At 44.0% G+C, this 133,726-nt stretch overlaps 3 protein-coding genes across 3 annotated transcripts; 1 reads left to right on the top strand and 2 right to left on the bottom strand.

The window, feature by feature from the left end:
• Positions 1–20,225: 20,225 nt before the first annotated feature.
• Positions 20,226–22,806, bottom strand: SLC35A4 (solute carrier family 35 member A4). Its single transcript, XM_030211547.1, has one exon. It carries the CDS (start codon positions 22,782–22,784, stop codon positions 21,819–21,821), a length of 966 nt encoding a protein of 321 aa, XP_030067407.1. The 5' UTR covers positions 22,785–22,806; the 3' UTR covers positions 20,226–21,818.
• A 16-nt stretch (positions 22,807–22,822) lies between these two features.
• LOC115475649 (SLC35A4 upstream open reading frame protein-like) lies at positions 22,823–31,201 on the bottom strand. Its single transcript, XM_030211548.1, has 3 exons — positions 31,132–31,201; positions 27,727–27,825; positions 22,823–23,829 (listed from the first exon to the last, which is right to left on the bottom strand). Exons 1-3 carry the CDS (start codon positions 31,150–31,152, stop codon positions 23,632–23,634), a joined length of 318 nt encoding a protein of 105 aa, XP_030067408.1. The 5' UTR covers positions 31,153–31,201; the 3' UTR covers positions 22,823–23,631.
• A 3,695-nt stretch (positions 31,202–34,896) lies between these two features.
• On the top strand, positions 34,897–129,193 carry APBB3 (amyloid beta precursor protein binding family B member 3). The gene is made up of 14 exons (XM_030212923.1): positions 34,897–34,932; positions 51,267–51,454; positions 53,689–53,756; positions 59,687–59,747; positions 62,404–62,550; positions 67,101–67,228; positions 76,183–76,188; positions 76,330–76,444; positions 81,837–81,924; positions 87,215–87,298; positions 106,171–106,279; positions 116,803–116,818; positions 117,212–117,394; positions 128,960–129,193. Exons 1-14 carry the CDS (start codon positions 34,902–34,904, stop codon positions 129,191–129,193), a joined length of 1,458 nt encoding a protein of 485 aa, XP_030068783.1. The 5' UTR covers positions 34,897–34,901.
• Positions 129,194–133,726: the final 4,533 nt, after the last annotated feature.

The following is a 133,726-nucleotide window of genomic DNA, read 5'->3' as shown; positions in this document are numbered from 1 at the left end:
GGGCAGCTATATGTGGGTACAGTGATTATGGTGAGTTTTGGTGGCTCATAGTTTCCTCCACAAGCGTAACAAGTAGTGGGGGTATGGGCCTGGGTTCACCTGTCCTGAAGTGCAACTGCCTACTACTAAACTACTCCAGGGACCTGCATGCTGCTGTCATGGACCTGAGTATGACATCTGAGGCAGGCATAGAGGCTGGCAAGTAATGTTGTTCAACAGGCTTTTTGGGGGTGGGAGGGGATTAGTGACCACTGGGGGAGTAAGGGGAGGTCATCCCTGATTCCCTTTAGTGGTCATCTGGGGCACCTTTTGTGCCTTATTCGTAATAAAAACAGGTCTAGCTCAAAACATCTAAGTTTTATTACTGGACGTTTTTGCTTTGTTCCATTATGGCTGAAAGACGTCCAAGTCTTAGGAACACCCAAGTCCCGCCTTGAACACGCCCCCTTGAGATTTGGACATCCTTCTGACGGACTTCAGAGAAAGACATCCAAAATGAGGTTTCAATTATACTGATTTGGATGTTTCTGTGAGATGGACGTCCAAATGTCGACTTATGTCACTTTGTGGACGTCCATCTCTTTCGAAAATGAGCCTGATAGTCACCTAATTCTCCATTGTCTTAGATACAAAATTAGATTATAAGCCCTGGAGGAACAGGAAAATACCTGAATGCAACTCCCTTGAAAAAGGTGTGAGATAAATTAAAAAAAAAAAAACATTTTGCAAGACAGAAATATCTCCAAAACTGGCCCAAGTATTTACTTTGCAACAAAACGACAATGTAGTCCCACTATGCACAGATCTAGGGATCTCCCCCTCATTAGAATCCTCATCTCTCCCTGGACATGTCATGAAGATTTAGTGTAGATAAGCTATTTATTTTCTTCCAGATAGTGGGCTAAAATAATGCTGTACAATATGTTCAATAATTTTCAGTGCCTTAGGACTTCTTCAGAATTGAAACCTCTATGATTTGCCATCTATGAGATGAATTTATATATGTTAGGTATAATCTAACCATTAAAATCAGCTTCACTGTATAAAAGATGGAATTAACCAGCTAAGAAATAGCAAAGGAATTCACTTCTAAAACTATTTTACTATTGAATTTTATGGTTCTGCTTTAAAATTTGTATTTTACAAACCTTTAAAACAACAACACTCAGCCTGAAAACAAATTAATTTTGGTAATCAACCATCATATTGGTAGAAAAATAATTTTTCTTGTGTTGTTTATGTAGGGAAGTTGAATTTTAGTTGTATAATGTAAAACATGAGTTAGATCTAGACAATGACACAGAGATGGGGACAGAGCCCATGGGGTCGGGACGGGACAGAACCTGAGGGCACAGAGCCTGCAGGGATGGGGCAAGGATGGGGACAATTTGTCCCGTGGTGTATTCTCTACTTGAAGGCTGTTAATGAATTGGACACTTATTTATGTTTGATGCAGATGACAATGTTTCATTTTTTTTGGAAAAACAAGCAAAAGTGCTGGCCACAACTGGCAAACTTTGCATGGGAGATCCTGTACATTCCTGCTACCATCATATCTTCTGAGAAGACATTTTCTGTTGCAGGAAGGACTGTGGAAGACAGGAGATTTAGACTGAATCCTGAGATTGTTGATTACTTGTTATTCATCCACAAATTAAAAAATCATAACAATGCTTCATAGGGTATAATTTTCCCCTGCTACAGCATAATGAAGCGGATTGTATTTTGTTCACCTGGACATTTTAACAGGGTGGATTAGGGTTCCTTGGGGTAGTAGAAGTCAGCTATTGTTGGGGTTGGAAGGGTAGAGGGTAGTGGTGATGGAGTTTATTATAGTTGCTCATTGTTATTATTGTTTTCTATTTGTGATTTATAAACAATAATTGCACAGAATATTGTTCCTTTTTATACTGAAATGAAAAGGTTTAAATACAAAATCATAAGTGCTTGAAGCTTCTGCAGATGAGGATAAAACCTGTAGGGATGGTGAAAGAGCAACAGGAAATGGGGACATGGACAGAGACAGAGCCCACGGGGACAGGATGGGGATACATTTTTTCCCCATGTCATTCTCTAGTTATATTACTGTCGTTTTACAATTTATCCACTATAAGCCAAAAAATATAGCAAAGAGCATTCATAAAAGACAGACATATTTATTTATTTAAATAAATTTATATCCACTTCTCCTTTTAATACACAGAGGAAGCAAATGCACATAGATTAAACATCAAATAAAATATAACAAACAACAACAAAGATTAAAACAAAAAGTAAAATAGTACCATATCCAGGAAAAGCAAAATGAAAATGCAAAAATGAAGATAATCACTTTCTTGCTGAATCAAAAGAGGATACGCAATCCAATATACAGGGCTCTACACAGACAGGAGCTGTGGATGACTCCACAACTGACACATCTCCAATACAGGTGGAACTCTGAGAAAATCAAACTGGTATGACCGCAAAGTACATGCAGGGGAACATCTCTTCTATAATGTCTCTTATTTAGAAGGAACAATCTTAAACAACAAACACAAACATTTAAAATGAATCTAAAAGCAGATAGAAACGAAGTAAGCCACTAATCACCATGGTATTTTGCGCCAACTGCAGTGATGAAAGGGAAGTTCTCCGAGGACAAGCAGGCTGCTTGTTCTCACTGATGGGTGATGTCCACGGCAGCCCCTCCAATCGAATCTTCACTAGCAAAGTCCTTTGCTAGCCCTCGCGCGCCCGCGCGCACCGCGCATGCGCGGCTGTCTTCCCGCCCGAAACTGGCTCGAGCCGGCCACTCTTCTTTCGTCCGCACTCGGTACGGTCGTGTTTTCGCCGTGTCGAGCCCCGGAAAGTCGACCTCGCGCGTCCTTTTTTCGACGTGTTTTTTCTTCGGAAAATCCTTAAAACTGTTTGGGAAGTGCTCCGGAAGCCCTCTCGGGTTTCGTTTGCCCCTTCCCGTATTTCAGATTTGCCCCGTAAGTTTTCTTTCGTCGTCGGGGTAGGCCTCTTTTCGGCCTCGGTCGAGATTTTCTCCCTTAAAGTTTTGGTGCTCACTTTCGTCATTTCGGATTTGATTTCGCCGGCGTGATTTTTCCGCCCATAGACATCGAAGCCTTCCAGCGGCTTCAAGAAGTGCACCCAGTGCGCCCGGGTAATCTCGCTCACTGATAGGCACTCGTCGTGTCTTCAGTGTCTGGGGGCCGAGCACCGTCCTCAGAACTGTAGTCTGTGTTCCCTGTTACAAAGGCGGACTCACTAGCGAGATTGGCCCAGTGGAACGTTTTGTTCTCGGGCTCTTCGTCGGCATCGGCACCGGGGTCATCGAGTGCATCGACGTCGTCAGCGTCCAGACCCTTCTTCCTCGGCTGCTAGTGTATCGGGTGCATCGAGGCATCGAGTCTCTGCATCGGCGCTGAGGCATCGGGCGACTGCATCGACGTCGGTGGTACCGGGACCCTCGTCTGCTGATGTCGTCGGACGGTGGTGCATCGTCTGGAGTGCAGGTGAGGGCTGTCCATTCCCTGCTGGTGGCGGTGAGCCTTCGGTGGGTCTCCCCCTACCCTGAGGGCTCCTGCGGTACAGCCCCCCGAGATCGACCTCCTTCGACCTCGGCCCCGAGGAAGCGACGGCTGGATTCTACATCTCCTCGTCGGTGCCGGGGAGCTCCGGTGACATGCTTCGGAGAAGTCGAAGAAGCATCGACACCGGTCTCCTCCCCGCGTCGGCACCGAGAGCTCTGGGTCGCCGAGGGAGTCGGCACCCAGCAGGCATCGGCACCGAGAGGACCGCTCACCCCTCTGTTCAGGAGGTGACGATGTGCTCCACTCTGGACAGCCCGGAACAGCCTCCACGCCCGGAACAGGTTCTGACGTCGACGCCTGCATCGACCTCCATGCCTTTCTCTGCAGCCGCTCTGAACGAGAGCCTCCGGGCCGTTCTCCCAGAGATTCTGGGAGAGCTGTTGCGCCCTACCCCTCCGGTAACGGCGGTGCTTGCGCCTCCGGTACCGTCGGCGTGGCGCCGGCTGGCCCATCGCCCGGGGTGAGGTCCCCGACGTCGGTACCACGCGTGCGGTGCCGACTGCGGCCACCTCCCAGGAGGGCTCCCCGACTACGTCGGCGGAGGGAGCTTCGCCGATGCTGGCGAGGGAGTCTACCTCTCGACGCCCCCATCGTGGACGTGGCTCCACTGAGTCGAGCCGGGCGAGGTTGCAGACACAGGTTCGTGAACTTGTGTCTGACACCGAGGGTGAGGCCTCGTGGGAGGAAGAGGAAGACCCCAGATATTTCTCTGACGAGGAGTCTGAGGGTCTTCCTTCTGATCCCACTCCCTCCCCTGAAAGACAGCTTTCCTCCTCCTGAGAGTCTGTCTTTCACTTCCTTTGTCCGGGAGATGTCTACGGCCATCCCCTTCCCGGTGGTTGTGGAGGACGAGCCCAGGGCTGAAATGTTTGAGCTCCTGGACTATCCTTCTCCACCTAAGGAAGCGTCCACTGTTCCCTTGCACCATGTCCTGAAAAAGACATTGCTTGCGAACTGGACCAAGCCACTAAGTAATCCCCACATTCCAAGAAGATCGAGTCCCAGTACCGGATCCATGGGGACCCAGAGCTGATGCGCACATCAGTTGCCTCACGACTCTGGAGTTGTGGATCTGGCCCTAAAGAAGGCTAAGAGTTCTAGGGAGCATGCTTCGGCGCCCCCGGGCAAAGACTCTAGAACCTTAAGACTCCTTTGGGAGGAAGGCCTACCATTCCTCTATGCTCGTGGCCAAAATCCAGTCCTTACCAGCTCTACACGAGCATACACATGCGGAACAATGTGCGGCAGTTGGCGGGCTTGTTGATGCGCTCCCCCTGAGCAAGCCAAGCCTTTTCAGGAGGTGGTCAGGCAGCTGAAGGCGTGCAGAAAATTCCTGGCCAGAGGGGTGTATGACACCTTTGATGTTGCGTCCAGGGCCGCTGCTCAAGGTGTGGTGATGCGCAGGCTCTCATGCTGCGTGCCTCCGACCTGGAGAATAGACTCCCAGCAGCGGATTGCGGACTCGCCTTGCCGTGCGGACAATATTTTTGGAGAGAAGGTCGAGCAGGTGGTAGAGCATCTCCACCAGCGGGATACCGCATTCGACAAGTTCTCCCGCCGGCAGCCTTCAGCATCTACCTCTACAGGTAGAAGATTTTTGGGGGAAGGAGGACTGTCCCCTACTCTTTCTGGCAAGCGTAGGTACAATCCTCTTTCTCGACAGCCTGCGGCCCAGGCTAAGCCCCAGCGCGCTCGCTCTCGTCAGCAGCGTGCGCCTCAGCAAGGCCCCTCGCTCCCCAGCAAAAGCAAGGAGCGAGCTTTTGACTGGCTCCAGCAGAGCATAGCCGACATCCAAGTGTCAGTGCCGGGCGACCTGCCGGTTGGGGGGAGGTTGAAAGCTTTTCACCAAAGGTGGCCTCTCATAACCTCCGATCAGTGGGTTTCTGCAAATAGTCCGGCAAGGGATACACCCTCAATTTGGCCTCAAAACCTCCAAATTGTCCACCGGGAGCTCAGTCTTACAGCTTCCAGCACAAGCAGGTACTTGCAGAGGAAACTCTCCGCCCTTCTCAGCGCCAATGCGTCGAGCCCGTGCCATCCGGGCAAGAGGGGCTGGGATTCTATTCCAGGTACTTCCTTGTGGAAAAGAAACAGGGGGGATGCGTCCCATCCTAGCCTAAGGGCCCTGAACAAATATCTCGTAAAAGAAAAGTTCAGGATGCTTTCCCTGGGCACCCTCCTTCCCATGATTCAGGAAAAACGATTGGCTATGCTCTCTGGACTGAAGGATGCCTATACACACATCCCGATACTGCCAGCTCACAGACAGTATCTGCGATTCAGCTGGGCACACGTCACTTCCAGTACTGTGTGCTACCCTTTGGGCTCGCCTCTGCGCCCAGGGTGTTCACAAAGTGCTTGGCTGTAGTAGCAGCAGCACTTCGCAGGCTGGGGGTGCACGTGTTCCCATATCTCGACGATTGGCTGGTGAAGAACACGTCCGAGGCAGGAGCCCTGCAGTCCATGCAGATGACTATTCGCCTCCTGGAGCTACTGGGGTTTGTGATAAATTACCCAAAGTCCCATCTTCTCCCAGCACAGAGACTCGAATTCATAGGAGCTCTGCTGGATTCTCGGACGGCTAGCGCCTATCTCCCAGAGGCGAGAGCCAACAACTTGTTGTCCCTCGTCTCGCGGGTGCGAGCGTCCCAGCAGATCACAGCTCGGCAGATGTTGATATTGCTGGGCCACATGGCCTCCACAGTTCATGTTACTCCCATGGCCCGCCTTCACATGAGATCTGCTCAATGGACCCTAGCTTCTCAGTGGTTTCAGGCTGCTGGGGATCTAGAAGACGTGATCCACCTGTCCACGAGTTTTCTCGAATCCCTGTATTGGTGGACGATTTGGTCCAATTTGACTCTGGGACGTCCTTTCCAAATTCCTCAGCCAAAAAAAGTGCTGACCACGGATGCGTCTCTCCTGGGATGGGGAGCCCATGTCGATGGGCTTCACACCCAAGGAAGCTGGTCCCTCCAGGAACGCGATCTACAGATCAATCTCCTGGAGTTGCCAGCGATCTGGAACGCTCTGAAGGCTTTCAGAGATCGGCTGTCCCATCAAATTATCCAAATTCAGACAGACAACCAGGTTGCCATGTACTACGTCAACAAGCAGGGGGGCACCGGATCTCGCCCCCTGTGTCAGGAAGCCGTCAGCATGTGGCTCTGGGCTCGCCGTCACGGCATGGTGCTCCAAGCCACATATCTGGCAGGCGTAAACAACAGTCTGGCCGACAGACTGAGCAGGATTATGCAACCTCACGAGTGGTCGCTCAACTCCCGAGTGGTGCGCCAGATCTTCCAAGCGTGGGGCACCCCCTTGGTGGATCTCTTCGCATCTCGAGCAAACCACAAAGTCCCTCAGTTCTGTTCCAGGCTTCAGGCCCACGGCAGACTGGCATCGGATGCCTTCCTCTTGGATTGGGGGGAGGGCCTGCTGTATGCTTATCCTCCCATTCCTCTGGTGGGGAAGACTTTGTTGAAACTCAAGCAAGACCGAGGCACCATGATTCTGATTGCTCCTTTTTGGCCGCGTCAGATCTGGTTCCCTCTTCTTCTGGAGTTATCCTCCGAAGAACCGTGGAGATTGGAGTGTTTTCCGACCCTCATCACGCAGGACGAAGGGGCGCTTCTGCATCCCAACCTCCGGTCCCTGGCTCTCACGGCCTGGATGTTGAGAGCATAGACTTTGCCTCTTTGGGTCTGTCAGAGGGTGTCTCCCGCATCTTGCTTGCTTCCAGGAAAGATTCCACCAAGAGGAGTTACTTCTTTCTATGGAGGAGGTTTGCCGTCTGGTGTGACAGCAAGGCCCTAGATCCTCGCTCTTGTCCTACACAGACCCTGCTTGAATACCTTCTGCACTTGTCTGAGTCTGGTCTCAAGACCAACTCTGTAAGGGTTCACCTTAGTGCAATCAGTGCATACCATTACCATGTGGAAGGTAAGCCGATCTCAGGACAGCCTTTAGTTGTTCGCTTCATGAGAGGTTTGCTTTTGTCAAAGCCCCCTGTCAAGCCTCCTACAGTGTCATGGGATCTCAATGTCGTTCTCACCCAGCTGATGAAACCTCCTTTTGAGCCACTGAACTCCTGCCATCTGAAGTACTTGACCTGGAAGGTCATTTTCTTGGTGCAGTTACTTCAGCTCGTAGAGTCAGTGAGCTTCAGGCCCTGGTAGCCCAGGCCCCTTACACCAAATTTCATCATAACAGAGTAGTCCTCCGCACTCACCCTAAGTTCTTGCCAAAGGTCGTGTCGGAGTTCCATCTGAACCAGTCAATTGTCTTGCCAACATTCTTTCCCCGTCCTCATTCCTGCCCTGCTGAACGTCAGCTGCACACATTGGACTGCAAGAGAGCATTGGCCTTCTATCTGGAGCGGACACAGCCCAACAGACAGTCCGCCCAATTGTTTGTTTCTTTTGATCCCAATAGGAGGGGAGTGGCTGTAGGGAAACGCACCATATCCAATTGGCTAGCAGATTGCATTTCCTTCACTTACGCCCAGGCGGGGCTGGCTCTTGAGGGTCATGTCACGGCTCATAATGTTAGAGCCATGGCTGCGTCGGTAGCCCACTTGAAGTCAGCCTCTATTGAAGAAATTTGCAAAGCTGCGACGTGGTCATCTGTCCACACATTCACATCTCATTACTGCCTGCAGCAGGATACCCGACGCGACAGTCGGTTCGGGCAGTCAGTTCTTCAGAACCTGTTTGGGCTTTAGGATCCAACTCCACCCCCCGAGGGCCCTGTTTTGTTCTGTTCCAGGCTGCACTCTCAGTTAGTTGGTAAATTTTTTAGGTCAATCTCAGTTATGTCCTCACCGTTGCGAGGCCCAATTGACCATGGTTGTTGTTTTGAGTGAGCCTGGGGGCTAGGGATACCCCATCAGTGAGAACAAGCAGCCTGCTTGTCCTCGGAGAAAGCGAATGCTACATACCTGTAGAAGGTATTCTCCGAGGACAGCAGGCTGATTGTTCTCACAAACCCGCCCGCCTCCCCTTTGGAGTTGAGTCTTCCCTTGTATCTCTTTTGCTACATACGAGACTGGCCGGCTCGAGCCGGTTTCGGGCGGGAAGACGGCCGCGCATGCGCGGTGCGCGCGGGCGCGCGAGGGCTAGCAAAGGACTTTGCTAGTGAAGATTCCGATTGGAGGGGCTGCCGTGGACATCACCCATCAGTGAGAACAATCAGCCTGCTGTCCTCGGAGAATACCTTCTACAGGTATGTAGCATTCGCTTTTTTGGCAATCCCAAATATACAATATTGCAGTAATCAAAATACAGAAAAAAAAATCAAGATCTAAAAAAGTCATATATAGTGCACTAATCACAATCTAAAGAAAACTGAACAGAACGTGAAATAAAAAATCACATCCGAATACCCAACATGACTACATTGGCTCTAGTTGGTTTCCAGTAACAAGCAGATCTGAAAAGAGTAACCAGAATCCCTAGTAAGAACAAATGATTCAGGCATTTTGAAAGGTCATTGATCAAGAACCAATCTACTATAATAATTTGCACCTCCAACGTTCTGAAGCTGACTGCCAGGAAGTTGAAGCCCGGTTTGTAATGTCTGAAGCCTTCCGGTGATGTCACCGTGTTGCCTGGGAAACTGCGATGCGACTCAAGCACGGGCGCTACGAGTTCGCACCACCATCTCCATCCCCTCCCAGTTCAGCAGTCTGCCTCCCCCCGTACATCACCCTCTCCCTCTGTCTCTGTGGCATCCGAGTGCAAGGAGGACGTGTGCGAGTGCCCCAGCCCTTCGAACGTGGTAGCTGCTGTTTAAAAGTTTTACCTCCTGCTTGGCCGGCAACACTCAAGTCCACCAAGTACAGGCGCCGCTTCAGACAGGCTGTGGTTCGCTGTTCCTGTGGTCCCGCCCTTTCGCAAACAGGAAATGAGGGTGGGACCAGAGGAACAGCGAACCACAGCATGTGTGAAGCGGCGTCTGTACTTGGTGGAGTTGAGTGTTGCTGGCCGAGCAGGAGGTAAAACTTTTTAAACAGCAGCTGCCACGTATGAAGGGCTGAGGCAGTCGCACACGTCCTCCTTGCACTTGGATGCCACAGAGACAGAGGGAGGGAGGCGCTGGGTGGCGGAAATCAGAGATGGGGGTCCTGAGATGAGGGGGGTCCTGAGATGAGAGGAAAAGGGGGTCCTGAGTTGAGAGGGGAGGGGGGTGGGAGTCCTCAGATGAGAGAGGGTGGGGGGTCTTGGGGGAGGGGGGAGGAAGGGGGGTTGGGAGGGGAAGGGGGATGAGGAGGGGGTCAGAGGGGGGAGGGGGGAGGAGGAGTGGGAAGTGGGGAGGGGGACCTGGAACCTTGCTAGCGCCCGTTTCATTTCTGTTGGAAACGGGCCTCTTTTACTAGTCTATAATAGTTGAAAATGTTGAAGTAAAATGGTTTTCTATTGTCCATCTTTGGTGGAAAAAAGACAGAAGAATATCATCTGCATATACAAATGCAATACCTAATTAACATAATAGCTGGAGAAAAGGAGGGTTAAGTGACTTGTCCAGAGTCAGAAGGAGGTGCAATAGGAAAGGAACCCAGTTCCCCAGGATTATACTCCACTGCACTAACCATTAGGCTACTCCTGCACTCCATTGTTGGATCCGTGTTATCCACAGAAACTGAACTGTCATTCAAGTACATAGCCATGGGTGGACCTGGTCCTACCCAGTTTGGGCTCAGGCCTACCCAGCAGTTGTGCACCCTTAACATCCTGCAAGGGGGAAGCAAGCTGTACTTCTGTGGTCCTGCATCTCCCTCTCTCCCTGACATCCTTCATTAATGAACTTCTCTCCTCAAAGGGTCACCTGCGGCTGACCTGGAAGCTTTCTCTCTGCTGTGTCCTGCCCCCCCCCCCCCCCTTTATGCAACATCCTATTTCCACCTGGGAGGAATGCACGTGGCAGAAGGAAGGCTTCAGGGTCAGCCGCAGACAGCGTGTAGGTATCTCTGCTGGTGACACTTTGAATACAGACAGTTGTTAAGATAGATGGACTGGGGCGAGGGGAGATCTAGACTGGACAATGGGAGGGAGGAAGGGAAGAGAGGGAGAATTGTTTGAAATGGGGAGAGAGAAGGAGAATCAGACATGGAGTTCAGGTGGGGGGAGGGAAAGATGCTGCATGGGGGAGAGAGGTAACAGAGGGAAAGATGCAGCACAGAGGAGAGGGGCAACAGAGGGAGATGCTGTATGTGTGGGGGGGGGGAGAGGCAAAAGAGGAAGAGATGCTGTGGAGGGAGAAAAAGATGCAAGAGAGAGAGAGAGAGATGCTGCACAGGAGGAGAGGGGGCAAGAGAGAGAAAAATGTTGCATGGGAGGACAGGGGTGAGGGAGAAATGCTGTATGGGGGAGAGGGACAAGGGTGGGAGAAATGTTGGACATGGCAGTGGAGGGGACAGAGGGAGAGATCCTGCATTGGGGGGGGGGGGGGGAAGAGATGTTGGACCCAAGGTGCAAGGGAGAGGGGAAGAGAGAGAGATGGTGGGCAATAGGAGAGAGGAATGAGGGAGGTGTTGGACATGGAGTGAAAGAGAAGGAGATATACACAGGAGGTGGAGGGAAGAAAGAGGGAAATGTTGGATCCAGGGGCAGACGGAATTGAGGGAGAGATGCTGAACAATTGGATGGAGGGAACAGAGAGGGAGAAATGCTGGTCCACTGGGGAAAGGGGCAGGAGGGAAGAGAAAAGGGACAGGAATATGTTGGGGTGGGTGGTGAAGTGGAGTGGAAGGGACAGGGAAATATCAGGCTATGAGGAGGGGAAGGGGAGAAAGAGAGAGCAGACACTGAGCTAGAAGGGTGGAGGAAGGAAGATGCTGGGAATGGTGGAACCATGTGGGAGAGGCCAGGGGGAGGGGAATGAATAAGAGGAGGATAGTGATTAGAGGGGGTAGAAATATGGAAGGCTGGAGAAGAAGTGAGATGAGGAATGGTAAAGCTAGTGAGTGAGAACGCCCCTAACCAAAAGACCAAAAAAGGGAATGGACAACCCCTCACCCACGGAAACAACCAACAGAAAGGAAGGAAGGGATACAACAAACTCAAAAACCAAGATAACAGACAACTAATAAAAATCAACACATCCCCGAACCCAGTCGAGCCTTACCGAACAATACAAATAGGCTATGTAAATGCCAGATCTGCAGTTAACAAAACCACGACAATAACCGACTGGATCACAACAGATAATCTCGATGTTCTACTTATAAGTGAAACCTGGATTCATGACCTCAAAGATCCCATAATCCTACAACTATGCCCACCAGGATACAAGATCTCACTGGACAAGGAACGGAAAAAGAGGAGGAGGCATAGCCATAATCTACAGTTCCCAATTCACTGTCACAACAACAGCCGAATTCATACTCCCCCTACTCGAAATTGCCTCAGAATCAACCACCCAAACCTACAAGACCACCTAAACCTTATCCTGTTCTACAGACCACCAGGCAACTGGCAAGACTGCCAAACACACTTCATGGATTTCATATCGAACACTTGTGTTTCTTCCCAAAACCTCCTCATAGCAGGCGACATCAACCTCCACCTCGAAGATGCTAACCTAACAAACGTATGTGAATGCAAAGACTTCCTCCAACTATGGGAACTTCAATGGCCAAACACAAACCCCACCCACATTAAAGGACACACACTAGATTTAATTACACACAAATTCTCACATGAACTAAGTATCACAATAAAAGATACAAAATGGACAAGCATACCATGGTCTGACCACTACAAAGTGAACCTTTCTCTTCATTGGCGAACAAAACATTCAAAACATAAACAAGAACAAACAAAATACACCACGAGAGGCAGAATAGACCCACTAACGTTCTGGCAACAAATCTACGACAACGACTAGACAACACAAACAGACTCAACCCAATTTCTCCATAACTGGGACAACAGATGCAGAATCATATTAGACAACATAGCACCACTCCAAACCAGAACCTCACACAGAATAAAGTCAATACCATGGTTTACTGAAGAGCTAAAAGAACTAAAGACACAAGTCAGAAGACTCGAACGTGCATGGAACAAGAAAAAAGACGACTCTACACTTAACGCCTGGAAGCAACTACAGAGAAAGTACAAATACACTATCAGACAGACTAAAAGATCATATTATAAAACTAAAATCAGTCCAGGCTACAAAGATACACATAAACTCTTCCAACTCGTAAACAATCTACTAAATACCACACCGGTTACCTCTAATAACATAGATACCCCATCAGCAAACAACCTGGCCAATTACTTCAAAGAAAAAATCATAAAGCTACGAACCACTATACGCAGCAACTCTATTGATTATGCAAACCTCCTTGAATGCCTAGACCCAATACATGGAGAATACCCAGCAGACCGATCATGGACCAACTTTGACGCGCTATCGATCGAAAATATCTCCCAATTACTTAAAAGATACGCCAAATCGCACTGCAGATTAGACATTTGTCCTAGTAACCTGATAAGAAACGCCCCCCAATTTATAACAGACCTCACGAGACACTTGAACTACATGCTACAAATGGTCTTTTCCCAAGGATAAAGGAAATATTTTACTTACTCCACTACCTAAAGAGGCAAAGAAAAGTACAAATGACCTAACCAACTACCGCCCAGTAGCATCTAGCCCTCTAATAACCAAACTGATGGAAGGTGCAGTGACGAAACAACTCAGTAACTACCTAAATAAACACTCAATCTTGCACAAATCTCAATCAGGATTTTGATCGAACCATAGCACAGAAACAGGGCTAGTAACCCTAATGAACAAATTTAAACAAACAACTGCCACTGGCAATAACATACTTCTCCTACAATTTGACATGTCCAGCGCCTTCGACATGGTCAACCATGGAATATTACTACATATCCTGGAATACTTTGGAGTTGGAGGTAATGTTCTTAACTGGTTTAGAGGATTCCTGACAACTAGATCATACCAAGTAACAACTAACACGGCGATATCAGACCCATGGATACCTGAATGTGGAGTCCCCCAAGGATCCCCCCTCTCACCAACCCTCTTTAACCTAAGATGATACCACTAGCCAAACTATTAGACAATCAAAACCTTAACCCATACATATATGCAGAAGATGTTACGATCTATATCCCATTCAAACAAGACCTAAAGGAAATTACCAACGAAATCAACCAAAGCTTCCAAATCATGCACTACTCGGCTGATGCATTCCAGCTAAAACTCAATGCAGAAAAAACACAATGTCTTATAATAACCTCACAACATAACACAAATAAATTCACCACCATAACCACCCCTACCTTTTCCCTCCCCATCTCAAACAGCCTGAAAATTCTGGGAGTCACCATTGACCGAAATCTCACACTTGAAAACCACGTGAAGAATACAACGAAGAAAATGTTCCACTCCATGTGGAAACTCAAAAGAGTAAAACCTTTCTTCCCAAGGGCCATCTTTCGAAACCTGGTACTAAGTCACCTGGACTATTGCAACTCACTCTATGCTGGCTGTAAAGAACAGACCATCAAGAAACTCCAGACGGCCCAGAATTCCGCAGCCAGACTCATATTTGGAAAAACAAAATATGAAAGTGCAAAACCCCTAAGAAAGAACCTACACTGGCTCCCACTGAAAGAACGTACCATGTTCAAGATATGCACGATTGTTCATAAAATCATTCATGGAGATGCCCCGACCTACATGCTAGACCTAGTGGACCTTCCACCCAGAAATGCTAAACGATCTTCCCGCACCTTTCTCAACCTAAACTTCCCCAGCTGTAAAGGGGTCAAATACAAACTAACACATGCGTCCAGCTTTTCCTACATGAGTACGAAGATGTGGAATGCACTACCAACTCACTTGAAAACGATCAGCGAATTAAATAACTTCCGCAACACTTTGAAAACCTATCTCTTTAACAAAGCCTACCACGAGAACCCATAACTACTTGAACACAACCCTTACACTCCTTTATTCAGAATGTCTCACTGTACAGCTGCATAACCAGATACTCTTGTTTTCTTTTATCTCTTTGCAACACCAATTGTATTTCTTCCCTGCCATAACAGATCTCTGTAAGCCTGCAAATAGGAGGGAAAATGTGGGATACAAGTACAATAAATAAATAAAAATAAATAGGTAGCTGAAAAGGTTTTAAAAAATAAAGGGTGAGAAACAGCATGAAATTTGAGTTGACAGAAAGGAAGAAAAGAAAAGGCAGGTGTAATGAGGGAATGGAACAAGACTGGAGAGAGGAGAAAAGACAAATGGAAAGCAGCCGCTTGAAGGAAAATTAGAAGAGGTTAGACAGGAAAGCAGAAAACAGAAATTTTATTTTTAATTAATTAACTGAAATATGCTAGTTTTGGGAAATGTACATAGCAGATGTCTTTGTATTTTGTTCACTAGAAAAGAAAATGCAATTCCCTTTTTATTTCTCCAGTGTTGCAGTACATACTGAATCTAACTTCTTGAGGTTCCCAGTTCAATTTTTATCTATGCATTTTTATTTCTAATTTGTGATCCTTTGCTCTGCATTTGCTATGGGTATGTTGGTGGGATAGTACTGGCAGGTGGGTTGGTCAGAAGGGAGGCAAGGAAGAGAGGGGATCCAGAGGCCCCTCATTTGTTTTCTGACCTGGGCCCTAGCATGTCTAACATTAGCCCTGACCCTTGCTGTAGCTGGTGGGGATCCCCAAACATCACCAGCTGAGGACCTCCTCCAAAGGCGGCCAGAACTCCCTTCTACCTTTTGAGTTACGAGGGTGGACCTTGATCTTACGTGTCCACAATCATTCGAACTGCTTTTAGGTTTGTTGGTTCTCAGTTTTACACACTAAAAACCACTGGCTGGCACGTTTGTGCATTCATTATAGAGAATATCTAATAGCCCCTGATGCAGTCTGTTGGGTGAAACACGGCCTGTTGGGCATTTTTTTAGATGATATTCCATCAATAAAGTTTGCTTGTATTTCCACTGATCTGCTTTGTTTCCATCTTGCAGTTTTAGTGGGTGCAGTGAACTTCAGGCAGGCGGACCCAGGCCCATTCCCCCTAACCTCTTATACCTGTGGTGGTAAATGTGAGCCCTCCAAAACCCACCAGAAACCCACTGTACCCACATGTAGGTGCCCCTCTTCACCCGTAAGGGCTATGGTAGTGGTGTACAGTGGTGGGTAGTGGGTTTTGGGGGCTCAGCACACAAGGTAAGAGAGCTATGTTCCTGGGAGCAATTTCTGAAGTCCACTGCAGTGCCCCCTAGGGTGCCTGGTTGGTGTCCTGGCATGTCTATTAAAATAGACTTGGGGGAAATCCACTGCTTATTTCTGGGATAAGCAGCATAAAATGTATTGTACTGTCTTGCCAGGTACTTGTGACCTGAATTGGCCACTGTTGGAAACAGGATACTGGGCTTGATGGACCTTCAGTCTGTCCCAGTATGGCAACACTTGTGTACTTATGTCAGGGGGACCAGTGCACTACAAATGCTGGCTCCTCCCATGACCAAAGGGCTTGCATTTGGTCATTTCTGAGATGGGCGTCCTTAGTTTCCACTATCGCTGAAAATCAGAAACGACCAAGTCTAGGGACGACCATCTCTAAGGACGACCTGAATTTCAAGATTTGGGCATCCCCGACCGTATTAGCAAAATGAGAGATGTCCATCTTGTTTCAATAATATGGGTTTCCCCGCCCCTTCACCGGGACGTTTTGCGAGGACGTCCTCAGCAAAACCTGGGCGTCCCTTTCGATTATGCCCATCCACATGATCTAAGGGTATAGTTGTAACAGGGCACTGTTTCTGCCTTTCCTCCCCATTCCGGCTTTGCTCTCATTGCACCAGCCCTGTCTACACTAGAGCACCGGGGATTGTAAGGTAGTCCTGGAAGGGGCTAAGCTTTGTATTTGTTTTTGTACTGCAGTCATGATGTTGTGCAATAGCTTATATGGTAAATAGAGTGTTCCAAGTAAATGCTTTTAATACAAAATTTTAGCAGGAATTTAAGTCCATGTTGGAATGATAAGCTCCTTAGGAATCAGCCTCTCTGTGGAGTTATGACATCAACTGTCACTCCAAGTGTGGCACAAAGTCAGCCATTGTAAGAGCACTATAATTTTTAATTTGTTTTCATGAGGTGCAGTCCATGTGTGTGGCGGCTATTTTGCTGGGATGTAAAACATAGTCTTTCATTATTTAAATTATTATATTCTTCCTTGGATGCAGACTGCAAGCTCTGACAATCTGCAGCAGTCCTCTCTGACTCACATTCACACAACCTAACTTGTTTTCAACTATGGTTTCGGTCAAAACCAGGTGATGCGTTTCAGCTGCAGCCAAAAGCTTTCAGACAGTTTGGGTCAAATAAAAAGCAGTAGTTGGCCTCTAAACCCATATTTGTAATATTGTATGAACAGGGGATCATGGCACCGAGTCAACTTTTGATTTAATGCCCTCCCATTGGTGTGTCCATCGACACGCCTCTTCTTACGGTCATCTTCCTCTCCCAGCCTAACTTTAAAGGCAGTTTCCCCTTCTGACTACCAGACAGGGTTTCACTGGACACTACTCACATCAGCCTCTGCCGCACCCCTGTAGAAACAGAAAGTTTATCAATAGAGGGGCCGGGCATGGTAGACAGAAGATGCTGGGGCTGATGTGGGTAGCATTAAGTGAAACGCTGTGATGGGGAGGGAAAACTGCCTTTAAAGGTAGACCGGGGGGGGGGGGGGGGGGGGGGGGGAGGTAGCCTGAGAAAGAGAAAGGGGGTTGTTGGCTCTTCTTTTTTCCCTGCAACCAGCCCTAATAAGGTGACTGTCCCCCTAAAAGCTTTTGAGCCATTCATCTAGTTTCATTTAGGATTCTACACCCAGTTCTTTTAACTCACTCTTACTGTACTCAATGCTCGCAACACTCTGTGTGCAACTCATTGCCCCAAACCTGGTCTTAGAGGCACCCCAGCCTGTCAAGTTTTCAGGATAGTCACAATGAATATCCATGAGAGTTGCAAGCAAATCCCTTTCTTGAATATTGATTGTAGATATCCTGAAACCTGACCAGGATTGGGAACTACTGTCCTAGGGAATACCTAGCATTGATGTAAAAGTCTGGAGCAGGTACAGCAGGGCTTCTCAACCCAGTTCTCAAGGCACAACCAGCCAGTCAGGTTTTCATGATATCCAAGAGTATGCATTAGTTAGATTTGAGTCATCTGGGAGGATATTTGCAATCTAAAGCTATTTTTTCATGATCTTGCGCGGATGATATTTTCATCCCCTGCCCACTACAAAAAAAACTTTAGACAAGACTGATTGAAGAATGGGCATTAGCAAATTTTTAAAAACTCAATACCCAAAAATCTAAAGTTGTACGGTTTGGCGACTATCAAAAGGAATACTTTTTTCCTCAGAAACTTTTCTAAAGATCGAATCTAGGACTAAAAGTATTAGGATTATTATTAGATTCTAACCAAACCTACAAAAATCAGACCAATGCTTCAGTAAGAAAACTTTTTTTCATTTGCATAAACTATGTTATAAGATTGTAGTTTTAGAACACTTGCTCAGGTGACCTTGACTCCTCTTCTGGATTATTGTAATTTACTTGGGAAAATACAGCAAAGCTAGCCCTTTATTACAGGAATTACATTGGTTAAGAATGGAGGCACGTCTTAAATGTAAAATTGCATGTTGATGGGGATACTTTAACAATGGTGGGTCAACCACCTCTGGCTACCAGAGGACAGTTCCAAAAACCTTACATTAGGTATACCATTAGTAAAGAACTTGAAGCTGAAATCAGTTTGAGAACATTCCTTCTCTTGCCAAGGGCCCAAGATCTGCCTTAAAAATTACATTTATTCTAAATTATTGTACACCTTTAGATACTTTTTTGAAACTGTAATTCAGGTCCTAATAGGTTATCTTCTTGATTGTAAACAGTTTTGAAGTCTTGGTTATAAGCAGTATAGACCAGAATAGAATATCTCCAACTATTTTTGCACATACAATAACAGTAGTGAACCCAACCTTATGCAGTAGACTATTGGAGGAGATGATTTTAATCATCTAAGCAGAGAGACATCCTGTGAGGGAAGAGTAGGGTTAGACTGGGAAGTGACCCGGTAGGATGATGCTTTACAGCCAAGCTCCACACTGCCCGACATACATACAAAGCAAAAGATTCCTGAGGTCTTCAAAAAAAGGATAAATGTATTAATTGCATATACAGTTTACGACCATCATCTTAAATAAGGAAGATCAGTTTTGCAAGATGAATAAATGGGACTGAATTACTACCTCTGCTGTCTATATCAAAAGTTAAATTTTAAAAATTTACATATGCTGTTCTGTGAAATAAAAACAAAAAAAACCACCAATTGTGGTAGATTTAACAAAAATATGAGCGTGCGTCCAAGAACAACTCTAAAAACATCTGCCTCTAAAACCCAAGAAAGTGCTTTCAATGACACTTTTCTGCTTAAATGTTGAATATATTTGAGGAAAGAAACCAAGCCATTACATCTTTTATTTTCAGTTCTCTGTATGGCCGACTGTTCCCTACAGTACAATAGCTGTGATGACAAAGAAAAATTAACGAACTAGAACATTCTATCCCACTGAATAAAAAAATCACTATTGTGTTCACACAGTGACAGTGTTTTAAACAAAAGAAAATAAGTTGACTAACACAGCATTCATTTTTAAAACAGCAATCATATCTAAAAGCCCCTTCCCACTCACCAGCATTTGGCACTCCAGGGTGAAATCAAAAGCGACTCCACTTTATTCACACCACAATATAAATCTGCTACTGAATTTTTATGGTTTTGAACTCAAATATATGTAATATTATTAATAGAAAGAGTTAAATAAGATATACATATAGTATTTCATTATAATATACAAGTAATTTTCAAAATAGTCCTATTTAAATACCCTGGTGTACTGAGAAATAAATGTGGATTCAGCTAATGCCACAGAATTGTTCTTAATTACCTCTTTATTTGGTATAGTGAATTTAGAGATAAACTTTCAAGTTTAATCAGGAAATATGGAAGAATGATCAAATACAACCATGTGGATTTTCAGTTCAACTGCCATAATGCAAGCACTCTTTAGAGTAAAAAAAGGGGGGGGGGGAGAAAGCACTCCCCTAAACCAAGTAATGAAAACTTTACGAGTTTACTTAAGCTTCAAAAATGGACACAAGTATTCAACCACATATTTATACTCCCATTGGAGATAGCACAATACATACATAGGTAGATTTTACTCGGAAAAAAGGTGTGCACATTTTGGAAAGTACATGTGTCTTATAAGTTAATCAGCTTATTGAAAAAGTATCCTTTGGTGAAATCATACTAAATTTGAATCAATACTGAAACTAATATGTTATCCACATCTCACACATACAGACAAGGCAGGTAGCACAATGTGCTTCTTCAGGAACGGAAATAATCATTTCTGCAAGCAGAACTGATTACTGAGCTATTTCTGCACAGACACAGACTGGAAGAAAGGGCCCGAATTACTAAGGATGTATGTTGATACTGTTTATGGTATGATATGGCTGCAGCTTAGGCAGCAAAGATACATCTCTCAAAAACACTTTTGTAAAAAGTGTTTTTTTGCATTCTAAAAGAAAAATTGCTTTCCATTTTGCAAGTAAAGTAAATCTAAAATGCCAGAGAGAGCAGTTACAAAGAGCAACAGCCCTCTGTAAGTACAGTACTTGGGCTGGAATACAGGGTTTTGGCCAAAACCTTATGACCCTAACCAGAATGCAGTGCAGAGCCATCAATACCACCAAGCACGAGATGTAAAAGGGGTCACCCATCAACAGTATCCAAAATATTCAATTAATCCAATTCTTAGAAAAATTTCATTCAGATATATCTGCCCCACAATCATCGTGGTTAACCTGATAAGGCCTTATGAGTCCTTGCAGAATGGAGTTAAAAGGCTTTATGAAGTGTTTTCTTGGCAGTATAGTTGCATTTTTCAGGGTGAGGATGAGTATGAAGAGCCTTCATTTGGACTTTGGCAGCTGCTGTTCCACAACAACAGAATTAAAATTATGTAAAGCCATGAAATCTGAAACAGTGGCCAAGAAAAGTAATAGAGGAGGACCCTTTAAAAGCTTCGCTAGCATATGTTAAAAATGTAATTAAAAGAAGTCTTATGTTTAGGGTTTAAAAAAAAAAAATTGCCATGGTGTAAAATAATATGTTTCAAATGAAAGGCACTTTTATAAGAAGAAGCTACCAATCTCAAAGGGTCACTCTGCGAGCATTCTAACTAGTGAAACTCTCCTGTGACCAGCAGCTATAACTAAAAAAAATGATCAAATCTCAAACTAGTTTGTGTAACAGGCACCAGGAAAAGTATAGCACTTTAACAAGCATTCAATTCTGCTGTCGCTCACTATCCAAAACAAGTGTTAAGAAGCTACAGCAGGATAGCTATAACCAGCTATTTAAATAAAATTTTGTATTGATTAGTCTTTCCTATGAAATTCTATCCACAAACAAACAAAAAAAAAAACAAGAGTTACTTTAGAATACCCAAAAAACTTTCCAATGCTTCTACACACAGAGAAGACAGCACATTATAAGTTTTTGCATCAAACATTAAATCCAAGTGAAGGCACTTTTCCCTTTCAGCATAGATATACTGGTCTTTAACTATATAAACTTTACCCTTTAACCACACAAATATACAGAATAAGCTAGGGAAAGAAGTTGTTTAACCGACACCTAACGTTTTCTATCTTTGTACGCCCCTGCTTAAAAAGTAGTAGCAATTAAATTTTAAAAAACTAAACAAACTAGTTTAAAAAGTATTAATAAAATAGTTAAATATGGGATACTTGACTATGGCCTAGTGTTATTAACATGCATCACTAATAACTATATTCTACTATATATAATAGGACCTGTGGTAAAATGAGGTGCCTCAATGGCAGTAACTCTACGCCTGTATTTGGGTGTGCAGTAGAAAATAACTTACTTTCAAAAATACAAGGTCAGAAAAGCGGATCAGATACGATTTTGGCTCTAGCTGAACTTGAAAACCAGTGCGTATTTTTTTGGACATGATTATTCTTGCATACATCGTGTATGTTCAAGATTGAACCATTGTAAAGTTCCATCCCACTGCAGAGACATAATTAATTGAATACTAAAAAACAAAATCAGAAACACTTTTCAAATGTACTTATTTGATCCCGTAATACAGATAGACAGATACACTAATTAGCAGGACAGCAAGGAAGAATAAACCAGTGAGCTGGAGGCTGAAAAGTAAAAATGAAAGAACGCCATTAACGAGCAGGGAAGAGGAAATGATGAACAGCCTGGTGATGTTACTACTGTGCTTCAGGACAACAGACATAATCAAGCCATTAAGAGCCTGGCTGGCAATGATTACCAGCACCCAAAAGGAGAAGCCTTCAAAAAATCCAGCCCTAGGGCTGATAACTAAATGTGCACCCAAGTTCATTACAATTCCGAAGGAGTACAAGAACAAGTTCTGAACATTAAGTGGCACATTCTGGGTTTTTAGAATGAGCTCTGTACAAACAGCAGACAAGCCAGATATAAGGCAGTAAATGAAAACCAGTCCAAAGCCTGGCAGGGTGATATAAGGCTGCATGTTTGCAGCAGGATTCTGATGGTCCTGAAGTCCTCCATAGGCATAGCACATGCCAGCTACTGTAAGTAGAAAGAGAGAAAACCATTTGCGGGGAGTCAGTCTTTGGTGCAGGAAAATGCTGTACAGCACAGCTGTAGTGCTGATCTTCAGATTGCTCAGGACTTGGTAGGTGCTGGGGTCCATGAAGTGCTGTATGAGCACTACCAAGTTGTTATTTGCCCCATAGAGCAAGGCAGGAAGGGCAAAGGGTGCAGCGAGGCGCCATGACCAAGGTGCTCGAAACAATTCTCGATCCCAGATAAGCATAAAGACAAAGGACAGCACCAGCTTTGTCATTTCAATCAGAAGGACAACAGAAGAGGAACTGAAAGGGATTGTGCCATCAACTTTACAGAGAGCTATTAGAGGGCTGTGCGAGCCATAAATTATTACTGAGAGCAAAAGCATCAGCCCCCAAAGTAGCCTTTTGCCCCAGTGCTTCACAAGGTGGAGCACAGAGCTCTCAGAGCTAATATTGTTAATAATCATTCCCAATGAGTCAGTGAACACAAGTAAAAGCAGAGGGCTGAACTTGCACTTCTCAGAGATGCAAAATAAATTTTGTAATTATTCTTATCTTTTCAAACTGTTACACATTTCTTGGAAATACACTGGTATAATTAGAAAGTACAAGCTTAGCATGTTGAGGGGTAAGTTAGAAGAACAGGGCAATTCTAGGTATCGAAACACAACAGGTAGAGTTTAAGACATTTCATATTTCTGCCTGGTAACAGTGAAACTGACATACTGCGGTGAAGCATTCAGGCTGGAACATAAGCTGTAAATCATTTTCAAATCTGAAAAGTTAAGCACAAGTAACTCAGCAGGAATCAGTGACTTCTAGGTATGCCAGGACCTCAGGCAGAAGCCTTAGTAACCACTGCTGGAGAAAGCGTAAGGGAAATCACCAACTGTGCCTTGCTGGGCAGTTCAGCTTGAGTAAATTTAGTTAGTTTGTTTTTTTGATAGGGAAGAATTCTGAAATTTGGGTCCAGATACACTCAGTTCTTTGCTCATATACATAAAATGGGGAGAAGCCTTCTACATCTGGCCCTCACTAAAATCCTTGTGCAAATATGCACTACAGTACACAAAGGACTTGGCTGATGTTTCAGAGTAAGGCAGATCAGGGAAAAGGGGAAGGTAGGTACCTATACAAGTTACAGCGAAAAATAACTACACAGTTTAAGCAATGATATACCTATACCCCTAATTTATAGTACCAAAACAGGCCTGATAAAAGTTCTGCACCAATACCCTTTCCAGTTCATACAAAACAAAAATGCATATATATACAGTAACAGCTATTGCATGGCCCGGGACCTTTTCTCCAAGCCTAGTCTGGTCCTTTTTTAAAAGACTCCAAATAGTCTTTGATTGTCTTTTCAACGTTGGGGACAGAGTAGCGCTGAGCTGCATAGATCCCAGTGCAGGTTCCAATCACAAATCCTAGAACTGCAGAAGTCCTAAGTTTGGCAACGATAAAGCCGGCGAGAAATCCTTTCAGAAATGGAGATGACAGCAAAGATCCATCCTACAAGAAGCAAGATATAAAGTTCATAAATTGCCATTAGCACATAACCTGCAATAATATCACATCAAATCAAAACATCAATTTTGTAATACACATTGAGACATATTTTGAAAGCACTTAGCCTTCCAAAGTTCCATAGAAACCTATGGAACTTTGGAAGGCTAAGTGCTTTGAAAATATACCTCATTTTCTCTTTAATGCCAGTTAGAATTTACACTTCCTCTTACATATCAGAAAAAAATCTCAGTTTCCCCGATTCTTTTAACTTTACTGCTTCAACTGTAAAAAGAGGCCCTTTTATTAAATCATTGACGAGTGTACTGCATCAGGCAGTGTAAGATCAATTAGGTAAGAGGACAACAAGGGCAGTACAGAAGGCTAAAGACTCAGGAAGACCAAGAGGTTGCATCTCATTCATAAAGAATCCTATATCACAACAGTACAACAGTCAATGAAGGACAATGGCTGTAGAATAGCTTGAGTAATTAGATCTCTTATCACTTGCCAATAGTTAAATAGATCCCCTAACAAAATTTACAGATGCTTTGTATTTTGACTTGGACTTTGCCAAATTTAAACTAAAAAAAGGTCTGGACAGAGACTTGGACAGTTCCTACATTCACAAATAATAGTATTTGTCTCTAAAAGTTCTACTATGCTAAGGGGCGCATTTTCAAAGCACATAGACTTACAAAGTTCCAAAGGTTTCTACGTAAGTCTAAGTGCTTTGAAAATGAGCCCCCTTGTCTCATATTAGGGACATTTCATGAAATACTAAAGATGGTACATAAACATAAGAATAGCAATAATGGGTCAGACCAATAGTCCATCTAGCCCAGTATCTGGGCCTTTAGGAAGATTAGGGTCTTCTGGATAGCCCTTCATACTTATCTGCAAGGTTGGTTGGGACACTCTTTATAGGTAAAGCATACATTGTGGGTAAGAAATGCATCTTAAACTACTGGCTGCAAGACTCTCCTCTAATGTTTTGGAGGAATAAATTTCATGCTTTGATGATTTGAGAATCCTAAGGGGCTAGTACTCAACCAAAGTGCTAGAAGGCAATGATACTTATTTGAGATCCTTCTTAGATTTTGCCCACTGCTCGAAATCAAGTTCTTAATAAATTCTGAGATAGGACTGGTTCACCTACATAACCATGAGGGGTGGGGAGGGGAAGAGAGGTTGCCCTATTGTGGGTTGAGGTCATAACAGTCCCCAGACCTCAAGCTGTTCTGTGCTGTGCTTTGCTTTCTGGTTAGAACGCGGTGAAGGCGGTTAGCTTGGCAGAGTTTAAAAAGGGGTTAGACAGTTTCCTAAAGGACAAGTCCATAAACCACTACTAAATGGACTTGGGAAAAATCCACAATTCCAGGAATAACATGTATAGAATGTTTGTACATTTGGGAAGCTTGCCAGGTGCCCTTGGCCTGGATTGGCCGCTGTTGTGGACAGGACGCTGGGCTCGATGGACCCTTGGTCTTTTCCCAGTGTGGCATTACTTATGTAGATGCTATGTGGCCTGAAAGGGGAGGGGGTAATGTATGGGGGAACTAATGTTCATATATGCATTGTGGTTTGTTATGGAAATGTTCTGTTTCTTCTTCTTTAATAAAAAGATTTATTAAGAAAAAAAGGTTCCAGAGGTGATCCAGAAAATTACAAAAGCAATAAGCCTGATGTAAGTCCCACGCAAAATGATAGAAAGTATTGTAAAGAATAAAATTAACAAACATACAAACATGGTTTAATGAGACAGAATCAGCATGGATTCAGATGAGGGTAATCTTGTCTCACCAATCTGCTACATTTCTTTGAAAGTATAGATAAAGGTGAGCCAATAGATGTAATGTATCTAGATTTTCAGAAAGCATTTGACATGGAGGGGCACTTTCAATATGATGTCTAAGTCCGATTTTGGAGAAAAAATATCCGCCAGAAGGCGGAGAACTCTAGACGCCCCACGGACAACAACAAGAAATGAAATAAAAGTGGGAGGGCGACCAAGGATTCCAAAGACTGAAAGGATATATAATAATAAAGATGTTTATTGAGGTATAAAGACTCGACACAACGTCGTGTTTCGGCCGTTAGGCCTGCATCAGGAGTCTATAATCAAATTTTGAATACATAAATTATAAAAACAATATAAAAGTAGACAACATATATATACGTTTAAATATTTAAAATTAATTTTATAATTTTAAATATTATATAAAAAAGTATGTATAATAATAACAAATTAGATGCATTTAAGAATGAATATGAATTTAAACGGATGATTAAATTTTTAAGAAAATAAAACATTTTAATTCATCAAAAAATAAAAAACGTCCAAAATCTGAATAGGAAAGGTGGTCATTTTCGAGGGGGGATATGATAAGAGGTCTACAAAATCCTGAGTGGAGAAGAACGGGTAAATGTGAGATTGATGGTTTCAAAGTACAAAGACTATGGGACATGCAATCATTTTACATGGTAATACTTTCAAAACAAATAGAAAATATTTTTTCACTCGATGAATAGTTAAGCTCTGGAACTCATTGCCAGAGGATGTGGTAAAAGAGTTAGCGTATCTGGGTTTAAAAAAAATAAAGGTTTGGACAAGTTTTTGGAAGAAAAGTCCATAATCTGCTATTAAGTCTGACAGGGGTAAACCCACTACTTATCCCTGCGGGATGGGTGGGAGTCAGTAGCATGGAATCTTGCTACTCTTTGGGATTCTGCCAGGTATTTGTGACCTAGATTGGCCACTGTTGTCAATAGGACACTGGGCTAGATGGACCAACAGTCTTGACTTAGTATGGCAAATTCTTATGTTCTTAGGCCATTAGCTTACTTTATTTATTTATTTGTTGCATTTGTACCCCACATTTTCCCACCTCTTTGCAGGCTCAATGTGGCTTACATAGTACCGTGACATGTTAGCCACCTCCGGTGATGAAACAAATACAGAGTGATGTTGTTACAGAACATTAGAGAATCAAGAGAAGAAGAGTGATATATTGTTCATTGCAGGTTATGGCTTCGTTGTGTTCTTAGTAGACTGGCCACATAGACAATCCAGTAGAGCAGTGGGGCACCATAGGGGATACTGCAGTGGACTTCACATAAAAGGTCCCAGGTACACATCTCACCATTGCCCCCTTACATTCTGTTGTGATCCCTCCAAAACCCATCCAAAACCTATTGTACCCAACTACAATAGGATTATGTATGCAGGTGTCACCTATATCAGGAGTAAACCTTTTTTTAAATATGTGCATTACGAAACTATGCACCAAATCTCATATACAACTTGCCCCTCTATTTGCTTATCTTTTCACCCATCCCTATTTTCTTCCTCGGAAACAGTCTAAGGTCCTGGATTCACTCTCTAAATAGGGAAAACTAAATTAATCATGCTTCAAATCCTCAAAACTCTAATCATTTTACAACTTGCAAGTCACCCACAAAGACTATTCTGAAATTATTAATAAATGTTTGATTTTTGTTATACTACCTTTCTGTAGTACAACCAAAGAGGTTTATTACATACAGGTACTTTTCTCTGCCCCTTGTGAGCTCACAATCTTAGTTTTTGTACCTGGGGCAATGGGGGGTTAAGTGACTTGCCCAGAGTAGTAAGGAGCTGCAGTGGGAATTGAACCCAGTCCCCCCAGTTCTCAGTCCACTGCGCTAACCATTAGGTTACTCTCAAGAGATTTTATCTGTCTCTGAAACAAAGCATTATCTACAGGCCTACCTCATTAAGCTTCCCCCCCCCCCACCCCCACACACACCAAACAAAGAAAATGTATGACAATTAAAACATAAAACAATGATATATAAAGTGATAAATGTACTTATAGTGTCACACTTATTAATCAAAGTAATTGTATTTCCTACGTTCCTTACCTGCGCTACTCCAATTTTTACCTCTTCTTCCACTCTGCGTTGCAAACCTTCCAGCTGATTCTTTAGAAAAGTCAGATCCTTCAGATTTGGTGTGGACTTCTACAGAATGAAATTATCAAAGTACTCAAAGCAAACTTATTTTAGCAATTTTTGCACTGTTCAGAGTAAAACTGTAATGGGAAAAGCCTAAAATTTGGATTGGAATATTTTAGTCACAAAAAGCATATATTAAAGATACTAGAACAAATAAATAATCATCTTCATTTACAAAAAAAAACAATGTGCCTTTCTTAACCAGAGATGTGTCTTCACTCTCCTTGATTCTATGGTGCAAGAGTTGTACACTATGCACAGGTGACATGAATCTAGGAACTTTGTTATTGGGACAGGTGAACACAGAGAACAACAGACAGTGCCTTCTCTTCAACAAGTGTACACTGCCCTGCAATGGCAGAAGGAAGTCCGTCCACTTATATGCTTATCTGTAATCTAAGAATTATGCCCCATAATAATGTATACTGAGCTTTTGCATAGCTCCTTCAGGATCCCCAATATTTCAGAGATAAAGGGCAGTTAAGTTAATTGCAGAGATACCAAGCAAAACATGTTTCCCCCCCCCCCCCCCCCCCCCATTTTCCCCACTTTTTTCCTTCTGTCATTGTAAGGCAGCATATTGGTATCGGGGATTTCAAATTAGGCATGTAAACTATGAAAGCAATGCCCTGACAAGCAGCAAGGACCAGATACAAATGAACCTCCAGTATTTTAGGTAAGATATAAAGACAGAAAATCACTGACACTAGAAGTCACCAGCAAATAAAGAAAACAGGATCTACTATTAAAGGCTGAAGCTCTGAAGGCAGATTAGGAAAACCACTCAATAAATGTTAGATACCAGTTATGAAATGCATTGAGATTTCATAAGAAAGGTGTAAAGAGGCTAGTTTTTATTAAAGATGGATCTAGAACTACAAAATAATTAGAAAAATAGCAAAAGTTATTGAAAAAGAACGTCAAGAAATATCTGTGTAGGCAATAAAGCATTTTACAGGACCAACCAAAGAGGAGTTATAGTACATGAGCTTCTGGCTCCTCATAAGTCCTCTTTCAGATGGGTCCCCTGTGTTCTCTCTTCTTTTTTGCTGGCCTTTTAAAATAAAATTACGACTTACTAACGCCTATGTTTACTAAGCAGCTCTATATGTACATGCGTTAAATGCTAACATGCCTACAGAAATTTACAGGCATGTTAAAAACGCTAATGCACCTTAGTAAACATACCCCTAAGACACCACGTTTTCCAGGAGCAATTCAGCTACTAGAACTGCAATAAATGTCTCCAGAAACTGACAAGCAAAATATTAAAAAGAGAACATCCTTAGAGTACAACAGTAAATTGCTCAGTATCAATAACAAAGCAAATAAGTGTTGGATTGGTTTGGTAGATAAATTTAAATGGAAAATTGGGAAATTTTACTAGATCATAATCCTTGGACTATATCAGCTAGCAAAAACAGGAAATAAAGGTTAACCAAAAATATGATAAGGTGATACCTTTTTGTTGGACTAACATTTCTGAGTAGCTATCAGGAACTGCACTCCCTTCATTAGGCTGGAAAAATGCAATGAACTAATGATGACACTGTCAGAAAATATAACTGAATCATAAAATGTATTCTAATGCTAGAGGAAAAAGGCAAGAGAAGCCACTAAAACTAGTCAAGATGGCAAGCTATCAGGAAAGACACCGAGCTTCTCATTTCCCCCCCCCCCAAACCCACCTCCCCGCTCCCCCCGTTTTCTATTTCTGTTGATGGCTCTCTCATTCTCCCTGACTCCTCAGCTCGAAACCTTGGGGTCATCTTTGACTCTTCTCTCTCCTTCTCTGCTCATATCCAGCAGATTGCCAAGACCTGTCGTTTCTTTCTTTACAACATCCGTAAAATCCGCCCCTTTCTTTCCGAGCACTCTACCAAAACCCTCATCCACACCCTTGTCATCTCTCGTTTAGACTACTGCAATCTGCTTTTTGCTGGCCTCCCACTTAGTCACCTCTCCCCTCTCCAGTCGGTTCAAAACTCTGCTGCCCGTCTCATCTTCCGCCAGGGTCGCTTTACTCATACTACCCCTCTCCTCAAGACCCTTCACTGGCTCCCTATCCGTTTTCGCATCCTGTTCAAACTTCTTCTACTAACCTATAAATGTACTCACTCTGCTGCTCCCCAGTATCTCTCCACACTCGTACTTCCATACACCCCTTCCCGTGCACTCCGCTCCATGGATAAATCCTTCTTATCTGTTCCCTTCTCCACTACTGCCAACTCCAGACTTCTCGCCTTCTGTCTCGCTGCACCCTACGCCTGGAATAAACTTCCTGAGCCCCTACGTCTTGCCCCATCCTTGGCCACCTTTAAATCTAGACTGAAAGCCCACCTCTTTAACATTGCTTTTGACTCGTAACCACTCGCCTCCACCTACCCTCCTCTCTTCCTTCCCGTTCACATTAATTGATTTGATTTGCTTACTTTATTTATTTTTTGTCTATTAGATTGTAAGCTCTTTGAGCAGGGCCTGTCTTTCTTCTATGTTTGTGCAGCGCTGCGTATGCCTTGTAGCGCTATGGAAATGCTAAATAGTAGTAGTAGTAGTGATGGGGAGGAAGTGAACAACCTTAGTTCCTTATTAATCATTTCTAAATTGAGGTATGCAGGAAACAAATATGTCACAGAGAGAGAGAGAGAAGACTGTTCCTCTAAAAGCACAAGTTATAATCCCAAAAAGTGGAAGATCTGGAGATCATAGTAGATCCAAGAAAGTGATTTTTATGCTAAATACATTTGCATGTAGCATACAACCCAAGAGAGTGATTTAATAGAACCAGAAACGTGCGAGTTGCACCACCAATCGTAAGGGCTGAAACCTTTTAGCACCGGAGCTACTACTCAAGTTTCAGGCTTGGCACCTATCCATCCCCTTTACGCCCATCAAGTGTGTGACTCATGACTAAAATGACGTCTGGGTGCAGAAGAGGAGCAGCCTAACAGATCGAGGGCCCAGATTAATTCAAACACCACGGCAGCTCCATGTGGTCCCGGCCAAGCCACTCAACCCTCCACTGCCTGGTGGTGCTGGCAACCTCACCCCATTTAGGGCCGCCATGAATCAGTCCCAGCTGCTTTTGAACAGCAGGGACTGCTCCAGGAAAGTTTATCTAGAATTCCTTCCACTGTTATCCCCACGCTTTTCCCTCCTCCGTCCCGGTGTCTCCAACCCCTTTCCGAAGGGAACAGGGCAAGCCGAGGGATGAGAAGCAGCCGCAAGTCCCCCACCATAGACGTAGAAGAAAACAGCCAGGGACCGGGCAAGGAACAGAAGTAGTCGCTCTCTCCTACACCCACAACTCACCTTATCATCCGCCATGTTCATTCCCCTGCGCACGCGCACCAGCAGCAGCTGCAGCACGCTCGACCATCGAGTAGGCAGCGGGATCTGATCTAGCGCTCGACAATCGGCTATTCAGAGTACAGAAACCAGCGCTCAGCGATTGGCTATGCTCGTGGCTGACGTCAATTTCAATTATGTATTATTTATGTATAGCATCCGCATAATATTAAAACTGGAACTACTGTTGCATTCTGCAAAGGATAACGTTTCCTAAATTGTTAGATTCCTTTTATAAATTCCGCATTTTTGTGGTACAATCAAAGCGGTTAGCTTATTAACTTCAGTCACTTTCTCTATCCCTGATGGGCTCCCAATTTAATTATTAATTATATCTTGACTCTATGGAGTCTGCATGAGACTTAGTCTTGGGTTTCCTAACGGGCAAGTTTTTATTGTTCCATTCCATCCCTTTACAATATTTAAACCTCCAAAGGAAAATCTTACACTTGAAAGTCATGTGAAGAATACAACTAAGAAGATGTTCCATTCCATGTGGAAACTTTCTTCCCAAGGATCATCTTTCCCAATCTGATACAGTCATTGGTGTTGAGTCACCTAGACTATTGTAATGCACTCTATGCTGGTTGCAAAGAACAAATTATCAAGAAACTTCAAACAACTCAGAACACTGCAGCCAGACTTATATTTGGAAAAACAAAATATGAAAGTGCAAAACCCCTAAGAGAAAAATTACACTGGCTTCCACTTAAAGAACGTATTGCTTTCAAGGTATGCACTCTAGTTCATAAAATTATTCACGGAGATGCCCCGACCTACATGACTTGCCACCCAGGAACACTAAAAGATCATCCCGCACATTCCTCAATCTTCACTTCCCTAGCTGTAAAGGTCTGAAATACAGACTCACACATGCGTCCAGCTTTTCCTACATTTGTACTCAGTTGTGGAATGCATTACTGCTTAACCTAAAAACAATTTTCGAATGAACCAACTTTCGTAAATCTCTGAAGACCTATCTCTTTAACAAGGCATACCACAACGATCAAGGAATGTAAATGTAACACATCATCACTTTACTTCATATTCTGAACTGTATTCTTCCTATATCTGTTTGCCCAACTCTATTATGTCATCCATGATCTCTATGTAACACCAATTGTCATTTCCTACTCTGGAAAGGCAAACGCCATAACAGAGCATTGTAAGCCACATTGAGCCTGCAAATAGGTGGGAAAATGTGGGATACAAATGCAACAAATAAATAAATAAAATTCCACATTTCATCCCAGTTTAACAGATTTCTACTACTACTACTTAACATTTCTAAAGCGCTACTAGGGTTATGCAGCGCTGTACAATTTAACATAAAAGGACAGGCCCTGCTCAAAGAGCTTACAAATGATGGTATTTTTAGAAACAGAAATTCAGTTAATTACATATTTGAGAAGAAATATATTTGCAAAGGCTAGCATGGTACACAAAAAGCAGGTAGTTTTTCAAAACCATAAGTGATGTTTTGTACATACAATATATGTATATAAGTAGCAATTTTAGGAAAAGGCTTCAAGTACTATAGATAGACTGTAGAATGCAGAGTTTTCTCCGTACGCAAAGAAGGCACAATCTGGGCACTTCCCTGCAGTATATGTATATTTAATATTTTATAAAGACAATAAATGTTCATCTGGTTGAAGTCATGCATAACCCCCAACTAAATTGCCTTTGGGACATAGGACCTGCATGCTTGATGGTGGAGATTTATTTACCTCTCCAAGAAACAAATCCCCTCCCTCCAGGGCCAAAATGTATCTTTTTGAGGCCATATTTGTAAAATGCCCCACACACTATAAATGGCACTGTTTATATGCATATGTCACAGCTGTTTTTAACATAGTGGAAGGTGGGTATATTTAGCACTACTTATTCATGTATGTACTCAGTGTGATGCCCCTGGGTTTTTGTGCATTCATGTTTATAAAATACCCCTCGTGCCATCTGTCCTGTCTATAGTACCACTTATATGTGTATCTTTGGCTGTACTTACACATATCTTATACAAGACTCAGTAATTTTGTAAGTGTGCTTTGAAAATGAGCCTTCACATTTTCACTGTGGCCACGAGCTGAAATGGGCTTGACACCCCTAATGTAGGACATTTAAATAAAGGAAAGCAGAGTAAGCAGATTACAATGGAACAGGGCATTTCAATGGCTTAGGGGCCCTTTTATAAAGGGAATGTAAGCCCAATGCGGGCTTAAGGCTCACAAAATCAGATGTACCACAGGGCTACTGCAGCAGCCTGGCAGTAGTTCCCACCCCCAGTGCGTGCCATTTCCGACACTACAAAATATTATTTTTGTAGTGCTGGTGTGTACCTGGAGGTAGTGCAGGAGCCCTGGTAAATGCTTCCCACAAAATGGGTGCGCAACAAGTGCTTCACTTGCAGCACAGCCATTTCTTCAAAAAAAGAAAGACCTGCCTTTTACCCATTGAGGTAAAAGGGGGCCTTGGCATGCATCAAAAACACATGACGACGCCAGGGCAAGTCCCCTTTTACTGTAGCTTTGTAACAGGACCCCTTAGATCTCTATATACACCAGTGGATAACATGAATTGGTTCATTATAAAACAAAGAAAAATATGTAGGCAGAGGTGATTGGCATTACTGTCTTTCTTAACATATATGACCACATCAGTCTCATAAAGACACTTGGTATGTACTAAATAAAACTGAAACGGGTAATTTTCACCTTGTTTTACATTATTATCTTTGAAATTCTTCAGTATTCTCCTCTTTGGCTCATTGGCAATGCTCAGAAGACATTCCTTTTCACCATTCCTTTTGCTACTTCGTCTAAAAAATATATCACTGAAAATTAGCAGGAATCCCCGAAGATTGCAGCTGTCTGCAGTGAAGTGCTGAATATTGTCATCAAAGTATTGAGCATAGGAGACAACTTTTCAAAATGATTGGGGGTGCTAAGCCCAGTGGAAATAACCCCTCCCTGGACACATGCAAGGAATTTTCTCAGTATTGGGGGTGCTCTTATGAGAGCAGAACTGAAACCTATTTATTGAGTTAGTCAGTTGTATTTTGAAGTTATGTGATTCAGACAGCATCTGATGAATTTTTTTAGAAGGGAGATATGGGGGCAGGAAGATGGAAACCTCCCGATTTTCAACTGAGATTCGTTGGAGTAAGGAAGCAGTTTGCAGAAGGAAAACGGAAAAAACTGCTACTTTTGACAGAATAAAAGGGCTCCCCCCCCCCCAGAAAGCCTGCAAGTGAGAGGGCTGCCCCCTCCCGTGGAACCTCTAATCTCCTGGTTGAGTCTTACTGCGTGTGTGTGCTACTTTGAGAAGTGAATAGTAGCAGTTGAAGCGTTTGGCAGCAGAGCGGGCTATTACGTGCGCAGTGCTGATCGGTGCTGGACAGCTCCACCCACGCCTCACGTTGTTCCGCCTTTATTTTCTTGCATTTTTTTTTTTTTAACCTCTGCACTACTCTTTCGAGCTCCTGGTGCAAAGCTAGGTTTTTCTAACAGATGGATACTGGATGGGTTTCCCCCTTCCCGGTGCAGCTGCCGGGTTAGAAATGCCAGTTATGTCAGTGAATACCTCCTCTCTGTTTCGAAATCCACAGCTCTCCTTTTCTTTCTACCTATATTCGATGTTTTGGATCTTGGTATAAGGGATCCTTAATCGGTCCAGATTGTGCTGCGGCTGAACATTTCCCCGGATTTATTCTCATCATGCTAGGGAAAGACTACATGTTGGCAATAATCATCGTTAATTATGATGGTAGGTTTCCTTCCCTTTGGAATGGAAGATGCTTGTTTGTTTTGACACGCAGGCTTTCGCAAGGGCTGATTTCCTCTTGAGTCCCTAGAGGGTCAAGGTATAATCATAATAGGATTCAATGGAAACGCTGATTTTACATGGAAACTTGCGTTATTTCGTTGTTTGATGTCGAAATTTGTTTACTTAGGCATTAATGATGTCTTCCTGGTTTTCAGGTAGGTAAGGGAGACATGATGGCAGGCTGAATAGATGCTGCTCGGAGTGACTCATAGGAACTGCATTTTAGGAAATATATTACATTAAATCGTGGAACCTTGTAGTTCTAATGATTAGAAATAAGCAGTAGAAATTATTCCTCCCCATAAAAATAGCCCTCACTACAGAAGGTTTGAAAAAAAAAAAGAGCAAACTAGAACATATAATTTCATGTATTGATTTATTATTATTTATCACCCTCCCTGTATCAGACAGACCAAAGTGGTGTACAACATATTCTTATACAGGAAAAAAACAACCCCCCTCCCCAACTTCAGACACTGAACTGGCTCAGACCACTAGACTCACAAAATTCATAATATGAAGTCCTGAGGAAATCCTCCCCTTTAGATCAGCTTCTTTCTACTAACGTTTCAAGTCTTATTTTCATATGACTTAGGAAAACAACAGAGGTAGGTTTGTATTATGGAAACATGATAAGGATGCTGGAACTCAGTCGCTGACTAGTGAACTGGGGAAGATACAGGCCAATGGTTCTCAACCCAGTCCTCAAGGACGTCCTGGCCAGTCTTGTTTATAGGATACCCCTAATGAATATGGTTGAGATATAGTTGCATGTACTGTCTCCACTGTATGCAAACATATCTCATGCATAGTCATTAGAGATTCTGATTTCAGGATGCCTCTAATGACTATGCATGAGATATGTTTGCATACAGTGGAGACAGTACATGCAACTATATCTCAACCATATTCATTAGGGGTATCCTATAAACAAGACTGGCCAAGACTGAAATCAGAATGAGCAGGCAGTCCTTAAGGACCAGGTTGAGAACCACCAATTTAGGTCACCAGTTCAAATCCCAGCTCATGAGGCCCATGCAAAATTAGATGGTCATCTCAGTCCAGTACCAGGCACCATCATGAGCATTATTACATCATGACCACTGTAAAGATTTCTATGAATCTGTCAGTTTATTTTTATTAAGATTTATTTACCACCTTTTTGAAAAGAATTCACCCAAGGTGATGTATAGTAAGAATAAGTTGAACACAGGCAACAGGCAAATTATAGCAATAAACATATTCAAATAACAATACACATTATGGCATTGTATAGTCTACTTAAAATGTCAACACAATACAAATTAAAATATCTTAATAGATAGCATAGGGTGTAAGTGGTGGTGGAACATACATACAGAGTAACAGGTGAGTTCTGCTTCACATCACTTCTGTCTGTTTGCTATAGGGAGGGTGGTTATATAAATCAATAAACAGAGTTTTGCCCCACTGGTTTTGACCGTACTGAGTATTGGCTCATTCTCTAAGGAGACTGCTGTTAGGGGGCAGGCACTAGCAGGATATCACTGGATCCTGCAGAAAAAAAACCTATAAATGTGCATACTTTGCATGCATTATTGTTCTGGTTGTCTGGGTTTTGCTGTGTATGAGTAAGTGGAAGCCATGTTTCAGCCATTGTGCTGTGGCTTTCTTATCTAGCAGATATACCCCCACCTTTTACAAAGCTGCACTAGTGGCTGCCAGTGCAATAATGCCAACATAGCCCATTCCAAGTGAATGGACTATGTCGGAATTACTGCGCAGCTTTGTAAAACAAGGGGATAGAAAGTCTCTAAAAAATATCATTGTGCATTCTTTGAAAATCTTAAACAATTACAAATGAAAGGTCTGAAAGTGGTTGTCTAATATATTTTTATCTATATAAATTGCGAGCTATATATTTTTATGTCATTGCTTAATTTTCTTGATATTGAACACACATAATGTAGCATTGCTTCCATAGCTGCAAAATAATATCAATTTCATTTCCATCATTTTTTGTTAGAATAATCATGACTGCTTCAACCAATGCCTCACATTTATTTGAACCTTATTATATGTATTTACACCTGAATGCACTGAAAACAGCAAGGATGCTGATGCCAAATATATCCCTTGATTAATGAAGGCTCTTCATAGATAGTTCATAGTTCATCTTTATTTGATATACCACCTATAAAATTGTTTATATCTAAATGGTTTACTAATTAAAAATATGAAAAAAAAACATAAGGAAGTACGTTAGGAGGCCTAGGTTACAACAAATTTAAATGTTGATCGAACAGAGCTAGAGTAATCTATTTTCACCAATTATCTATGACACAAGAAAGGGAAAGGTAAGGACTTCCAAAACCAAAAACGTATCAGTATTTAATACAAGAAAAACAAGAGAATAAGAGCTCCTTTTTCCAAGCTGGGGTTAAAGAAGCCTTGTGGTGGCGTCAGCACGTGGAATGGATTTGCCATGTGCCGAGGCTCCTTTTACCACAGCAGGTAAAAGGCAGTATTTTTTTAAAGGAAATGGCTGTGCAGTAAGTACACACATGCCATGCAGCCATTTCCTGGGCAAGCCTTTACTGCCTCCTATTTGTGGTGGTAAGAGCCTATGCTAACCCAGCAGGAACAGGGCAGCATGCAGGCTGCCTGATTACCATAAGAACATAAGAGTAGCCATAGACCAATGGTCCGTCTAGCCCAGTATCCTGTTTTCCAATCAGTGGCCAAGCCAGGTCACCAGTACCTGGCAGAAACACAAATCATGGCAGCATTCCATGTAGAACCCCAAAGAATAGCTCCTTAAGAGTGACAAGATTCCATGCAGAATCTCAAAGAGTAGCAACATTCCATACTACAAATCCCAGGACAAGCAGTTGCTTCCCAGATCTGTCTCAATAGCAGACTATGGACATTTCCTCCAGGAATTTGTCCAAACCTTTTTTAAACTCAGGTACGCTAACTGCTGTTACCACCTCCTCTGGCAAAGAGTTCCAGAGCTTAATTACTCGTTGAGTAAAAAAAATATTTCCTCCTATTTGTTTTAAAAGTATTTCCATGTAACTTCCATGAGTGTCCTCTAGTCTTTGTACTTTTGAAATATACAAAGACTAGGGGACACTCGAGGCCCTGGTGCTAAAAATATATATATATTTTTTCATGGCGGAAATGGTTCATGGTGGGGGTGGCACTATCAACAGTCCCAGTGGTAGTGGCGGATTGGCACATGGCAAGCCCTCAGTAGGCGTGCTTTTGTAAAAGGGCCCCTTAGAGCAGAAAATAGCTTGAGGCCCTTTTACTAAACTATGGTAGAAAATGGCCTTCATGCATGGTAGTGCGGCACATTTCCGTGTGCTAAGGCCATTTGTACTATGGCCTTAAAATTGCTATTTTTCTTATTATTTTCAGACCATGCACGTGGCAACTGAGAAAAATAGCATGGGAGCACTTACTGCTTCCTATTTAAGAGGCACTAAGAGGTCCCACGTTAAGCCCGCATAAACCAGTTATGCTTCCACACCCATTATCTGCCAAATTCTATATAGCACACCTAGAGACCTGCGCCGAAATCCAGGCATAACTTAATTGGCGTAACAAGATAATCGGCATTGATAACAGCACTTAACAAGCAATAATGAGCACTAGTTGGTAATAATTAGAATGTACACACACAGCTCACTAAGCATATTCTGTAATGAACTGCGCCTAAATTTTAATGCGAGCAGTTTAAAAGGGGCATGGCTATGGGTGGAGAAATGGGCATTTCATGGGCATTCCAAAATTTATATGCATAGTTATAGAATATGGCCCAGTGTGCGTAAATCTACATGCATGGATTTACACTACGTTTTCATTGGTGTAAATGGAGGTGCGTAGTTTAGGTGCTGGGATAACAACTAAGCATATTCTATATACCGTGCCTAAATCTAGGCACTGCTTATAGAATACGCTTAGGTGGAAATGTTTATTGCATGGATTTTTTAGGCCCTACATGTGCACAGCTAAAACAAATATGTAAATAAATAAATAGCATGTGAATACCCCATGCTATTGCCAAAACTAATACAGGACACTTTAACGCATCCTGCATTAGGTGTTTTTATCCATGTTAAGCGTGTTAGCACATTTTTCTGGGTAAAACTCAAAGCTTATTTTGGTGGACAGAGGCCTGGAGTGCTTCTCAGTCTCTTGTGCTGGCAGTGGATACTAGGAAGAGAGCAGGAAATAGGGGTAGAGAAAGTGCTGGGTGATAGGACAGTTCCAAAATTTGTGACACAAACTAAATTCTTTCTGGGCTGATATTCAGAGCGAGTTAAACGGCCAGGAACAGCCGCTCACCAGTTAACTCTATCGTTGACAGCTAAATGGCCATTTTCACAGCCATTGTATCAGTTATTTTTGCTGAAAATGACCAGTTAGCGCCAAACTGCAAGCCGGCCAAGTCAGGGGCATTCTCGGGCGGAGGCAGTTAGATTTTGAAATTCAAATCTAACTGGCCAAGGTTAGTGGATAGAGAAGACTGTATAAATCGCTGTCCTATCTCTATCCGCTAACCCATGGTTGGTTAAGTCTAAATATGGACTTAACTGAGCATATGCTAGCTGGATTTTTTTTTTTTTTAAACTGGATATTCAGTACCGAAGCCTTTACAGGGCCCAGCATTGAATATCCGGTTTTAGCGCAGGCGGCAGACAAAAAAAACATTGTCCACCACTGGCTGAATATCGGCTGGTTTATGTTTTTAATTGTTACAATGTTAGGGAGATAACATGTGTCCTCTTTTGTCTTCTTTTTATTGACAACTGCCTTAAATGATTTCTTCTTTGAAAGGTAGTATAGGAAATTACTAAACTAAAGTAAACTGAGGTGAACTGTACGTTTTGTAAAAGGGATTTTTTCCAGTAAAAATCGGTTTGAATTGAAAATGAAAGAAGCTGTCTATATTAAGCCATTAATGAAATATTGTTTGTGTGGGGCAGAAACAGGTTCCCCCCAATATTTAAAACCCTTTAACTGGCCAGAAATGGCTCCTGGCCAGTTAAATGGCACTTAACTGACTATTCGGCAATATTCAGTGAGAGATAATCAGCTAGTGCTTAGTGGATAATAATGGGATATCTGCTAATACTCAGCACATTGGCATAGCTATGTGGGGCATCAGGGGAGCAACTGCTCCCCAAATGGATTTCAGATGGCGACAGCAGCTATTTTTCAGGTGGTCTGTTGCACCTATGCAGTGTACGCATACACCTCTCCACTCCCCCTGGCGTCACAACCTGGCTACGCTTCTGATTTAGTACATTGCTAGCTAAGTTTGGTGGTTTAAATTTAACCAGTCAGCGCTGAATATTGGCTTGGTCGGTTAAGTTTAAACTGGCTAAAAATAAACCGAACATTCAATGCCAGTGATTGGAAATGGCTCAGCATTGATATTCAGGCTGACCACCGACAGCAGGAGTTAGCTTGGCTCGCTCCTGAGGTCTGAATATCAGGCCCATTTACTTTATAGACCAGCTAACTCCTGAAATATTGAAGTGAATGCAAAATCTGTACATATATTAAGAATAAATTATCTTGTAGCCAAAACCTTCATTTTCTTGACTAAACTTGATTAATCAATGTGATTAAGATTTATTTTCCCTATAACAGTGTGACTCTATCACACATGTTGTTGCATTCATTTCTTGAACTGTTGATTTAAAGTTCAGGTCTGGTGGGTGCTGCTAGAGATCTGTTGCCTGAGGAACAAGATGAAAATCAGTTAACCTTGCAAATAAAACTGCTGTCTCTTGTAAGTCGTTGTTCTAACGGAGAATTTTCATGGTCAGTGCTAAACTGAGCACAATAAAAACAGCTTTTGTGGGGTCATACACAGTAATTGATTAAGGGGAGGGGGCAGTTGCCCAGCCTAGAGGGGTCTCATACAGGATCAAATATTGACTTAGAGGGACATAATCTAACGGGGACGACCATCTCTAAGGGCGTCCATCTCTAAGGACGTTCTGGCAAAGGAGCAGGGAAACGTGTATTATCAAAACAAGATGGACATCCATCTTTCATTTCGATAATACGGTTGGGGACGCCCAAATTTCAACATTTAGGTCGACCTTAGAGATGGTCGTCCCCGGTTTTTGGCCATAATGGAAACCGAGGCCGCCCATCTCAAAAATGACCAAATCCAAGGCATTTGATCGTGGGAGGAGCCAGCATTCATAGTGCACTGGTCCTCCTCACATGCCAGGACACCAACCGGGCACCCTAGGGGGCACTGCAGTGGACTTCACAAATTGCTCCCAGGTGCATAGCTCCCTTACCTTCGGTGCTGAGCTCCCCAACCCCCCCCCCCCAAACCCACTCCCTACAACTGTACACCACTACCATAGCCCTTAGGGATGAAGGGGGGCACCTACATGTGGGTACAGTGGGTTTCGGGTGGGTTTTGGAGGGCTCACATTTACCACCACAAGTGTAACAGGTGGGGGGATGGGCCTGAGTGCGCCTGCCTGAGGTGCACTGCACCCACTAAAAACTGCTCCAGGGACCTGCATACTGCTGTGATGGAGCTGGGTATGACATTTGAGGCTAGCATAGAGGCTGGAAAAAATGTTTTTTAATTTTTTTCTTTTTAGGGTGGGAGGGGGTTGGTGACCACTGGGGGAGTAAGGGGAGGTCATCCCCGATTCCCTCCGGTGGTCATCTGGTCAGTTCGGGCAACTTTTTGAGGCTTGGTCATGAAAAAAATGGACCAAGTAAAGTCAACCAAATGCTTGTGAGGGACGCCCTTCTTTTTTCCATTATCGGCCGAGGATGCCCATCTCTTAACCACGCCCTGTCCTGCCTTCAGTACACTGCTGACACGCCACCGTGAACTTTGGTCGTCCCCGCGACGGAAAGCAGTGGAGGACGCAAAAAATCTGCTTTCGATTATGCTGATTTGGGCAACCTCGGGAGAAGGACCCCCATCTCCCGATTTGTGTCGGAAGATGGGCGTCCTTCCCTTTCGAAAATAAGCTAGATAGTGTCATTATAGTATCTTCGAGAATGTATTTGTGAAAGAAAAGCCTGAAGGACAGCACTCTGCCAATACAATATCATCCCTTTCCTTAAGCCACAGTTCCACAAAAAATAAAAAGCCCAATTTTCAGCCCATAGTAGTCAGCACTATTTTAGGGGTTGACTGCTGTGGGCAGAATTTGACCCAGATATCCAATGCTGGGCCTAATCTAGGCATCAGCACTGAATTTCCAGGTCTTATTTGGCAGCCGGAAGTTATCCAGGCGCTGGCTGATATTCACCACCAATATCGGAGTAACCAGACAAGTTAGGACAGCTATTCCTGCAGTCCTAACAGCAGCGTACCTACTTTATATAGCACCCAGGGTGGAGTACCACCACTCCCACCCCAGGTGGGACACCCCTCCTCCAAGCAAGGGGGTGCAAGGAGCATGTTGTCGGCCTTGCCGGTCCCCTGTCCCAGAACAGGAAGTTGTCGGAGGGGGCAGGGGACTGACAGAGCCAACAGCCGCTCGCCTGATCCGCATACTCCCTAGCTGCCTCACCCAGAGTGGACCATCCTGGTACGCTACAGAGTTCTAATTTGTCCAGATAGTTATCTGGGCACCTGCACCAAATATCAGTGGGGCCTGGAAGACTTCTATGTGTGATCCGACTCTGCCTCTGGCCTGCCCTAGCACTAACTGGATAGCGGTGTAGTGGTGTCCCCAGATATTCAGTGGCACTATCCAGTTATGTGTGGCTGAAAGTCCAAGGACTTGCCCAGTCAGCAGGAGATATTTCCCAATGAATATCGTCCCTCAACATATCTAATTCTTGCTCCATAGTCAAATCTTACACTAGCAATTAAGCATTCAAAAGCCCCACTCATGTTTCCCCACCTTTTGCTGACATAGCTGTCAACACCCAATTACCAACCTGTCCCCCCCTTTCATTTGTACTACTTTTTGGCACTCCCTGGAAATGGTCTGCCCCAGTGTGTAGCTTTGAACTCTGAGCTAACAATGTTGGCACAGCCGGTTTGTGACTAAATTGTGTATGTACCATCACATTTGTGGAACTGATACATGACCCCTGATGCAGACAATCCACTGAAACATGGTATATGAATTTAATGTCACACAATTCACAGTGAATGAAAAATACTTCCAAAACAAAACAACAAAAGTTAATATAATGCATCCAGGTATGCATGAAGGTGCACAAAGGCACAAGTCTTGCCCCTTTGGCACACCCCTTCAGCACAATGCCTCAGTCAGGCAAGGTTGATTTAAAGGGGCAGTCGATAATGTCATCTGAGATTTCCCAGCCCTCTTAACAGCAGGATATGGCTCAGTAACAACATCAATAAAGTGCTCTAGTGAAGAAAATGACAAGCAGCATTGTGTGATTCTGTTTTTGAATAATGACTAGAGAAGAGCAAGATAGCACTGGATGAGGTATCGGGGTGTGTATGAAATGTTATATTGCATCATTTTTATTAAGTCTGTACATTTATTATTTTCCTAGTATATAACTCTTTGAATTTTGCATTTAAGGTGACATGTATTTGATACTCAGCCCAATTTTGTGTAGGTCATCTAGGTCAGACAAGGCACACCCAAACTGGGACATTCACATTTTGCAACATATTTTATAAAGGGTTCACTGAACACAGAGCCTTTTATAAAATATGTATAAGGCCAAGGGGAAAACGTGAGTTTGGTGGCACATAGAGCAGAAGCAGCCATTTAAAAAATAATAATATTCAAAAAGGACTGGTATTACTCCATCTTTGTATGCTTATGTTCTGACTTCTACATGTGAAAATGCCAGATTTTGCAAGTACAGGGATTTTGCAAAACTAGGGGCCCTATTTACTAAGCCGCTCTAAAGGGAGCTTATTAAGCAGCTAAGCTCCAACATCCAATTTTCTGACTGTGAGGTGGTTTTGAACACAGTATGCACAAGTCCCCCTTCAATCACTCTGCCACACTTCAAGTCCAAACTATCAGTCAGCCAACAGGTATGAAACCTTTTACTAACGTGCAATGAAATCTGGGCTTAACATATTTTAACTAGCTGGATATCATGGGAATGCCTACACTCCACTCATAAGAACATAAGAGTGGCCATACTGGGCCAGACCAATGGTCCATCTAGCCCAGTATCCTGTTTTCCAAACAGTGGCCAAGCCAGGACACAAGTACTTGGCAGAAACCCACATTGTGGCAACACTCCATACTACAAATCCCAGGGCAAGCAGATGCTTCCCATGTCTGTCTCAATAGCAGACTATGGACTTTTCTTCCAGGAATTTGGCCAAACCTTTTTTAAACCCAGATACGCTAACCGCTGTTACCACATCCTCCAGCAAAGAGTTCCAGAGCTTAACTATTCGTTGAGTGAAAAAATATTTCCTACTATTTGTTGTAAACATATTTCCATGTAACTTCCTTGAGTGTCCCCTAGTCTTTGTACTTTTGGAATGAGTAAAAAATTGATTTACTTCTACTCATTCTACACCACTCAGGATTTTGTAGACCTCAATCATATCTCCCCTCATCTGTCTCTTTTCCAAGCTGAAAAGCCAAAACCTCTTTAGCCTTTCCTCATACGAGAAGAGTTCCATCCCCTTTATCACTTTGGTCGCTCTTCTTTGAACCTTTTCTAATTCCACTAAATCTTTTTGAGATACGGCGATCAGAACTGAACACAATACTCAAGGTGTGGACACACCATGGAGCAATACAAAGGCATTATAGTATTTTTGGTCTTATTCACCATTCCTTTCCTAAGAATTGCTAGTATCCTGTTTGCTTTTTTGGCCACTGCCACACACTGAGCAGAAGATTTCAGCGTATTATCTACAATGACACCCAGATCTTTTTCTTGAGTGCTGACCCCCAAGGTGGACCCAAGCATCAGGTAACTATGATTCGGATTATTCTTTCCAATGTGCATCACCTTGCATTTGTCCACATTAAATTTCATCTGCCATTTGGATGCCCAGTCTTCCAATTTCCTAAGGTCTTCCTGCAATGTTTCACAGTCCACACATGTTTTAACAACCTTGAAGAGTTTTGTATTATCTGCAAATTTGATCACCTCACTCATCGTTCTGATTTCCATATTATTTATAAATATGACACGTCCCCTCCAAAAAATATACTAAAAAATTAGATAACACACTGGTTTGCAAGTGCAAACAGGCAGATTACCACAGGACATGTTCTGCGGTAACCTGTTCTCGTGCACTAACCACACGTTAAGGGCTTAACACCCTTTAGTAAAACTGCTGCTTAGATGCAGATGACCATTTACAAGTGTAAATCAACTTTTAACATTTGTAAAAAGCACCTCACCCTTCTAAAATGGTCTCCATTATGCAGTGCTTTTTTTGTAGAAAAAAAGGTGCCGGTACTCATTATGGGTGGGGTCACCACATATGGCTCCACCCCTATGATAGCCACACCCACATTAGCCACACCCCTTATGCCAGCTATGGCGCATATAAACATTGAAAATATTATACTAGTATAGGAGAAAAAAATAACGTGATTTTTTTTCATTAGAAATAATTTCTGTAAGCTGTTACAGCTCCAGTGTACCCAGTACAAAATAAGACAGCAGATGTAAGTTCTCAAATTGGACATATTTCAAACACTAAAATGAAAATAAAAAGATTTTTTCTACCTTTGTTGTCTGGTGACTGTTTTTCTTTCCATATTGGTCCCAGTCTCTGATTCTGCTGCTCTCTATCTGTTCCCTTAACTCCGTTTCCAGGGCTTCCTTTCCATTTATTTCTTTACTTTCCGCCTTTCTTCTCCATTTCTTGTCCTACATCCGTAAGTAAAAGCTGGGTCCTCCGCAGACTTCACCGTCCAGTGGATCCAGCTTCTGCCTATTTTCTTCATCCATGTGCAGATTTTCTCCTCTCTTCCTTTCCCCTGATCTCATCTCTCACTCTTCCCTTCCCTCCATCCATGTCCAGCATTTCTTCTCTCTCACTTCCCTCTCCTCCATCCATGCCATGCAACCCTCCTCTCACCTGCCCCCCCCCTCCATCCACCCATGTCCAGCGATTCCCTTCACTCCCCTGCCCCCCTCCAGCCATCCATACCCACCCAGCGATTCCCTTCACTCCCCTGCCCCCCTCTCGCCATCCATACCCACCAACAATTCCCTTGGCTCCCCTGCTCCCCATCCAGCCATCCATACCCACCCAGCGACTCGCATGGCTCCCCTGCCCCCCCTCAAGCCATCCATACCCACCCCGCAATTCCATCGGCTCCCCTGCTCCCCCTCCAGCCATCCATACCCACCCAGCGATTCCCTTGGCTCCCCTGTCCCCCCCTCCAGCCATCCATACCTACCCAGCGATTCCCTTGGCTCCCCTGCCCCCCCTCCAGCCATTCATCCCCACCCCGCAATTCCCTTTGCTCCCCTGCCCAGCATCCATCCCCACCCCGCGATTCTCCTCACTCCCCTGCCTGGCATCCATACCCACTCCACGATTCTCCTTGCTCCCCTGCCTCCGTCGCAGCTGCCATAGTGAAAGGCCGACAGCCTTCCCTTCGTTTCCTGTCAGTGTCCCGCCTTCTTCTGACGTCGTTGCACGAGGGCGGGACACAACTGAAAACGAAGGGAAGGCTGATGGCCTTTCACTACGGCAGCTGCGACGGAGGCAGGGAAGCAAGGAGAATCGCGGAGTGTGTATGGATGCCGAGCAGGGGAGCGAAGGGAATCGCAGGGTGGGGATGGATGCCGGGCAGGGGAGCGAAGGGAATCGCGGGGTGGGGATGGATGCCTGGAGGGGGAGGGCAGGGGAGCGGATGGGGGGGCAAAAAAAAGGTGCTGGTACGCCGTATCGTTGCGTACCGGCACAAAAAAAGCACTGCCATTATGTATCAATTTAATTTATGGTTTATTATATAAAATGAAGTACATAAATAGGTTGCTGATTACAACTAGACCAACTGTGGAAAATCCCTGAGTACCTAGGCCCCTTTTTATTACAGCTTAGTGTGCTATCTGCTGTACAGCCCACTTTACTCTTGTGGGTGTTACGGCAGATAGTGCATACCAGTTAGCACATGTAAAAGGGGCCCATAAAAAGAAATGCTTGAGCTGGCTCACGTGATGCTAGTATATTATGAGAGTTAAAAGTCTGCAGGCAGATTTGTAGCTGCAAAGTCTAATTGTATGGGACAATTTACTGTAAAAACAAAATGGAGTCCTGTAGTTCCTCTAGATAATGTGCAAGTCTTCCAGAGATATTCAGTACAATGTAATGGGCACATCCAGGTCTAAATGGAAATCCTGAAGATTGTAATACAGCATATGCAGGATGTGGATGATTCACTTAACTTTAAATGTGACTCACTGAGCTTGGCCTGTAACATATGGACTTGAAAGAAAATAATGGTGATGAAGACATGGGAATGATGTCTTGAAAATTGTTTGTGGGAATATGTTCCTGTATTACATTGTGAGAACATGTGGTCTGACTTAAAGTTGACATTTGTTATGAAGGTTTGGTTTATATGCAATGGAAAAGGAAGCAGTAGAAGAATTCTGGAGAGATCCAGTAAGTCCAACACGAAGTGGGCGCCACCAAAAGACCTGTTGTAGATTAGTGGCAATGATATGATTTGCATGTTTGTTACTGTTGGTGAATCTGTGTCAGAGACAGAGAAGAACTAATGTGATTGTGAATTTAATATGATGAACAAGGCAGAGGGAAATAACAGCACTGCTGAGGAACCACAAGGGCAAGTGTGGTAGGTCAGTTGGGACTAAGGAAACAATAATTCAGAAATACTCATAGATGGGGAGGCAATGTTTATTCAAAGACCTCACATGGCCTATGTTTGTCAGATTGCCTTTGTCAGGGGTCATGTATCAATTCTACAAATGAGATGCTTCCAGTACCAACTATCATTGGATTTCACTCAAATGATACATACATAATATAGTCACAATCTGGCTCAAAAAGCTATGGATTCTGAGCTAACAACACTGGCACAGACAGAGAACAATCAAGGCTGAAAAATTAATTGTATTGGTGTTGCCACAATAGGTGGGAGGCAAAAGTGTTCAGCTATGAGTGTCTGCGACAGTGAGTAATTAGGCAGGTGGGAAGATCATGTCAAGAGCCTTAGTAGCTGCGTGGCATGTGAGCTATAAGAGTAGATTTTAAATCGGTTCATGTGACGCTCTGGGCGGCTTGGGGAACAACACCGTTTGGAGACAAACACTTTTTTTTTCAGTAGTTTTGGTGCTCCAATCAGCAGTCTACTTGCTCGGAGAGCGGAGGATGCTGTGGTTAATCAAGGCAGCCGAGAGGAGCAGCGTAGAGGGCACATACGTGCCGCATCACCCCCTGGTGAGAGGTCTTGGTTCTGAGCTGCCGTTCTTCAATAGAGCGGACATCGAACTCCAGGTGCAGCTCACCTTTCACAGTTCATCTGCAGTGTTCCCGCAACCTCGGGGCACATCACTGTGCTGACTCCTTGGCTGGTCGTCGCCGAATGTGGTGAGAGTGAGACTACGCTGTCCTTCTGGGCTGGAGTACGCTGTGGTGTACCGATGTTTAATTGCACTGCCAATCTGTGTCTGCCTGCTCTGGTCTGCTGGCACTGGACTGCTCTGTTGAGCCTCGTAGTCTAGTCGGTTCGCAGGATGAGGACAGCTTTCCTGCTAATTTTGCTTCTAGGTTCCTCTGGACAGGTTGAAGTGTCGCTCTCTGATTTGACAATTTCCTTAGTTTGCTGTTTGAAGGAAGGTTACAAACACACAGTTCTCTTTTTCAGGTTGCCAGTTTGGAATTAGGAATTGCAGTTATGGCTTCATCATTATTCAGTTCCTGAATCCTGGTGTTGTTTGATGATCCAATTGATGCAGATACAGATCACTGGAGACTTTTTCTTTTGTTGCTGTAGATCCAGCTCATCACAGGAAAAGGGTTATCTGTATTCTGTGGTTTTTTTTTCTTTTTTTGGTGGTGGGGGGTTGTTATAAAATTAGGTGAGGTGTAAATGTGCATGCATTGGCATGAATGTGTACTTTCACTGGAGGCATAAGCATCGGAATGAGGGGAGCCACAGATGCTGTGGCACCCCCAAAATTATTCTTCTTTGTCTCTCTCACTGTGAGGTGTTTATTCTCTTACCTCATTCCCACAGGGCGGCGACTCTATCAGCTGCATAAGAGGCATCAGGAGCCGGCAGGCCTTGAGTATGTGCAGATGCTCAAGGCCTTACACCGGCCAGCCGGGCGATGCCACTTATGCAACTGATCGCCCTAGGGGAGTGAGGTAAGGGAATAAATGCCTGACTGTGGCAGGGTGTTAGAGAAGGAGAAATGTCCTGAAGGGGAGGAATGCTGGAGACCATGGACAGGGGGAGGGGAGAGTAAGGAAGAAGGAAAGGATAGAGATGCTGGAGAGGGAAGGGGAGAGGAAAGGAGAGAGATGCTAAATGTCATGGGGGTGGGGAAAAGTAGAGCAAGACAGAAATGCTGGGGACCACGGGGGAGGGAAGGGATGGAAGAGAGAGATCCTGGAGATCATAGGGGGAAGGTTTGAGAGGGATGGAAGGACAGAAATGCTGAAGACCATGGGTGAGGGTGGGGAGGAGAAAGGGAAGGACAGGGATTCTGGAGACTAGGGAGGTTGAGATGGAGGAAAGAATAGAGATGCTGGAGATCAGGGGTGGGGGTGTTGGGAGGAAATGATGGAGAGAGATGCTGGACAACATGAAGGGGGCTATGGGATTGTAGGGAAGGGTTGGTGGCAGAGATGGGGGCAGAGTTGGGCACCCCCAAACAAAAAGGCATTCTGCTGCCCCTGGCTGGAAGCATGGTCTGCCAAAGCACGAGAGGCATTGCAAAGTGTGTGTTGATTATAAAATGCACTAATCTACAGGTCTAACTTGCACACTGTACACATGGAGATTTACACCTGTTTTCCAGCAGGAATTTAAGTGCTATTACTGCTGGATTTGCACTAGTATTTTATAAAGATATCTGCCCATGTCTATGGGAATTAAAATTACTAATTTGAGCCCTCAATTAGTTTATATCACACCCTCAGATTTTGTTTCCCCTTTCACCAGACTCTGATATAGCTTAGTAGACTATCCAGCTCATTTTCGAAAGAGAAGGGCGCCCATCTTCCGACACAAATCGAGAGATGGGCGTCCTTCTCTCAGGGCCGGCCAAATCGGCATAATCGAAAGCCGATTTTGGCTGCCCTCAACTGCTTTCCGTTGTGGGGACGGCCAAAGTTCAAGGAAGCGTGTTGCCAGTCTACCGAAGGCGGGATGGGGGCGTGGTTAAGAGATGGGCGTCCTTGGCCGATAATGGAAAAAAGAAGGGCGTCCCTGACGAGCATTTGGCTGACTTTACTTGGTTCCTTTTGTTTCACGACCAAGCCTCGAAAAGGTGCCCAAACTGTCCAGATGACCACCAGAGGGAATCGGGGATGACCTCCCCTTACTCCCCCAGTGGTCACCAACCCCCTCCCACCCTAAAAAAATAATTTATAAAACATTTTTTGCCAGCCTCTATGCCAGCCTCAAATGTCATACCCAGCTCCATGACAGCAGTATGCAGGTCCCTGGAGCAGTTTTTAGTGGGTGCAGTGCACTTCAGACAGGCGGATCCAGGCCCATCCCCCCCCTACTTGTTACACTTGTGGTGGTAAATGTGAGCCCACTCGAAACCCATTGTACCGACATGTAGGTGCCCCCTTCATTCCTAAGGGCTATGGTAGTGGTGTAGAGTTGTGGGTAGTGGGTTTTGGGGGGCTCAGCACACAAGGTAAGGGAGCTATGCAGCTGGGAGCAATTTGTATGTCCACTGCAGTGCCCCCTAGGGTGCCCGGTTGGTGTCCTGGCATGTGAGGGAGACCAGTGCTCTATGAATGCTGGCTCCTCCCATGACCAAAAGCCTTGAATTTGGTCATTTTTGAGATGGGCATCCTCGGTTTGCGTTATAGGCGAAAACCGAGGCCACCTATCTCTAAGGTCAGCGATCTCAACATTTCGGTCGACCTAAATGTTGAGATTTGGCTGGCCCCGACCGTATTATCGAAATGAAAGATGGACACCCATCTTGTTTCGATAATACGGGATGTCCCGCCCCTTCGCCAGGGCGCCCTTAAAGATGGGTGTCCAGTTTGATTATGCCCCTCCACACCACCTAAACGCATCACATAGTAGATTCCCACCAGTGATGCTTCTTGTATTTCATGGTTAGTCATAAAAACCTTTTCTGTCCTTTAGATAATCTGTGGAATGACCAGAATTTGGAAACTGATCTGAATCTTCCCCCAGGATGGAGGACAATCCGAGATACGACTGGGACTTACTACTGGCATGTACCCACAGGAACTACTCAATGGCAACATCCATCATACAGCTCTGCCACAGGACTGAATTTAAGCACTAGAGAAGGCATTCTGCAAGAAATGGTACAAAAATATCAGGAAAGCATCTGCTTAGCCTTAACACTGACCCTTATTGGTACACTATAATCAATATGAATTAAGAACATAAGAGTAGCCTTACTGGGTCAGAACAATGGTCTAGCTAGCCCAGTATCCTGTTTTCAACAGTGGCCAATCCAGGTCACAAGTACCTGGCAGAAACCCAAATCATGGCAGCATCCCATTCTACCAATCCTGGGGCAAGCAGTTGCTTCTCCACGTCTGTCTCCATAGCAGACTATGTACTTTTCCTCCAGGAACTTGTCCAAACCTTTTTAAACCCAGTGGTGTTCATTCCCAGTCCATGGGCTGACAAATCACTTTTCAGGATATTACCAATGAACATGCACTACAGATTATTTACTACAAGTCCCATTTTATGCAATAGAATCAATTTACTAGCACAATGCATGTTCGTAAATTTAGTGCTGAATGAATATGCTTTGATTTTTTTTTTACCTTATCTTCTAAAGTACATTAAAAAGAAACTTCTTACTCTATTAGATCCTAAACAGTGGATGGTAGGCAGTGCCAGATTTAAGTTTTATGTCCATAGACACAAGGGAAATGGAGAGGGGAGAATCTCTCGATATCAATATGACAAAACTTCACCAGTGCTATCAAAATGAGCCCTATAAACTAACTCATTTTGAGAGTGACTAAAAATAATGTGACATTCAGTTGTGGTGGACAAAGTGGACACAGCACTGAGCCCCTGAAGAAGCTTTGCCGAAGTGAATGGTTGTTCTTTTTGTGTTTTGGTGTTGTTCAAATTGAAACCACCACAAACATCGAGTTATATTTTTGAAAGTATCACATTCATTATAATTAAAAAATTGGGAGTTTTCAGACCAATGACAGAAAAGTTCCTGTGTAAGAGATACGGACATGACCTTTTCTGTGGGTCTCTGAAGTCTTTTTCTCCCATACAAAAATTTGTTTTATCAGTATTGAGTTGGTTTGTAAGGATGATTTTGAGAGTACTGGTGACGTTTTGTCATATTGGTATTGTTTACCTCTGCTTGTATGACCAGTGTGTGACTATAATGTTTTTGCAAGAATCTCTCAATCTCAATCCCTTCTCCCCCGATGCCCATATTCTTCCCCTCAACTTTAGGCTTGCCTTTCTGTGGCTGTCCAGAAATTGGAAATGGAGCACTGGGGCCTGCCTGCCTTTGTGTTCTGACAGGCCCCTTTGTGCCTTGCATCTTGCACAGGTTTCCATGGTAATAGGAAACCCATGCAGTGGGATGAGGTGGGTGCCATGAGGCCTGTCAGAATGTGAAGACAGGCCCCAACACTTGTTTTGAGCGCCCTCTACTGCCACCCAGAGAGCCATGGGCAAGGCAGACATGAGTGGTGGCACAACAGTGATGCTCTAAGGGGGTCTTTTGCTAAAGATTTGCTTAAGTTATCTGCAGCAGGGCTCATAGGAATAAAATGGTCAGGGCTGCAGATAACTCGAGCTAATCTTTAGTAAAGAAAAAACCCTAAATCTGGGTCTGATGGTAAGTAGAATGAAGGAATTATAGGTAAGGATTTTGCATAAATAAATAACATACAAAGTCATTCTAATTTAACAATAGAATCAACCTAACTGTGTCCCACATGAACTTTATCTCATCTCAACATCACTCTGTTTGGAAACACTGGAGACTGCAAACGCACCTCTGGTACAATGTAAGCCACATTGAGCCTGCAAATAGGTGGGGAAAATGTGGGACACAAATGCAACAAATAAATAAATATTAATGTATTTAAGCTGATTTATTGAAGTACTCAAAACTATTTACAAAAATACAAAAAATATAGGGGCCCTTTTACCAAGTGGCGTCAGCACGTGGGATTGCCATGTGCTGAGGCTACCTTTTACTGCCTCAGGTAAAAGTTTTTTTTTTTTAAAGCGGCACTTTAAAAATTGCTGTGCAGCCATTTACTTCTGGATCCCTTGCCGTCTCCTATTTAGGAAGTGGTGAGGGCTCAGGAAATGACGCACAGCAGACCTGGAATTACCACTGGGCTTCTGTGAGATCCCGGTAGTTGGGCCAGTTGACAGCTTGCAAACCCAGAGGTAGCCCTAATGCTTCATCATAAAAGGGCCCCAAAATGTAATAGGAAATAGACATGACTACAAAAATTATAGAATACATTGTCTGAGACAAAAGACTTATGTGTTTAAAATATTCTAATTGTTTTCTTTTTCTCCCTTTGGTCCCCAGCCTAGTGCAATAAGTGAAGAATCCAAAGAGAGACTTTATTCTAGTCCAGGAACGTCACTGAGCCGAAGGTACAATATGGACACTGAGGGTGGTGAATTCAGTAAAGACATGGGGGTGTGGGGGAGTGCTGCAAGGGATGGAATCTATCAACCATTTGCCATAGTGAAAAAATGGTTAAAAACCGTCCAAATGTAAAACACTTGGGAGAAAGAGGAGTAAAGGGCCCTTTTATTAAAGGGCATTAAGAACTTAGGGGCCTTTTTACTATCTGTGGTAAAAAGTGTCCTTAGCATGCCCTTTGGTGGGTTTTACCCAGGCTCTAAGGCCATTTTTACCGCAGCTATAAAATGGATGATTTTCTTTTTTTTTTTATTAATGGCCATGCGCTAATGTTGCTGTTAGAAAATTTTATCAGGTGAGAATTTACAGCCACCCATTTTGTACTCCAGTAAGGGATCATACGGTATTCCTGCGCTAACCAGTTAGTGTGCGGTAATGTAACTGCACTGATTAGCACAGGAATGCCCACTCTCTGCTCCCTGGCACACCTCCTAAAAGAAATTATAAATATTTTTTAACGCACGGTTAGCATGGGCCAATTTGGCAGTTACTGCAAGATGCCTCAGCACGTCCCACAGGTCCCATTTTAAGCTGTGTTAGGCATGCATTAGTAACTAGTGCATCTTAGTAAAAGGACTCTTTAACACACAGCACAAGTGCGTTAAGGGGTTGTCCGGTAGTTTGCCTGTTACCACGCTTTAAACTGTGCATTATTGCATTTTTCAGAATTTTTCTCTGAGGGGACATGGCATGGGCAGAGAGAGGGTGTGGAAGCATTAGCCAGCCAGCACGTTATGCTTAAAATGTGTTAACTGGCTAATGCATCTTGACCCCATCTATATATCTGCATTTGGCCTGTCAGCTATATGGTGAGCTGTATTGTAGACAAGCATTAGTATCATAGCAATGTTATTTGAATGTTCTATTTACTACTACTACTACTTATCATTTCTATAGCACTACTAGACGTAAGCAGCGCTGTACACTTGAACACGAAGACACAGCCCTTGCTTGAAAGAGCTTACAATCTAATCAGGACAGACAAACAGGACAAATAAGGGATAAGGGAATTACTTAAGGTGGGAATGATAAAACAGACATGGATACTGTACAAGTGAATAGGGATTAGGAGTTAAAAGCAGCATCAAAAAGGTGGGCTTTTAGCCTTGATTTGAAGATGGCCAGTGCAGGAGCTCCACGTACTGATTCAGGAAGTGCAGCAAGATAAATGGAACAGAGTTTGGAGTTGACAGTGATTAAGAAGGGTACAGATAAGAGAGATTTACCCAATGAATGGAGTTCCTGGGGAAGAGTATAGGGAAAGATAAGAGTGGAGAGGTACTGAGGAGCTGCAGAGTGAATGCACTTGTAAGCAGGGGCGTAGCCAAACTTTGGCGGGATTGGGGTCCAGAGCCCAAGGTGAAGGGGCACATTTTAGCCCTCTCTGGCGCCGCCAACCCCCCGCCACTTCTGACCTCCCACCGCCACTTTTGATCTCCCCCTGGTGCCAGCTGAAGTACCCTTCAGTGCCGGTCTCCGAGTCCGGCGCATTCGCTGATATGGATTCTGTTTCTGTGAGTCCTGACGTCCTGCACGTTCCTACATGCAGGACATCAGGACTCACAGAAATAGAATCCAGATCAGCAACAAGCCGGAGACCGGCGCTGAAGAGGACCCCCTGCCAGCAAAGGTACTTGATGGTGGCGGCAGGGGAGTGTTGGCGGCAACAGGAGGGGGGGGGGTTCGAATGTTGAGGGGGAGAGTTGGCAGTGTGTATGGGGGGGGCGGGGGTGAAATCAGGGGGGGCCAGGGCTAAATCTGCAGGGACCCTAAATTGCTCACTTACCATTTTGTACAAATCTGTGATGCTTTGGATAGCATTATCTAGTCAGGTAACTTTTTTTAAAAGAAAAATCTGTTAAGCAGAATTGGATTGCACTTTGGGCTCCTTTTACAAAGCTGCAGTAGTGATTCCCATATAGCAAATGTGACAAAGCCCATCGGGATTGAATGAGCTTTGTCGTATTTGCTGCACCAAGAATCAGTACTGTGGCTTTGTAAAAGGAGCTCTTTGTTAGTTATGGAGAATAGTATTTAATAGTGATATACCGCCCATAAGAAAGACTTTCAGAGCAGTTAACCATGGAAAAAATATAGTAAAAGTGAGAGAAGAAAATAAAAGAAAAGGAAGTACATTGCTATATAGAATAGGAAGGAGAGCCAGACAGGCTGTAAAGCAGTCACCCACGTTGCACGTCAGAGATCAATCTCAGGTTGTGGGTTCCGAAAAGGCCTCCTAAATTCAGCCCAACAGTAACTTTACCCTGTCTCCTCCCTGCCTGTATTTGCTCACTTGCCATGCCAGGTCACTGCCTCCTCGAATTTGGGACAGGAACAAGAAAAGAAAAATTGTAATCTTCCTCTCCCTGCTGCCCACCCGCTCACTTCTTTGCTTACCCCGCCTGTCTGACTCGCTATCTTCCTGACTCAGTGACCTTAAATAAAGAGAAAGCACCTGTGGGGCTATAGAGCTCTGCCCCCCACTGCTGCCTCTGTCGGTCTTCCCCAAACAGGAAGTTATATTGTAGGGGGCGGGACCGGGAGAGCCAACAGCAGTATTCACAGTTGTAGAACCTTGCATGTAGTCTCTCTTTATTTTCAGTCACTGAGCCAGGGAGAGAGCAGAGGCAGCGGATCGAGCAAGCGGGTAAGCAAAGGAGTGAGCAGGTAGACTGCAGGATGGGGAAGCTCAAAGGCGGAGGTGCCCATGACAGAATGAGTGTCCAGGTGGTGGGGAGGAAAAAGAGAGAGATGGGGTGATGCTGGAGGTGGGGAACAGAGGAAAGAAAGAGGTGGGATGATGGAATGGGGGAGAGAGAGAATGGTGGAGAGAGAGAGAGAGAGAGAGAGAGAGAGAGCGTGCAATGTCGGATGGTGACTGGTGATGGAGGAGAGACAAAGGGGTGATGCTGGATGATGGAGGGAGGAGAGATGGGGAGGTACAGGGGCAATGTTGGATGAGAGTAATGATGGAATAGGGGAAGGAAGACAATGCTGGATGGGGGGGGGGGCAAGACATGGGGCAGAGAGAGAAGAAATGATGCATGGCAGATGGAGATGGACAGGAGATCCTTTAATCAAGGGGTGGAAGGGAAAGAAAGAGGAGATCCTCATAAGTGGTTTTATAAGTCAAAATAAATATAAATATTTTGTTTCATGCAGTTCTCTTTTATTTAAACAATAACTAAATAGGCTATAAGCCCCTAATGCAGTCCATTGGTTTTCTTATATTTTGTTTTTGTGATGACTTATACTGTGCCAAAACTGAAAACTCTTATCTCTATCTGGTCGTTAATAAAAGGAACTCATTGTGAACACTGTTTACCCTAAAAGGTTGTTTTGTGCTGTACATGAGGGATTGTGATATTATGATCCCTTGTTTCATATTGTTGACGGTCTGTATTTTCCATATTGGTGGTATATTGGTGTATAAGGGTTTGCCCAGTGTGATATTTACAGTGCTGCCTTTTCATGCATAATGTTGTTGCTCTTTGAGTCCTCGGAGTTAGTGCTGTTATGGTACAGTAAGGTTCTGAGTGTGTTTTTGCACAAGTTTGTGCATAGTGTTTTGCAGTTGAGGGATTGTGTGTTGGCCTTACTGAGGTGACATCAATACTTTAATTTTAGTTTGTCATAACATCAGACATGGTTTTAGAATATTTTGGAGGATCTGATGTTGAATTGTTCCATAGATGTGTATGTGATTTAGTGTTGGTAAGTGCTTGAAATAATTGAATTTAAAATATAATATCTCATTTATGATATATAAATTAATTTTTACATGCACATAGAAGCATTACTAGTCAATAACCATTAGCCCTTCATTGGGACTCAGTCTCTTCTCCACTATGACAAATTTATACACCAAATACACTGCAAGAAAACTCACCTTGGTAACCTTCAATCTCACTAATTAGGGTGGTACTTTTCACATTTGGGATGGGACACTTGGTATCTGCACTCTGGAAATTGGCCCTTGGCACTGGTGCTTTTGTGTTATCCAAAGGTTTTGGCTGCCTATTCTGTAGAAATGTACTTTCCTTCTAACTATACTGTTCAGCCACCAAGCTCTCAGACAATTTGAGCAACCACTTTATTCTTTGACATATGATACGTATCTAATATCTAAATGTAATAAAAGGTATTACTTGTGACTATTTTACTTGTACTTATTTTTTTTTCTGTGTGTTGTCAGATTATTATGGATGTAAGCCCCACCCCGGCACTACCCCTGTCCCTGCCCCCTTTAGCCTCCCTAAACAGTTGGGCCACCGACCGCCTATGCTTCAGCTCCAGGGAAGTCAATGACACTAGTAGAAGATGACATGTTAAACCTCTGGCCCTGCAATAAAACAGAAACAATACAACCCGAGGCATTCTGGAAGTGATTTAATAACTGTCTGCATTAGAGAAAAGAATGCAGGTATTTTCTGTAATGCAGACATTGCCACATTTTCAAAGCAAAAGTACACATGCACTTTTTCTTTGAAAATGATCCCAAAACACGTGCAAACACCTTTACACCTGATGCACATACCCCCCCCCCCCTTTTACAAAGTTGCACTAGCAGCTGCTATGTGGCAATTCCAACACAGTGCCAGCATTACCGCACTAGCAGCCACTAGCATGGCTTTGTAAAAGGGGACCATAGTTTTTCTATGAGAAATGAAGTACATTCCTTTGAATTTTGTGCATGAGTGCAAACCCTTGCTCCAGGGAACTCCTGTGCATGCTGCTGATAACAGTGCATACATGTGCCAGCTGTATACAGGGCCGGTTATGATTTTGGTGCCCACAGGCAAAATCAGTCAGCAGAGAGGGGTGTCAGAGATCCCAAAGACTGGAGAACCAGAAGAAAAGCAGAGGAAGGCTATGATGTCCGTGTGGTGCCAATTTGAAGCATCACATGCACAGTCTTAAAGTAAGTGGAAGCAGTCTCTTCTCTGACCGGGGTATTTGACACCCTAGGCAGTTGCCTGTGCTGCCTATTCCCAATTCCAACCCTGGCTGTCTGCATACATTTACCTAGAGGGCAACCAAATTTAGGGTTTGGTCTTGGTGCTGAAACCAGCCAGAAATCTGAATTTGACTTTGTTTCACTTTTGAGAGAAAATGCCAGTGCATTTACACCGGAAACCGAAACTCTGTGCTGGGTACTCATAGTGCTTCCACTAGTTCTCAGCACTCTTGCCCGTCCTGTCCTCCATCAGGCATGGGCCAGACACTTTCCTCACTCTTCCCCCCCCCCCACTGAACTGGAGCACTCCCCCACCCTGGACCCACTTGTAGGCCCCCCCGGGCCTATCTTAGGGTCTCTGTAGCTATGTGGGGCAGGAACGATCACTAGTCACTCCTGCTCATACCAACTCCAATCTCAAAATGGCTGCTGCAAGACTGCTGCTGGAGTTTGTGGCTGCCATTTTAATGGCAGAGACAGCATGGGCAGGAGTGACTGGGGATTATTCCTGCCCTGACTAGCCACCAGACTACCAGGGACTCTAAAATATGCTGGGGGGGGGGGGGCCTAGGGGTGGGTGTGTTATTATTTGGGGGAGGGGGAGCAGGGAGCAGAGGTTGCTATGGTTTGGAAGTGGGGCATTTTCAGTTTTGTCTTCTGTTTCAGCCGAGATTGAGTGGCAAATTTTGGCTGCAGATTTGATTTCAGCCAAAACTGAAAAAAACTGTTTTGGTCACCCTCTAATTTTACTTATATACCAGGTGGGCAGTTTTGTAAAGCACCAGAATTTGTTTGGTAAATGACCTTTCCTGTGTACAATAGAAGCTCCTGATAAGGGTAGGACTGCTGCTCAGGGCAATGTAAGACATTAAAGACACGAGTCTTGTGCTTCTCACATGTCTCTCTCTGTTTGTATCACAGGAATTCACTACCTTGGCCTGATGAGGAATTGTTTCAGAGCAATAACGAACCAGGTTCCAAGGTATCAGAACTGATAGCTTTACCAAGGAAGTTCTTTATTTAAAGAAGAGGCTGTAATGACCAAAAGCATCTCATGTTACATAGTGGACACTGATTTGATTTGATTACTGGGATTTATTCTGTGTCTATGGAAACACTGTTTTGAAAATGCACTCTATAATAATGAAATCTAAGTAACTGTACTCAAGACATAGGGGTCAATAGGGAGAATATTTGCTTCCAAATAGAGTCATAATGTGTTGGAGCTGATATTTGTAGGTGAAGATTCTGAATCTTAACAGGCTTATTTTCAAAAGAGAAGGACGCCAATCTTTCGACACAAATCGGGAGATGGGCGTCCTTCTCTCAGGGTCGCCCAAATTGGCATAATCGAAAGCCGATTTTAGGCGTCCTCAACTGCTTTCCGTCGTGGGGACGACCAAAGTTCCTGGGGGCGTGTTGGAAGCATAGTGAAGGCGGGACTTGGGCGTGCTTAACACATGGGCGTCCTCGGCCGATAATGGAAAAAAGAAGGACGTCCCTGACGAGCATTTGGCTGACTTTACTTGGTCCATTTTTTCTTGCGACCAAGCCTCAAAAAGGTGCCCAAACTGACCAGATGACCACCAGAGGGAATCGGGGATGACCTCCCCTTACTCCCCCAGTGGTCACTAACCCCCTCCCACCCTAAACAAAAAATTTTAAAAATATTTTTTGCCAGCCTCTATGCCAGCCTCAAATGTCATACCCAACTCCCTGACAGCAGTATGCAGGTCCCTGGAGCAGTTTTAGTGGGTACTGCAGTGCACTTAAGTCAGGCGGACCCAGGCCCATCCCCCCCCCCTACCTGTTACACTTGTGGTGGTAAATGTGAGCCCTTCAAAACCCACCACAAACCCACTGTACCCACTTGTAGGTGCCCCTCTTCACCACTTAGGGCTATGGTAGTGTTGTACAGTTGTGGGGAGTGGGTTTTGGGGGGGCTCAGAACCGAAGGTAAGGGAGCTATGCACCTTGGAGCAATTTCTGAAGTCCACTGCAGTGCTCGGTTGGTGTCCTGGCATGTCAGGGGGACCAGTGCACTATGAATGCTGGCTCCTCCCATGACCAAAGGGCTTGGATTTGGTCGTTTCTGAGATGGGCGTCCTCGGTTTCCATTATTGCCGAAAATCAGAAACGACCAAGTCTAGGGATGACCATCTCTAAGGACGACCTACATGTTGAGATATGGGCATCCCCGACCGTATTATAGAAACAAAAGATGGACGCCCATCTTGTTGTGATAATACGGGTTTCCCCGCCCTTCGCCCTCAGGAAAACTTGGGTGCCCCGTTCGATTATGCCCCTCTAAGTCTATCAAGGTTTCCACAGCTCTGAAAAGCATTCTCACTATTATAAACATCATACTGGATATTTAACTTCCCATAAATCCAAAGAAATTATTATTTTAAAATAGTAAAGAACTAGAAAATGAATGCTTATTCCTTTTAGGAAAGAAATCTTGTGAAATGGAATAACAGAACTGTGAGGTACCCTGAAATTTGTTTCCATCTGGGAGATTCAAGCTCTCTAAGGCGCCCCCCCCCCCCCTTCTGCTGGCAGAAGGACAGTAGGCTCCTCATACCACCTCTGGCTTCCTCTCACCAGCTACAGTCTAATGTTTTAATATGTAGTGCTCCAGAGTCTCTCATGTCCAGACATCAGAGAAGCCATAGGAGGAGGAGGTAGCAGAGGCAGTTAAGAAATAATGCTCTGCTCACACTGGTGGGAGGGAGAAGATGGCTGCTAGGAAAGGGAAGTGGGAAGTTGGAAGAACAATGGAGAGAGATACTTATGGGGGAGATGATAGAGAGAGAGACAATGTACCAGTGTGTATGTGGGGGAGACAGAAACCCATGAGGCTGTTGCAGCAGTGGCATAGCCAAATGGTAAATTTTGGGTGGACCAATGAGTAGTTTGGGTGGTAGGGGTAGGCCTGAGCTGAAAGTGGACAGGCCCAGGCCTGCCAGGACCCACCTGTGGCTACACCCCTAGGCTGCAGGTAAAAGAGGATCATGTGATGTTGGGAGGGGGAGAAGTAGGTGAAAAATAACTGCATGGTGGGAATGAAAGGAAAGCATTTGAGGAGGGAGAGTGGGCAGGTGAAAGAGGATTGAGTTATTCTGTACAGATGTCTCTCTCAAACTATATGAAAATTAAAATCAAGTCTTGAGCAGCCAAACCCCATCTATAACTTATGCTGAAGTAAGGAGGAAGGGCCATAACTATTCACTGTTCTGGGATTTATATAGCAGAAACTACTGAACAGCCATGACTGCATACTAGACACATAATTAATTGTTCTGACAGACTCCAAGTCTCCAACCTTTCCACTTCTGTACAACATTTACCAATACCTGCTCACATATGCAGTTAGGAAGGAAAGAGAGTTTGTTGTACATCATAGAAAGGAGAAAGGTCCTACCATATTTACACTTAGAATTAGTAAAAACGCTGGTAACACATTACATTGAATCTTTCTAATTCCATTTTTTTAGCCATGAAAGTTGTAACTTTTCTGTAATTTCCAAATGAATGTTCAAAATACACATTGTGTTTATGAGATGAATTTTAGTGCAAAAGACTGAATGCTGGCTGCAGAAAGATGACGTGATTTCATTCTCTGTCTTTACTTTTAGTGCTTTGCTGTGCGCTCTCTGGGATGGGTAGAGATCCCCGAGGAAGACTTAGCTCCTGGAAAAAGCAGCATCACCGTAAACAACTGTATCCAACAGCTGTCCCACAGTAAATGTGACAGTAGAGACCCTGCAGGAGCCTCAGGGGAGGTGAGCTGTTCTGTTAGACATTCAGACTAGCATGTGATATTAAAGATTTCTGTAAACATGAGCTGAACTGAGGGGATCTGCGCTCTGCATTGCTGGCCTGATGTCAGCACTGTGCACTACTATGCATAGGCCCCGAGTTTGATTCCAAAAGTTAGGTCTTCTGCTCCCCAGATCAGTCAGGGCTAGGGATGCTGATACAGACTTCATAGCCCCTGGGGGCTGTGGAGGATAAAGGATCATGGCATATTGCCCAATAGATGCTACAGTGTTGTAGCCAGACAGCTGATTTAAGGTGAGCCTAAACCCAAAGTGAGTTGACACAAAATTTTATTTCCGCCCTCTCCCCTGAAACTAAAAAATCAAAATACCTGAGCTGGCAGGGACTCCAAGCTCCTTCAGCCAAAGATTTCCTCCCAACCAGAACACTTTCACCCTGGGCAGCTGACAGCAGTGTCCCTGAGCCACTGCTACCACTGGCCCTTGCACTGTTTTATTTGGGGGGGGGGGGGAGGTAGCAGTGATGGCTCTGGTTGCCCAGGTTGCAAGTGTTCTGGTTGGGAGGAGGTCTTCAGCTGGCGGGACTTAGAGATCTCTGCCAGCCACACTAAAGGGACCACCAATTTTGGGGGGACCTCGATCCACCAGGATCCACCCATGGCTACACCACTGACAGCCAATTCAGATTAAATTGGAGGCTATCAGGAGTAGGAGAAAACTGCTAGGGAGAAAAGTAGTAGTAGTAAATAGAACATTCAAATAACATTGCATGGCATGGGCAGAGAGAGGGTGTGGAAGCATTAGCCAGCCAGCACATTATGCTTAATATGTGTTAACTGGCTAATGCATCTTCTCCCCATCTATATATCTGCATTTGGCCTGTCAGCTACAGTGGTGGAAATAAGTATTTGATCCCTTGCTGATTTTGTAAGTTTGCCCACTGACAAAGACATGAGCAGCCCATAATTGAAGGGTAGGTTATTGGTAACAGTGAGAGATAGCACATCACAAATTAAATCCGGAAAATCACATTGTGGAAAGTATATGAATTTATTTGCATTCTGCAGAGGGAAATAAGTATTTAATCCCTCTGGCAAACAAGACCTAATACTTGGTGGCAAAACCCTTGTTGGCAAGCACAGCGGTCAGACGTCTTCTGTAGTTGATGATGAGGTTTGCACACATGTCAGGAAGAATTTTGGTCCACTCCTCTTTGCAGATCATCTCTAAATCATTAAGAGTTCTGGGCTGTCGCTTGGCAACTCGCAGCTTCAGCTCCCTCCATAAGTTTTCAATGGGATTAAGGTCTGGTGACTGGCTAGGCCACTCCATGACCCTAATGTGCTTCTTCCTGAGCCACTCCTTTGTTGCCTTGGCTGTATGTTTTGGGTCATTGTCGTGCTGGAAGACCCAGCCACGACCCATTTTTAAGGCCCTGGCGGAGGGAAGGAGGTTGTCACTCAGAATTGTACGGTACATGGCCCCATCCATTCTCCCATTGATGCGGTGAAGTAGTCCTGTGCCCTTAGCAGAGAAACACCCCCAAAACATAACATTTCCACCTCCATGCTTGACAGTGGGGACGGTGTTCTTTGGGTCATAGGCAGCATTTCTCTTCCTCCAAACACGGCGAGTTGAGTTCATGCCAAAGAGCTCAATTTTTGTCTCATCTGACCACAGCACCTTCTCCCAATCACCTCTCGGCATCATCCAGGTGTTCACTGGCAAACTTCAGACGGGCCGTCACATGTGCCTTCCGGAGCAGGGGGACCTTGCGGGCACTGCAGGATTGCAATCCGTTATGTCGTAATGTGTTACCAATGGTTTTCGTGGTGACAGTGGTCCCAGCTGCCTTGAGATCATTGACAAGTTCCCCCCTTGTAGTTGTAGGCTGATTTCTAACCTTCCTCATGATCAAGGATACCCCACGAGGTGAGATTTTGCGTGGAGCCCCAGATCTTTGTCGATTGACAGTCATTTTGTACTTCTTCCATTTTCTTACTATGGCACCAACAGTTGTCTCCTTCTCGCCCAGCGTCTTACTGATGGTTTTGTAGCCCATTCCAGCCTTGTGCAGGTGTATGATCTTGTCCCTGACATCCTTAGACAGCTCCTTGCTCTTGGCCATTTTGTAGAGGTTAGAGTCTGACTGATTCACTGAGTCTGTGGACAGGTGTCTTTCATACAGGTGACCATTGCCGACAGCTGTCTGTCATGCAGGTAACGAGTTGATTTGGAGCATCTACCTGGTCTGTAGGGGCCAGATCTCTTACTGGTTGGTGGGGGATCAAATACTTATTTCCCTCTGCAGAATGCAAATAAATTCATATACTTTCCACAATGTGATTTTCCGGATTTAATTTGTGATGTGCTATCTCTCACTGTTACCAATAACCTACCCTTCAATTATGGGCTGCTCATGTCTTTGTCAGTGGGCAAACTTACAAAATCAGCAAGGGATCAAATACTTATTTCCACCACTGTATATGGTGAGCTGTATTGTAGACAAGCATTAGTATCATAGCAATGATTCCCTCTAGTGGTCATCTGGTCATTTAGGGCACATTTTTGAGGCTTGGTCGTGAACAAAAAAGGACCAAGTAAAGTTGGTCAAATGCTCGTCAGAGCCGGCCTTCTTTTTTCCATTATCGACAGAGGCCGTAGGAGAAGGCCGGCCATCTTCCGATTTGTGTCGGAATATGGCCAGCCTTCTCCTTCGAAAATAAGCAGGATAGTAACATAGTAAATGACGGCAGATAAAGACCTGTACGGTCCATCCAGTCTGCCCAACAAGATAAACTCATTTTACATGGTATGTGATACTTTATATGTATACCTAAGTTTGACTTGTCCTTGCCTTTCTCAGGGCACAGACCATAGAAGTCTGGATCCTGTTTGCACTTCTGTGTTTTATTTTATTTTATAATATCCTTTCAATTACAAAGAAAAAAATTTAGGAAACTTTACCTACTAAAATTTAATACATTATCCAAGGTGTAATAATACAAATAGCCCACAGCATGGAGAGAAGAAAAACCTGTCTGCCTTTTTAAACCTTTTCTGTGTTAAAGACATCCCAAACTAGTGATAGAGTGGTCATTTCTCACTGAGATTTCCCCCTCCCTCTATGGGGAAAGTAAGCCTGCCTTTTACAGCACATTTAAGGGCCCCTTTTACAAAGGTGCGCTAGCGTTTTTAGCATGTGTATTAAATATGCGTGCGCTAAACGCTAGAGACACCCATATATTCCTATAGGCATCTCTAGCATTTCGTGCATGCTAAAAACGCTAGTGTGCCTTTGTAAAAGACCCCCTTCGTTTTCTTTGCAGGGAAAAGAAGCAGCTCCAGGGACAGGGTTAGGGAGGCACCATGCAAGTTCACATGGGGACTTCATTTGAATATCCATATTGCTTCATCCAACATAAGTTTCACCTGCAAGAACAGGCTAAAAATGTCCCTGATGGCTTAGAAGACCTAGCTGAGAAGTGGCTCAGAATATAGCAGTGAGGCAAGGGCTATCCAAGATCCTATCCCCTGTCTGGAGAACAGGGTGGGTCCTGCCACTGGGTGAATTAGATACCTGCCTAGGGCAGCAGAATATGGGGGGCAGAAGCACAGCATCTTCTCTCCCCTTCCATAAACCCTGCCCTGTGTCCAGCATCTCCTCCTCTTCCCTGCCCCCACCATTGCTGCCTTACTGTTCCTGGACCCAGGCCAAAGTTGCTAGCAGTGTGCGGCCTTTAAACAGAGGCCTGCACTCAAGTGCTACCACGTCCTGCCCTCTTGCTGACAGAAACAGCTGTGTTGGGTTTGGGGATGGGGGGGGGGGGGGGGATTGGGAACAGGACCTGAAGTGCTTGAACATGAGTCTGTGTTTAAAAGTCCTGTGCTGGTGCTGAGTACTTGTGAGTTTGTCCCAGGTGGAGGAAGAGGTAGGGAAACAAATTGCTGAATGTAGGGGGTAGGAAGTGGAAATGGGGGATTTGATTTGATTTATTAACTCGATATATCACTTGATACCACAAGGTTTAAAAGCTTGGGGGAGACTGAGATGCTGGCTACCACCTGGGGAAGGGGGAGAGATTAGTGGAGATGCTTGACTATAGAAAGTAGGGCCTTGCAATGCCCCAGGGGAAGGGGTATACACAGCTGGGAGAGGGGAGTTAACCTATAGCATCAGAAACTCTCAGACTGGCCAAGCTGGGGAATATACCAATGGCACAAGGGCTATCCAGGATCTGATCCTATGTCTGATGGGTCTGGGAAGGTCTGGATATAAATGGACGTGGTGCACCCAACCCCAGGCACAGTGAAAAGGTGGCTGCTTGTACATTGCCAACACTGCTGGCCAATGGGTGGCACTGTAGGTGTACTTTAGAAGAGATGCCCCTCCAGTCCTGAGGCTAGCAAAGAAAACGGTGCCTCCTGGGCACAAATCTTAGGGTGGGGGAGAGGAGAGCAGAGACCACAGTGACGAAAAGAATTTTAAAATATCAGGATGAACTGGTGGATGTTGAGAGACGATGACCACGTTTTAAAATGTCTCATCCTAGGGTCAGAAAATGGTGATGATTTTGAAGAAAGATACAATGAGTTTGGTGGATCCCCTGGATCACAGTGTGATACACTGTCAACCAGTTATAAACATTCGTGTGTGGGGTGTTGGCTGTAACAATGGCAGGTGAGTTCCATCTAAGCAAAGAACCAGGCACTCTAGCAACATACAGGGAAACCAACAATATGAATTCCAGGTTGCTTTTCACCACATTAGAATAAGTAAGCCTTAACTGTCTTTAACTGAGGTCAGCTCTTGGAAAAAACATCACTCACTTTTCTGTTCCAGACATGTAGAAATAAGAGTCAGACAAGTTATAGGTGATACCTTTTTATTGGACTAAGTTAGTACATTTGTGACTAGCTTACAAGAGCTATGGTCTCTTCATCAGGTCAGTCTGACAGAACATGAGGGCAGAGAAGTACCATACAGCCTATCTAGTCTGCCCATCCACAACATCTGCTCAGCTGTTCCATATTCTATGTGCTTGTGCGATGCTTACTGGGATTCAGATACTTTCCTTGTTCCCATCATCTCTACTGTAAGACTGTTCCAACCATGGACCCATACGTTTTCTGTAAAATAAGATTTCCGAGTGTACTTACATATTTATTTATTTTATTATTTTATTATGCTTGATATACAACCAGTGATCGTATGGTTGACAGATAAAGACCTGCATGGTCCATCCAGTCAGCACAACAAAGTGACCAGAGTTGAATCTGGCACTCTGCAAATGGAGTCGCAAGTAGCAATATTACAGACAGTTCAAAATGTAGCTGATAGAGTGTTAGGGAATGCTCATTAATTTGACCATGTTACCCCTCTTTTTAAGCACTGTCACTATCCATTATAGGATACATTTTAAGATTCCAACTATGGCACATACAGCTTTCTATGAGCATCAGCCACCATACATGAGTACTTGCTATGTGCCCATTTCCTGGGGGAGCCCTTATCATCACCTATTTAGGAGGTGGTAAGGGCTCCTGTGTTAACCCAGCGGTAACCGGGCAGCCCCGATGCTAAAAAAAAATTGGAGCACCAGAAATGGCGTGTGGTGGGGGCAGGCTTCTGTGGTAGCCTAGCTGTAGTGCCACGGGCTTGCCACACCTTTCTAAAAGGGCCCGTTAGTGCAATATTAATTCAATTAATTTGTTAAATTTTGAATTAGGATTACATTTTTTAATCATGATCAACATTTTTAACTACTGTCTGTTGTCCAGCATTTCTTTTTCTCTCCTGCCTATTCATAAGAACATAAGAGTAGCCATACTGTGTCAGACCAATGGTCCATCTAGCCCACTATCCTGTTTTCCAAACAGTGGCCAAGCCAGGTCACAAGTACCTGGCAGAAACCAAATTGTGGCAACATTCGATACTACAAATCCCCAGGCAAGCAGTTGCTTCCCCATGTCTGTCTCAATAGCAGACTATGGACTTTTCCTCCAGAAATTTGTCCAAACCTTTTTTAAACCCAGATATACTAACCGCTGTTACCTTGTCATAATGTAGCAGAGGGAAGGCAGCAACGTCAGTTGCAAGTAGCTGCCAGAGACCCTTTGAAGAACCAGATATATGTTAAGATAAATGCGGGGGAGGGGGGATGCTAGAACTGTGTGCTGGGGGGGGGGGGGAGTCAACAACAGCAGCAGTAGAGGACAGAAATGGGTATCTGTATGTAAAAGATAACAGGTTTAATACTGTATTTCCTCAATTCTAAGACACACTTTTTTGCCGGTTTTGACATGTGTGTAAAGTAAGTGCGGCTTACATTTGATGGCATCTTAACTTTGAGTCCCAAAAATTGAAATCACACAGTCTAATTCACATAGCCACCGGGGGCCTTGGGGACGTGCCTTCCACAACCAGTACCTGCACCATACTATATCTGTTGAAGAGCTGGCAGGGTACAGAACTGCGCAGTACACTCTCAGCATCCGTCATGCTGCCATGTGCATTGCTGGCTGACTCAGATACCCTGGTCTTGTCAACTCGTTTTTTGTTGTCCACTATCCCCCGGATTCTATACATCGTACCTAGTGTTCCACACTGAAATCCAAGTGTATTCTATAGACAGCATGTGTAACTTAATTGGCTTAACAAGCTAATCAGCATTGATAACAGGTCTTAATGAGCAATAATCAGCACTAATTGGCAATAATTAGAATCTACACACACAACTTGCTAAGTGTATTCTGTAACACAGTTCGTCTAAATTCTCATGTGCACAGCCAAAAAAGGGGTGTGATTATAGGTGCAGAAATGGGTGTTTTAAAGACGTTCCAAAATGTATGCACATTTATAGAATATGGCCATGTGCGCCTAAATCTACGCGCTGCTTTTATGCCACATTTCCCTTGGTGTAAATGGATAGTTTTAAGCTCTGTGATATCAACTAAATATAGGCACTGCTTACAGGATACGTGTAGGTGGAAATTTATTCCACATGGAGTTTTCAGGCCCTATATATAGAATATGGCCCTATGTTTCTCTGGTCTGTGCGGTACACTCTCCGCATCCATCATGCTGCCACTTGCATTTCTGGCTGATTTAGAGCCCTTGTCCACTCTTTTTTTGTTGCCCACCATGCCTTTCTGGTCTCGCCGTGCCTTTTGTGGAGTATGTGGTCTTCAAGCAGCCAAATCCAGTGCTGCCCCAGCAAAGAAGTCGGCAGCTTGCTCCTCAGCCTGCCAACACCGGCACTTCTCACAGTTGCTCAATTTGCATATGAACTGAGCATGCTCGAGAAGTGCCAGCATGGACTGCTGGGAAAGAGGCTGCCCACATTCCCATGGTGGCAGCACCGGGATTGAACCACTCGAAGACCCCAGGGCATTCTCTCCAGCAGCAGTAAAATTACCAGAAAGGTACCATATTAATGAGGAGGACAGGGATGGAGTAGAGAGAAAAGCATTGCCCACCCCAGGCCCCCCCAGAAGTGAATCCTGGCTTCATACCTGCCTGATGGGGATTCTGTTACCCTGAAGTACCAGACTGCTGGTAAGCATCACCAGTGATCAAAGAAAGAAGCCTCAAGGTATTCAAAGACCCTTAAAATGTCTGCAAGAAGAGTGCATTATGACGCAGTAATAGAAAGAAAGGTAATTTTATATGCCGAACAGAATGGGAATAGCCTTGCGGAGAAAAAATTTGACATTGGTGAAGCAAATATTTGCTGATGGCGAAAATGTAAAGCTTCAACAAAGTGCCTGACAGGTCCAATAAAAGGACAACATCCCAAAATTGATGCAGTAGGTTTACAGTTTGTAACTGGTGCACAATCCAAAGGTCTACCAGTCACACACCAAATGATTCACCTTAAGGCAATGGAAGCTACAAATTCACTTCAAATAAACAATTTTAAAGCTTCAGTAGGTTGGTGTGATCAATGTATGGTTAGTGAAGGATTTGCATTAAGATGACAAACAATCTGCCAAAACTTTCCTGTTGATTTCGTAGAATAACTCACACACTTTCAGAGTTACCTTATTCAATTACAAACTAAAGAAAGATACGAATAGGTAATGCTGATGAAACCCCTGTGTTTTTTGATATGCTGCGTAATTATACCATTAATCCGAGAGGTTTAAAGAAGTCAAAATAAAAACTACAGGATACGAAAAACTGTGTATCACTGTTATGTATAACAGCTGATGGCCAAAAGCTTCCTCCTTATTTGATTCTTAACAGGAAACCCCATTCCAAAAAATGAAACTTTCCCAACAGATGAAATTGTACGTGCATAAAAAAAAATGCTTCAATGACGTTTGAAATGATGGAAGATTGGGTGAATGTTGTCTGGAATAGACGGCCAGAGGGTCTTCATAAACCATGTGGAGGGGCATAATCGAACGCGAACGCCCATCTCCATGGGCGTCTATGTCCGAGAACGGGTACGTGAAGGGGTGGAACAGACCGTATTTTCAAAAAAAATGGGCGTCCATCTTTTTTTTCGATAATACGGTTTGTGCTGGGCAAATGCATCGGATTTGTGCGGATTTGAGCTGGGCGGTTTCGTTTTCCAGCGATAATGGAAACCGAAGGCACCCAGCTCAAAAATGAAAAAAATCCAAGGCATTGGGTCATGGGGGGGGCCAGGATTCGTAGTGCACTGGTCCCCCTCACATGCCAGGACACCAACCGGGCACCCTAGGGGGCACTTGTAAAAAGTAAAAAAAACAAACTAAATACCTCCCAAGTCCATAGCTCCCACCCCTTGGGTGCTGAGCCCCTCAAATCCCCCCAAAAACCCACTGCCCACAACTCTACACCATTATCATAGCCCTTATGGCTGAAGGGGGGCACCTACATGTGGGTACAGTGGGTTTTGGGGGCGGTTTGGAGGGCTCCCATTTACCAGCACAAGTGTAACAGGTAGGGGGGGGATGGGCCTGGGTCCACCTGCCTGAAGTACACTGCACCCACTAACAACTGCTCCAGGGACCTGCATACTGCTGTGATGGAGCTGGGTATGGCATTTGAGGGTGGCATATAGGCTGGAAAAAAAAGTTCTTAAAGTTTGTTATTTTATGGTGGGAGGGGGTTAGTGACCACTGGGGGAGTCAGGGGTGATTATCCCCGATTCCCTCCGGTGGTCATGTGGTCATTTAGGGTACTTGTTCGTGAAAAAAAAGGGTTCAAAAAAATGACCCAAATTCGCTGTAAAAACGCCTTTCTTTTTTCGATTATCGGCCGAGGGCGCCCATCTCTCATCGGACGATAACCATGCCCCAGTCCCGCCTTCACCATGCCTCCGACATGCCCCCGTCAACTTTGCCCGTTTCCGCGAAAGATTGCAGTTGAAGACGCCCAAAATTGGCTTTCGATTATACCGATTTGGGCGCCCATGGGAGAAAGACGCCCATCTCCCAATTGGGTCGAAATCTGGGCGCCCATCACTTTCGAAAATAAGGCGGATAGTGTGCTTGTTGTTGACGCATTCAGAGGACACCTGTCTGAAAGAATAAAGTAGAGCCTGAAAGAAAACAATTGTGATTTGGTAGTTATTCCAAGTTGTATGACAAGCCAGCTTCAGCTACTTGATGTTTCAGTGAGCAAGCCATTTAAAGACTTTTTAAGAGAAGAATATGAGACCTAGTTATTTTCTGACAACTTTCCTTTGACGCCTTCCAGGAACATCAAGAGAGCACCTTCTTTAAAAATCACAGAGTGGGTGTCAGCTGCAGTGGTGTTCCTTGGCTGCCACCCAGCACGGATCGCCGCTGTGCACCCCCCCCCATATGCAGCGTCATTCTCCCCCCCCCCCCCGGGTACAGCATTGTCGTCCCCCCGGCGCATCACCTCAAAACACCACCCACAAGTGCATTGCTGTTACTCCTGGGGTGCTGGAGCAGCCACGCGGCTGTTGGCTCTTCCAGTTCCCTGCTCCTTCTGCCCCGGAACAGGATGTAACATCAGAGGGAACACAGAACCAGCGGAGCCGACAGCCACGCGGCTACTCCCTGCACCCCCCTGCAGTGTGTACCTGGGGCAGACCACCCCCACCACCCTGCCCTCAGTACACCGCTGTATGGAAAAAAAGTTCCAAGAAATATAGTGCAATATTCATTTAAAGAAGTATTGTATAACAAATGCACTTGATGGTACAGAAGATGATCTGATATGGGAAGACTGTGATTCCAATAGTGATGACTTATCAAGCTCTGACAGTAATGACTCAGCTTGTGAGGAATTGGCTGGTCTTAATGATAGTGATTAGAAGGATATACAGTACCAAATATGAAGCTGTAATTGAATACTGGCACTGTAATTTTTATCTTTCAAAAGTTTGTGCTTTTCCTTCTGCATAGGTTTATCTGCCATTTAAGATACTGTCAATTTTGTTTTTCAAAAATTATGTATGGCATATGGTACCATACGTAACTGGTACTATTCATCCTATATAATAATTCTCACCGTCAACATTCTGAGCCTGCCTGGAACCGTGGATCCCTTGGAGGTGGTCTGGATCATGTTGGAGTAGATAATAGTGACATCACACAACCCACACCAGATTGGCCAGTAGAAGGGAGAGGGGCGGAGCCACGATACAGGGAGCAGCGAATCAGCACAACACGGGGAATGCACAGCAGCAGGAACAGAAGCCTCTCTCACACAGTCACTCTCACATACACTCTCTCAAACATACACACTCAGAGGAAAACCTTGCTAGCGCCCATTTCCTTTCAAACAGAAACGGGCCTTTTTTACTAGTGTTACCATAACTGTCAAATAAGGATGTGTTTGTCATACTGGTACAGGTAATTGACAATACAGCAGGGCTTTTTTTGAGGGGATACTTGGGGGTACTGAGTACCATCACCTTTTCCGTTGTCTGCTAAAATTGACCTGTGGTCCCCAAGTTTTAATGAAAGAGCTCAGGCTCTACATACCAATTCTGCCTTGTCATAGATTCTGTGACTGGTTGCAGGGGGCCTGGCTATTGTGGGATGGGTCTCGCCCCACTCCTGAAGGGTGGCCTGGCATTTGAGTAACAGCACCATTTTCGCTAGAAAAAACACATTGCAATACAGTACATGTGTTTGTGCTTTCTTTCTGCATACCTTATATTTGTTTACCACTAACTGGTACACTAATTTTGGTTTTCATAGTACCATACTGTTCATGTTTCTGTAAGTGTCAAAAAAGAATATATTTTTCATACTGACAACTGAAAATAAATGTGTATGTGCTTTTCCTTCTGCATATGTTTGTTTGCAGTATTTATTTACCATACCGGTATTTTTCACTTTTGCAAAATGAGGGTGTGTCTTAGAATCGAGGAAATATGGTAGCAGATGGGGAAACACTTGGGTGTGTGTACAGGGGAAGGATGCAGCAAGAGAGGAGAAAGGTAGGAACCTGTTTGGAGAGGAGAGGGAGCAATGTGCTGTGGGAAGGAAATATGTATATGCAATTTTTCATCATATTCAGCAGGTTTAACAATTTTCCATGCAGTGGGAATTTATATCATGGGTTTGGAAGATGAGCCCTTGGGCTGTCGCCGAGTTCCCAACCTGGAGGTCAGGAGGGTCCCAGCAGACGGTGGCCAAGTCACTCTAGACAGCAACACTGAAGTTGAAGACTGGAACGTAGGGCTGGACTGAAGACTGGAACACAGAAGCTGAAGACTGGAATGCAGGGCTGGACTTGAAGACTGGAACACAGAAGTTGAAGACTGGGACGCAGGGCTGGACTGAAGACTGGAACACAGAAGCTGACTAGAGAAAGGAATGAATGTTTGGACTGAGGGCAGGGACACAGGAACTGCAGGCAGGAACACCGAGGCAGGCTGGAGACAGGAACAAAGGCTTGAACTGAGGGCAGGAATGCTGAGCCAATAGAAGCAGCACAAACAGTGTTGCAAAGGCAAAGTAGGGAGGGCTCAGGCCCCAGAAGTAGGCACGTGGGGTGATGTCAAGGGGCAACATCAAGTGACGGCATCTAGAACTCTTCCTGCTGCGAGCCCTTTAAAAGTATTTCCAGTGGGCACGTGCACTTAAGGATGGGTGCTGCTCACAGGGAAGCCATCAGGCAGGTATCCTGGCATGGGAACAGCTGCACAGATGGTCTGCTGCACCATAGAAGAAGGCCATGGGCCCCCTGGCGAGAATGCTGCTGCCTTCCCTGACCCCTGCTAAGGGGTACGTCGGGGAGCGGGCCTCAGCTGGAACCGTGACAATTTACTATTACCAAGTCATGCAGTCCAGAGGCGTGATTACTCATGTGATTAAAATTTTTAATACTACAATTAATTTTGATTACATTTTTTATTTGTTGCCCATCCCTAATTGAATAATATGTTGTGCAGGATATCAGCCATGCTGAGCATTTGTTCTAAGAGTGTATTATTTGATTTTTAAAGTAGGTTGTATGCAGCATAGACTACGCCTTGTTATACGCTGTCTAGCTAATGACGTGCATCTGTAGCTCTGTATGGAACGGTTATGACTTTACATGTACTGTGTTGAATGTGTATGTCCTATTCCTGAATAAAAATACTTTAAAAAAAAAAAATTGAAAAGCATGTGCCCAAAATGCATGCCATGATTAAGCGTGATTAATCATGCAATTAAAACATTTAATCACACAATCAATTGTGATTAAAATTTTTAATCGTTGCCCACCCCATCCAATTATTGACTGCTAATTGCTCGTTAACCAATTGTGTTGGTGCACACAACTCAGGATCACGACCAATTTTTGGTGTGCAACTTTTGGCAACCCTTTATAGAAAGGGGCAAAAGGATAGTAGTAGGTAGTCGTAAAACCTGGTATCTTTAGCTTTTTTAAGTGAATAACTGGTCTTATTTAACTTTATTTTGAGCAGGCTAGTACAGTATTCAGATTAAAAAAACACCTATCCCTCATTTACTAAGCAGCACAGCAATGCCGATACAGCCCATTCATAGTGAATGAGCTATGTTGGCATTAGCACATGACAGCCACTAGTGTGGCTTAGTAAACAAGGAAGTTATGTCTGTGGAATGCTTAACTATTCTGCATAGTTTTAAGGTACCGAACACTGAGTATAAATGACTATGGAAATTAACTGATCGCCAAATATTCATACTTAAGTTGTCCTTAGAATGAGGGTTCATTCATTTTGAATCTCCTGTGTGTGCAGTGCGTTGTCTTTATTCTGCATTTAAAAAATAGATGCAGAAATATTTCTGTATTTAGATTCATATTACATATAGTGTATCGCAAGAAAATAAAGTGATGATTAATTAGGTTTAATCTAGATTAGTTGCTTCTCAACCCAGTCCTCAAGGCAAACCCAGCCAGTCAGGTTTTCAGGATATCCACAATGAACATACATGAGAGAGATTTGCATACCAAGGAGGAAGTGTATGCAAATTTATCTCATGCATTATTAATTGTGGAGATCATGAAAACTCAACTGGCTACGTGCACCTTGAGGACTGAGTTGAGAAGCTGTAGTCTAGATGATGGAAGAGATCCAAGCAAACTAATCAAATAGTTTAAATTGGATCTTTGACAATGATATGAAAATTTGCATCACTAACCTTGTTCCTGCTTTTCTTGGTTTATTTCCTCCATGCTGCTCTGTGCAGAGACAGGTAAAATGCTTTCTTTGAATAAGAATTAAAAATAGGCCTTAGTACTGTTTATTTTTAGCAGCATTAGGGAATCCAAACCTGAAAACGCATTCTCTTCCGTGCTTTGCTTAACGTCACTGATTTTTGTGGTTTTGCTTTCAGGGATTTTGCCTTCGTAGCCAATGATAAGGACACTTGTATGCTAAAGTGCCATGTTTTTCGCTGCGATGTCCCTGCTAAAGCCATTGGCAGCGCGCTGCATGAGATGTGCTCAAAGGTAGGGAATAATTGTTGCATAGGATTCCATGGCATAAGATTCTATTTAAAATGATTTCTTCCATTATGGGGGCATAAAAAGTTTTTTGAAAATACAATCCCAGCATTTTTAGAAATGCACTCATTTCTTAAATTTTTAAAAATCTCTCTCTCAGCCTCCAGCAGTCAGTGGGGTTATTAGGGCAAGGGAGGTGGGAGAGAAAACTTACTTTAAAATGAGATTCTAGGATTTCAATAATCCTCACAGTTCTGATTTTCTTTTTTTTAAGGGTTTTCCCCCCTTCCATTCTTGTTAAAAATGTACTTGACTTACATAGTAACATAGACTTAAGAAAAATGTCTATGGGGGCAGACTTAAGAAAAATGTCAGGAAGTATTTTTTCACGGAGAGAGTGGTGGATGCTTGGAATGCCCTCCTGCGGGAGGTGGTGGAGAGGAAAACGGTAACGGAATTCAAACATGCGTGGGATAAACATAAAGGAATCCTCCTTAGAAGGAAGGGATCCCCAGAAGCTTAGCTGGCTGTGGGAGGCAGGGCTGGTGGTTCGGAGGTGGGGATAGTGCTGGGCAGACTTATACGGTCTGTGCCAGAGCCGGTGGTGGGAGGCGGGGCAGGTGGTTGGGAGGTGGGGATAGTGCTGGGCAGACTTATATGGTCTGTGCCCTGAAAAAGACAGGTACAAATCAAGGTAAGGTATACACAAAAAATGACACGTGAGTTTATCTTGTTGGGCAGACTGGGTGGACCGTGCAGGTCTTTTTCTGCCGTCATCTACTATGTTACTATGTTTAAATGACGGCAGATAAAGACCTGTACGGTCCATCCAGTCTGCCCAACAAGATAAACTCATTTTACATGGTATGTGATACTTTATATGTATACCCGAGTTTGATTTGTCCTTGCCTTTCTCAGGGTACAGACCGTAGAAGTCTGTCCAGTACTGTTCTTAGACTAAGTTCTGAAGCTAACATTGAAGCCCCTTAAATTTACACTCTAGCCCATCCCTTATCTATTCAGTCACGATCAGGGCGTAGACTGTAGAAGTCTGCCCAGCTCCCGTTTTGTTTCCAATTACCGGTATCGCCACCCAATCTCCGCTAAGATTCCATGGAACCATTCCTTCTAAACAGGATTCCTTTGTGTTTATCCCACACATGTTTGAATTCCATTACTGTTTTCTTCTCCACCACCTCCCGGCGGGAGGGCATTCCACATATCCACCACCCTCTCCATGAAAAAATACTTCCTGACATTAGTCCTGAGTCTGCCCCCCTTCAACCTCAATTCATGTCCTCTAGTTCTACTGCCTTCCCGTCTCCGGAAAAGGTTCATTTGCGGATTAATATCTTTCAAATTATAAATAGTTAAATTATAAATCATAAATACGGAATTCAAAAATGCGTGGGATAAACATAAAGGAATCCTCCTCAGAAGGAAGGGATCCACAGAAGCTTAGCTGGCGGTGGGAGGCAGGGCTGGTGGTTGGGAGGTGGGGATAGTGCTGGGCAGACTTATACGGTCTGTGCCCTGAAAAAGACAGGTACAAATCAAGGTAAGGTATGCACAAAAAATGGCACATGTGAGTTTATCTTGTTGGGCAGACTGGGTGGACCGTGCAGGTCTTTTTCTGCCTTTATCTACTATGTTACTATGTTACTGTAAATAGTTATAATCAATTCTTCAACAAACTGAGAGCAATCATCTGTGCCCATTAAGAGATTTACTATCCCGCCTATCAAAGTTTGTGTCTAAGTGGCTTACATACATATAGTTCAGTACATGATGCAATATGTGCTTCAATTACAGTTATTTTTAAAAAGATAGCATTACATTTGTTTATGAAAGTGTTTAAAATTTCATTTTAAAATTTTCAGTCTTGCTGCCTCTTATTGAGATTCTCTGTTAGAAAACCTGGAAGGTCTTTTTGAGCACATGCAGGGGTTCTCACACAGCCGCTGCCTCACAAGTTCCTCAGTCTATGACAGAGCTTAGAAATCAACTGCCTGGGATGGTGGGTAGGTATAGGTGTTTGATTTATCCTGCTACCTACACAAAAAAGCAACTTCACTTTCTGTATTGAGAAATAGGATGAAATCTGGAGAATCCCAAGTAGAAGTTTGTCCCATATAGTCTAGGATAGGGCATATGGGGTACTGCATAGATGCTGTACCCCATATGCTGTACGCACTGGTGACGAGCTTCCAGTTCCAAAGACCTCTTAAAACAATAATGACTGGTCATATAACCACTTCACAACTAGCTTCACTAGTTTCTTGGAATATCTAAGTGGCAAATCCTGGGAGAAATACTTGATGAAAAGCAAGCATTGCTCATAATTATCCTGTGAGATCGACCCTTCAGCAGAAGAAGACCCTGATGAAGCATCATATGCCTCCAACACCAGGACTGGTCAATGCCTGTTCTGCGGTTCTCAGCACCAAGGGACTTAGTGCCACAGGAGGCCTCTAACAGCTTCAGCACATAACCAGTACACTTCATCTCTTTGGTTGCTACACTGTTTGATGCAGGATGCACTAGGCTGGTCTTTGTTACACCTATGTGGCTGTTCGGTACTGGGTCATTCACTGACAGTGTTGTGGACTGCATCTCATCCTTTGTGTTTCATAGGCAACTTATTCTGTGCCATTAGACATGGATGGCAAGAGTGACTCCCAAGAATGGCTCAAGGTATTCTGCTGCCTGAGCCAATATCTCAGGGATCTGTCCTGGGACCTCTTCTTTTTTCTATCTATACATCTTCCCTTGGTACTCTGATTTCAACCCATGATTTTCAGTATCACCTTTATGCTGATGACTCCCAGATCTACCTCACTGCCACCAGAAAGTTCTGCAGGAATCCAGGCCAAAGAATCAGCCTGCCTGTCTGACATTGCTGCCTGGATGTCTCACTGCCATCTGAAACTAAACATGACCAAGACTGAGCTTCTTATCTTTCCCTCTACACCAACCTTTCCTCTTCCCCCATTCTCTATCTCTGTGGATAACACTCTCTTCCTCCCTGTCTCATCAGCTCATAACCTTAGGGTCATCTTCAACTCCTCTCTCCTTCTCTGCACATATTCAACAGACTGCTAAAACCTGTTGTTTTTCTTTATAATACCACCAAAAGTCATCCTTTCCTTTCTGAGCACACTACCAGAACCCTTATCCACACTCTTATCACCTCTCGCTTAGACTATTGCAACTTGCTTCTCACAGGTTTCCCACTAAGCCATCTCTCTCTCCTTCAATCTGTTCAAAACTCTGCTGCACTACTTATATTCCACCAGTGCCACTATGATCATATTAGCCCTCTCCTCAAGTCACTTCATTGGCTCCCTATCTGTTTCTACATACAGTTAAAACTCCTCTTATTGACTTACAAGTGCATTCACACTGCAGTTCCTCAGTACCTCTCCACTCTTATCTCTCCCTACACTAAGTACATAAGTATTGCCAAACTGGGACAGACTGAAGGTCCATTATGCCCAGCATCCTGTTTCCAACAGTGGCCAATCCAGGTCACAAGTACCTGGCAAGATCCCAAAACAATACAATACATAGTAGTAGTAGATGGCTGGGTGTCCTCTCTCAGAACTCCAGTCAGGGAACAAGGTAGGTAGGGTTGGGAGGGAAGGGACCTTTTCACTCAGTGCACCAGTGAGGGCCCATCTCCCACCATCTTTCTTTCTTTTCCTAACCCATAGTACTAGTTTGTCTCTCTCTGCTCCCTCCCAATACAAAACCAGATTACAACTGGCACATTCATAAAAGTTGGACTTGGTAGCCTCAACATAATGCCTTCTTCCCTTCATAAAAACACTCACTTCTCTTTCCACAGCCCCTCACTGTCTCCCATGGATTGCTACTTTAACAATGGGGGAAAAGAGAGAAGAGTTTCTCACTCACAGAAGATCAGTGGTATGACTTCAGCTGTCTCTGGTCCTTGGAGGGTGGCACATAGCTTGAGGAATGGGTAGAGCTGAAAATGCAGTGCTTCAGGACACCAAAGAGGCAAGGGTGTCTGGAGGGCCATCAGGAGAAGCATTAAGGGGCAATTCGATAAAGTGGTGCCTAGCGCCACTTCCGTGTGTCAAAGGCGCCATGAAATTGACAGTTAGCATGGGTTGGCCATAGCCGTGTCTCCCACTTGCTCACTTAGGGCCTGATATTGAAATCATGGGAGGCAGCCCACATAAGTGTCATGAGCAGTGCTGACCCCAGAGTTTCAAAACTGGGCCATTTCCGGTGACTGGCATTGAATATCCGTGAGTTTTTTTGGGCTGGTCAAACTTAACCGGCTAAGTTAATATTCAGCGTTGGCTGGTTAAGTTTATAGCAGGCAAAGATAGGCCTGCTATTTAGGTGGTTCAATTTGGCCGCTAAACTTACCTGGCCAGCATCTGAATATTTGTGGACAGCCAGCTTTATTGCCAGATATAGCCAGTTAGCCGCTATGGAGCAGATTCTATATATGGCGCCTAGATTTCTGCGTGGAATATATGTGTAACTTAATTGGCGTAACAAGTCAATCAGCATTTTTAACAGCACTTAACAAGCAATAATGAGCACTAATTGGCAGTTATCACAATTTATGCATGGAAATTGCTAAGTATATTTTATAAAGAGTTGCACCTAAAATATAGAGCACACAGTTCAAACTAAACACTCATAGTTTAAAAGGGGCCTGTTTATTGGTGTTTTGTGGGCATTCCATAATATCAACGCATAATTACAGAATACAGATCAGTGCGCCTAAATCTACACGCACAGATTTACACCAGGTTTTTATTGACATAAATGGGTGCGTGTAGATTTAGGTGCTATGGTATCGACTAAGCATATTCTAAAAACTGCACTTAAATCTTATAGAATACGCTTAGTTCTGCGTGGATTTTTTAGGCACCATATATAGAATCTGGCCCTATGTGCTAAGCACTAATATGCACTTGATTACCTCCTAGTTAGTATATTCTCTGGTATTATTCTATCTGAAGCACTAATATTCAGCAGAGATAATCAGCACTATTTAACCGGCCGGAAGCCGTTCCTGGCCGGTTAATAGCACTGAATATCAGCCAATTAGTTTATAGAATCCTAGAAACTGCACATGACATGTGACATACCTAGGCACGCCAACTTACACCTGCCATTGACTTGACATAAGAGAGCACGCAAATGCTGTCCTTACGCTACTGTTCTATGATGGAACCTTGGTGATAGAATTGGTGCTAAGTGCACGGCATTGGGACACCTAGACTGTGGCAACAATTAGTAGAATTTCTCTGTAAATGATTGTCCAATGTATACTTTTTCCAGATCATTAAGAATGAAAATCAAACCAGAATCTGGTAATTTCCTAACATGGAATGATTTTTTTGTGTGTGTGTAGATTGTGGCAGAGAGGGCAACGACAAGTAGCAGCGTCACTCAATCCGTCACTCTGGAGAGCATTTCTCCTGAAGATCTACCTCTACAAGGTATCAAAAATTGGCCTGCAAACTATTCCTTTCTGACAGTGGTTCATTTCCAAGTTATAAACACTCTGGAGATCTCTATATGATGAAGCGAATTGGAATCTTTCAATCTAGGTAGCTTTGATTTTTGAACTCTGCTTGGCAATGGGCATCTTGACAAGTTAATCCAGTGCTTCCCTAATGTCTAGTGCTTTCCTAATGTTTCCAGTAATAAATTTGCAAGCAACTAATGATCTTCTGTATAGACAATTAAAACTGATACAAAGTCTGAAACAACCCAAGACTTGCATATTTTTTTAATTGATATCTATATTGCCCTCCACAATAAAGGTTGAGCATCCCTCCTTAGTCCTACATGGCAAACAACATAAGGAAAGCCAACAGGAGATTTTTACTCCAAATTCTCTCTCTCTACTTTTTCCTACTGTAACTGGTTGCCTTTTGCTAAACCAAGGCAGCTGAAAATTTGATGTGGCAGCTACTGGAGGTGTTCCCAGTATTTTCTATTACAGGTCATGTGTTAACATTCCCATGCATGATAATTACTCCCGGTTGTTGTGGAAGCACTTAGCATCTCCTATTTAGGAGGCAGTATGTGGATCCATGTTAACCTCATGCTAGTTGGTTAGCATGCAGTATTTGCTGTGCATCAACCACAAAACACCTTCCATATCCATGACATGCCTCCTAACACAAAAAGCACATAAGCCCTGATGCTCAGAAGGCACTAGAGGCCATTAGCGGAGAACTAGTGCCTGCATTTGCTCCTGCTGAATGCTCAGAGCTGGCGAGTGTGCGGAATAACAAGCTTGCCAGCTCTCAGCGCAATGAGCATGCAAATACATGCTAAACAGGTCATCACCTATTCTTCCCCAATGCTCAGTGGGCAGTATGCCAAACTAGGGTGCTCCTCCCACGGCAAACTGTACGCCATAGAAAAGGAGGAGGGAAGGAGTCTTGGTTCCTCCTCCTGCGGGTGTGACATCACAATGGCGGTGGCCTGCCCTGCCGAGTGCATACTGGGATTCACTGTGTGGGGCCTAAATACCATATCAGGGCAGGGCAACACCATTTTGATGATGTGCCTGCAAAGGAGGGACTAGGACTCCTTCTCTCCTCCTTCTCCAGGGTAGGAGGGGTTGGGGGCCACCGCTAAGCCACTAGGTTAGGCTAGTCTTTGAGTGAGGTGGGTCCTGGCCAGGGGTCCGAATAGACACCAGGATTATATTTATTTTTAGGTGGGGGGTCTGGGGTCTACTGGACCACCAAACCTTTGGTGTTTGAGGGGGTGGGAGGTCTGGGGTCCACTAGACCACCAGGGCTTTTCTCCTATGCTTTATCTGGGCATGCGCTTAAGAGCTATGCTTAACACACAACTCTTCAGCGCATGTGCCAGACACTGTCCTCCCATGGCTCTTCCTAATGCTCAACGCTAGCAATGCGCCACTCCTCCAGGAGTGGAGGAGTGGCCTAGTGGTTAGGGTGGTGGACTTTGGTCCTGGGGAACTGAGGAACTGAGTTCAATTCCCACTTCAAGCACAGGCAGCTCCTTGTGACTCTGGGCAAGTCACTCAACCCTCCATTGCCCCATGTAAGCCGCATTGAGCCTGCCATGAGTGGGAAAGTGCGGAGTACAAATGTAACAAAAAAAAATTTGCATGTCATTAGCATTGAGCATTAAGGAGTTCCTTCACCAAGCTGTTGTGGCAGTATTTTTTCAGCGCTGTTTAGAACAGTGCCAGAATTTTGAGCATCTGTCCATTAATGCCTGCTTTACCGCACCCTAACTGCAAAAATACCTCAAAGACCCTTAATGCAGATATGTTCTAGCAGTTACTGTGTGGTAAACCACGCATTCATGGGGGAATTCTATAGCACTCAAAGTTGTGCGCCCAATTTGCATACATGATTTAATTGAGTAATAAGCCAATTCATGTCAATAATTGGGTGCTAACAATCAAGTATTGGCATTAATTGGTAACAGTTTGGACTTTTGTGTTTCATCTTGCTAAGCACTTTTCTATACAGATGTGTGCGTAAATCTTTTACCATGCAGCTGAAAGGGGGCATGGCCATGAGAGGAGCATGGGAGGGTTAAGGGTGTTCATTAAAGATGCACACAGTATTATAGAATTTGGGGGATCCCCACCTAATTTACACATGAGGATTTACACCAGGTTTCAGGTGGCGTAAATTCTCACGCCAAAAATTGGTCGCAGATCCTAGTACTATGCACTATTCTATAAACTACGCACAACCGGGAGAGCTGTTTATAACACAGTGCTCAGCAAGCATTTTTTTTTTGGCAACCAAATTTGGGCACCATTTACCAGTGGCGTAGCAAGGGTGGCTGCCACCGGGGGTGGTTCGCCGTTGCACACCCCCCCAGGTGCAGCACGATGACCCCCCCCCCCCGGAGTGCATTTTAACTGATGGGAGGCTCCACGCCCCTTCTCCCATCTGTTCCCCCTTCTCCCATCTGAGTCTCCTCCCCTCTGCTCCCCCGGACCCAGTGCCTACCCTCAGCTCCATCCAAAGTCCTCTTCTTCCTGCCAGCTCCCGCACGCTACTACCTTTACAAAGAAACCTCGGAAGCCGAGGTGCAGCGCCTCACGTCTGCATGTAAAAGAAGTGTGGATCGTCTCTTCGGGCCTTCCCTCACTCTGTCTGTCCCGCCCTCTGCTGACGCAACTTCCTATTTCCACAAGGGCGGGACAGACAGAGTGAGGGAAGGCCCGAAGAGATGATCCACATTTATTTTACATGCAGACGCGAGGCGCTGCACCTCGGCTTCCGAGATTTCTTTGTAAAGGTAGTAGGGTGCGGGAGCTGGCAGGAAGAAGAGGACTTTGGGAGCACCCTCGAGTTGACACCCGGGGCGGACCGCCCCCACCGCCCTGCCCTTGCTACGCCACTGCCATTTACTGAATCTAGTCCTAAGTGATTAATGGCTTGGGGGTTCTTTGACCGAGCTGTGGGAAAAAGGGCCCTGTGCTAGCGGTGGGAGCTATTTTTCCCGTGCACCAGGGCCATTTTTACAGCAGCGGTAAAAAGTCCCACAGATAAACATGGCCATGCGTTAAGAGAACTCTTACCAGTTGGACATGTGGCGGGGAGTCTTTACAGCCACCCATTGAGGTGGCGACAAGGGCTCCCTCGGTAACCCGGCGGTAACTGGGCAGCATGTGGCGATGCCCAATTACTGCCAGGTTACTGCCGTGCAAGCCATTTCCGTGGGTTTTGTAGAAGTACTTATTAGCAGAAAATCAGTTATGCAGTAATTATTCTGGACTTCAAACCTGGTTCACACACTACATGCATTATGCCACTACTCATGTTCGGAACATTTTGAGTCAGTTAGAGAAGGTAATGGCTCAACCCATGCAACCCCAGAATGCTAGACCCAAATGAGTTATTACTCTTGCTGCTGGTGCCCTTCTTTTCACTGCCTTGGGTCACTTTTTGGCTCATCCATGTCAATGGCCAATGCAGTCTTTATACATCAATTGCAATCTGCTATGCGAGCATTTGAAGCTGACGTGAAAGACATTAAGGCACAGATATGTGTCCAACAACATCAACTTATTGCCCAAGGCAAGACCCTTGAAGATACTGCCATGCTTGTCAAATTGCTTTCACATAAAATTGATGTTAATACTTCTGAGTTGTTTGTTAATTAAAGGTGTTATGAATGAAGAATGCATGTTTGTACAACCTGTGAGGGGACCGTATCCAGGATTTTTTCAGGGAATTGGATAATAGTATTAGTATTCTTATGCAAGGTCATATACCCACCTATGTGGTTTCCTCTGTTGTCATTCATGATGCTTTTGTTAAAGTTATCTGTATGTCAACTGAACACTTAGAATCCATAGCAGCTCTACAAAAAATGGTTCAGGCTTAAACAGGCCTCAGACCAACAAAGGTGAGACAGCAGGAAAAAAACCCTACAGTTTTCTTTTTTCCCTGGCTGTGTTGGGCCGGCGGTAGTCCCAATTTAGCATTTGGTAAGCCCGCATTCGGCTTACCGACGCTCTGTAAAAGAACCCCTTAATGTGGTTTAGTAATAGGACCCTTAGTCGTGGGCTCCAAGTAACATACTGCAACAAGATTTACAGGGAGAGCTACTAACATGCACTACACAACAGTAAAGCCATTAACTCATGTTAATACTAAAATGGAACCTGCAGAAAAATTAACAGCATTATTGTGTGCTAATGCATTAGTGCACATTAGTTAACTCTCTCGTTATTTAGCCTTCCAGTAGACTGAAATTTCTCCTTTACAATGAAATTATATATCAAAGCTTATTTTGTTATACAGTTTCTGAGTGCAGACACCCACAGTCCCTTGGCTTTTTCATCTATGTCTCCACTGATCACAATTATAGGCCTTTTCCGAGCATACAGTGGCTCTGAAAAAGCTAAGGGGTCCTTTTACAAAGGCGCGCTGAAAAAGCTTTTGGTAGTGTAAGCGTGGGTTTTGGGCATGCACTGATCCATTTTTAGCATGCCTATAAAAAAGGCATCTTTTGGGGGGGAGGGGGCAAAAATGGACATGCGGCAAAATCAAAATTGCCATGCGTCCATTTTGGGACTGAGACCTTACTGCCAGCCATAGACCTAGTGGTAAAGAATCTGGGTGGTAATGACCTACACGCATCAAATGCCACTTGGCACGCGCCCATTATGTGCACCAGAAAATAAAAAATATATTTCAGACGCGCGTAGCTGACGCGTGCCAAAATTGAAATTACTGCAAGGGCCATGCGGTAACCAGGCAATAACTCCAATTTGGCGCACGTTCGGCTCACGTAGGCGCCTACACGGCTTAGTAAAAGGGGCCCTTAGTTCCAAGTGACCACTTCCAAAACCTGAAACCACAGATCCTCTGAAACCTTGGAATCTCGTTCACTCTTTTGCAGCACTACTTTTTAATATTGAAGTATTTGAAAATCAGCATTTCGCATATTCAGAATTATGACTTCCCAGAATCTCTTTCCAGTTTCAAAAATGTATATTTTGATTCCATACTATTTCTAACATGGCCCCTCTTAAAGACTGTTTATTATGTATGGTGAACTGATTATCATCCTCACTGGCCTGAGGTTTTTCTTTGGCGCATTGAACCCTACTTTTATTTACATTTCTGTACAGCAGACGATACATGAATTTTGATCTTCAATTAGTTGACTGACTTATGAAGGCTATTATGCAGTCTCTTATGCATACAGGCTTGAGGTTTCAGTGGGATAATGGAAAATTGACTCACTCATATTCAATGTCTTCCTCAGTTGATATTCTGGATGCCGTAAGACAGTCTATTCAGAAATACGAAGCACTTTATGTAGGCAGTCTACCGGTGTCAAAACCAATGGGTAAGTGCTATCTACTGAATTTTCTTTCATTCTACACAAGTTGAATGCACCCAATGCTATATCCTTTCGTGCCATAAGCAACCTTAGCTCCAAAAACCAAACTTTCACTTTCTGTGTCTCCACTAACTAGATATTAAAACATCATATACTGCACCTTCTATTTATTTTGGTGATGAATTGTGTAAAATCTTAGAGTACTCTGGATAAAAACGCTGTATACATGCAGTCACATTATTACTATAATGGTCACACAAGTCTGCTACTGGCTTTCTTCAGAAAGTGCCAAATTCACTTATTTATTTAGTTATGACATTTATATCCCACATGAACTCAGATTCAATGTGGCTTACATGACAAATTACAAACATAACAGCAAGTAAATTACATCATAAAATACAACGTGAAGTGGTATGACAATAGACTTGATAAGAGCAGGAATAATTGGAAAACAGGTCATAATTTTGATTTAAACTGGGTGTTCAAGTTATAACTTGAGGAACTAGGTAAGAACGTAGTTAATTGAGATCAGATGGAATAATGGAAGATGGGGTAAGGTATTATTGCATAGGGATTCTTGTATCTTTAAAGGTTAAGCTGAAGAGATGGGTTATCACTTGCAACAAAGCCTCTTTCTATTCAATCCTGTAGCACAAAAATCTTTATGGCAGGTTTTTGGACTCCATGGGGCAAAGATGAGGAGATTTCTGAAGAAAAACTAAGGAGGCTAGGGCTTTTCAGCTTGGAGAAGAGATGGCTGAGGGGAGACATGATAGAGGTATATAAAATAACGAGTGGAGTGGAACAGGTGGACGTGAAGCGTCTGTTTATTCTTTCCAAAAATAGTAGAACTAGGGGGCATGCGATGAAACTACAGTGTAGTACACAGTGGCGTAGCCAGACCTGACATTTTGGCTGGGCCCAGAGCTAATATGGGCGGGCACTATATATATATATATATATATATATATATATATATATATATATATATATATATATATATAGGTGGGCTTCTGGGTGGGGATGGGCTCTTCACTGCAGGGCAAAAAAAGGTATATTTTAATCATTAAATATATACATTTTTTGCCCTAGGCAGTGAAGTGCTTACCCCACCCAGAAATTCCACAACAATAAATTTTAATAGTGCCCACCAGGCCCCAGCTAGCTTAATTTTTAAAAACAAATTACCATGATAATGTTAAAAATAAGATGCAAAAAAACCCAAAAAGCATTTTATTACCTGCTGCTGGGCTGGGCTGGCAGCTGCTGCTTGGCAGTAAGTTACCTGGGGCCGGGAGACAGGAACTTGACTTCGAGCAGACCTTTCTTCTGTTTCTTTCCTTTCCCAAATTCAATTTCCACGTTTCCAGGCCAGGGAGGGCAGGGCCAGGCTGAACCCTGCATACGTGCATGTGGCCATGTGCAGCTTAGCCTTACCCTGCCCTCCCTCAGATGCCACGTCACGTCGAGCGGAGCAGAGCGAAAGCGAGGCTGAGGCACGCCGCTGCGCACAGCCACGTCCGGGACGGGTCATACCGCTACCGCGATCATGCGAATGCAGTGCGACCAACAACAACGACGCCACCACCGATGCACTGCCTCTCTCTAAGCCCGAAGGTAGGTGGGCGTGAGCTGATGATGTCTTCTGAGCCTGCCCTGAGCGTGGGTGCCCGCGATGTATGCTAGGGCGGCTAGGCTCAGCTGTTGCATGCGGTGTGTGTGTGTGCGTTTGGGTGGTGGGCGGGCCTGAGGAAATCGGACGGAGCCTGAGATCAGCTGCCAGAGCGCCGCGGGTCGGGTGCTGTCTCTCTGCCGTCACGCTAGGCAGCTAGGCTGCTGCTGCAGTTGTGTGTGCGCTGGGTGGGTGGGCCTGGGCTGAAATTGGGTGGCCCAGGCCCACCCATAGCTACGCCCTGGTAGTACATTTACAAGAAATAGGAGAAACGTTTTCTTCAACCAACGTGTAATTAAACTCTGGAATTCATTGCCGGAGAACGTGGTGAAGGTGATTAGCTTGGCAGAGTTTTAAAAGGGTTTGGACAGTTTCCTAAAGAATAAGTCCACTGACCACTACTAAATGGTCTTGGGAAAAATCCACAATTTTGGGAATAACGTATAGAATGTTTGTACGTTTGGGAAGCTGCCAGGTGCCCTTGACCTGGATTGGCCGCTGTCGGGGACAGGATGCGGGGCTTGATGGGCCTTTGGTCTTTTCCCAGTATGGCATTACTTATGTACTTATGGAAAGGTGTTTCTTCTGCATGGCAGGAAGTTGCTAATTCTAGTGGATAAAAGCAAATGACATTATACTACTGAGATCTACAAAACCGTACAAGAAACCATCACTATTTAGCACTTAAAATTTTATCTAACCTATATAAAAGATTAATCAAAACAGGATAAAATTTCTGTCAAAGAACATTGGAGCACTGAACATTTAGATATACTTCTAATATCATTCACATGAGATGCTCAGGCAAATCACATGGAGGGGCATTTTTGATATTACGTCTAAGTCCAACTTTAGACGTTTTGCTCAAAACGTCCAGAATCCAAATAGCAAATGTAGCCATTTTTGAAACAGCAAAATGTCTATCTTTTTTTTTTTTTTAATGGCCACATGCAAGATGTTGTTGTGTTCTGAGTGTTTATCTTTCTGGTCCATTTTTGAAACAAAAAAACCCCAAAGTCTTAGATTTCAAGCGTGCTGATTTTAGTAAAATGGGGGAATACCTGAGGAATGAGCTGATGGGCTGGGAGAACGAACAAGAAGTGGAAGTACAGTGGTCCAGGCTGAAAGAAGCTATAAATAGAGCCACAAGCATTTATGTAAGGAGAGTAAATAAAAGCAAGAGAAAAAGGAAACCGATATGGTTCTCCAAGCAAGTGGCCGAGAAAATAAAGGCTAAAGAGTTGGGGTTCCTGAAATACACCAAAACTCAAGAAGCCGAACACAGAGAGGAATACCGGTGGAAACTAAAAGAAGCCAAGAGAGACATACGTCTGGCGAAAGCGCAAGCGGAAGAAAAAATGGCTAGAAATGTAAGGAGGGGTGACAAAAATTTCTTCAGGTATATTAGTGAAAGGAGGAAGACAAATAAGGGAATTGTGAGACTAAAAGACGCTGCGAACCGCTATGTAGACAATGATGAAGAAAAAGCAAATTTGCTAAATAGATACTTTTGTTCTGTATTCACAGAAGAAAATCCTGGAGAAGGACCGCGATGGACTGGCAAAAGTGCAAATGAAAATGGAGTAGATATAGCACCGTTCATGGAAGAGAGTGTGTATAAACAACTTGAAAAGCTAAAGGTGGACAAAGCCGTGGGACCGGACAGTATCCACCCCAGGATATTAAAGGAGCTCAGAGAGGTTCTGGCGGGTCCTCTTAAAGATTTGTTTAATAAATCCTTGGAGACAGGAGAGGTTCCAAGGGATTGGAGAACGGCGGATGTGGTCCCTCTTCACAAAAGTGGTGATAGGGAAGAAGCTGGAAACTACAGGCCGGTAAGCCTCACTTCGATTATTGGAAAAGTAATGGAAGCAATGCTGAAGGAAAGGATAGTGAATTCCCTGGAAGCCAATAAGTTGCAAGATCCGAGACAACATGGTTTTACCAAAGGGAAATCGTGCCAAACGAATCTCATTGAATTCTTTGACTGGATGACTGGAGAATTAAATCAGGGTTGTGATATAGACGTAATCTACCTAGATTTCAGCAAGGCTTTTGACACGGTTCCCCACAGGAGGCTCTTGAACAAACTGGATGGGCTGAAGATAGGACCCGAAGTGGTGAACTGGATTAGGAACTGGTTGACGGACAGACGCCAGAAAGTGGTGGTAAATGGAATTCGCTCGGAGGAGGGAAAGGTGAGTAGTGGTGTGCCTCAGGGATCGGTGCTAGGACCAATTCTGTTCAATATATTTGTGAGTGACATTGCTGAAGGGTTAGAAGGTAAAGTTTGCCTTTTTGCGGATGATACTAAGATTTGTAACAGAGTGGACACCCGGGAGGGAGTGGAAAACATGAAAAAGGATCTGCGGAAGCTAGAAGAATGGTCTAAGGTTTGGCAATTAAAATTCAATGTGAAGAAATGCAAAGTGATGCACTTAGGGAGTAGAAATCCACGGGAGACGTATGTGTTAGGCGGGGAGAGTCTGATAGGTACCGACGGGGAGAGGGATCTTGGGGTGATAGTATCTGAGGATCTGAAGACGACGAGACAGTGTGACAAGGCGGTGGCCATAAGTAGAAGGTTGCTAGGCTGTATAGAAAGGGGAGTGACCAGCAGAAGAAAAGAGGTTTTAATGCCCCTGTATAAGTCGTTGGTGAGGCCCCACCTGGAGTATTGTGTTCAGTTCTGGAGGCCGTATCTTGCTAAGGATGTAAAAAGAATTGAAGCGGTGCAAAGAAAAGCTACGAGAATGGTATGGGTTTTGCGTAACAAGACGTATGAGGAGAGACTTGCTGACCTGAACATGTATACCCTGGAGGAAAGGAGAAACAGGGGTGATATGATACAGATGTTCAAATATCTGAAAGGTATTAATCCGCAAACGAACCTTTTCCGTAGATGGGAAGGCGGTAGAACTAGAGGGCACGATACGAGATTGAAGGTGGGCAGACTCAAGAAAAATGTCAGGAAGTATTTTTTCACGGAGAGAGTGGTGGATGCTTGGAATGCTCTCCCGCGGGAGGTGGTGGAGAGGAAAACGGTAACGGAATTCAAACATGCGTGGGATAAACATAAAGGAATCCTGTTCTGAGGGAATGGATCCTCAGAAGCTTAGCTGAGATTAGGTGGCAGAGCCGGTGGTGGGAGGTGGGGCTGGTGGTTGGGAGACGAGGATAGTGCTGGGCAGACTTATACGGTCTGTCCCAGAGCCGGTGGTTGGGAGGCAGGGATAGTGCTGGGCAGATTTATACGGTCTGTACCCTGAAAATGACAGATACAAATCAAGGTAAGGTATACACAAAAAGTAGCACATATGAGTTTATCTTGTTGGGCAGACTGGATGGACCATGCAGGTCTTTTTCTGCCATCATCTACTATGTTACTATGTTAAGAGAAAGACATATGAAATCAAGCCATTAGGATGTAGGAGAAGCCAGCAGTACACTGGCCACACAGACATCCCTGCAGAGCAGTGGGGCACCCTAGGGGGCACTGCAGTGGACTTCACATAAAAGCTCCCAGGTACGCATCTCACTGATACCCTCTTATATTGTATGGTGAGCCCTCCAAAACACACCAAAAACCTACTGTCCCCAACTGTACACCACTAAACTAGCCCTCATGGCTGAAGGGGTTACTTATATATGGGTACAGTAGATTTTTGGTGGGTTTTGGAGGGCTCACATTTTCCACCACAAGTGTAACAGGTAGAGTGGGATATGGGCCTCAATCCTTCTTTCTCCAGTGCACTGCACTAACCACTACAGTATTCCAAGGATCTGGCTATAACATCTGAAGCTGTCATAGAGGCTGGTATGTACTGTTTGTTTTCACATCTTTGGGGGTGGGAGGGGGTCAGTGACTACTGGGGGAGTAAGTACTTTGATCCCTCCAGTGGTTATCTGGTCCTTAAGGCTACCTTTTTCTGCATTATTTGTTCTAAAAACAGGTCTAGGCACTGGAGATAAATTGCATAGGTAAACGTCTGATTCACACTTTCTATGGTACTTGCTAGTGAAGATAAATTCAATGTACACAGCTAACAAGTATAATTCTCTCTTATTCTTTGTTAACGGAGGAAAAGACTTCAGATGCTCTGCCTTCACTTTGTCAAATTATGTTCTGTGAATGGCAGACTGCCTCATATCCAATGCAGACTGGAATTCTGCTATCGTTGAATATGTTGCGAGCTCCTCATAAGTCAAAAACCTCCAATTGAATGATGATTAAATTTATAACAGAAAGCTGTATTTTAATACAACGTACTTCTTGAATTAGAAAAGGGCACTTATCTGAGCTGTAGCTGGGTCGATAGGGTACGCTCGACAGAGAGCCCCTGTTTTACAAGTGTTTCTTAAGGAGCTGTGCCCTCGGCTACTGCATGTGTCCTAGAAGAATGTGCAGATATACATACTGAGAGAAAGGACACGGAAAATGCTATCAGGTTTTTCTGCTCAAAGAAGAAAAGAGCCTACCTTCTGGAGTCCATCTGATTCCTTCTGCAGAACTCTGAATGATGTAAAATGGCGCCTGCTTTTAAACAGACGCTATCTGAGTCTTCCATTCAAGACAGTTTTATTTAAAGGGACCACCTAGAATTGGGCAAGATACTACTTCTTAAAGAGCCCTTTACAAAAAAATGTTCCATTCTATATGATTGTTTAATCCTATAGGGGTTAAAGAGTTCAACTTGAAAATCCAGTGTTGTTGTGTTTGGATGAGTGCATGGTTACGATCTCCATCTCTTATGGATTTTGCTATATGATTGATGGCTATACATTTAAAGTCAGTGAAAGTATGAAGTTTTTCTATACAGTGAACCACAAGAGGGGCTTCTTTTTGTTGGTGAATAATATTAAACTTGTGGTCACTGAGACGTTGCTTTAGTGTTCGTGTGGTTTTGCCCATGTACAATTTTTGACAAGACACATCAAAACGTACACCACATTGGGTGCTGTCGCAATCAGTGTCATATTTCAATCTGTACTTTTTATGATCGTAAAGATTAATGAAAACATTTGTAGTTATCATATTGGGATAGAACATGCATTTGCCACACTCTTTATGGCCTATGTTCGATGTAATTATCTTATTTGTTAACTGGGGCTGCATTATGTCCCGAAGGTTTTGTCTCCTGGAATAGGCGATGCACAGCTGGTGATCATGGAAAGCAGGGTGAGCTTGTAATATTGTCCAATGTGTTTTAAAATACGAACAACTCCTCTGATGCCATGAGTATATGCAACTGCCTATCTGATGTTTTATAGGTAAACGTCTGCAAAACAGGTTTCGAAAATAGCAATTTGGATGTTTTGAAAAGAAATTCATCCAAATGCTGCTTCATGACACTTTTTGGATGTGTTTCTGTTTTGAAAATGAGCCCTAAAGCCTCCCACTGCCTCCGGGGACAGGAAAATAGCTACTGTACCTGAATGTAAGCTACTAATGAGAAGGCTTAAGTCTAACTAATAAATAAGGGGGAAATTTTATAAAGTTATTTTTGTATGTATATGCCTCTGATAAAATTATCTCACATATACATGTAAAAGTATGTGTGATGGCAGTTTGTCAGTATTTGAACATGTCTTCAGACTAGGCAAGTTCTGGGGTACTACTACTAATCATTTCTTTAACGCTACTAGACTTACACAGTGCTGTACACATTATATGCAGGTACTTTCTCTGTCCCTAGCAGGCTCACAATCTAATTTTTTGTACCGGGGACAACGGAGAGTTAAGTGACTTGCCCAACATCACAAGGAGCTGCAGTGGGAATGGAACGCAGGTTGCCAGGATCAAACCATGCTGCACTAACCCTTAGGCCACCACTGGATCATGGGCAGAGATGCAACATACAGTAATATTTTATAAAATACCCAGGACTATTCTTATTGTGTGCGCACAAATATACAAGTCTGTGGGTTCATTTTACCCATGATTGTTGCAGAATCTGTGCTAGTAATCCATAAAGATACATACACCATTAGCCTGCTTATAATCGAAAGAGAAAAACGCTTATATTGCAACCCAAATCGGGAGATGGGCGTCTTTCTCCCGTGGGCGCCCAAATCGGTATAATCAAAAGCCGATTTTGGGTATTTCCAACTGCAATCCGTCGCGGAAAAGGGTAAAGTTGACGGGGGGGTGTCGGAGGCATGGTGAAGGCGGAACTGGGGCGTGGTTATTGGCCGAGGAGAGATGGGCGTCTTTAGCTGATAATCGGAAAAAAAGGCGTTTTTACCGCGATTTTAGGTCACTTTTTTTTTACCCTTTTTTTTCACGAACAAGTCCCAAAAAGTGCCCCAACTGCCCAGATGACCACCGGAGGGAATCGGGGATGACCTCCCCGGACTCCCCCAGTAGTCACTAACCCCCTCCCACAAAAAAAAACCCACTTTAATAACTTTTTTTCCAGCCTCTATGCCAGTCTCAAATGCCGTACCCACCTCTATGACAGCAGATTGTGTTCTATCCTGTGACAGCTTTTCCCTGGTTCTGATGTGGCTCTCGGGTGAATGTGACAACTTTTCTGTTATGCGCACTGCAGAGTCACATCAGCAATGCATTGTGGTGGGTGTAGGGTATTGGGCTCCATGATTCCACTAGCTTGTGGCAAATGCTCACGATGTTGGTAGTTGGTAGGCTCTATTCCCATGGTACTTTTCCCCCTGCTTACTGGGTCAGAGTGTGCCCTGTTTTGTTTCCGGTAGTCCATGAGGTAGTGGCCATTTTGTAAGCCAGTTTTAGATCCCTTTCACGTGTTAGCCACGTTACAGAACTTAGTTCTTACCTTGAATGTGGCTGAAAGAGGGCATTGTACACCATTCTGCCAGCTCTGACCTACTGCTAAACTCAGTACCAGGGAGACTGGTTGCCAGTGGGGCACAACCTCTGATTTGCAGTTAACTGTGAGTAAGCGTGCTTATTCAAATAAAGGACGTTTTCGGAGAGATTAGTCTTCAGGTGTCAACTGGTGTGCCAATGTTATATAGCAGCAACAAGTCCTAGAGGCCTGCGTGTATGCAGGTCCCTGGAGCACTTTTAGTGGGTACCGTAGTGCACTTCAGCCAGGTGGACCCAGGCCCATCCCCCCTACCTGTAACACTTGTGCTGGTAAATGGGAGGTTTCCAAAACCCACTGTACCCACATGTAGGTGACCCCTTCACCCCTAAGAGCTATGGTAGTGTTGTACATTTGTGGGTAGTGGGTTTTGGGAGAGGGGGGTTGGGTGCTCAGCACCCGTGGTAAGGGAGCTATGCATGTGGGAGCATTGTCTGAAATCCACTGCACTGACCTCTAGGGTGCCCAGTTGGTGTCCTGGCATGTCAGGGGGGTGAGTGTACTACGAATCGTGGCCCCTCCCACGACCAAATGGCTCGGATTAGGACGTTTTTGAGCTGGGCGTTTTTAGTTTCCATTATCGCTAAAAAAACAAACGCCCAGCTGAAAAACTTCCATTTTTTTGAAAATACGGTCTGTCCCTCCTCTTCACGTACCCGTTTTCGGACATAGACGCCCATGGAGATAGGCGTTCACGTTTGATTATGCCCCTCTATGTGTCTTTATAAAATTGTGCATTTTTACCCTTTTAATTCAGGCAAGCAGTTAAAATGTTACCCTCCATAAAAATAAACTAGGCAAACGCATAAGAAATCCAATTGGATTTTTGCGCATTACTTGGAAGAATAAAAACAGATACCAGGACTCACTCCCATGTGCATCACCAGTGTTAGGGACACAAATTTTCCTGGCCAATCTCATCTGACACATGGAAGGACATTTTAGAAAGGACGTCAAACTCAGAATGTGGACATCCAAGTCTGTAAGTCACCTATGGACACCCATTTCTCATATATTTTAGAATGCCCACATGGTTTATGGTTTATTTAGACTTGTTATACCGCCCAAATCGACATGCAGAACTGGAAGGTATACAATACAAAATTCAGAAACAGAAAAGAACTATAATTATATAAACTATATAATTATATACACACAGAGGGATAGAATGCAGTGAAACATCTAAGCTAAAAGAATGCAAATTAAATTAAATTCTGAAAGTAACTATCCCATAGGGATGCAATACCAGAAAGAAAGATCCTCACCTACTTTGTAGATCATTCATCAAATGCCTGACCAAAGAAACAAGTTTTTAATGCTGTTTTCAATTCCTTTAAAGAGGAAATGCCACGGAGATTTAAAGGCAAGTTGTCTCACATAAACGTGGCTAAAAAATAGAAGGACCTGTTCTAAAATACATGAGAAATAAATGTCCAAGTGATGCTACATCTAGCATGAATATCCATTTTACAAACTGAAAATTCCAAACTTTGAATGAGACAAAACAAGGGATGTGGATGAATTTGTGGCAGCAGTGAATGTCCATATTATAAAAAGGTCAATTAGCTATCCCTGTGAAAGAATAGCCTAATGATTAGAGAAGTACTCAACTCAGTGTAGGGAGTCAGAGGTTGTTGGTTCAAACGCCATGGCAACTCTGACATTTTCCTTTTTTTTTTTAAATTGTAAGCCCCTCCCCCCCGGGGACAGAAAAATACCTACTGTGACTCCTGTACTCCATCCAGTGGAAAATTGCTCAGTGGAGAATTGCTCAATCAGAGCACCTTTCTATAACTTGTGCCAATTTCCAGGTCTAGATTACAGACTTCCGTGTTTTTGGACATGGACGTCTCTTCCCTTTCTGCAATAGGAGCCAGATGTTCATATTTTGTCCCCTCCCTAGTACCACCCAAATGCCCCCTTTGCCATGTGGACATATTGCAGTTTTAGACATCCATATCATGGCTTTATAAAATCAGGATTTGGATGTCCATGCAATATGGATGTTTAAATGATGGTTTTCAGATGTCCAAAGCACAAATAGAGCTTCTGAAATAACCGCCCTAGGGCAGGTCTTAGTTCATGACATTTGCACAAACCTACTCAGTCATATTCATCAAGAAGAGGGAGAAAGATTATGGTATGATACAGCTGTGTCATCACTGGCTGTCAGTTGAAGTTACTGGGTTCTTATCCCATGTAACCAACCAGGGCTGGCTCAAGGCATGACCCAGGTGAAGCACTGGCTCAGGATGCCATAGCTCAAGGGCACCATAAGCCTGTCTCATTGGCTTAGAATTTACAAGTGCTGAGAGTGTATTTTATGCTCAACATTGTGCTCGCTTCTTCACAGCCAACAGCGCCACTGCAGGTTGAAAATGCAAGAACAGGTACTTCCTGTTCTGGGTGTAAACCTGCAGCAATGCAGGTGGCCAAACAAGATTACACTGATAGGAGTAAATCCATCACTAACCACAGCTAAGTACTTCTGTAACAAAGTATGATCACAGTTTTGACTAATGAGGATTCTCGCCAGCGTGAACCAAGAGTAAAAGTCACGCCGAGCATTGTGGTCAGCTGTATGGCTAGTAGCATGATCAGCTGAGACCGAGATTCTGAAGTCTTTCCTCTTTAACAATACAGTCATCCAATGAGCACAATATCAATTTGCAGTTTAGTAGATGTGGTATAGTAATATAGAATAAGAGCAAACGCCTTAAATATTGTTTTATAACACTGATATGAGTAAAGCAAAATGCTCTTGCAGCTGTAAAAGGTACAGCTGATGCCAGCTGGAGGAGGGAAGAAGCTGTTGCTGGTGGTGGCAGAGAAGGAGCTGATGCCGATGGAGGGTGGAGATTTGGGGAGGGGAACAGAGAAACAGTTGGCTTAGGGTGCCACAATCCCTTGAGCCAACATTTTAATCAACCCTCCTTGCACAAAATTGTAAGAGTACTTTTCCATCCAAGGGCAATGAATTGGGGCACTTCCTATGGCTGGAGAGCATGACTTCCTCAATTTCAATATATACCTATCCTTCTCTTCTACAAAGCTGATCCATCCTATCCCAAGTGCTGTAAGCAGGGGCATGAGAGACAGAGAGGGTGAATGGCATTGGGTTACAAAGATCATCTTGTATTGGCCTAGCAGCATTGTTAAACAAAGCCAAGCAGGGAATCTAGGTTCAAACTCTGGGTAAAGCAGCATCTTATTTTATTTTTTATATTTATTTATAAATTTTTCAAATACAACATCTCAAGTAGAACTTGATCCAGACAATATTGATTACACAATCATATCTCAAGGAAAAATAAAGTCCCTATAATGAGATCTCTCCCTATTTTCTTAGTTACGTTAATTAAATACTATAAATAATTAACTACTTATTTATCACTTCAATTACTTTTTTTATTTGTTTGTATCACAATGCAAATAAAATCCACTTTTACATTATTTATATAGTTCCCATGCATTCCATCCATCCATATTCATACATTCCATTCACCATTCACTCTCTCTTCTCTGTTTCCTCCACTATACTCTTGGAGACTATGCGATACACTAATTCTAATTTTCACATCAGATACAATGTTGCTTTGCAATATATATTTTCTTGTTATTCTATAACAGTCTTATATTTGAAATTTTTCATTCTGTAGCAACGCTCTCCTTTTTACAAGTGTTGCTGCGACTTCCAACTTGCTGTATTCCCTTCACCGATATTGCAAAATCTCTCCAATCCAGGTGTTCCTGTTGTTAATGTCCTCCACGCACTAATTCGTGCTGTATCGTTCTTCTCCTTAATATTTCCGTGGGATTCAATAAAGTGTGGCGTACTCCAGTTCAAATCTCCTTCTTAGTTTACAGCACCTTTGATTCGTCAAACCCTACGCAATCAATGCGTTTCACATTGCCGCGTCTTCAAGGGTTTAACTATGAATGAATACACAAGAACCATAGATGTATCCTATTCTTACGCTTATTACTCCATTCTAACTTCATAACATAAAGAGTAAAAGTTCTACTTTTTCTTAACTTGTCTATCTGCTTCCACAGGATCGACTTCCTACAGGTGCCCTGGAACAATGGCGCCACTGCTGAAAAAATGACAGCGCATGCGCTCTCCTTATACCTGATGGATAAATTGCCACAGCTGCGTGGAATGTCAAACTCATATCTCCATCCATTCCACCTCTTTGTTTAATCCAGAGGGGATCACCATCTGCCATTCATATATCGTGTGTTGCTCCTTGAGCATCATTCTGAGTAGAATGTTACCCCCCATAGTAATCTCAAACTGTACTAAGACCCCGAAACGCAATTCCGCATTTTTAGGTATAACTTGTCTGGAATGTTTTTACGTTTGGGGAGCGTGCCAGGTGCCCTTGACCTGGATTGGCCACTGTCGGTGACAGGATGCTGGGCTAGATGGACCTTTGGTCTTTCCCAGTATGGCACTACTTATGTACTTATGTACTAAATCGGATATTACATGGTTTTGAGCTACCCAGTGCTCCACTAAAGGGGCATCAATTTTAGATAAACGAATGTTGCTGAGATGTCGAGCCAGACAAAGTTTTACTTTTTTGACCATTTGCTCTATGTACCAAACACCACAGGGACATATACCAGCTTATAATCGAAAGAGAAAAACGCCTATATTTCGATCCAAATCGGGAGATGGGCGTTTTTCAAGCAAAGGCGCCCAAATCGGTATAATCGAAAGCCGATTTTGGGCGTTTCCATCTGCACTCCGTCGCGGAAACGAATAAAGTTGACGGGGGCGTGTTGGAGGTGTGTTGGAGGCGGGACTGGGGCGTGGTTATCAGCCGAGGAGAGACAGGCGTCTTTAGCTGATAATTGAAAAAAGGCGTTTTTAACGCGATTTTGGGTCACTTTTTTGGACCCTTTTTTTTCCTGAACAAGTCCCAAACAAGTGCCCCAACTGCCCAGATGACCACTGGAGGGAATCAAGGATGACCTCCCCGGACTCCCCCAGTGGTCATTAACCCCCTCCCACCAAAAAAAAAACCACTTTAAAAACTTTTTTTCCAGCCTCTTATGCCAGCCTCAAATGCCGTGCCCACCTCCATGACAGCAGAATATGTTCGATCCTGTCACAGCCTTTCCCTGGGTCAGATGTGGCTCGGGTGCACTACAGGGTCACATCAGCATTGCATTGTGGTGGGTGTAGGGTATTGGGCTCCGTGATTTCATTAGCTTGTGTTACAGTCTCACGATGTTGGTAGTTGGTAGGCTCTTCTCCCATGGTGCTTTTCCCCCTGCCTACTGGGTCAGAGTGTGCCCTGTTGTGTTTCCGGTAGTCCATGAGGTAGTGGCCATTTTTGTAAGCCAGTTTTAGATCCCTTCCATGTGTTAGCCACGTTAGAGAACTTAGTTCTTACCTTGAATGTGGCTGAGAGAGGGCATTGTACAGCATTCTGCCAGCTCTGAACTGCTAATCTCACTACCAGGGAGACTCGTTGCCAGTGGTGGGGCACAACCTCTGATCTGCAGTTAACTGTGAGTAAGCGTGCTTATTCCAATAAAGGATGTTTTCGGAGAGATTAGTCTTCAGGTGTAAACTGGTGTGCCAATGTTATACAGCAGTAAGAAATCCTAGAGGCCTGCATGTATGCAGGTCCCTGGAGCACTTTTAGTTGGTACCGCAGTGCACTTCAGCCAGGTGGACCTAGGCCCATCCCCCTCCCACCTGTAACACTTGTGCTGGTAAATGGGAGGCCTGCAAAACCCACTGTACCCACATGTAGGTGCCCCCTTCACCCCTAAGAGCTATGGTAGTGTTGTACATTTGTGGGTAGTGGGGTTTGGGGGAGGAGGGTTGGGAGCTCAGCACCCGTGGTAACGGAGCTATGCATGTGGGAGCTTTTTCTGAAGTCCACCGCACTGGCCTAGGGTGCCCAGTTGGTGTCCTGGCATATCAGGGGGGCGACTGTACTACCAATCCTGGCCCCTCCCACAACCAAATGGCTTGGATTAGGACGTTTTTGAGCTGGGCGTTTTTAGTTTCCATTATCGCTAAAAAATACAAATGCCCAGCTCAAAAACGTCCATTTTTTCGAAAATACGGTTCGGCCTGCCCCTTCACGGACCCGTTCTCGGAGATAAACGCCCATGGAGATAGGCGTTTCCATTCGATTATGCTCCTCATAATGGCATATATTACCATATTTGAATTTCAGTCCATTTTATGTTTCAGAAAAAACTTTTTATTTGTCTGGTTTGGGATATGTACCCATTTTGTTTCCTACGTGTACAGAACAAAAAATTTCAAATATAAGACTGTAATAGAATAACAAGAAAATATATATTGCAAAGCAACATTGTATCTGATGTGAAAATTAGAATTAGTGTATCGCATAGAGGGGCATAATCGAACGACACCAGCCAAATAGCTGGCCGGCCATCTCCGGGGCCGGCGCCGTAATTGGGCGGAGCCAACTGTATTTTCAAAAAAGATGTCCGGCCATCTTTTTCTTCGCTAATACAATTGGACCCGGCCAATGTCAGAGTTCGCTGGGTTTGAGATGGCCAGCATCAGTTTTCGGCCATAATGGAAACTAATGCCGGCGATCTCAAACCCGGCCAAATCCAAGGCATTTGGTCATGGGAGGAGCCCGTATTTGTAATGCATTGGCCCCCTCACATACCAGGACACCAACCAGGCACCCTAGGGGGCACTTCGAAAAATTTAAAAAAAAATAGCTCCCAGGTGCATAGCTCCCTTCCCTTGGTTATTTAGCCCCCCAACCCCCCCCCCCCCAAAACCCACTCCCCACAACTGTACACCATTACCATAGCCCTAAGGGGTGAAGGGGGGCACCTACATGTGGGTACAGTGGGTTTGGGGTGGGGTTTGGAGGGCTCCCATTTACCACCACAAGTGTAACAGGTGGGGGGGGGGGCCTGGGTCCACCTGTCTGAAGTGCACTGCGCCCACTAAAAACTGCTCCAGGGACTTGCATACTGCTCTCAGGGAGTTGGGTATGACATTTGAGGCTGGCATAGAGGCTGGCAAAAAAGTTATTTTTTTGGTTTTTTTTTTGGGTGGGAGGGGGTTGGTGACCCCAGGGGGAGTAAGGGGAGGTCATCCCCGATTCCCTCCAGTGGTCATTTGGTCAGTTGGGGCTCCTTTTTGAAGCTTGGTCGTGAAAAAAAAGGGACCAAGTAAAGCCAGCGAAATGCTCGTCAAGCCTGGCTTTTTTTTTTCCATTATCAGGCGAAGCCGGCCATCTCGTGAGCACGCCCCCGTCCTGCCTTCACTACCCTACCGACACGCCCCCTTGATGTTTCGCCAGCTCCGTGACGGAAAGCAGTTGAACCCGGCCAAAATCGGCTTTCGATTATACCGATTTGGCCGGTTTCAGGAGATCGCCGGCCATCTCCCAATTTGTGTCGGAAGATGGCCGGCGATCACTTTCAAAAATGAGCTGGATAGTCTCCAAGGGTGTAGTGGAGGAAACAGAGAAGAGAGAGTGAATGGAATGTATGATTATTTATGGATGGAACGCATGGGAACTATATTAATAATGTAAAAGTGGATTTTATTTGCATTGTGATACAAACAAATAAAAAAAGTAATTGAAGTGATAAATAAGTAGTTACTTAATCGTTTATAGGAAGGAAAAATAAAGGAGAAACAATCAAAAGATATTAATACGATACAATATTGACCTATAATAGGAATGGAGGGGAGGAAAAACCCCACCCCCTGTTTGAAGAATACAGGGGGCAGAATAATCAAAAACAATAACAAAAAAGGAAACTTCTCAAGGAGGCAATACTAATCAGGAGGTATAATTTTCAAAATAGCATTTCATAAAGAAGGGGCACTAGGGGTCACAAGACCTAAAGGTGCCTTTTTTTTCCCTTCTATAAAACTCTTTAATTACTTTGGGTCAAAGAAAATACAACATTTACAAGGAAATTTGGAAAAATTAACCCCCCAATGCCAACACTTGGGCCCTCAAGGCTAAAAAAGCCTTGCACCTAAAGTAGGCCTGAAGAAGTCAGGAAGTATAAAAATTCAACAGCCCAAAAACATAGCATCCTTACAGCAGAAATAAACTCTCAAAATCCAGCTTTGATCAGGTTCAAGGGCAAGCATAGTTATTAAATTTGCATGGGAAAGAACATCCTGTTGGGAACTTTCCAGAAAGTTAGTTAACTCCGAACTGTCCACTGAAACATCCACAGGCTGGCTCCCAAATCTAATGTAATAAGACCTTGAGATAGGAGGTAACGTTTCTGGGGTAAGCTGTAAAATCTCCCGAAAATACTTCTTAACCATCTCTAAAGGTGATAATAGAGGAGATATGAGAAAATCCACAAATCTGAAGTTCAGACACCTAAACTGATTCTCAATTGCTTCCAGCTTATTGTGTATCACAAGTTTATTTCTAACAAGCGTTTGCTGGACAGATTGTAGCTCACCAACCTGCCATTCCAAGTTCCCCAAAGAATTAACAGAATGTTTTAAACCCTCTTTTGTCTCTGTCACCTGAGATTGCAGAAAATCCATCTTCTTATCAAACATATCAAGACGATCCAACAATGACTTCTCCAGCCTTCCTACACCCACCAGCACCTCTCTCCAACGTTCACCCGATACTACTGCCTGGATTCCAAAAGGCTGTGAACAGTAGGCACTGACACTCGGAATACTTACAGAGAACTTTTCCCCCTGGGAGGGCCAAAGCTCCAGCAAGCTCCGGATCATTGGGGGGGGCACACATCTCTCTGGGTCTATCCCACTAACCAACTTCAGCGTAGAAATGCAATCCGGCAAGACACCAAAGTCACCCGACCCAGTGGCGAGTCCACTTCCAGGTATTGGGGGAGTGCTGCATGCTTCGATGCTGAAGGAGTATTCACTCCCTTTAGTGCGCAGAAATTTTCCCACACAGTTTGCACCTTCAGCGCTGCTTCCAACGCAGGAACCACAAATTGGTCGAGATTCCACTGTCCAGGGAGAGCTCCAGCACTATCTTCTGCGTGAAAAGTACATGCTTTGCTCTTCCATTTCCACATCAAGGTCTGGTACCATTAACAGCAGTCAAAGGATCAACAGAAGTCCCTCCTCCACGTTTACTCCCAACTCCATCTTGACTCCTCCCCCTTAAAGCAGCATTTTAGAAGAGCTCAGAAATATGAAGATTGTTATTATAGAAGCTCTATTCTTGTTTTAGAAGTATCCAAATCCTGATTATATAAAAACATGATATAGATGCCTAACATTGCAATGCATCTCTATGACAAGGGGGTGTGGGTCTGGGTGTGTTTTGGGTGGGACTAGAGAGGGGCCAAAATATGGGCATCCAACTCTGATCACAGAATGGGAAGGGATGTCCACGTCTACAAAGATGGATGTTGTTATTTAGACCTGATACTTTTCATGTCCAGGTCACAGAAAATTTGATTGAGAATCTGATACAACACTTCCTTAATCCCCCATTGGTTGCTGTCCCCTTTCCTCTCCCCAGGATGTGAAGCCAGCAAGGGATATCAGTCTCTAAGACTGCATCAGGTACTATGGACATTCTTAAAATAGCAAGATGCAGCTCTGAGGAGTAGCTTAACAGTTAGGGGAAAGGGGATGGGATTTGATATACTACCTTTCTGTGGTTACAATCAAAGTGGTTTACATATTATATACAGGTAGAGTCACAAAGAGCTATAGTGGAATTGAACCTGGTTCTTAGGTCACTACATTAACCATTAGGTTCTCCTCCATGCCAGTAGTGCAGTGGACTGAGAACCAAAAGTCCCAAATTCAAATCCCACTTTATCTCTTTTTATCATTATTTTTAATTGTGAGCCCTTCAGGGACAGAAATGCCTAGCGTACCTGAATATATGACACCTGTAAGCTATTGAAGTGTACAGTAGGTATTTTTCTGTTCCCGGAGGGATTACAGTTAAAAACAAAATCACAAACAGCTGAAGTGGGATATGATCCTGGGTCCACTGATTCTTAACCCACTGCTCTAACCATTAGGTTACTCCTCTGTTCTGCTTAGACATCTGTGTGGCCATTTCATCAAATGGATGTTTATATGTTGCCACACAAACGTCCATGACCCTTGTTTCCCCCCTTCATAATTTAAACATTTCAGTTTGTAAAATGAATGTTCATGCTGGGCATTTCCAGCATACGTGCATCCATCTCACATGCATTTTAGAACAGGCTCTATCCTGCTTTAAAGTATGTGTGAGATGGACGTCCATTTGTGATGTGCTGAGTTGGACGTCCTTTCGAAAATGCTGCTCCACCTGAATAGATGTAGTTACTCTGTACAAAATGAAGAAAACATTCTCCCTTTTTCTTTGCCTTTTCAGGAATGGATGTGCTGAATGAAACGATTGAAAGTTTGATAAATAGCACAGACAGAGAATACTGGAAGCCTGCTCTCATTGATGTGTCTGATACTACAGTGTCTGTGCATCAGCCTGAGGTAACTCTCCCAACGACCATTTCAAACGTAATTATTTTGTGTGCTAGGCTATAATAACGAGGTACCAGCAGAGCCATGCCTGAAGCTGCCAGTACCATTTTCATAGTTACCTGCTTAGAGAATGCTTAACACAATTGTGACAGTATTTGCTACAGTCTCATTGTGGAAATGTATGAGTAACATGCATAGCAATGTGTTTTAAGCTCAATGTCTGCCTAGGCATGTGCTCTGCAGTGGCCACACACCTTAGCTGCTTCTGGGACAATTCCTCAGCTAAAAAACAACTGCAATTTAATCTTTTTTTTTTTTTTTTAAATAAAGTGCATATAGAAAGACAACTCAGCATTCAAGAATTTCCTTAATGCGTAATTGCCAGTCTTCATCAGTCATTCAAAATCAATTACTGCTTCCTATAGAGTTTAAAGCTAATATGGTGCAGAACTACTCAAAAATAAAGAACTGTATGGTGGCATACCATCCCCCACACACATTCACTTGAATAAAGCTCCTGTACAGTTAAACCCTGCTGAGCTGGCTGGTCACTGACATTCAGCAGCACTTAATAAAACCTTAGATTGTGAGCCCAATAGGGACAGAAAAAGTACCTGCACCTGTATTATATTACAAACATTGCTCAGATCACTGTATTCCGCTTTTGAAACAACACTAATACCAGTTACACAACAAATTCAACTTAAAATAGCTACACTGACCTTTCATGCCTTTCGCCTTGGGTTTCCGGATTATCTAGCATGTTTAACCAGAGCTTATTCCCCCTCTCGTACTCTTTGTTCCCTAAATGACCATTGTCTGGTTCTTCCTGGCCCCAAGCAGGTATTTTATGATTCCACTAAACATAGTAACATAGTAGATGATGGCAGAAAAAGACCTGCACGGTCCATCCAGTCTGCCCAACAAGATAACTCATATGTACTAATTTTTGTGTATACCCTACTTTGATTTGTACCTGTGTTCTTCAGGGCACAGACCGTATAAGTCTCCCCAGCACTATTCCCACCTCCCAACCACCAGCCCCGGCACAGACCGTATAAGTCTGCCCAGCACTATCCCCGCCTCCCAACCACCAGCCCCGCCTCCCACTACCGGCTCTGGCACAGACCGTATAAGTCTGCCCAGCACTATCCCCGCCTCCCAACCACCAGTCCCGCCTCCCACCACTGGCTCTGGCACAGACCGTACAAGTCTGCCCAGCACTATCCCCGCCCCCCAACCACCAGCCCCGCCTCCCAATCTTGACTAAGCTCCTGAGGATCCATTCCTTCTGCACAGGATTCCTTTATGCTTATCCCACGCATGTTTGAATTTCGTTACCGTTTTCATTTCCACCACCTCCCGCGGGAGATCATTCCAAGCATCCTGGAGAAGGACTGCGATGGACTGGAAATAGTACAAATGAGAATGAAGTGGATAGAGCACCGTTCACGGAAGAAAGTGTGTATCAACAACTTGAAAAGCTAAAGGTGGACAAAGCCATGGGACCGGACGGGATCCACCCCAGGATATTGAGGGAGCTCAGAGAGGTTTTGGCGGGTCCTCTTAAAGATTTGTTTAATATATCCTTGCAGACGGGAGAGGTTCCGAGGGATTGGAGAACGGCGGAGGTGGTCCCTCTTCACAAAAGTGGTGATAGGGAAGAAGCTGGAAACTACAGGTCGGTAAGCCTCACTTCGATTATTGGAAAAGTAATGGAAGCGATGCTAAAGGAAAGGATAGTGAATTTCCTGGAAGCCAATAAGTTGCAAGATCCGAGACAACATGGTTTTACCAGAGGGAAATCGTGCCAAACGAATCTCATTGAGTTCTTTGATTGGGTGACAGGAGAATTGAATCAGGGACGAGCTATGGACATAATCTACTTAGATTTCAGCAAAGCTTTTGACACGGTTCCCCACAGGAGGCTCTTAAATAACTGGATGGGCTGAAGATAGGACCCGAAGTGGTAAACTGGATTAGGAACTGGTTTACGGACAGACGCCAGAGGGTGGTGGTGAATGGAATTTGCTTGGAGGATGAAAGGTGAGTAGTGGAGTGCCTCAGGGATTGGTGCTGGGGCCGATTCTGTTCAATATATTTGTGAGTGACATTGCCAAAGAGTTAGAAGGTAAAGTTTGCCTATTTGCGGATGATACTAAGTTCTGTAACAGAGTGGACACCCGGGAGGGAGTGGAAAACATGAAAAAGGATCTGAGGAAGCTAGAAGAATGGTCTAAGGTTTGGCAATTAAAATTCAATGCGAAAAAATGCAAAGTGATGCACTTAGGGAATAGAAATCCACGGGACACGTATGTGTTAGGCGGGGAGAGTCTGATAGGTACGGACGGAGAGAGGGATCTTGGGGTGATGGTACCTGAGGATTTGAAGGCGACGAAACAGTGTGACAAGGTGGTGGCCGTAGCTAGATGGTTGTTAGGCTGTATAGAGAGAGGTGTGACCAGCAGAAGAAAGGGGGTGTTGATGCCCCTGTATAAGTCGTTGGTGAGGCCCCACCTGGAGAATTGTGTTCAGTTTTGGAGGCCATATCTTGTTAAGAATGTAAAAAGAATTGAAGCGGTGCAAAGAAAAGCTACGAGAATGGTATGGGATTTGCGTTACAAGACGTATGAGGAGAGACTTGCTGAACTAAACATGTATACTCTGGAGGAAAGGAGAAACAGGGGTGATATGATACAGACGCTCAAACACTTGAAAGGTATTAATCCACAAACGAACCTTTTCCTAACATTTTTCTTGAGTCTGCCCCCCTTCAATCTCATTTCATGTCCTCTCGTTCTACCACCTTCCCATCTCTGGAAAAGGTTCGTTTGCGGATCAATACCTCTCAAACACTTGATCATCTGTATCACATCACCCCTGCTTCTCCTATATTAGGGTAAAAATTCTTCGGGAACATTCAGTTTTGGAAGATTTATGTGAGGACTCTAAGGGTACGAGAGGCCTAATTTCTTGTTTGTATTCGTATCAACGTAGGACAGTTCGACCCCTGGTGGAGTATCGCAGGCATTGGCATCGGGAGCTGGGTGTGACATTGGGTGGTGATGATTGGCATTATACGGAGCTTGCGCTATCAAAGATTTCTATTTCTACTCCTTTCAAAAAGAATGCTGTAAAAGTTTTATATAGGTGGTACTTAACCCCTGTTCGCCTCCACCACATGTTCCCGTCTACCTCGCAGTTGTGTTGGAGGGACTGTGGTCAGGAGGAGACAATGGGACATCTGTGGTGGTTCTGTATTAAAGCTCAGGCGTACTGGAAGTCTGTTCAGCATAGGCTCCAGAGCTGGATAGGAAGGCCTATTAAGTGGTCTCCGGAATTTTTTCTATTCCCTAATAAGCAACCCGGACTCACCACATCACAATCTTTACTGGTCCGTCATGCCATGTCTGCTGCTAGGGTTACTTCAGCGGCACACTGGAAATCTCCTAAAGTTCCTTCACTGGTCCAGTGGTTAAACAAGTTGTGGTATATTTGTGAGATGGAGAGACTTTGTTCTACGCATAATGTCGTTGTCCAAGTGGGAAGCTATCTGGGTTCCTTTTGTGTCACATTGTTCATGATTCATTTTGGGAGGGGGAGGGGTGCTTGTAGGGTAGGGGGGTGTTATAGGGGTGGGGATAAATCTTGATATAAATATTAGGAGAATTTTCTTAGCTAACTTTTATGTTCGGAGAGTTACTTTTGTAGATTTTATATAACTTAAGGTTTCTTGCAACATAGTTGTTTTCACAGTGTAATAACCACTTTATGTAGAATGTAATATATTTAAGATTAACTGACTTTTGACATTAATAAAATTCTTCTACCAATTAAAAAAAAAAAAGTTGTTAAATCACGAGAGGATTGTGAAAAATTACAAGAGGACCTTACGAGACTGGGAGTCTAAATGGCAGATAATGATTAATGTAAGCAAGTGAAAAGTGATGTACTGGGAAAGAGGAACCCGAACTATAGCTATGTAATGGAAGGTTCCACATTTGGAGTCACTGACCAAGAAAGGGGTCTCGGCGTCATTGTTGATGACATATTGAAATCCTTTGTTTAGTGTGCTGCGGCACCTAAGAAAGCAAATAGAATGTTAGATATTATTAGAAAAAGAAAGGAAAACAAAAGTGAGGACGTTATAATGCCTTTGTATCGCTCCGTGGTGCAACCGCACCTCGAATATTGTGATCAATTCTGGTCACCACATAAAGAGAGTGGACTTAGAAAAGGTACAGAGAAGGGTGACAAAAATGATAAAGGGGATGGGACGACTTCCCTATGTGGAAAGGCTGAAGCGTCTAGGGCTCTTCAGCTTGGAGAAGAGACGGCTGAGTGGAGATATGATAGAGGTCTATAAAATAATGAGTGGAGTGGAACGGGTGGACGTGAATTGTTTACTCTTTCCAAAAATACTAGGACTAGGGGGCACACAATAAAAGCTACAAAGTAGTAAATTTAATACGAATCAGAGAACATTTTTCTTCACTCAACGTGTAATTTAACTCTGGAATTCGTTGCCAGAGAATGTGGTAAAGCGAATGCTACATACCTGTAGAAGGTATTCTCCGAGGACAGCAGGCTGATTGTTCTCACTGATGGGTGACGTCCACAGAACTCTTTAGATTTTTCTCACTCCCCACACATGGAACAATCTTCCCCCTTCTCTTTGGTCTGAGACTGTCTTCAAATCTTTTAAGACTTCGTTAAAAACCTGGCTGTTTAAAATTGGCTTTTGGTGAATCAGACGGACACGCTGTTCTGGGATTCATTAGCTGCCATTCCCCTTCCTATTTTACCCCTCCCTGCTTTGCCTTCTCTTTCTTGGTTTGAGTGATTCTCTTTCCTGTCATGAAATGGAGTTTCTTTCTTCTCTTTTTAAATTTTACTATGTAGAGTGCTCTGCTCTACCTGTGGCAGTTATATAGTGGTCTAGCAAGTTCTAATCAATAAATATGTAAACCGCTTTGATTGTACCACAGAAAAGCAGTATATCAAAAGACCCTCCCCCACCCTTCACAGGGTAGTGTCACTAGGGTTACCATATTTGATCCCCCCCAAAAGAGGACACATGCCCTGCCCCCACCAAACCTGCCCTGCCCCCCTGTCACACCCCACCCCGCCCCCCCTGCCACCACCCCCCGCCACCCCTTTCACCACCACCACCCCCATTACACCTCCCTAAGGGTGTCCTCCCCTCCCCTCCTCTTACCTTACTGTACTACCCTGGTGGTCTAGTGACCTCTTTGGGGCAGGAAAGAGCCCCCTCTTTCCTGCCCGGAGCGCTGCCCTGCATCCTGTTCCCCTTGCAATTCTGAGTGCTGACGGTCCCGGCACTGATTCAAAATGGCCGCCGAGAGTTGAAGCAGCCTCGCGAGACCATCAGCACTCAGCATTCCAAGGGGAACAGGATGCAGGGCAGCACTCCGGGCAGGAAAGAGGGGGCTCTTTCCTGCCCCGAAGAGGTCACAAGACCACCAAGGCAGTAGAGTAAGTAAGGGGAGGGGAGGCTAGGATAGGACACCATTAGGCCCGCCCGCCAGCCTGCCCATTTGTCCAGAAATCCGGACAAACGGGCAAGCTGGCAAAACCCACCTGGTTGCCTAGCTATGTCCTCATAAAGAGGACATGTCTGAGTAAAACCGGACATATGGAGGCATATTTTCAAAGCACTTAGCCTTCCAAAGTTCCATAGGTTTCTATGGAACTTTAGAAGGCTAAGTGCTTTGAAAATATGCCTCATGGTAACTCTAAGTGTCACTGAATATCTGCTACCTGGCCATTCCCTAACCAGTTAGGTAAGAGGAGGTCCAGGGACAGAGATTGAGTGGAGCAGCATTTAACCAATTAGCAGCAATATTCAGTCTGCACATAAAGTTCGTGGTCCTTATACTAAGCCATGCTAAAAAGTGGCCGGTGTTGCTGTCAGTGCATGGGTTTCTCACATGCTGTGGCCACTTTTTTTTTTTTTTTTTTGTAATAGCCATTACCACTGGGGGCCCTTACTGCCACCTATTTAGGAGGTGGTAAGGGCTCTTGCGCTACTTCCATGTTAATTGACTAGCAAGTGGTAACGTGCACACACTACCTGATTAGCGCAGGTATACCTACTGTCTGACCCAGACACACCTCCCACTGCAAAAAGTAAATATTTTTTAACGCGGGAGTAGCACATGCTGATGGCCAAACTACTGCGTATTTTATAAGATTTATGCACAGTATATAGAATACGCTTAGTCGATATCATCACACCTAAATCTGCACAAGCCCATTTCCACCAATGAAAACCTGGTGTAAATCCCAGCACATGGATTTAAGCGGACTGTGCGCCATATTATGTAACTATGTGCATAAATTTTGGAACACCCATAAATGCGCCCCTTTGAACTGTGTGTATTTATTTTGAACTGCATGCTTCACCATTTAGTTGCAGTTCATTATAGAATGCGCTTACCAAGTTGTGCGCGTAACTTGCAATTATTGTCAATTAGTGCTCATTATTGGTTGTTAAAACACTTTAGTGTCCAATGTTCCCGTAATAAGCCATATGGGAACAGATTGATGGGAACATTGGACACTAAAGGATTTTACTGCCAGATGACTAACAGGAGAAAGACAAGGATATCCTAAGGGCAATTCCAGAAGTACATTCAACAATCAATTGCAATACCATGATTGAAAAATTACATTTAAATCCCCCCCCCCCCCCCCATTAAAAACATAGCTTATGTTTTCAAACTGTTTTTACTGTGAGGTTCAGTAGTCAACTGAGTGAATGGTTGAAACATTTCATTTTCTAATGACAAGTGAAGCCTCAAGTCACCCATATAGGTCACACATTATCCTTTGGGAAATGTCCGTTCAAGCCAGACAGTATGAGAGAGACTCCACAAAGATGGAGGTTTTGCACTGTTTTGATGTTGTACCTGAATTCCTTTTATTTATGAACTCCCCTTCATATTATAAGCCAGTGTGTCTGGTCCTGGAGGCACCTCAGTCAGGTTTTCAGGATATCCATAATGAATATTCATGAGAGAGATTTGCATGCACTGCCTCCACTGCATGAAAATCTCTCTCATGAATATTCATTGTATAATAAAAATGCCAGAAACCAATCCAATGTTGAACAATATAAAATGTATTCTTTATTGACAAATCACATAATAAAATCTAACTTACTAACTAGCTGTATCCACATAAACCAATAACAAATTGTACACAGTTATATTATCTACATATATTTAAAGGATGTGTAGCTGAAGAGAGTTCGATCAAGGGCAAAAAATACTCAATAAAACCAGTCTCTCAATACATATCTTCTCTTACTTTGTGCCAAGCAGACATTGTCATTTATTCGAACTGGAGAGTTTCAGCCTTTCATATGCAACAGTGCACATTTGCAGCGCTTCCAGGATTTACTGTTTGGATTATAATTATCATAAGTTGTCAACTTGGCACAAAGAGAGAGAAAAATTGTATTGAGAGACTGGTTTGATGATTTTTTGCCCGTGATTGAACTCTCTTCAGTTATGTAGACAATATAACTGTTCAATTTGTTATCGATGTGGATACACCTAGTCAGTAAGTTAGATTTTATCATGTGATTTCTCAACAAATAATACATTTTTATATTGTTCAACATTGTATTGGTTTCAGGCATTTGTATTATATTATATCATTAAGGGGAAGCATTATATATAGGTAGCCCAGTATTTATTAGATGATTATTCATTGTGGATATCCTGAAAACCTGACTGGCTAAGGTGCCTCTGGGACCAGGTTTGGGAGCCAGTGTTATAAGCTATGAAACCATGTTTCAAAATAAAACATCTTTCACCTTAACCCCCTCATAATTCAACTTGTGGCAGACAGTGATATTTTAAGGTTCTGACCACGGGGGGCTGATATTCAATGCCGAGCTTAATCCAGACACCAGCACTGGATATCCAGGTCTTGCCTGGCTAAAAGCTATCCAGGTGCCAGCAGATATTTATTGGCAGTATGTGGAAAATTATCTAAGTTAGGACTGATATTTGTGTGGTTCTGCTCAGGGGCGTAGCCAGACTTCGGTGGGAGGGGGGTCCAGAGCCCGAGGTGAGGGGGCACATTTTAGCCCCCCGGCGCCGCTGACCCCCCCCCCGGCCATTGCTGACCCCCCCCCCATTGCCAACCTGCCGCCACATTTCACAACCTCCCGCCCTCTCGACCCCCCCCCCCCGTGAACCCTCCCCCGCCGTCGCCTACCTTCGGTTTTGCTGGTGGGGGACCCCAATCCCCACCAGCAGACGTCCTCTTCTTCCTGCAGTCAAAAAAGTCTTCATTCTGTTGCATGCAGGACGTCAACATGCAACAGAACAAAGACTTTTTTGACTGCAGGACGAAGAGGACGTCGGCTGGCGGGGATTGGGGTCCCCCACCAGCAAAACCAAAGGTAGGTGACGGCGGGGGAGAGTTCACGGGGGGAGGGGGTTGAGAGGGTCATCGGAGGGGGGTCCAGGAGGAAATCTACAGGGGCCAAGTCCCCTCAGGCCCCACGTAGCTACGCCACTGGTTCTGCTTGCATGGATAGTTATCCAAGCACCAGAACTCAATTAACAGTGCTCAGACAACTTCTGGGTCCACCCTGGCACAAGCAGTCAGTGCAGATCAGGGTCACAAAGAGACACAGCTGGGCCTGGAGCAGGACTGGACTGCCGTGCATGTGCTGCTCACTGCCCGCATGTGCACCTTTCTGAGTCACTGCTGTGCTGCTCCCTCACTCTGCCCTCTCCTGCTCCATTGCTCCAATGGGTCCCAACTCCTGTGTGCCAGGAGTTGGGACATGGATGATTGCATTAATACAATATCACGTTAATGTAATCATCCGGGCCCTGGACGGCATGCAGGAGCAGGAGAGGACAGACCCGGAAGCAGGCAGGAAGAAGCTTGCCAGCACTGGGCCCGAGCCCCCCCTTTGAGGCTGGGCCCAGGGAATTTTGCCCCCCTGACCCCCCTCTTGGCAGCCCTGGTGCAGATAGTCAGTGGCATTCTCATCTCTAGTGCTGGTTTAGTGCTATTTAACCATGCCAGAACCTGGTTAGAAGGAATGGATCCAAAGAAGCTTAGTGGTGATTAGATGGCAATACCAGTAATTGGGAAGCAAAGCCAGTGCTGGGCAGACTTCTACAGTCTGTGCCCTGATCATGGCTGGACAGATTTGGATGGGCTGGAGTGGGGCTTCGATGACAACTTCAGAAATGTACAGTGCTTCGTATGTCTAGTAGTGCTATAAAAATGATAAGTAATCATAGTAGTAGTAGTAAGTTGGAAAACAAGGCTAGTGCTGGGCAGACTTCTATGGTCTATGCTCTGAACATAGCAAGGACAAATCAAGATTAGGTATACATTTGAAGTATCACATCATACCCTATGCTATGAGTTTCTCTTGTTGGGCAGGATATTACTTACCAGCCTCAGATCTTATACTCAGGTCCATTAGAATAGCATGCAGGTCCCTGGAGTAGTCTAGTGTTGGGAATGTACCTGTACTGCAGACAGGTAGACCCAGGCTTCTACTTCCTCCTACATGTTACACTTGTGGAGAAAACTGTGAGCCTTCCAAAACCCATCAGAAACCCACTATACCCACATTTTGATGCTCCCTTCACCTGTAAGAGCTATGGTAGTGGTGTACAATTGGGGGTAGTGGGTTTTGGGTGGGTTTTGGAGGGCTCAGCAGACAAGGTAAGGGAGCAATGGTGAGATGTTACCTGGGAGCATTTTATAAAGTCCACTGCAGTGCCCCCAAGGATGCCCTATTGCTTTCCTGGGATGTCACTTTTCCACTATTCTTCCTGATGCCAAGCTTTCTATTTTTTTTTTTAGCCTTGTGTCTATTGTTTATCAGTAGATTTGGGCTTTGAATTCAGATCTATAGATAAAAAGGAGGTCTCATTACATATATCTAAATTCTAGAGTGCTAATGTACATTCCCTAATTATGTGTCCCAATGCAACTGAAGCTTTTACCTCCTCAGTACATATAAATGGTTTCATCCCTGTGTGGATTCTTTGATGCCGTGTGAGGCTTTCTTTCCAACCAAAGCCTTTACCACACTCAGAACATGCAAATAGTTTCACTCCCGAGTGTATTCTCTGGGTCATTGTGAGATTTACCTTCTGACCAAAGCTTTTACCACACTGTATACATGCAAATGGTTTCTCTCCTGTGTGGACTCTTTGATGCACGTTGAGATTTACATTACAACCAAAGTTTTTACCACACTTAGAACATGTGAATGGTTTCACTCTGTTGTGGATTTTCTTGTGTATTTTGTACGTTTTGCATTTGGACATTTTTTGTTTGACAATGGACCAAAAAATAAAACATCCAAATCACAAAGCTTTTTTCCAAACAGCATTTTCAAAAGGAAAAACTAGACCCTTTTTTTATATATAGAAAACGACCTTCTTTCCTGTTTCCAAATTCAGACTTAGATGTCATATACAAAAATGCCCTTTGTGCACTTGACTTGCCCAAGGTCACAAGCAGCTGCAGTGGGAATCAAACCCATGTTGCCAGGATCAAAGCCCACTGCACTAACCATTAAGCCACTCCTCCTCTATTTTGGATGTTTTGCATTTGGATGTTTTTTGTTTGAAAATGGACCAAAAAATAAAACGTCCAAATCACAAAACGTTTTCCAAACAGTATTTTCAAAAGGGAGATAGACGTTTTTGTTTGTTGAAAATGACCTACTTTCCTGTTCTGAATTTGGACGTTTTTTGTAAAACGTCCAAATTCAGACTTAGACGTCATATCGAAAATGCCCCTCCACGTAACCTCTCCTGCTTAGTTAAATAGTGCTGCAAATCTACCATTTAGTGATTTCAAAACAAGAAAAAAACCATGGGATGCAGTACTGAGCTGTGTAATGTTTCTTTTTTGAGGGCGGTGATGAAGATACCCTCTGGGAATGTCAGGTTCGCTATGTGACCTTTATTGGGGTTGGGAAGGACCCCCACACTTTTGCTCTCATCGTGGATGTGGGAACCCAGTCTTTCCAGTGCTACGTATTTTGGTGTGAGCCAAATGCAGGAACTGTCTCAGAGGCTGTGCAGGCTGCATGTATGGTAAGTTGTCTATTTTGGTGCTGTTTTGATATGGTATTGCTAAATTCCTTATGCAGCAAATCAAGAAATCTTTGTATTACCTCTTTTCTGTGGAATGTAAAATAAAACCATCTCTACAACAGAGCAGCATGACCTTTTGGTTTCTCAAATCCCTGCTGGAAGGAGTTCTGATTGGACTGTGGTACATCTGCCCTTCTGACGAACATTGGCATTAATAACTCAAGTGTAAGCAGACATCTTCCATCTAAGTAATGGGATAAACAGATATACCACAGCTGCTAATAAACTCAGTTTAAATTAGCACCTCATGAAAAATTTTGTATAATACCATTTCACATCACGTCCACTACATAAGTACATAAGTACTGCCATACTGGGACAGACCGAAGGTCCATCAAGCCCAGCATCCTGTTTCTAACAGTGGCTAATCCAGGTCACAAGTACCTGGCAAGATCCTAAAAAAGTACAATACATTTTATGCTGCTTATCCTAACTGCTTTTACTACATTCTCTGGCAACAAACTCCAGAGTTTAATTACAAGTTGAGTGAAGAAAAATTTTCTCCAATTTGTTTTAAATTTACTACTTTGTAGCTTCATCACTAGTTCTAGAGTTTCTCCTCACTTGGAAGAGGCTTGTTTGTTCAGTAATTCCTTTCGAGTATTTAAAGCCGTTAAGGTCTATAGAATATTCTCCTCTGTCTCTCCTCTCCTCCAGGGTATACATATTTAGAACCTCTAGTCTCTTCTCACAATTCTCCTGATGGAAACCTCTTACCATTTTAGTCACATTCCTCTGTACTGACTCCAGCCTTTTTGTTTTATTAGTGTGATACAGTCTCCAAAACTGAACATAGTACTCTATGAGGCCTCACCAGTGTCCAGTATAAGGGCAGTATGACTTTCTGCTAATTATGCTATGCTGCATAGGATCCCTCTGGTGTTAGCCACTGCCATGTAGCATTGTTTCACCACCCTAAGATCATCAGACACTATCACCCCAAGATCTCTCCACTGTTCCCTCTAGGCTGAGCAGGACTTCAACTGCATTGCTGCCAGTAGGGCGTGGTGCTTCAATATTGTGTTTTCAATGGCTAGGGACAGACAGATTCCCTAGAGTCCTGCAGAGCTTGCCTGTCCCTCACTATTGAAAATGTGATAGAGACACAGTACCCCCACACCTGGAGGGAACCCCCTAGCTTAGAGGGAACAGTGGATCTCTCTCCTGGTCCATGCTCATCAGCCACTCTCCGTCTATCACAGACAGGTCCTGTGAGTTTCTGCACCCCAAATGCATCACTCTGTGCTTCTTCACACTAATTCAGTTATGCATGTACGTTAATTGGTAAAACAGACACTAACAACCAATGATCAGTGATAATTAGAGATAATTGGCGATAATTGTCACAGATTTGCAGTTATATGCATACCTGCGCTTAGGGGATCAATATTCAGCAGGCAGAGGTCAGAGTTTTTTTGGCGCTACTGGCAGTATCCCCAGATAATCAAGGCAGGGCCATCTCCAGGCAGCAGCATTGAATATCGGGTTACACACAGCCCGGATAATAGTTACCCAGTTAAGTGTGACATTCAGAATTTAACCGGATAAGTTAAACTGGATAAAGATAGGACTGTGTTTTATATGGTCCTATATATCCAGTTAATCTATCTGGTTATGTGCTGAATATGGCACTTAACCAGACAAGTGCCAACTCTGCCCACAGTCCATCCACAAAGTAGCTGGTTTAGACTTGGGCACTAACTGGGTCTATTCAGCTACACTATCTCGTTAAGTGTTGCTGAATATACCTGGCAGGGGCAGACTGACCATTCAGGCAACTGGGCAGTGCCCAAGGACCCAGAAGCTCTGCCCGGTTGCCTGCCGCTGCTGCAGCAGCACATTGCAGCCCTCCCTGGTCCTACCTTGAAGGACATGCAGGACAGGAAAAGGTGCCCCCGACGTTATTATTATTATTAGCATTTGTATAGCGCTACCAGACGCACGCAGCGCTGAACACCTGATACAAAGAGACAGTCCCTGCCCAAAAGAGCTTACAATCTAAATAATACAGACAGACAAGACAGTTACAGGTGAGGGAAGTGCCCCCAAAGCCACTAGACCACCAGGTCCTTCAAGGTAGGACCAGTGAGGGCTGCTGCAGTGCGGGAGGTGGGTGGCAGCGGTGCAGGAGGGGGGCTGCGGCGCAGCGGTGGAGTGGTGGGCAGTGGCCAGGGGGCCCCAATGACCTTTACTGCCCGGGGGCCCCGACCACTGTCAGTCTACTTTCTGATACCTGGTTAGGCCTGGGCAATCAATTTAAATGACCAGGAGCTTTTCCTGGCTGTTTAAATCACTTTGAATATCAACCCCTTAGTCGCTATTCTAGAAACGGCATCCAAAAGCTATACCCTGGGATTCTACATATTGCGCCTTTGATTTCCGTGCAGAAATTGAAGCGTATTCCATAACAAAACACATAACCTAATTGGTTAACAAGCTAATCAGTGCTGATAATTGGATGTTAACAAGCAATTATCACTAATTAGCATTAATTAGAATTTAACGCACACTACTTGCTAAGCATATTCTGTAACGTAGTTCACCTAAATTCTAAGTTGCATAGTTGAAAAGTGGGCGTAGTAATGGGCTTGGAGTGGGAGGGTCATGGGCATTTCTGAAACCTATGCTCGTTGTTATAGAGTACACCCACTCCGTGCGTACTTTGGGCATTGGGATTTATACCAGGTTTTATTTGGCTTAATTGGCCATGACTAAATTTAGTCGATTGGACCAGCGCTCGGCATATTCTATAAACTATGTGGACATTTAAGCCTATTCTATAAAATATGCCTAAAGTAAGGGGTACTTTATAGAATATGCTTAAGCAAATTTCATTTCGGCACCAATTTTTTAGACGTGATATACAGGATCTAGTTCATAGTGAGTAACTGCAAGGGCAGGTCAGCACTTAATGCACCAAGGGGTTAATATTCAAAGCAATTTAACCAGGCAGGAAATTGCTTGTACAGGGCTATACACTAGTATTAAGCAGCACTAACCGCTAAAGCCAATGCCACTGATTTTGTGAGTGGTCTGGGGGTGGCATCGGCACTTATGTGGTCACGTGGAGGGGCATATTCAAACGGGGCCGGCCATCTATATGGGCGGCCATCTCTAAGGCCGTCCCCGTAAAGCGGCATACCTGACCGTATTATCGAAACAAGATGGTCGGCCATCTTTCGTTTCAATAATACGGTCAGGGCCAGCCAAATCTCAACATTTGAGCCGGCGTTAGAGATGGCCGGTGTTAGAGATCGCCGCCATTGGTTTCCCGCCGATAATGGAAAGTACTGGCAGTCATCTCAAACCTGGCCAAAACAAAAGCCATTTCGTCGTGGGAGGAGCCTGCATTTATAGTGCAGTGGTCCCCCTCACATGCCAGGACACTAACCGGGCACCCTAGGGGGCACTGCAGTGGACTTCACAAATTGCTCCCAGGTGCACAGCTCCCTTACCTTGTGTGCTGAGCCCCCCCCCAAAACCCCCAAACCCACTACCCACAACTGTACAACACTACCATAGCCCTTATGGGTGAAGGGGGGCACCTACATGTGGATACAGTGGGTTTCGGGTGGGTTTTGGAGGGCTCACATTTGCCACCACAAGTGTAACAGGTAGGGGGGAATGGGCCTGGGTCCTCCTGCCTGAAGTCCACTGCAGTACCCACTAAAACCTGCTCCAGGGACCTGCATACTGCTGTGATGGAGTGGCTTTCGATTATACCGATTTGGCCGGCATTGGGAGAAGGCTGGCCATCTCCCGATTTGTGTCGGAAGATGGCCGTCCTTCTTCTTTCGAAAATAAGCAGGTTAACTACCTAAAGGGTCCTTTTACCAAGCTGTGGTAAAAATGGCCTTGCGATAGTGGTGGGGGCCATTTTTGCTGCATGCCATGGCCTTTTTTTTTACCACAGAGGGTAAAAAGCCCCTAAAAATGACATGGCCATGCAGTAAGATTATTCTTACTATGTGGCCATGCAAGGGGGAGCACTTACTGCCACCCACTGAGGTGACGGTAAGGGCTCTGTGGTAACCCGGCAGTACGTGGGCTGTTTGCAGTGCTGCCTGATTACTGCCAGGTTAGCAGTGTGCTAGAAATTACAGAATTATTTTCCATAGCACCAGAAATGGCATGCGCTCGAGATGGAACTTCCACCAGTGGTCGCATTGGCCAGCAGTAGTTCCAGTTTGCTATGTGGCAACCCTTTAGTGAAAGGGCCCCTAAGTTAACTGGACATAAGTACATAAATATTGCCATACTGGGAAAGACCAAAGGTCCATTAACCCCTGCATCCTGTTTCCAACAGTGGCCAATCCAGGTCACAAATACCTGGCAAGATCCCAAAAAAGTACAAAACATTTTATACTGCTTATCCCAGAAATAAGTCCATTTCATAATGGTCTATGGACTTTTCCTTTAGGAAGCTGTCCAAACCGTTTTAAAACTCTGCTAAGCTAACCGCCTTTACCACATTCTCTGGCAACGAATTCCAGTGAACGCTGAGTGAAGAAAAATTTTCTCCAATTCGTTTTAGATTTACTACATTGTAGCTTCATCGCATGCCCCGTAGTCCTAGTATTTTTGGAAAGCATAAACAGATCCATTCAACTCCACTCATTATTTTATAGACCTCTATCATATCTCCCCTCAGCCGCCTTTGCTCCAAGCTGAAGAGCCCTAGCCGCTTTAGCCTTTCCTCATAGGGAAGTCGTCCCATCACCTTTATCATTTTCGTCGCCCTTCTCTGCACCTTTTCTAATTCCACTATATCTTTTTTGAAATGCGGCGACCGGAATTGAACACAATATTCAAGGTGCGGTCGCACCATGGAGCAATACGAAGGCATTATAACATCCTCGTTGTTTTCTATTCCTTTCCTAATAATACCTAACATTCTATTTGCTTTCTTAGCCGCAGCAGCACACTGAGCAGCAGGTTTCAACGTATCATCAACGACGACACCTAGATCCCTTTCTTGGTCCGTGACTCCTAATGTGGAACCTTGCATGATGTAGCTATAATTCAGGTTCCTCTTTCTCACATGCATCACTTTGCACTTGCCATTTAGACGCCCAGTCTCGTAAGGTCCTCTTGTAATTTTTCACAATCCTCCCGTGATTTAACGACTTTGAAAAACTTTGTGTCATCAGCAAATTTAATTACCTCACTAGTTAATCCCATCTCTATGTCATTTATAAATATGTTAAAAAGCAGCGGTCCCAGCACAGGCTCCTGGGGAACCCCACTAACTACCCTTCTCCATTGAGAATACTGACAGGAACTGCATATTAACTCAGGCCTATCTTTGTCCAGTTTCACTAAGGGGCCCTTTTACAAAGGCGTGCTGAAAAATGGCCTGCGGTAGTGTAGACACATGTTTTGGGCACGCGCAGAATCATTTTCCAGCGCACCTTGAAAAAATGCTTTTTTAAAACTTTGCCAAAAATAAACACGCAGCAAGAATGAAATTACCGCAAGGGCCATGTGGTAGCCGGTCAGTAACTCAAAATTGACGTGCGTTGGGCATGTGTAGGTGCCTACGCAGCTTAGTAAAAAGGTCCCTTAGGTGAGTATCACACTTAAACGAATAAGGGATAGCCAGCTGCAAAAACCCGGATATTCAATGTTGGTGCACAGACATGGTCTGGCACTGAATGGGCGTAACATCAGTGACAGTCAATACAGCGCTGACCGCTGCCGGCTGAATTTTACCCCCAAGATTCCAGAATCCTGCCAGTTACACACCCACCTGCAACATGTAGCCGTGGACATGTACACCAGCCACTGACGTTGGGTAAGTAGCCGCATTTAAATGTTGGTGTGAAAATGCTGACTTACTAGTATTCTACAGTGGTAGTTACGTGTGTAATTGCTGATATAGAATTCGCACTTAGGGCTAGATTCTATATATGGCACCGGAATAATTCCGTGTGGAAAGAAAATATGCCTAGGTGCTTTCTATAATGTACGCCTATATTTATAGAATACGCCTAAAGCTCTGCGTGGTTTATAGAATACGGCAAGCAGTTACATCAAGTAAAACTTGGTGTAAATGCTGACAGCTAAATTAGGCACGGACCAAGTGTATCCTATAATAGTGCGCATAGATTTTAGAAGCACTCATGACCTGCCTATTCCACACCCATGGCCACACCCCCTTTTCAACTGTGCGGCTTAGAATTTACACGCATTAATTTACAGAATACGCTTACTTGTTAAGTGGCAAATATCAGCGGTAATTAGCTTGTTAAGTAGTTAAATTGCATACACAAATCCAGAATACAACTGGACTTCCATGCGCAACTTTTGTCACACTACATAGAATCTGGGGGTTATTGTGCTGCATCCTTGCACCTTAATTTCAGCATCCTTTTCAGAATTACCCCCTAAAGGTTTACTGCCACACATCCGACCAGATCTCTAGTTTTTGTAGATCATCTCTCATTTTGCCTACTCTCGCTGGGTGTTCACCTTGTGCAGGTTTTTGTGTAATCCACAAAAAAGCAAATTTTCCCTTCTGAACCTTCAGAGATATTGCACACAAAGATGTTAAACAGAAATGGCCCCAGGACCAGTGTTCTCTCTAAGGAGAGACCTGCTGCGTGCAAATTAATGAATTAATCAGTGATTCCAGCAGCAGAAGTCCCTAGCAAGGGTTAAAGTTGATGCCAGTGTAGAGGATTCGGTGCTTACCTTGCAGGGAAATCCCTCTCCTGCATTGTTCTCCTTGCACCATCTCCCTTTGTAATGCCTGGCTGGCTGGCTGGGCTGAGATGCGCTGTGCCTTGCCTTGCTGGCTAAGCCTCCGCAGCAGGGAGTGCGCACTCCAGAGTCTGCCCACTTCCTGGTCTGTAGCCAATGAGGAGGACGGGAAGTGGCAGGATTGGAAAGGCATAATACCATTAGCTATAGGGCAGATCTGGAGCTGTGTCCATAAGGCATGCGCTGGGCTTAGTCTCTTTAATTTCCAGGTTAGAAGGCTGTTATTTTGTTTTCTTAAAAAAAAAAAAAAAAAAAAAACAACCTTCTACAGCCAACAGAGAGTGTACTCTGAGTATGATTGAAACCGTCTACACCCCACACTGAAGACTAGCTTTCTTGGGACCAGTGAGCGATCATTGACCCAACATGAGTGACACTCCTGGTTTGTATGAGTGATCGCTTATGCACTCACCTTAGAGGAACACTGCCCAGGACCACCCCTTGAGGCACTCCACTATTCACCTTTCTTTCTTCCAAATGATGCAATTTACTACTACTGTCTATGGTTTGTCAGTCAACCCAACCCTAGACCACTCTGTTTGTTTATAAGCCTCCTATAGGAATCCAAGTACACCACATCCAGCACAAGCCCCTTATCTGTGGTGATAAAAGTAATGGAAGGAATCAATAGCATATTTTTTACAGTCCAGAGTTGCAGAATCCAAGGCAGCATGGTTTTACCAGAGGCAGACTGTTGCAAATGAATCTGATTGACTTTTTTGACTGGGTGACCAGAGAACAGCAAAGAATTCAATAAAACCAAGGATCCCTAATTTTGAAGTAGGGAAGGGACAGCCACAAATCAAATGCAGATATGGCAGGGATTTTCATTCCTATCATCATGCACTAATTTGCTAGTCTGATCTGTAGGACACCCAATAAATATGTAAGAAGTAGATTTGCATACAATGGAGGCAGAGCATACAAATCTCTCATAGTTCATCGTTTGCCTTTATTTACTATACTGCAAATAATGCAAAATATCTAAGCAGTTTACATTACAAAGTGTATTTTAAGGGGTGGGGGTGCTGCCTAGGTAGCATGAGATAGGACTTGCTACCCTTGAGCTCCCACGGGGCCTAGGGTAAAAACGTGCGACAACAGACATTTTTACTACTATTTTTTTTGTTGACACAATCCAGCACATTTTAGCATGGCTACAAGCAAACTTCAGTGTATTGATACAGTGTTTACACAATCAGCGAAAGGTCCAAGACAGATCCGCTGGCACTACACAAGACCTCAACTGTTAAAGAACCGGTCAGCTCAGACAATGTTGCAGGTCAACTATTCTGCTATCAAGGAACTTGAGACAGGAGTCGATACTCAGCTGGAGCAACCACAACTTCTGTTTCTGAAATTTACTACCTTAGAGTCTCGTATGACCACCCTGGAAGCAAAGATTTTGGTTAAACATGACAGGCTTATTTTCGAAAGAGAAGGGCGCCCATCTTTCGACACAAATCGGGAGATGGGCGTCCTTCTCCCAGGGTCGCACAAATCGGCATCATCGAAAGCCGATTTTGGGTGTCCTCAACTGCTTTCCGTCGTGGGGACGACCAAAGTTCATGGGGGCATGTCGGAAGCGTAGTGAAGGCGGGACTGGGGTGTGCCTAACACATGGGCGTCCTCAACCGATAATGAAAAAAAGAAGGGTGTCCCTGATGAATACTTGGACGACTTGGTCCTTTTATTCTTACGACCAAGGCACAAAAATGTGCCCTAAATGACCAGATGATACCGGAGGGAATCGGGGATGACCTCCCCTTATTTCCCCAGTGGTCACTAACCCCCTCTCACCCTCAAAATATTTTTTCCAGCTTCTATGCCAGCCTCAAATATCATACCCAGCTCCATGACAGCAGTATGCAGGTCCCTGGATCAGTTTTAGTGGGTGCAGTGCACTTCAGGCAGGTGGACCCAGGCCCATCCCCCCTACCTGTTACACTTGTGGTGGTAAATGTGAGCCCTTCAAAACCCACCCGAAACCCACTGTACCCACATCTAGGTGCCTCCCTTCACCCATAAGGGCTATGGTAGTGGTATACAGTTGTGGGGAGTGGGTTTTGGGGGGCTCAGCACACAAGGTAAGGGAGCTATGCACCTGGGAGCAATTTATGAAGTCCACTGCAGTGCCCTCTAGGGTGCCCGGTTGGTGTCTTGGAATGTCAGGGGGACCAGTGCACTACGAATGCTGGCTCCTCCCATGACCAAATGGCTTGGATTTGGTCGTTTCTGAGATGGGCGTCCTCGGTTTTCATTATCGCCGAAAATCGGTGACGACCATCTCTAAGGACGACTATCTTTAAGGTCGACCTAAATTTCGTGATTTGGGTGTCCCCGACCGTATTATCAAAATGAAAGATGCAGTGCCATAGCGAGGGCGGCTGACACCTGGGGTGGGTCGCCGCTGCACACACCCCCCCCCCCGGGTGCAGTGCAGTGCACCCCCCCTCGGCGCACATTCTTACTAGCATAGGAAAGCGGGGAGCGGGCGGGAGGGCCAATCCGCCCCTACTGCACGTCACTGGGAGCTACGTCGGCTCTGCTGGTTCCCTGCTCTCTGTGCCCCAGAACAGGAAGTAACCTGTTCCAGGGCAGAGGGAGCAGGGAACCAGCGGAGGCGACACCCCCCCAGCGGCGTGCACTCGAGGCGGACCGCCCCACTGCCCCCCCCCCCCACTTCCTACGCCACTGGAAAGATGGACGCCCATCTTGTTTCAATAATACGGGTTTCCCCGCCCCTTCGTCGGGATGTCCTGTGAGGACATCCTCAGGAAAACTTGGGTGCCCCTTTCGATTATGCCCCTCCACCTGACCCTCCACCTACAAGCAGACTATGAAGGTTTAGCTAACTGTAGTATAAGAAACAATATTCGGATCCTGGCTTACCTGAGGAATGTGAGGATCGAGATCCTATAGGATTCTGTTGAAAATTCTTTTGCGATATATAACAACTGCAATTCAGTCCTCCCCTGGAAAAAGAAAAGGGCCCATCAGGTCCAACAACCCGCATTAAACAGGTAAATACCCAAGACCCATCGTGCTGAAACTCTTATGCTATCCTCAGGTCCTCCATATCCTTATCACCGCGAAGATGAAACACCACTGAAATGGTAAGGTCATAAGATTCTTATCATTCCAAATTTTGAAAAATTGACTGCTTTCAAGCAGAGCAGTTCTTAGTAATGTGGCCAGAACTCAAAAGACTACGAGCCCAATACAGCCTTTTGTATCCTGCCCATATGCGCATCATTCTTAACAATGTGACCAAAAATGTCAATGACCCTAAGGATCTTCAGGAATATGTTCATCATACTACTTCACTATTGTTGAAATTTAAATTCTGCATTTTTAAATCTAAACTGTAAGCTACATTGAACCCGAGCTTGTTTTCGGGATAATATGGGATAAAATGTAATAAATAAATAATCAAAGCTACAGTGGGATGGAACTGCAAGATTCCTCAGATGTAAGGTGATTTGTTGCTTCTTTATTGTGCAACTTAATGTTGAAATGACGCCATTACACTGCTTTCTCCTGATGGAGCAGGATCTCTTTCTTTTTTTTTCCCTTACCCTTAACTGTTCTGTTTGTATTCCCTTACCCTTATTGTTTGTCTGTTTACCTGTCTTATCTAGATTGTAAGCTCTTTGAGCAGGGTCTGTCTTTGTGTATGGTGTTCAGCGCTGCATATGCCGTTCAGCACAGTTCTTTTCCTTTTTATATATAGCCTATCAATCTGGCTAACAGGAATCCTGTTGTTGACTTCTATGGGTTTTTTTTTCATTTATCTTACTCATTTGACCTGCACGAATATTAACTTTATTTTTACTCTTATTTCTGTAAGATCTTAATTACAGGAATTGAGAGCACACGCCTCTATGGATAAGAACTTTTTTATTCTTAAACCAGAGCCTTTTCAACTATATAGGTTGACAACTAAATGTGTACTATGCTCTTTCAGTTGAGTTATATTAATCATGCTTGTGCCTTTTAATGTTTTTGTAAAGCCCCTGGAGGTCAGGGGGACTTTCCTTGATGCTTGCAGACACCACCGAGGTTGATTATTGTTTTGAGGAATGGTTACAATTGTGTTGGTTTATTGTATCTGTGTATTCTCTGCTCTCAATGTTTCACACATAAATGAACGGATTCTCAGTTACAAGCTTCTTCGCCCTATATATTGCTTCTATGTATGTATGGTAGACGATATCACCTTAGATCCCATTACTTTCCTAACCTATGGCTAGCACAGACTTATATATTATCTCTTTAAATGTTAATGGACTTAACTCCATTATGAGAAAAAATCATGTCACATCTTGGTAGATTTAAGCCTACTATTGCGTTTCTCCAAGAGAACCACTTGAATCATGCAGAATCTCTCAAATTGATAAGTAGTAGTAATAGTCGTCTTTGGGATTCTGGAATCTTGCTATTCTTTGTCCTTATCCCTTATTTGTCCTATTTGTCCTGATTAGATTGCAAGCTCTGTCGAGCAGGGACTGTCTCTTACATGTTCATTGTACAGTGCTGCATACGTCTAGTAGCGCTATAGAAATTAGAAGTAGTAGTAGTAGTAGCAGCTATTCTATAAAGAGCGCTCAACTCAGAGTGCCCTTTATAGAATTGTGCTCTGCAGCGATTTTTTCCAGCACCCAAATTTGGGTGCCATTTACTGAATCTGGTCCTTTATCTTGTGAGAGATAATCTCTGCTATTATTATTTTGCTTACTCTAGGTTCAGTACCAGAAATGTCTGGTAGCCACAACTTCACAGATGAAGACAAAGACAGGCGCACACTCCAAATCTCTCCTGAAAATGAAAAGGACATCAGCAGTGGACTCTCCTCTCTCGTCCTTTCCTTCCTCAGGTCATCCTCTACAAAAAGGAACCGGAGCCACCAGGAGGCGAGGGGTGCGGGCTTTCTTTGAATCTCTAAAGCAGAAACAGTCCATTGTACAAACCCCTTAGAAAACTGGATTTCACTAAGGACTTAAAAAATTGTCTATAAAAAGTTAACTATTTAAAGGATTACAAGCTAAATGGTTAACCATTTAAATGATAAATATAGTTATATTTACCATTTAGACAATAAATACAACTGGCAGGTGATAAGGGAGAACACCACCCCCCAAAAAAAATCCCAACATGCCTACGTACTCCCCAGACTGGCCAATAACAGCCCAGCCTTCTCTGATGCAGGAAGCTGGGCAGAACACTAAGAAAAGGGAGCCTGGACGTTAGCCATGGTCAGTGCCAGCAGATGTTAATACTTAAAAAAAATAAATGGTAAGTATTTACTTACTATATAATCATTTAAGGGTTCTTCTGCTAAAGGGCATTAAACAGTTAACACATGGTTAACACACAGAAACAGTTTACCGAGCAATCATGTTAAGGGGTTTTGCAGTAGTTTGCTTGTTACCATGCGTTTATTTAAATTTTTTAAACCTTTTGGCAGTTAATGCGTTGCATTTACCATGTGCTAATTGCCTTATTCAGAGTTCACATGGGACCACTTAATGCCTCCTAAATAAGAGGCGATAACCCCTGGATTCTGTATAGTGCGTCTAAAGATCCACTCCGATTTCAATAACAATGTGCACAATTTAACAAGCTGAGTACATAACAGCACATAACAAGCAATAATGAGCACTAATTGGCACTGATTATAATTTAGGTGCACAACTCACTAATGCCTATGTTTACAAAGGCGTGCTATAGGCGCATTAGCATTTTTAATGCACGTTAAATGCTAACACGTGTCAAACGCTAACGCATCTATAGGAATGTATTGGCGCATTAGTGTTTAATGTGCCTTAACTTTAAAGGCGCGTTAAAAATGCTAGTGCACCTTAATAAACATACCCCTAAGCATATTCTAAAATGATGTGTGCCAAACTTCTAATGCACGCAAAAAGGGGCATGGCTATGGGTGGGGAAATAGACGTTTTGTGGGCGTTCCAAAATTTATGCACATACTTATAGAATATGGTCCAGTGTGCCTAAATATACATGCCAGGATTTCCATCACATTTCTGTTGGTGTAAATGGATGTGCATAGATTTAGGCACTGAAATATCAACTAAGCATATTCTATAATTGGTGCCTAAATCTAGGCACCGATTATAGAATACGCTTGGTCAGCATTGATTTCAGCACCGATTTTTTAGGTGCCATATAGAGAATCTCCTGCTAAGTGCTTCTGAGTTAACCGGGAGCAAGTACCATGCAGGAGCGTAGTGAGAATGCCCTTGTTGATGTAGTCTTAGTTTTGGGCTTGCCATGTGTTAAAATCTAATGTTACAGCACGTTAAGCCCAAAATGTAACACCCTTTAGTGGAAGGACCTCTTCATATCCCTAGGTATCAGAGATTGCTAGCTTATGAAATCAAAGACCTGGAGCCAGATTCCCACATAATTTAACTGGCTTTTTTTGTAAATTGTTTTAGTGAATTTGATAGTTTATGCTCATTAGCTCTTTGCTATACCACCTTTTTATGACAAAAATAACAGTTCTTTCATTATTGTTGGAAGAACTAAGGGGCCCTTTTACTAAGGGTTTACCACATGGCAATCCGGAACTACCGCTGAACCAACATGGGTGCCAGCAGTAGTTCCATCCTCAGCGCACACCATTTCCAATGCTAGTGGAAATATATAAAAAATATTTCTACAGGGGGTTACCCGGCAGTAATTGGGCAGTATCACGCGCTGCCCGGTTACCGCCGGGTAAGTGCTTCCCCCCCAAATGACCATGAGGCAAGTGCAAACTTACCACATGGCCATTTCATTTTGGTTATTTCTACCCTCTGCGGTAAAAGGGGCCCTGGTGCGTGACAAAAATGGCCCTCACTGCTAATGCAGGGCCCCTTTTACCGCAGCTTAGTAAAAAGCAGGGGCATAGCCAGACAACAGATTTTGGCTGGGCCTAGACAAGAAGTGGGTGGGCACCAAGTGTTCTCACCCCCACCACCACAAAAATATCCTAGCTGGTGGGAAAACGCTTCTTTCCACCTTGGCAGTCTGCAGCAGGCAAACACTGAAAACTGAGAATGCGCAGGTGCCAGTATCATAGAGAGTAGCGTTTTCGTTACTATCAAGGGGGAAGTCTTCAGCTGGCAGAGCTTGGGATCCCCATCAGCTACTGCTAAATATGTGCTACTATTGGTGGGCCTGAGCCCTAAGTGGGTGGACCCTGGCCCACCCAGGCCCACCTGTGGCTATGCCACTGGTAAAAAGGCCTCTAAATAAAAACAAATACATGAGGACAACTAGAGCACTTACATATGTTCCACGCATTCAAGTATCAACTTAGCAGAATTTATAAGACCTTTTGATATCTTTTACAAAAACTTTATTTCTGAAAAATTAAACTATGGATTGCTCTAAAAATGAATAACAATGCAGGAGTGTACTAGTATATGGTAAAATTTCTCAATATTTCCTACATATTAAATAATCCAATCACTACCTGGTACTTGCTTAAAGAATATGAATCAATATCCACAATTCACAGTTTTACAATAGAAAACATTAATTTTAAAAAGTAAATGCTGAGCAGCGGGTACCCACTATTCAATAGTAAAGGTGGTAGTTATCAGGTATCTGAAGTCTTTTCCTCCCCATTTCTTTATGATACAAAGATAGATTTACTTGCAAGTTGTGGATATTGCTACATATTACATAAAAAATTAGTGGAAAGCTGCTGTGGTCTCAGTTTAAGATTAGATTTCATAGACATGCTACTTGCAATAAGCAGCATATAGATGGCAGCTGTGAAAAAAGTTTAGCTGGAAATAATTGACTTAGAATATATTTAAATAAAACCAGAAACTTATGCAGCAAACATGTGACAACATAGTACAAAACTTATGCTGTGACTCTGACTTTCAAAAAAATGTGTCCCCTTGTAATAAAGTACAAATGTTTTTGAGGCTCGTTTCAGAATGGAGAATACGCAAGGCACAGCCTTAAGGAGGCAATGGTTGGGAAAGATCATCATTACGATGGTCAACTGGTTCAAACTTAAAGTAGAAAAGCTAAATCTTTTTTCTTTGAGGGGATGGCGGCTAATTATGGATAAGGAACAGGCAACTCTACAAAGAGTCAAGTTTATAATAGCCAACGGATACACATCCTGATACTTTTAGAAGCATGGACAGCTTTGCTCAATCAATCTTTGGAGGACTACAGAATGGGAAACGTGATCTTTCCTCATCACGTGGAAATAGGAAGGATATTGGTAGCCATAGGCCAGTTAATTTGACCTCAAATAGAGGTAAACAACAGGTACTAAAGGACAGATATGCAATGTTTTGAATGCAACAGACTGCAGATCAGAAGCAACATGATTTTGCTAAAGGAGAATGTGTCAAACAATAAATGAGGATTTTTTTTTTATCAGAGAACTAGATCAAGGGCAGGTGGCTTACTTAGTTTCCGGTTAAACATCTGATACTATCCCACATAGTAAGCTCATGCCTAAACTTAGTAGCCTAGGGTTAAGTAAACCAAGAATAGTGGAAAATGATGTTTACCCTGGCAAAGGAGGGGTCATTAGTAGTGTGCCTTAGAACTGGGACTGCTTCAATATTTTCATGAGTAATACCGCAGAAGGATTAGTAGGAAAAATGTATCTATAGCATGGACATATCTAAGTGAGAAGAGAAAATGAGATGTAATCTATTATGCAGATATGGGAGTGGGGCAGCTAGTTTTTTTTTTTGGGGGGGGGGAGGGGTTGTCTTTAAAATATGTTTCATAGTATAATGTTTTGTTGTAACCCTCTTTAGGATCCTTTGGCAAGAAGCAGGTAATCAGATTAATATGATTTGATTTAATTTGATTTATTAATTTTATCTACCACTTAATACAGCCAGGGTTTTAAAGTAGTTTACGCAAACACAAGTACGGATACTAAGATAATAACAGAACCTCAAATCCTATATCAAACCACAAAAAATTATTTAATCATGATTGAAATAACAATAAGATACTCAAGCAATTATGCAATTAGTAGGTAAGGTTCAATGCAAAGTAGTGCAGTGTCTTTTGAGTATAGAAATTCAAGGGAGTAGTATGTAATGGGGGGATTAAAGCACTGCTTGCCCACCAATACAGGAGCAACACCTAGGGTGATAATATTTGATGATTGACGAAAGATATTAAACCAGTGCAGAGTGCAGCCACAACACAATGGCTTAGAACCAGAAGTAACCTATGTACCCTGGGAGAGGCAGACCAGTAGAAGGAGAGGTGATAATCTTCGATCTTATCTAGATTATTGTGTTCTAATCTGGAGGCTGGACCTCCAAAAAAGGAAAAAGAATGGAGTCTGTCAAACAAAGGACCACCAAAATGGTGAAAGGTCTGCACCAAATTCCCTTGAAAATAAGACTTATAGGCTCTGTTTACAAAGGCGTGATAGTGTTTTTAATGTGCACTCAAAATTAGTGCACGCTAACTGTATAGACCCCCATAACATTCCTATGGGCATGTACA

This window comes from Microcaecilia unicolor, chromosome 8 (assembly GCF_901765095.1).
Source record: "Microcaecilia unicolor chromosome 8, aMicUni1.1, whole genome shotgun sequence".
Classification (NCBI taxonomy): domain Eukaryota; kingdom Metazoa; phylum Chordata; class Amphibia; order Gymnophiona; family Siphonopidae; genus Microcaecilia; species Microcaecilia unicolor.
The sequence above is the reverse complement of the archived record's forward strand: the minus strand, read 5'-3'. Positions and strand labels throughout refer to the sequence as shown.

Excerpts from the sequence above, each read along its gene's own strand:
- SLC35A4 (XM_030211547.1), bottom strand. The coding sequence starts at position 22,784 with ATGATTATTAACAATATTAGCTCTGAGAGCTCTGTGCTCCACCTTGTG.
- LOC115475649 (XM_030211548.1), bottom strand. The coding sequence starts at position 31,152 with ATGAACATGGCGGATGATAAG. Across the intron at positions 27,826-31,131 it reads TGAACATGGCGGATGATAAG|AAGTCCACACCAAATCTGAA; the intron begins GTGAGTTGTGGG and ends TTCATTCTGTAG. Across the intron at positions 23,830-27,726 it reads TAAAAATTGGAGTAGCGCAG|GATGGATCTTTGCTGTCATC; the intron begins GTAAGGAACGTA and ends TGCTTCTTGTAG.
- APBB3 (XM_030212923.1), top strand. The coding sequence starts at position 34,902 with ATGTTGGCAATAATCATCGTTAATTATGATG. Across the intron at positions 59,748-62,403 it reads ATAACGAACCAGGTTCCAAG|TGCTTTGCTGTGCGCTCTCT; the intron begins GTATCAGAACTG and ends CTTTACTTTTAG. Across the intron at positions 76,445-81,836 it reads TGCATGAGATGTGCTCAAAG|ATTGTGGCAGAGAGGGCAAC; the intron begins GTAGGGAATAAT and ends GTGTGTGTGTAG.